Source organism: Trachypithecus francoisi, unplaced genomic scaffold (assembly GCF_009764315.1).
Source record: "Trachypithecus francoisi isolate TF-2019V2 unplaced genomic scaffold, Tfra_2.0 Lachesis_group5, whole genome shotgun sequence".
NCBI lineage: Eukaryota > Metazoa > Chordata > Mammalia > Primates > Cercopithecidae > Trachypithecus > Trachypithecus francoisi.
In genome coordinates, this window is record NW_022681470.1 from 131,630,141 (window position 1) to 131,767,158 (window position 137,018).

The 137,018-nt window shown below is 55.9% G+C and overlaps 4 protein-coding genes and 1 pseudogene across 20 annotated transcripts in view; 4 read left to right on the plus strand and 1 right to left on the minus strand.

The window, feature by feature from the left end:
- The first annotated feature begins 6,328 nt into the window (after positions 1–6,328).
- FKBP8 (FKBP prolyl isomerase 8) lies at positions 6,329–17,075 on the plus strand. Of its 5 annotated transcripts, none has more exons than XM_033198840.1 (9): positions 6,329–6,493; positions 8,360–8,676; positions 11,345–11,514; positions 11,606–11,694; positions 12,311–12,531; positions 12,978–13,150; positions 15,487–15,564; positions 16,038–16,169; positions 16,578–17,075. In XM_033198840.1, exons 2-9 carry the CDS (start codon positions 8,385–8,387, stop codon positions 16,662–16,664), a joined length of 1,242 nt encoding a protein of 413 aa, XP_033054731.1. In that variant the 5' UTR covers positions 6,329–6,493; positions 8,360–8,384; the 3' UTR covers positions 16,665–17,075. The 5 variants fall into 5 exon arrangements, with proteins under 5 accessions (XP_033054731.1, XP_033054727.1, XP_033054728.1 ...); XM_033198836.1 differs by lacking the exon at positions 6,329–6,493 and adding an exon at positions 6,705–6,874; XM_033198837.1 differs by lacking the exon at positions 6,329–6,493 and adding an exon at positions 6,705–6,874 and having other exon boundaries at positions 12,314–12,531.
- A 10,297-nt stretch (positions 17,076–27,372) lies between these two features.
- ELL (elongation factor for RNA polymerase II) lies at positions 27,373–114,373 on the plus strand. The gene is made up of 12 exons (XM_033198841.1): positions 27,373–27,581; positions 78,840–78,887; positions 87,969–88,090; positions 88,303–88,466; positions 95,067–95,341; positions 98,239–98,363; positions 105,475–105,571; positions 106,148–106,646; positions 110,258–110,324; positions 110,593–110,764; positions 111,823–111,867; positions 112,203–114,373. The coding sequence occupies exons 1-12, from the start codon at positions 27,447–27,449 to the stop codon at positions 112,317–112,319; spliced, it is 1,866 nt and encodes a 621-aa protein (XP_033054732.1). The 5' UTR covers positions 27,373–27,446; the 3' UTR covers positions 112,320–114,373.
- Positions 113,547–114,147, plus strand: LOC117075965 (annotated as a pseudogene). Its single transcript, XR_004434186.1, has one exon. The product of XR_004434186.1 is annotated as an uncharacterized LOC117075965 (transcript).
- A 5,526-nt stretch (positions 114,374–119,899) lies between the features above and the next one.
- Positions 119,900–124,261, plus strand: ISYNA1 (inositol-3-phosphate synthase 1). 2 transcript variants are annotated; one of them, XM_033198843.1, is made up of 11 exons: positions 119,904–120,979; positions 121,084–121,212; positions 121,312–121,473; positions 121,965–122,097; positions 122,193–122,386; positions 122,588–122,737; positions 122,819–123,034; positions 123,145–123,309; positions 123,390–123,503; positions 123,583–123,800; positions 123,920–124,261. In XM_033198843.1, the coding sequence occupies exons 2-11, from the start codon at positions 121,093–121,095 to the stop codon at positions 124,125–124,127; spliced, it is 1,680 nt and encodes a 559-aa protein (XP_033054734.1). In that variant the 5' UTR covers positions 119,904–120,979; positions 121,084–121,092; the 3' UTR covers positions 124,128–124,261. The 2 variants fall into 2 exon arrangements, with proteins under 2 accessions (XP_033054733.1, XP_033054734.1); XM_033198842.1 differs by having other exon boundaries at positions 119,900–120,979; positions 121,084–121,473.
- A 221-nt stretch (positions 124,262–124,482) lies between these two features.
- The window catches only part of SSBP4 (single stranded DNA binding protein 4), a 15,553-nt gene continuing 3,017 nt past the window's right edge, over positions 124,483–137,018 (minus strand). For 2 of the 11 annotated variants that reach the window (XM_033198847.1, XM_033198848.1), the window contains exons 2-17: positions 131,576–131,648; positions 131,185–131,246; positions 131,016–131,100; positions 128,081–128,170; positions 127,596–127,661; positions 127,307–127,366; positions 127,155–127,224; positions 126,947–127,017; positions 126,803–126,870; positions 126,421–126,466; positions 126,290–126,325; positions 126,139–126,193; positions 125,972–126,042; positions 125,802–125,880; positions 125,397–125,425; positions 124,483–125,325 (exon numbers count right to left, since the gene is read on the minus strand). In XM_033198847.1, coding sequence (XP_033054738.1) covers positions 125,116–125,325; positions 125,397–125,425; positions 125,802–125,880; positions 125,972–126,042; positions 126,139–126,193; positions 126,290–126,325; positions 126,421–126,466; positions 126,803–126,870; positions 126,947–127,017; positions 127,155–127,224; positions 127,307–127,366; positions 127,596–127,661; positions 128,081–128,170; positions 131,016–131,100; positions 131,185–131,246; positions 131,576–131,648 — 1,171 coding nt within the window. In that variant the 3' untranslated portion in view covers positions 124,483–125,115. Of the gene's footprint in view, positions 125,326–125,396; positions 125,426–125,801; positions 125,881–125,971; positions 126,043–126,138; positions 126,194–126,289; positions 126,326–126,420; positions 126,467–126,802; positions 126,871–126,946; positions 127,018–127,154; positions 127,225–127,306; positions 127,367–127,595; positions 127,662–128,080; positions 128,171–131,015; positions 131,101–131,184; positions 131,247–131,575; positions 131,649–136,295; positions 136,571–137,018 lie in introns of those variants that run through there. The other 9 variants (XM_033198851.1, XM_033198852.1, XM_033198846.1 and 6 more) reach the window with 8 other exon arrangements.

The window sequence follows — 137,018 nt, forward strand, 5'->3', positions numbered from 1 at the left end:
ACCCATAGACCAAATGCCCCAGTTAAAAAACAAAGATGGAGGCCGGGCACGGTGGCTCACGCCTGTAATCTCAGAACTTTGGGAGGCTGAGGCGGGTGGACCACCTGAGGTCAGGAGTTCAAGAGCAGCCTGGCTAACATGGTGAAACCCCGTTTCTACTAAACACACACACACACACACACACACACACACACACACACCAATTAGCTGGGCATGGTGGCATGTGCCTGTACTCCCAGCTATTCAGGAGGCTGAGGCAGGAGAATCACTTGAACCCGGGAGGTGGAGGTTGCAGTGAGCTGAGATCGCACCACTGCACTCCAGCCTGGGCAACAGAGCAAGACTCCCGTCTCAAAAAAAAAAAAAACAAAGATGGAGCCGGGCATGGTGGCTCATGCCTTTAATCCCAGCACTTTGTGAGGCCGAGGTGAGAGGATTGCTTGAGCAGGAGCTTGAGAACAGCCTGAGCAACATAGCAAGATTCCATCTCTACAAACAATAAATATATATATAAAAAAAGTAACTGGGCATGGTAGTGCACACCTGTAGTTGAAGCTACTAGGGAGGCTGAGCTGGGAGGATTGCTTGAGCGTGGGTGGTTGAAGCTGCTGCAGTGACTGTTGATTGCGCCACTGCACTCCAGCCTGGGCCACACAGTGAGACCTTGTGTCAGAAAGAAATAAAGAAAACATGAACCAAGGAGAAATGGTGTGTAATTTTTTTTTCTTTTTTTTTTTTTTTGAGATGGAGTCTAGCTCTGTCTCCAGGTTGGAGTGCAGTGGCGCAATCTCGGCCCACTGCAACCTCTGCCTCCCGGGTTCAAGTAATTCTCCTGCCTCAGCCTCCTGAGTAGCTGGGATTACTGGAGCATGCCACCACGCCCAGCTAATTTTTGTATTTGTAGTATAGACAGGGTTTCATTTCACCATGTTGGCCAGGATAGTCTCAATCTCTTCACCTCATGATCAGCCCGCCTCAGCCTCCCAAAGTGCTGGGATTACAGGAGTGAGCCACCGCACCCAGGTGTGCAATCTTAACAAAGTGCACTCTAAGGCAAAAATGAAAGAAGTAAAGAGGGGCACATCTTAACAATGAAAGGTTCAGTTCAGGCCCGGCGCCATGGCTCATGCCTGCAATCCCAGCACTTTGAGAGGCCGAGACACGTGGATCACCTGAGGGCAGGAGTTTGAGAACACCCTGGCCAACATGGTTTAACCCTGTCTCAACTAAAAATACAAAACTTAGCCAGGCGTGGTGTCAGGTGCCTGTAATCCCAGCTACTCCGGAGGGTGGGGCATGAGATATCACTTGAACCCAAGAGGCAGAGGCTGCAGTGAGCTGAGATCTTGCCACTGCACTCCAACCTGGAAAACAGAGTGAGACTCGATCTCAAAAAAAAAAAAAAAAAAGGTTCAGTTCACCAGGAAACACAACAACTACAACTCTGCATGAAGCCAATGATATGGCCTCCAAGTAGAACATTTTTGTTTTTGTTTTTGTTTTTGTTTTTGAGATCAAGTCTCGCTCTGTCGTCCAGGCTGGAGTGTAGTGGTGTGATCTCGGCTCACTACAACCTCTGCCTCCCGGGTTCAAGCGATTCTCCTGCCTCAGCCTCCTGAGTAGCTGGAATTACAGGCGCCTGCCACCACACCTGGCTGATTTTTGTATTTTTAGTAGAGATGGGTTTTCACCACGTTGGCCAGGCTGGTCTCAAACTCCTGAGCACAGGTGATCCACCTGCCTCGGCCTCCCAAAATGCTAGGATTACAAGTGTAAGCCACTGCACCCAGCCAAGTATTTGTTTTATAAGGGAAAAGTAGGCTGGGCACGGTGGCTCACGCCTGTAATCCCAGCACTTTGGGAGGCTGAGGTGGGTGGATCACCTGAGGTCAAGAGTTCGAGACCTGCCTGATCAATATGGTGAAACCCCGTCTCCACTAAAAATACAAAAATCCGCCAGGCTTGGTGGCTAGCGCCTGTAGTCCCAGCTACTCCGGAGCTGAGACAGGAGAATTACTTGAACCTGGGAGGCAGAGGTGGCAGTGAGCCGAGATTGTGCCACTGCACCCCGGCCTGGGTGACAGAGCCAGATTCCGTCTCAAAAAAAAGGGAAAAGTAAATATAAGTAAAATGTTTGCCTGCAAATGCCTGTTCAATGAGTGCCAGCCATTATTATTGTTGGTGGTGGTGTTATTTTGTAGTTTATTTTAGTAGCTTATTATTTATAATAATAATTATTATTATTTTAGAAACAGCGTCTTGCCTTGTTGCTTAGGCTGCAGTACAGAGCTTTGATTATAACTCACTGCAGTCTTGATCTCCTGGGTTCAAAGGATCCCCTCCCACCTCAGCCTCCTATTTTTCTGGGACTACATTTTTAAATTTTCTGTAGAAGCTGGGCGTGATGGCTCATGCCTGTAATCCCAGCACTTCGGGAGGCCAAAGCAGGCAGATCACGAGGTCAGGAGTTCGAGACCAGCCTGGCCAACATAGTGGAACCCCCATCTCTACTAAAAATACAAAAAATTAGCCAGGTATGGTGGCAGGTGCCTGTAATCCCAGCTACTAGGAAGGCTGAGGCAGGAGAATCGCTTGAACCCAGGAGGTGGAGATTGCAGTGAGCTGAGATCACGCCATTGCACTTCAGCCTCATGAGACTCCGTCTCAAAAAAGAAATTAGTCGTAGGTCAGGAGATTGAGACCATCCTGGCTAACAGAGTGAAACCCTGTCTCTACTAAAAAATACAAAAAACTAGCCGGGCGAGGTGGCAGGTGTCTGTAGTCCCAGCTACTTGGGAGGCTGAGGCAGGAGAATGGCGTAAACCCGGGAGGCGGAGCTTGCAGTGAGCTGAGATCCGGCCACTGCACTCCAGCCTGGGCAACAGAGCGAGACTCCGTCTCAAAAAAAAAAAAAAAAAAATTAGTCGTGTCTCACGGCAGACGCCTGTAATCCCAGCTACTCAGGAGGCTGAGGGAGGAGAATCGCTTGAACCTGGGAGTCAGAGATTGCAGTGAGCCCAGATTGCTCCACTTCACTCTACGTGGGAGACAGAGGGAGACTGTGTCTCCAAATAAATAAATTAATAAATGTTCTGTAGAGGCAGGCTCTCACTATGTTACCTAGGCTTAGGTTGCCCAGGCAGGAATACAGTGGCATGATCTTGGTTCGCTGCAACGTCTGCCTCCTGGGTTCAAGCGATTCTCCTGCCTCAGCTTCCCAAGTAGCTGGGATTACACCCGGCTAATTTCTGTAATTTTTGTAGAGACAATTTTCACCACATTGGCCAGGCTCGTCTCGAACTCTTGACCTCAGATGATCCACCCGCCTCAGCCTCCCAAAGTGCTGGGATTACAGGCGTGAGTCACTGTGCCCAGCTGAGACTTGTTTATTAGCATTGTTGTTTAGTGCAATTCCTCCTGCCCCTGTAACAGAGATGCAGACGGATGGGCAAGGAACTCCACTGTGCAGATATAAACATAGGGGTTCAGGTAGGTTATAAAAACAAAAAAGTTAAAAAAATAAAAACAATTAAAAACTGGGGTTCAGTGATGGATGGGGAATAGTTTAAGTCCCTCAGACCCTGGAGTTGCCCAGGGATTATTTCATGCCCCTTCCCAGGTGATTTTTTATCTTTTTCTTTTTTTTTCAGATGGAGTCTCACGCTCTCTCCCCCAGGCTGGAGTGCAGTGGCACAATCTTGGCTCACAGCAACCTCTGCCTCCCAGGTTCCTGCCAGTCTCCTGCCTCAACCTCCCAAGTAGCTGGCACTACAGGCGCCCGCCACCATGCCCGGATAATTTTTTGTATTTTTAGTGGAGACGGGGTTTCACCGTGTTAGCCAGGATGGTCTCAGTCTCCTGACCTTGTGATCCGCCCGCCTCAGCCTCCCAAAGTGCTGGGATTACAGGTGTGAGCCACCGCACCCGGCCTTTCTCCTCTTGTTTGAGACAGGGTCTTGCTCACTGCAACTTCCACCTCTGGGGTTCAAGCAATCCTCATGCCTCAGCCACCCCAGTATCTGAGATTATAGGCATGCACCACCATACTGGGCTAATTTCTGTATTTTTAGTAGAGTCGGGGTTTCACCATGTTGGCCAGGCTGGTCTGGATTTCCTGACTTCAGGTGATCCACCTACCTTGGCCTCCCAAAGTACTGGGATTACTGGCATAAGCCACCACACCCCCCCAGGTGATTTCTTACATAGCTCTGCTGTGCTACCACCTTTTCTGGCTGTCCAACCTCCCTTCCTTCCTCAGTGATTTTCATGAGACCCCACCACTACCTTTTGTGCTACAGGCACTGTGCAAGTCTCCGAGCTATAACAATGAGAAACAACAAAGGCTTCCCAGACTTTGGGGCTCTTCCAGTGTAGAGGGCAAGGCAGAGGCAAATCAAGGCAGTGGCTCACTCCTATAATCCCAACAGTTTGGGAGGCCAAAGTGGAAGGATTGTTTGAGCCCAGGAGTTCAAGACCAGCCTGGGCAACATGGGGAAACCTCATCTCTATAAAAAATATAAATATTGGGCTGGGCGCGGTGGCTCACGCCTGTAATCCCAGCACTTTGGGAAGCTGAGGCGGGTGGATCACGATGTCAGGAGATCAAGACCATCCTGGCTAACACGGTGAAGCCCCATCTCCACTAAAAATACAAAAAATTAGCCAGGTGTGGTGGCGGGTGCCTGTAGTCCCAGCTACTCATGAGGCTGAGGCAGGAGAATGCCATGAACCTGGGAGGCGGAGCTTGCAGTAAGCCGAGATTGCATCTCTGCACTCCAGCCTAGGCAACAGAGCAAGACTCTGTCTCAAAAAAAAAAAAAAAAAAAATAGCTGGACATGATGCTGCACCTGTGGTCCCAGCTACTCAGGAGGCTGAAGCGGGAGGACTGCTTGAGCCCAGGAGGTAGAGGTGGTTGCAGTGATCTGAGAATCTGAGATTGTGCCACTGCACTCCAGCATGGGTTTCAAAGTAAGACCCTATCTCACAAAAAAAAAAAAAAAAAAAAAAGCAGAGATATAAGTAAACTAGTTTGGGAAGCCAAGGCAGGCAGATCATGAGGTCAGGAGTTCCAGACCATCCTGGCCAACATGGTGAAACCCTGTGTCTACTAAAAATACAAAAATTAGTTGGGCGTGGTGGCAGGAACCTGTAGTTCCAGCTACTCAGGAGGCTGAGGCAGGAAAATCATTTGAACCCAGGAGGTGGATGTTGCAGTGAGCTGAGATCGCACCACTGCACTCGAGCCTGATGACAGAGCAAGACCCCGTCTCAAAAAAAAAAAAAAAAAAAAAGAAAGAAAGAAAGAAAAAAAGGCCAGGCGTGGTAGCTCATGTCTGTAATCCCAGCACTTTGGTATGTCGAGGTGGGAGGATTACGTGAGGTTGGGAGTTTGAGACCTGCCTGACGAACATGAAGAAACCCCGTATCCACTAAAAATACAAAATTAGCCAGATGTGGTGGCGCATGCCTCTACTCCCAGCTACTAGGGAGACTAAGGCAGGAGAATCGCTTGAATCTGGGAGGCAGAGGTTGCGGTGAGCTGAGATCGCGCCATTGCACTCTAGCCTGGGCAACAAGAGTGAAACTTCTTCTCTAAAAACAAAAACAAACAGACAAAAAAAAAAAAAACAAGTGAACTAGTTATGAAGTGGATGTACATCAACTTCATTGTGCCAAGACAGCCAAATGGGGCACCTAGTCTTGCCTTAGGGGGGTCTGGGAGGGCTTCCTGTAGGAGGCAACCTGGGAACTCCAACCTTAGAAGTTAGTTATCTCCAAAAACCCAGTTACCACCTCCATCATAGCTACCTCCAAAAGCTGATGTCTGACTAATCCATCCATCCATCCATCCATCCATCCATCCACCCACCCACCCACCCATTTATTGAGCTTCTATAGATGCCAGGCATGGTTCAAGGAGGTGCTGGGTACAAATCAGGCAAAAATCCCTGCCAGGACGGAGCAGAGTGGGGGATGGTCCCTCCAACCACAAGCAAATTAAATGACAAGATAATTCTGGAAGGGAGTAACTGCTAGGAAGGAAATAAAACTGAGTGAAGGAGGGAGAAGTGTCCCGGTTTCAAAACAAGATCCATAAAAGCTTAGCTAATCAAGGATGCCACCTCTCCCCGGGTCATGGGGACCTTATCACCCTCCAGCAGACAGTGCATGGAGGAGGAACTCCTCCCAGTGGCCCTGCTGGCTCAGTCGCCTGCCCAGCAGTAATTGAGCGCCTCCGGTATGCCCAGCAGTAATTGAGCGCCTCCGGTATGCACCAGGCAACCTTCTGGACATTAAACTGGGTGGGGGATGGGAGGGAGGTTTCTGTATGCCTTTGGGCAAGTCACTCCCCCTCAGGACCTCAGCTTCACTTCTGTAACCAGGGCTTCAGGATGGGTCATTCAGCAACCCCAGAGCTGCCCTGCCCGTCAAGCCTGAAGTCTTTAAGGAAATAGCATTTAGAGCGGACTGTCCCCCCAAAAAGCCCCCAAGGTGAGAGTGCATAGATGGGGGTGTTTATCCCCATTTCGCAAATGATCAGGATGAAGCTCAGAGGAGAGGCAGGAGTCGCACAGGCTGCGCGATACTGACCCGTGTCGGGGTCCAGCCCAAGGTCCCCCACCTCCGCCCCAGTAGCCGGGAGGCTTCGGTCCCTTTAAGAAAGCCCCGCGGAGCCAAGCAGGAAGGGGGAGGTGCCAACGCCCGGGACGGACGTCTGCATGAGCCAATGGATGCGGCAGTCGCGGCAGCGGTGACCAATGGGCACGGCAGGGGCGGGGCCAAGCGGCTGAACCCGGTTCCCGAGGCGCGGCGGCCGCGGCTGGGGGCGGGGAGGGGGGCGCAGGACCCCAAGCGGGGGTCCCGGAGCCAGAGGCAAGTATCCTGGGGTGCTGGGGGCGCCGTGCTGGCCGGGCCGCTGCCCTGGCCTAGACTGGTCCGAGGGCTAGCGCGCCGGGGGCTGCGGCCGATGGGCGGGGCGAGGGGCCGCGGGGGCGGCGAGCCGGGGGGCACGGGGGTCGGGGGTGCCCGAGGGAGCGCGGCCGGGCGGGGGTGGTCGGGGATGGGGGTCACTGGGGGCGAAGGGAATCCAGTGAGGGGATCCCGATGGAGGCGTGCAGGGCCAGGGGCGCCCGAGGCGTGCGGCGGTCGGGTGCCCCAGACTGGTGGCGTCAGACAGGCGTGGGGCGTTGGGGGCCTGGGTCGCGGCTTGACTGAGGGCCCGGCCGGGGCTGTGGGGCGTCAGAAGGGCGTGGGGTGTTATGGGATCGGAAAGGGGGGGCGTCTGGGGACACTGGAGTGTTTACGGCGAGACGGAGCCGCTGTGGCGGGGAGCTGGCCCATGCTGGGGGCGGTGGTGGTTGGGGCGGGGGGTGGGAGGGGAGACCGAATTGTGCGGGCGCGGGGAATTATGGGGGTGGGGGCTGGGAGGGTCTCAGAAAGTGGGGCCCCGAGCCCAGGAGTAGCAGGCAGGTGAGGGCTGGGGAGGGGATGCGGCGGGCTGGTTTGATGGCTGTGCCACACTCTTCTGAGCTTGGGGCCTGGGGGACGGAGGGATTGGTTGTCGGTTCAGGAGGCCTGAGGCAAGGAAGAGGCTGTGAACTGTGGTGGGACCTCCACCCCTTCTGAAAAGGAGGCTGCTTTGAGGGGGTGGGACCGAGGCCTGATGAGAGGAGGATGGTCTCCTAGAGAAGGGTTTGGGCCAGGGTCCCTGATGTTGGGGTTGTGGGGGATAGTGTTAGATTCAGGGTGTGAAAGGAAAAAACGCTTGGGGTTTCTGGGTGGTTACGGTTGGTGCTTTTGGGAAGGGTCTCCCCTTTGGAGAAGAGGCTGGAGGTGGGAGGCCCTGGTAAAAGATCCAATTCCCCCAGTGGCCCTAGAGGCTCTAAAAATGGCTTCCCTAAGGCCTCAGAGGCTGTCCTCTCCACAAAAATCCCAGCACCCCTCGCTTAGCATAGAATCAGGCAAAGCCACAGGGCCTGAAGCCCCAGGTTCAAATCCTCCTTTGGCCTCTGGCTTTCTCTGTGACCTTGGGCAAATGGCTTTGCCCCTCTGGCCTGTTTCCTGTTCTGTAAAATGTTGGGGGGAATTTTCCCTACTTCCTTGAGTGTTTGTAAACATTAAATAATAATTAGCTCTAAGAATGGCTAACACTATTTGAGCCTGATGCCAAGGGCTTGATGTGTGGGTTAATTTCTCCCAACAAGGTGGAGTTGTTATACCCACTGTATAGATGAGGAAACTGAGGCCTGGAGCCTTTGAGTTACACAGAAAGTGATTGGCAGTGTGGGGAATAGGTACAGTGGAGTCTTTGAGGGGCTGTGTAGGATTTTGACCCACATCTCTGCCCCCCACCTCCAGGGCCAATTCCCGTCCCCCCAGCAGCATGGCATCGTGTGCTGAACCCTCTGAGCCCTCTGCCCCGCTGCCCGCCGGGGTCCCACCACTCGAGGACTTCGAGGTGCTGGATGGGGTTGAGGATGCAGAGGGTGAGGAGGAAGAGGAGGAGGAAGAGGAGGAGGAGGATGACCTGAGTGAGCTGCCACCACTGGAGGACATGGGACAACCCCCGGTGGAGGAGGCTGAGCAGCCTGGGGCCCTGGCCCGAGAGTTCCTCGCTGCCATGGAGCCAGAGCCCGCCCCAGCCCCGGCCCCGGAAGAGTGGCTGGACATTCTGGGTAAGGAGCAAGGGTGGATCGGGGTGACCTTGGCCCTGGCCCTCTTGTCCCTGAGCCTCATTGCCCCCTCTGTGCTGTGAGGGTTGGAAGTCACATGGTCACCACCATGATCACCAGCCAGAGGCAACTACTGGAGATGCTTCACGTTGATGTACCCCATTCATTGACTCACACACATGCACAATGTACTGTGTCCCTGTTTCCCAGATCTGGTGACAGTGCCTCAGAGAGGGTGAGTCCCCTGCCCAGAGTCACACAGCCAGCACGCCGGGCGCTGGCAGCTCCTAACCCCATCACTGTATCTTTTTTTGGCGTTTGTCTGACACATGTTTGGGCTCTGAAAAATGTGTCCTGAGTGCACGCCAGCCTGGGCAACACAGCAAGACCCCACTTTCAGAACCAAAAGTCTGTCCTGGGGTCAAGTAGATCGGAGGAATGTTATTTTGTTCAGCCTTCTGGTTGGTTCACAGTAGTCATAGTATTGTAAATGCTCAGAGAAATCCTAAAGAAGAAAACTAGGTGAGCCCACACATGTTCCCCCCAACATACTCTATCACAGCAACTGAAAACAAGAGAAATGTTAGTATTCTGTGGAAGACGTCTTGCTGCTAGTATAGTACTGATATCTAATATACCAAATAATGCTGGTGCCCATGCAAATAATAAGATATCATTACCACTATCGATTGTACTAACAATACTATAGTAATAGTACCTAATCATATTGACACTGATGAAACAGAAATATTACTAAATGTCACCACCAGTACTGATAAAAATCTTACTACTTTTTTTTTTTTTTTGAGACAGAGTCTCACTCTGTCGCCTAGGCTGGAATGCAGTGGTGCGATCTCAGTTCACTGCAACCTCCACCTCCCAGATTCAAGCAATTCTCCTGCCTCAGCCTCCTGAGTAGCTGGGATTGCAGGTGTCTGCCACCATGCCCGGCTGATTTTTGTATTTTTAGGAGAGACGGGGTTTCACCACGTTGGCCAGGCTGGTCTCGAACTCCTGACCTCAGGTGATCCACCTGCCTCAGCCTCCCAAAGTACTGGGATTACAGGTGTGAACCACTAAATTACCCCTGGCCCCTAATTTTTGTATTTTTAGTGGAGACAGGGTCTCACCATGTTGGCCGGGCTGGTCTCAAACTCCTGACCTCATGTGATCCTCCTGCCTCAGCCTTCCAAAGTGCTGGGATTACAGATGTGAGCCACCATGCCTGGTCATTTTTTACTTTTTGTAGAGATGGGTTCTCACCATGTTGCCCAGGCTGGTCTCAAACTCCTGGGTTGAAACAGTCCTCTCACCTCAGCCTCCCAAAGTTCTGGGATTACAGGCATGAGCCACTACGCCTGGCCTTTGCTTAAGTTCTAAATTCATCCCACTTGGTGCTGTGGTGGAGACACAGTGTCACAGGGCTTCTGCTAACCAAGAGCCCCATAAGCACCTCATTTCATGGCTGGGTAAATGTGAGTCATTGCACCTGGCCTTTGCTTAACTTCTTTTTTTGTTTTTTTGTTTTTTTTTTGAGACACAGTCTTGCTCTGTCACCCAGGCTGGAGTGCAGTGGTGCGATGGTGTGATCTCGGCTCACTGCAACCTCCACCTCCTGGGTTCAAGCTATTCTCATGTCTCAGCCTCCCCAGTAGCTGGGATTACAGGCAGCCACTACCACACCCAGCTAATTTTTGTATTTTTAGTAGAGACAGGGTTTCGCCATGTTGGTCAGGTTGATCTCGAACTCCTGACCTCAGGTGATCCACCCGCTTTGGCCTGCCAAAGTACTGGGATTACAGGCACGAGCCACCATGCCTGGCCATTGCTTAACTTCTAAATTCATCCCACTTGGTGCTGTGGTGGAGACACGGTATCACAGGGGCTCTCCTAACCAAGAGCCCCATGAGTACCTCATTTCATGGCTTGGGTAAACTGAGGCCCAAACATCTCAGGGCTAGGATTTCAGCCTGAGGGTGGGGAGACTGGGTTCTTTTTTTTTTTTTTGAGACGGAGTCTCGCCCTGTCGCCCAGGCTGGAGTGCAGTGGCGCGATCTGGGCTCACTGCAAGCTCCGCCTCCTGGGTTCACACCATTCTCCTGCCTCAGCCTCCCGAGTAGCTGGGACTACAGGCACCCGCCACTACGCCCCGCTAATTTTTTGTATTTTTAGTAGAGGCGGGGTTTCACTGTGTTAGTCAGGATGGTCTCGATCTCCTGACCTCGTGATCCGCCCGCCTCGGCCTCCCAAAGTGCTGGAATTACAGGCGTGAGCCACCATCCCCGGCCGAGACTGGGTTCTTGCCATTTTGAACAGGCGCTGGCCTGAACTTGTGATTCTCCCACACTGGCCTCTCAAATAGCTGGAAACCCGGCCAGCCTTAGTTTTCTTAAAAAAAAAAAAAAACCAGACCAACCATTGTTCACTGAGCTGGTCCCTAGCACCAGTACTGTCACCCTGAAGTCTGTCCTGTCCTGCCCAGTGTCCTGCATGTGGGATCCCCCACTGTGGTGGCCACGTGGCCACTGGAAGTTTGTCTTGTGCCCCATTGTTGGGCCAGCACCCTCTGGACAGCTAGTGGGCATAGCTGAGGGTAGGAGTGGGGGCTCAGGGGAGCGGCTGCCTGTTTGAGCCGCCAGGTGACAGGCTGCATGTCCCTGGACCCTGGCAGGGAACGGGCTGTTGAGGAAGAAGACGCTGGTCCCAGGGCCGCCAGGTTCGAGCCGCCCAGTCAAGGGCCAGGTGGTCACCGTACATCTACAGACGTCGCTGGAGAACGGCACACGGGTGCAGGAGGAGCCGGAGCTGGTGTTCACTCTGGGTGACTGTGACGTCATCCAGGTGCGGACTGGGGCGGGACAGGGCAGGGGCGAGGGGCGCGCCTCACTGGGTCTGAGTCTGCCTGACCGCCGGCTATCCCCACGAACCCCAGGCCTTGGATCTCAGTGTCCCACTCATGGACGTCGGGGAGACGGCCATGGTCACTGCTGACTCCAAGTACTGCTACGGCCCCCAAGGCAGGTGAGAATCGGCCATCCTTAGGGTCTCTGCAGGTCTCAGGAGGGGGATGGGTGGAGTGGGTGTACCCCTCGGCTCATCATATCTACCTGCCGTTTTATAGACGAAGAAACTGAGGCTGGGTGAGGTGGCTTACACCTGAAGTCCCAGCACTTTGGGAGGTTGAGGTAGGAGGATTGCTTGAGGCCTGGAGTTGCAGACCAATCTAAGTAATATAGACTCCATCTCTATACAAAAAAGTTTAAAAACTGGCTGGGTGTGGTGCACACCTGTAGTCCCAGCTACTGAGGAGGCTCAGGCAGGAGGATCACTTGAGCCCAGGTTTTCGAGGCTGCAGTGAACCAAGATTGCACCACGGCACTCCAGCCTGGGCAACAGAGTGAGAACATGTCTCTAAAAAAAAAGAGGAAAACGGAGGCTTAGGGAGAGGAACTTGTTCATCAAGTCCCATAGCTCCAAGGCGGCAAGTCACTTCTGCACTTTACTGAGGAGGGAATGACAGAGGGCCGAGGGTAGACAGATCCGGGGCTTGAGCCAAGCTCGCTCCTTCTAAGCCAGTCCAGCGGGTTTAGGGGTCACCAGGTCTGAGTGTTGCCCCTGCATGCCCCCACCCCACTAGCAGGAGCCCATACATCCCCCCGCATGCGGCCCTGTGCCTGGAGGTGACCCTGAAGACGGCCGTGGACGGGCCTGACCTGGAGATGCTCACGGGGCAGGAGCGCGTGGCCCTGGCCAACCGAAAGCGGGAGTGCGGCAACGCTCACTACCAGCGGGCGGACTTCGTCCTGGCCGCCAACTCCTACGACCTCGCCATCAAGGCCATCACCTCCAGCGCCAAAGGTGACTGCTTGGGTCAGATCCCCACCACCTCCCCTGCAAAGGTGTCCACTCCATGCCAGAAACTTCCAGCCCCAGAGAGCCTCAGACTCAGAGCATTCTACAATAGCCCAGAATATGAGTAGATCCCCAACTGCCCCTAACCTAGGGCCTGTTGCAGACTCGTAGTATATCCCAGACCAGTAGAGTGTTGTAGAATGCAAGTGGATATGGGGACGGGGTGACAGTAGACAGGGCCAGCCAGTTCACACACACCATGGGCTAGGCCCTTGCTTGCTTAAGGCTCCATGTTGTAGCTTCCTCAGGAGAGCCCCAGGAAAGCGCAGCCCTTGGTCCTGGGTTAAAATTGGGGAAACTGATGCCAGAGAGGCAGCCTCCGCAGAGGGGTGGGTGTCGGAGTGTCTGGTGGTGTGGTGACGGGCGCTGGGGTGGGCATTGTCTCCCAATAGTGGACATGACGTTCGAGGAGGAGGCACAGCTCCTGCAGTTGAAGGTGAAGTGTCTGAACAACCTGGCGGCCTCACAGCTGAAGCTCGACCACTACCGCGCGGCCCTGCGCTCCTGCAGCCTTGTGCTGGAGCACCAGCCAGACAACATCAAGGCTCTCTTCCGCAAGGGCAAGGTGGGCCACACCGGGGTGCCAGGCCAGGTCACTCAGCCCAGGGTATAGGGGGTGGTCCCCAACCCTGCATTTGAGAAAGGCATAGGTATCAGCCAGCTGAGCTCTGTGGGGTGCAAGTGGAGAAACTGAGGCCCAGACGGGTGCAGGAGTGTGGCCTGGTGACAGCAATTTATTGGCTGAGGCCAGATTTGATCCCCAAGTCTTGGGTCCCCAACCTTTGGCCCAGTGTTTTTTGTTTGTTTGTTTTTTTGAGACAGTGTCTCACTCTGTCACCCAGGCTGGAGTGCAGTGGCGTGATCTCAGCTCACTACTGCAACCTCCTCCTGGGTTCAAGTGATTCTCCCACCTCAACCTCCCAAGTAGCTGGAACTACAGGCGGGAGCCACCATGCCCAGTTAATTTTTGTATTTTAAGTAGAGACGTGGTTTTGCAAGCAAGACTGTCTCCAAAAAAAATAAGGGCGGACATGACCATGCACATGTCTTGCTCTGTCACCCAGGCTGGAGTGCAGTGGCATGATCTCAGCTCACTGCAACCTCTGCCTCCCGGGTTCAAGCGAGCACATCCAGCTTATTTTTTTGTATTTTTAGTAGAGACGTGGTTTTGCCATAGTGGCCAGGCTGGTCTTGAACTCCTGACCTCAAGTGATCTGCCCGCCTCAGCCTCCCCATGTGCTGAGATTACAGGCGTGAGCCACTGCACCTGGTTTGGCCCAGTGTTGAGAGCTCTTCACATAGAACCCTCCATGGATCCCGTTTTTTCTCAGAGTAAAGGTGGAATCCTAGTCACAGCCCTGGGCGTGGTGAGTCACGTCTATAATCCCAGCACTTTGGGAGACCGAGGCAGGTGGATTGGTTGAGCCCAGGAGTTCGAAACCATCCTGGGGAACATGGTGAGACCCTGTCTCTAAAATAGAAAAAATAAATGAGTAGGCCAGGCGTGGTGGCTCACACCTGTAATATCAGCACTTTGGGAGGTTGAGGCAGGTGGATCACCTGAGGTCAGGAGTTCGAGACCAGCCTGGCCAACATGGTAAAACCCTGTCTCTACTATAAATACAAAAATTAGCTGGTGGTGGCAGGCGCCTGTAATCGCAGTTACTTGGGAAGCTGAGGCAGGAGAATTGCTTGAGCCCAGGAGGCGGAGGTTGCAGTGAGCCGAGATCGCGCCACTCCACTCCGGCCTGGGAGACAGAGCAAGACTCCATCTCAAAAAATAGTAATAATTTAATAAATAAATACATAAATAAATAATTAGTTGGACATGGTAGTACACACCTGTAGTCCCAGCTCCTCAGGAGGCTGAGGCTGGAGGATTGTTTGAGCCTAGGAGTTTGAGGCTGCAGTGAGCTATGATCATGCCATTGCACTCCAGCCTGGGCGATCGATCAAGAACCTGTCTCTAAAGGAAATAAAAAAAAACAACCTATGGAAACATCCATTCAGCCTCTCGCCAGTGGAGGTGGTGAGGGAGGAGGTGGTGAGGTGAGTGCCTAGATCTCCAGCTGAGACAGATCCACGGGGGAAGAAGGAGCGTGTTGCGGGGGCCAATGCCAAGCTTAGTGTGCACTGATGGAGTTTGAGGGCTAGGGGAGCAATTTGGGGATGGCTGGAACCCAAGGATATTACCAGAGCTCCATTTGGGACTTGTATGAGTAGCCAGGAACCTGGCCGTTTTTTTTGTTTGTTTGTTTTTGAGATGGAGTCTTGCTCTGTCACCCAGGCTGGAGTGTAGTGGTGTCGTCTTGGCTCACTGCAACCTCTGCCTCCCGGGTTCACGCCATTCTCCTGCCTCAGCCTCCCGAGTAGCTGAGACTACAGGCGCCTGCCATCATGCCCGGCTAATTTTTTTGTATTTTTTAGTAGAGACGGGATTTCACCATGTTAGCCAGGATGGTCTCGATCTCCTGACCTCATGATCTGCCCACTTCAGCCTCCCAAAGTACTGGGATTACGGGTGTGAGCCACTGCGCCTGGCCTGTTTTTTTATTTATTTATTTTTTTATTTTTAGACAGAGTCGCACTCTGTCACCCAGACTGTAGTGGCTTGAGATCGGCTCACTGCAACTTCTGCCTCCAAGTTCAAGCAATCCTCCCACCTCATCCTCCTGAGTAGCTGGGACTACAGGTGCATGCCACCATGCCTGGCTAATTTTTGTATTTTTTAGTAGAGACGGGGTTTCACCATGTTGGCCAGGCTGTTTTTATTTATTTATTTTTTGAGATAGAGTCTTGCTCTGTTGCTCAGGCTGGAGTGCATGACACCATCTTGGCTCACTGCAACCTCCTGGGCTGGGTTTCTTGAAGGACAGTGATGCCACCCCCTTCCCCTTACAGGTGCTGGCCCAGCAGGGGGAGTACAGTGAGGCCATCCCCATCCTGAGGGCGGCACTGAAGCTGGAACCTTCCAACAAGGTGAGCAGGACAGGGGCACCCTGGGACTTGCTCGGCTGGGAAGTCCCTCCTGTGGTCTGCCCCAGGTCTTTCTTGCTGTGGTTCTCTGTTGTGTTCCCACCTGGGCAGTGGCACGGGGTAGGTATCTGAAGGGTCCTGGTCAGCTTGTGAAGACCCTCATGACAGCCACATAGGTAGTCTGGGCTCTCACCCCTCCCGCGGCTGAGGACACTGCCAGCCTGCTCCATGCCAACGTCCTTGGCCTTCCTTCCAGATCCTTCTGTCTCCTGGCTACTTTGTGCTCTGCTTCATTGACTGGCTCCCTAGGAGGGATGGGGTCAGCAGCCCTGACTTTGCTAAGCTCAGAAAGGGGCAGATGGGAACCCCATGTCCCAATGGTCCCAGCACCCAAACAGCCTAGGGTCCCAGAAGGGCAGAGTGCCAGTGAAGATAGGTTGGCCGCTGCGTGTTCTCAGCTTCCCTGCCTTTCACAGACGATCCACGCAGAACTCTCGAAGCTGGTGAAGAAGCATGCAGCACAGCGGAGCACAGAGACCGCCTTGTACCGGAAAATGCTGGGCAACCCCAGCCGGCTGCCTGCCAAGTGCCCTGGCAAGGGTGCCTGGGTAAGCTGGGGCACAGAATGGGCAGGGGCTGCGTGCAGGGCATGCCTACCAGAGGGATTTTATTTTGCATACATGAATGTTCTTGGAGACTGGGCCATCCTGGGTGATGCAGGAGACATGGAGAAGGCCCAGCCCTGTGTGATCATGAGTGGAGTTGAAGGTGGAATTCAAGCTGGAGGGCTGCGGGTGGGGAATGGAGCCTTTTCCAGGGCACGAGGGGCAGTGTCCTGGAGGAGGGACCATTTGATTTGGGTTTTGCTGTGTGAGTAGGAGTTTGCCAGAAAGTGGGAAATACATGGTCAGGCAATGATTTGTTGGGACGTCTGTTTGGGCTATGCTGGCAGCTGAGGCCCCAGAAGCTGGTCTTGACCTCCCTCCACCCTTCTCTCCCCTCCTTTTTATCTACAGTCCATCCCATGGAAGTGGCTGTTTGGGGCGACTGCTGTTGCCTTGGGGGGTGTGGCACTCTCTGTGGTCATCGCTGCCAGGAACTGACTGCCCAGGTGGCCGCCACTCCCTCTGCACACCATGGACCCTGCCCTGCGCTCCCCAACTCCCCCAGGCTCCCTGTCCACTGCCCTCCCTGGTCTAGCCCCCTCCTCCGGGTTAGGGGAGCAAGGATTGGGGGTCGTGCAGCCCAGCCAGCAGGAGGGACTAAGGCCCTCTAGGAGGAAAGCCCAGAGGGAGGGGGCCCTCATTCCTTCAGACCCAGTTTTCCCCCACCCTCCTTACTCTGCTGGGCTAGGTCTCTGCCAGGGCCGGCCTCAGTTTCTCCTCAACAGGCCTGGGGGCAGCCCTTCCCCTGCCTAGTCCCTGCCTGAGTGCCAGCCCCCCTGCCCCGCCTGCCGCCCCTTGTCCAGGCTCCCTCCCCGCCACAGTGAAATAAAGCCTCCCATCCTGCAGTTTCCACAGACTCCTGAGCTTTCTTCTACCGCCACCTGGGGCTGGGCCAGAGAAAGCCTGTGATGCATCTGGAGTCACACAGCATGGTGGATGTGGTTGAGCCAGCTGGAGCTGGGAGTCTCCTCTCTGGGCACAACACACTTGCTCTACAGAGGAGAAACTGAGGCATACAGAAGTGGGGTGATGTAGCAGGGAATAAGTGGGTTGAGAAGTCTGACTCAGCTGGACTCTGGGGGTGTTCCTGCGCAGCTCCACCCGTTACCCCAGCATTCACTGTTGCCTTACCTGAAATCCAGGACCCCAGTGGGTCCTAACTTGAGGCTGCTGAATGGGTTCTGTGGCATCATTGCTTTACCTAGTGGATGTGCTGAATTCAACAGACAGATGGTAGAAGGATGACGAGCACAGGAATTTGAGGCTTTAGTGAGCTATCATTGCGCCACTGCACTCCAGCCTAGGCTGGAAGACCTCACAAGAGTGAGGTCTCTCTTTTTATTTTTTATTTATTTGTTTTTGAGACAGAGTCTTACTCTGTCGCCAGGCTGAAGTACAGTGGCACGATCTCTGCTTAGTGCAACCTCTACCTCTCGGGTTCAAGCAGTTCTCCTGTCTCAGCTTCCTGAGTAGCTGGGACTACAGGCGTGCGCCACTACGTGCAGCTAATTTTTGTATTTTTAGTAGAGACAGGGTTTCACCATGTTGGTCATGATGGTCTTGATCTCTTGACCTTGTGATCCCCCCTCCTAGGCCTCCCAAAGTGCTGGGATTACAGGTGTAAGTCACCGCGCCCAGCTCTTTTTTTTGTTTGTTTGTTTTTTAAAGAGGCGGGTGTAGCCGGGCGCAGTGGCTCAAGCCTGTAATCCCAGCACTTTGGGAGGCCGAGACGGCCGGATCATGAGGTCAGGAGATTGAGACCATCCTGGCTAACACGGTGAAACCCCGTCTCTACTAAAAAATACAAAAAAAAGCTAGCTGGGCGAGGTGGCGGGCGCCTGTAGTTCCAGCTACTCGGGAGGCTGAGGCAGGAGAATGGCGTGAACCCAGGAGGCGGAGCTTGCAGTGAGCTGAGATCCGGCCACTGCAGTCCAGCCTGGGCGACAGAGCAAGACTCTGTCTCAAAAAAAAAAAAAAAAAAAGGCGGGTGTAGTGTCATGGCCTGTAATTTCAGCTCTTTGGAAGCAAACGTGGGAGGGTCGCTTGAGCCCAGCTTGGTCAACATAGAGCCCATCTATGTTTTTTTTTTTTTTTTTAAAAAAAGAGCTCCAGGCACTGTGGTTCCCACCTGTAATGCCAGCACTTTGGGAGGCCCAGGTGGGTGAATCACTTGAGCTAAGGAGTTCCAGACCAACCTGCCCAACATAGTGAAACCCCATCTCTACTTAAAATACAAAAATTAGCTGAGTGTAGTGGCGCATGTCTGTAATCCCAGCTACTCGGGAGGCAGAGGCTGCAGTGAACCAAGATCATGGGACTGCACTGCAGCCTGGGCAACACAGCGAGACTCCATCTCAAAACAAGAGACAGATGGGGTCCAGGGGAGAGGATGTGAATGTCTGGATCCGGCCTGTGAGGAAGCACAGCTGGAGACCCAGGAAGACCTCTCCCAGGGGATGTGTGCACTGATATTTCAGTGATGGCAAGGGTCTGCCCATGCAGGGAACTGACAGCCCCAGGTCTGGGCAACAGCACGCCCTGTGCAAAGGCCCTGGGGCCAGATCTAGCCTGGTGCATTCCAGATGGATGAGGCCGGGTAGCCCGCAGAGCCACACCCTGCAGGGCTTCAGGGGCCATGAGAAAGGGCCAGGGTTGACGCTGGCAGGTTCCCTGATCCCACCTGGCTCTCCCAGCTCCGGACTCTGGGAGCTTCTCCCATGATGCTGCTCACCAGTACAGCTAGGATGGGCAGAGCCAGCACTGGGGCCTCTGTCACCCCAGCACCTGCACCTTCTTCTTACTGTTCCATCTTGCCCCCAAGAATGAGGACATTCCTGAAAATAGACCACTACATTCATCTCACTTCCATCTATCACCTTATAGCCCAGGAGGGGAAGCTCCCTGCCACAGCCACCCAGCAGAAACTGGTGCAGCAGGGAGGCTGGAGGCCCTCCCAAAGGCCTGCGACTCCAATCTACACCCCGACCTCACTCACTCACCCGCTGCTTCCAGGCCCTTGTTCTCTGGGTCACCTGGATAACTTGAGGCTGGGTGTGGTTTGAGTCTGTGCCCTCTTTCCAGTGGCTAGCCCCAGGCTCAGGCAATTCTCCTGCCTCAGCCTCCCAATTAGCTGGGATTGTAGGCATGTGCCACCACACCCAGCTAATTTTTTTTTTTTTTTTTGCACGCCAGCTCTGTCACCCAGACTGGAGTGCAGTGGCATGATCTTGGCTCACTGCAATTTCTGACCTCTGACTCCCGGGTTCAAGCGATTCTCCTGTATCAGCTTCCCAAGCGGCTGGGATTACAGGTGCACACCACCACACCTGGCTAATTTTTTTATTTTTTTATTTTATTTATTTATTTTTATTTTTTTGAGACAGAGTCTCGCTCTGTTGCCCAGGCTGGAGTGCAGTGGCCGTTGCCCAGGCTGGAGTGCAGTGGCCGGATCTCAGCTCACTGCAAGCTCCGCCGCCCGGGTTTACGCCATTCTCCTGCCTCAGCCTCCTGAGTAGCTGGGACTACAGGTGTCCACCACCTCGCTTGGCTAGTTTTTTTTTTTTTTTTTGAGATGGAGTCTCGCTCTGTCACCCAGGCTGGAGTGCAGTGGCCGGATCTCAGCTCACTGCAAGCTCCGCCTCCCGGGTTCACGCCATTCTCCTGCCTCAGCCTCCCGAGTAGCTGGGACTACAGGCGCCCGCCACGTCGCCCGGCTAGTTTTTGTATTTTTTTTTTTTTAGTAGAGACGAGGTTTCACCATGTTAGCCAGGATGGTCTCGATCTCCTGACCTCGTGATCTGCCCGTCTCGGCCTCCCAAAGTGCTGGGATTACAGGCTTGAGCCACCACGCCAGGCCGTTTTTTGTACTTTTTAGTAGAGAAGGGGTTTCACCGTGTTAGCCAGGGTGGTCTCGATCTCCTGACCTCGTGATCTACCCGTCTCGGCCTCCCACAGTGCTGGGATTACAGGCTTGAGCCACCGCGCCCGGCCAATTTATTTATTTATTTTGAGACGGAGTCTTACTCTGTCACCCAGGCTGGAGTGCAGTGGCGTGATCTCGGCTCACTGCAAACTCCGCCTCCCAGGTTCACATCATTCTCCTGCCTCAGCCTCCCAAGTAGCTGGGACTACAGGCGTCCGCCACCTCGCCCGGCTAGTTTTTTGTATTTTTTAGTAGAGAAGGGGTTTCACCGTGTTAGCCAGGATGGTCTCGATCTCCTGGCCTCGTGATCCGCCTGCCTCAGCCTCCCAAAGTGCTGGGATTACAGGCGTGAGCCACCGCACCCAGCGTATTTATTTATTTTTGAGATGGGGTCTTGCTCTGTCACCCAGGCTGGAGTGCAGTGGCCCAATCTTGGCTCACTGCAGCCTCCGCCTCTTGGGTTCAAGCAATTCTCCTACCTCAGTCTCTCAAGTAGCTGGGATTACAGGGGCATGCCACGAAGCCTGGCTTTTTTTTTTTTTTTTTGAGACAGAGTCTCGCTCTGTAGCCCAGGTTGGAGTGCAGTGGCATGATCTTGTTCACTGCTACCTCTGCCTCCCGGATCCCGGTTCAAGTGATTTTCTTGCCTCAGCCTCCCGAGTAGCTGGGATTACAGGTACTCACCAACATGCCAAGCTAATTTTTGTATTTTTAGTAGAGACGGGGTTTCACCATGTTGGCCAGGCTGATCTTGAACTCCTGACCTCGTGATCCACCGCCTCGGCCTCCCAAAGGGTTGGGATTACAGGCGTGAGCCACCGCTCCTGGCCTTTTTTTTTTTTGAGATAGAGTCTTGCTCTGTCATCCAGGCAGGAGTGCCGTGGTACATCTCGGCTCACTGCAACCTCTGCCTCCAGGATTTAAGGGATTCGCCTGCCTCATCCTCCTGAGTAGCTGGGATTACAGGCGCGTGCCACCATGCCCAGATAATTTTGTATTTTTAGTAGAGATAGGGTTTCACCACATCGGTGATTAACTTTCTTTTCTTTCTCTCTCTCTCTGTTACCCAGGCTGGAGTGCAGTGGCACTATCTCAGCTCACTGCAACCTCCACCTCCCGGGTGCCTCAGAATCCCTATAACAAGCATGTAATCCTAGCACTTTGGGAGGCCAAGGAGGGTGGATCACCTGAGGTCAGGAGTTCAAGACCAGCCTGGCCAACATGGTGAGACCCAGTCTCTAATAAAAATGCAAAAATCAGCCAGATGTGGTGGCATGTGCCTGTAATCCCAGCTGCTCAGGAGGCTGAAGCAGAAGAATTGGCTTGAACCCAGAAGACAGAGGTTGCAGTGACCGAAAATTGCACCATTGCACTCCAGCCTAGGCAACAAGAGTGAAACTCATCGCCAATGTTTGTGTGTGTGTGTGTGTGTGTGTGTGTGTGTGTGTGTATACATACAACCTCTTGACTTTTCATGATGCAAAGTCAACTTGTTTCCTGTTCATGTAGCACACAAATCCTTTTTTTTTTTTTTTTTTTTTTCCCCAAAACGGAGTATTACTCTGTTGCCCAGACTGGAGTGCAGTGGCCTGATCTCGGCATATTGCAACCTCTGCCTCCCGGGTTCAGTGATTCTGCTGCCTCAGCCTCCAAAGTAGCTGGGATTACAGGTGAGTGCCACTACGTCCAGTCAATTTTTTTGGTATTTTTGGTAGAAGTGGGGTTTCATCTTGTTGGACAGGCTGCTCTCGAACTCCTGGCCTCGTAATCCACCTGCCTCGGCATTCCAAAGTGTTGTGATTACAGGCGTGAGCCACCACGCCTAGCCAGCACACAAATCATTTTTTTTTTTTGAGACAGAGTCTCGCTCTGTCACCCAGGCTGGAGTGCAGTGATGCGATCTCAGCTCACTGCAACCTCTGCGTCCCAGGTTCACGCCATTCTTCTGCCTCAGCCTCCCAAGTAGCTGGGACTACAGGCGCCTGCCACCATGCCTGGCTAATTTTTTGTATTTTTTAATAGAGACAGGGTTTCACCGTGTTAGCCAGGATGGTCTCAATCTCCTGACCTCATGATCCACCCACCTCGGCCTCCCAAAGTGCTGGGATTACAGGCATGAGCCACTGTGCCCAGCCCAGCACACAAATCTTAAGATACAGAATTTCTTCAATCCAGGAGCGCCTAAGTCTTGTTTTTTTCTTAGAGACACGGTCTCGCTGTGTCACCCAGTCTGGAGTGCAGTGGTGCAGCTCTCTGCAGCATTGACCCGACCCCCTGCACTCAGGTGATCTTCCCACCTCAGCCTCCCAAGTAGCAGGGGCTACAGGCATTTGCCACTGCTCTCAGCCAATATTTTAGTGTTGAATTGCAGCCTAAACCTGGCTAAATGTGAGACTGATAGTTAATATTTCACTCACTTGCTTGATGCTTTTTTTTTTTTTTTTTTTGAGATGGAGCCTCACTCTCTCACCTAGGCTGGAGTGCAGTGGGGTGATCTTGGCTCACTGCGACCTCTGTCTCACGGGTTCAAGTAATTCTCCTGCCTCAGCCTCCCGAGTAGCTGGGACTGTAGGTGCATGCCACCATGCCCGGCTAATTTTTATATTTTTATTAGAGACGGGGTTTCATCATGCTGACCAGGCTGGTCTTGAACTCCCGACTTCAAGTGATCCGCCCACCTCGGCCTCCCTTAGTGCTGGGATTATAGGTGTGAGCCACTACGCCTGGTCGCTTGTTTGATAAACTTTTTTTTTTTTTTTTTTGAGACGGAGTCTCGCTCTGTTGCCCAGGTTGGAGTGCAGTGACCGGATCTCAGCTCACTGCAAGCTCCGCCTCCCGGATTTATGCCATTCTCCTGCCTCAGCCTCCCGAGTAGCTGGGACTACAGGCGTCCGCCACCTTGCCCGGCTAGTTTTTTCTATTTTTTAGTAGAGACGGGGTTTCACCGTGTAGGCCAGGATGGTCTCGATCTCCTGACCTTGTGATCCGCCTGTCTCGGCTTCCCAAAGTGCTGGGATTACAGGCTTGAGCCACCGTGCCCGGCCGATAAACTTTTTAAAAAGCTTTATTAAAGGAAGGAAATGTCCTTCCTGGCCAAGCAAACTGCCAGTGCCAACCAATGTCTGGAGTTGAAATAGCACTACAGGACGGGTGCCGTGGCTCAAGCCTGTAATCCCAGCACTTTGGGAGGCCGAGGCAGGTAGATCATGAGGTCAGATTGAGACCATCCTGGCGAACATGGTAAAACCCCGTCTCCACTAAAAATACAAAAAAATTAGCCGGGTGTGGTGGCACACACCTGTAGTCCCAGCTACATGGGAGGATGAGGCAGGAGAATGGCGTGAACCCGGGAGGCGGAGCTTGCAGTGAGCTGAGATCGCGCCATTGCACTCCAGCCTGGGCGACACAGCGAGACTCCATCTCAAAAAAAAAAAAAAAAAGCCGGGCGCGGTGGCTCAAGTCTGTAACCCAACACTTTGGGAGCCCGAGACGGGTGGATCACGAGGTCAGGAGACCGAGACCATCCTGGCTAACACGGTGAAACCCCATCTCTACTAAAAAATACAAAAAAACTAGCGGGGTGAGGTGGCAGGCACCTGTAGTCCCAGCTACTTGGGAGGCTGAGGCAGGAGAATGGCGTAAATCTGGGAGGCGGAGCTTGCAGTGAGCCGAGATCCGGCCACCGCACTCCAGCCTGGGCGACAGAGCAAGACTCAGTCTCCAAAAAAAAAAAAAAAAGAAAAGAAAAAAACAAACAAGAAATAGCCCCAGAGCTTCCTAAAACATGCAAATTATGACATGGTCCCGGGATGGGGAGGAGAGAGGCCCCGAATGGCTGGAGTAGGATTGAATGTGGTCATTCATTTGGCCACTTCATCCTCAAAGGTTTGAGCTGGATGTGGGTGGCGAGCTGGAGCATCCAGTAGGTGTGATACTGCAGTTGTGTTGAAGGCATGGGATGCTTTTCATGGGTGGTGAAGGGTATCCCTCGTGGATGGCATAGCTGTGCAAGGTATGCCAGCTGGACCACGTGTGGTACCTTTGGAGAACGACGGGGATGGCTTTTTCTTTCATATCAAAGCATTTACTAACACCTCCCATGTACCTGGCCTTGAGCAGTGACTCAGGTGGGCCTTACCCGACCTGCTATGGGCTGTGAATTGGAAATGAGCATTGCAGAAGGAATTTTGCATGTGTACGCGAGCTCACATTTCTGGAGCGTTTGAACAGGGCGAGCTACATGTGTCCTTGTCTCATGTCATCGTCACAGGATAATCAGGTAGATGCTGTTACACTCCCTGTTTCCTGGATGAGCAAACTGAGGAACAGAGAGGGCAAGACATGTCCAAGACCACACACGGGGCAAGGGGCAGGGTGGGGTCACTGCTTCTATCTGAGAGCTCACCAGGTGGACTATGTGTCGGGGGGCACTCTAGGGTAATCAACTCACTTGCAATATTGTGGGTGACCTAGTTCTTTTTTTTTTTTTTTTGAGGCGGAGTCTCACTCTGTTGCCCGGACTGGAGTGCAGTGGCCGGATCTCAGCTCACTGCAAGCTCCGCCTCCCGGGTTTACGCCATTCTCCTGCCTCAGCCCCCCCCCGAGTAGCTGGGACTACAGGCGTCCGCCACCTCGCCCAGCTAGTTTTTGTATTTTTAGTAGAGACGGGGTTTCACCGTGTTAGCCAAGATGGTCTCGATCTCCTGACCTTGTGATCCGCCCGTCTCAGCCTCCCAAAGTGCTGGGATTACAGGCTTGAGCCACCGCGCCCGGCTTTTTTTTTTTTTTTTTTTTTTTTTTGAGATGGAATCTCGCTCTGTCACCCAGGCTGGAGTGCTGTGGCCGGATCTCAGCTCACTGCAAGCTCCACCTCTGGGTTCACGCCATTCTCCTGCCTCAGCCTCCCGGGTAGCTGGGACTACAGGTGCCGCCACCTCGCCCAGCAATTTTTTTGTATTTTTTAGTAGAGACGGGGTTTCACCGTGTTAGCCAGGATGGTCTCGATCTCCTGACCTCGTGATCCGCCCGTCTCGGCCTCCCAAAGTGCTGAGATTACAGGCTTGAGCCACCGCGCCCACCTTTTTTTCTTTTTCTTGAGACAGAGTCTCGCTATGTCGCCCAGGCTGGAGTGCAGTGGCGCGATTTCAGCTCACTGCAAACTCCACCTCCCAGGTTCACGCCATTCTCCTGCCTCAGCCTCCCGAGTAGCTGGGACTACAGGTACCTGCCACAACGCCTGGCTAATTTTTTTGTATTTTTAGTAGAGACAAGGTTTCACTGTGGTAGCCAGGATGGTCTCCATCTCCTGACCTCGTGATCCGCCCGCCACGGCCTTCCAAAGTGCTGGGATTACATGTGTGAGCCACCACGTCCGGCCTTGTCTGCAGAAATGTTTAAGAACCAGATCACCCATGGCCGGGAGCGGTGGCTCACGCCTGTAATCCCAGTACTTTGGGAGGCCGAGGCAGGTGGATCACTTGAGGTTAGGAGTTCGACTTTAACTCCAGCCTGACCAACATGGTGAAAACGTGTCTCTACTAAAAATACAAAATTAGCTGGGTGTGGTGGCGCATGCCTGTAATCCCAGCTACTCAGGAGGCTGAGGCAGGAGAATTGCTTGACCGGGAGGCAGAGGTTGCAGTGAGCCGAGATCATGCCACTGCACTCCAGCCTGGGCAATAAGAGTAAAACTCCGTCTCCAAACAAACAAACAAACAAACATGTCTGCAGATGGCTAGGTGCAGTGGCTCATGGCCTATATAATCCTAGCACTTCCTAGCACTTTGAGAGGCTGAGGCAGGAGGTTCTTTTGAACCCAGGAGTTTGAGATCAGCCTGGGCAACATGGAAAAATCTCATCTCTTCAAAAAATACAAAAAATTGGCCCAGTATGGTGGAGCATGCCTGTAATTTCAGCTACTTGGGAGGCTGAGGTGGGAGGATGGGTTGAGCCCAGGAGTTCGAGGCTTCGGTGAGCCAAGATCATGCCACTGCACTCCAGCCTAGGTGACAGAGTGAGACCTTGTCTCAAAAAAAAAAAAAAAAAAAAAGAAAGGCCAAGTGCGGTGGCTCATGCCTGTAAAACCAGCACTTTGGGAGGCCGAGGCGGGCGGATCATGAGGTCAGGAGATTGAGACCATCCTGGCTAACAGGGTGAAACCCCGTCTCTACCAAAAATACAAAAAATTAGCCGGGTGTGGTGGCATGCGCCTGTAACCCCAGCTACTTGGGAGGCTGAGGCAGGAGAATCTCTTAGACTCAGGAGGCGGCGGCTGCAGTGAGCCTGAGATTGTGCCACTGCTCTCCAGCCTGGGTGACAGTGAGACTCCATCTCAAAAAAAAAAAAAAGATAAGAAAAGAAAATGGAAGGCTGGGCTTGGTGGCTCACACTTGTAATCCTAGCACTTCGGGAGGCCCAGACAAGGAGGATCAGTTTGAGTTCAGGAGGTCCAGGGTGCAGTGAACCACGATGGCGCCATTGCACTCCAGCCTGGGCAACACAGCAAGACCCCTCAAAAAAAAAAAAAATAGGAAAATGAAGCTGGACTGCACCATCGCTCAAGGCCTGTGGGGATGTAGGATTTTATCCTATTAAAAGTACTCATCTCATAAGAAAAAGTTTACCAGCTCCTCCTCTACCTACCGGTCCAGCACCTTCCCTGGGTGGAAGTCCCATCCTCCCACCCTAAGGGATGCCCTATAGGTCCAACTCAGCTTGCAACGCGCGCGCCTCGTTTACATAGCCACGCCCACAGGCCCCGGCCGCGGCGGGGCCTACCCACCCACGTGTTTCGCGCCGGCTCCGCCCCTCCACGCCCTCTCTGCGGCTTTTCACAGAAGCCAAAGACGGAAGACTGTAGAGATCTCATAAATAATGCATCACGTCAGCGGCTGTCGGGGCGGGGCTTTGACGCGCCTGGCTGAGTCAGGGTTATGTATAATACTATGGAGGTGGGGCCTGGAGGGGTGCGCGTGTTGAGGCGGAGTTCGTTCACGGAAGTGGCCGCCTCTAGGGCCTGAAGAGGCGGGGCCATCAGTGCTTTATGAATTTGCAACAACTTGGGGCGTTGACTGTGGGCCTTGTGGGGCCCGTAGGGGGCATGGCCAGGCGCGTCTCCTGAATAATGCAGTACGCTGCCTGGCGGTACGGCGGCGACTGTTGGCTTCGCGGGACTCTGGGGGGCGTGGCCAGCCGCGTCTCATGAATAATGCAGCACGTCAGCGGGCGGCGGGGCGGGGCGTGGCCGGCGCGGCGGCGCTGGAGCCGGGAAGGGGGCGCGGGGGAGAGATGGTCGCAAGATGGCGGCGCTGAAGGAGGCTAGGAGCTACGGGCTGTCGTGCGGGCGGGTTAGCGACGGCAGCAAGGTGTCGGTGTTCCACGTGAAGCTCACCGACAGTGCCCTGAGGGCCTTCGAGAGCTACCGCGCCAGACAGGTGAGTGGCATGGCGCCCGGCGCGCCAGTGGGGAACGTCGGGGCGCGGGCCGGCCTCGCGCGCCCCTCACTAAGGCGTCCGGGCTCGGAGACGCTGGGTCTGTGGTGCTGCTCGCGGGTCCCTGGGCCGGCGGGGCGCGGAGTGGGCGCCCGTCCGGCCTGGAGCGCTGAGAACCGCTTTCCTTCTCAGCACTAGGAGGCAATACAGGCGGGCGGCCCGGGGCTGCTGAGGAGCCCAGACTCGCGCGCCGGGCCGGGAGGGCGTCGGTGTAGGCACCTGGCGGCGTACGGGGCCTTTCTGGCCTGCCCCGCACCTGGGCAGGATCCAGTTTGCACACCTGGCGGCGGGGCGAGGAGGCGGTGGGCCGCACGGACCCGGCACCGTGATAGGGGGAAGCTGGGGGCTTTTCCATCTGGGGCCCGGGTAGGGCCGTTGGTGGGGGTGACTGTGTCTGCCTTCATGGGAAGCAGCGATTGTCTGTGTGCCTGGCAGGGGGTGGTCAGCGGGGCACTTGTGGGGGCCTGTTCTGTCTGGGTGGGAGGCTGTCTGCAGCTGGGGGCCGGCTTTGACGCGTTCCGATGCAGCCCCCCCAGGTTGGGCCACTTTGATTCTTGGGACGGGGAGTTTGGGCAGAACCTGACGGCTTGTCCCAGCTTTCTGCTCCCCTTACGCCCCTTACACCCTGTCTCTCCGTACACCCTTGGAGAGTGGAAGTGTTGGGGGCGGCTGTGATGTTTTCCTCAGGGCACATGTAGGGGTATCCCTGCCACCTAGGAGGAAACTCTGGCTACCACATCTGGCCGCTGACTCTGGAACTTCTCAGAGCCAGATTTGGGCCCATCTGGGGGAAGTTTGAGGCGTTTCGGTTCTGCCACCTGGCTGGTGGTGGGGAGGGGAGGCTGCCGTGTATGTTCTCTTGGGCCTGACTTTGGGGCGCATCTGGGGCCGTGGTCAGAAACTTGCCTTTTTCATTTCTGTTTATGTCATGGCCCCCACTGTCTGTGCTGGGTCAGAAGTTGCAGATGACCAGTGGTCAGGTCCCGAGGGGAAGTGGTTTAGGAACCTTGTAACTCCTTTTCTGGAAATTGGGGGCTTCATAGCCCTAAAGGGAGTGGGGGTGGGTCTAGTCTCAGACTCAGAGAGCCCTGCTCCCTGCATGTGTGTGTTTGCGTATACTGGTGATGGTGGTGGGGGGGGGGGGCTGCGGGCGGGTGAGGAGGGAGACTAACTAGGAAGGAATGTGGCTTTCTTCCTGCCCTAAACTTGTTCAGCTCCATTAGCTAAGCGAGAATTTCTTCCCCTGTTTCGTTTCCACTGCTCTCCCGGTGCCCACCCCTTCCGTGCTTCTTCCCATGTCTTTGGGTAATTTCCTCCCTGTCCTGGTGTCTCAGTTTTCCCCTTCGTAGAATGAGGATTTCATTTTTTTTGGAAGAGCAAGTTCGCACCTTGTCAAAAAGACTCCCCAAGATGAGGCTAAGGCGCCCCTGCAGGTGAGGAGGAGATGGTGGCAGCGACAGCAGCTGCTGGCCCGTGACCAGCCAGAGCCTCTCTTCCTGGTAGAATTCTGGCCCTGGGTCTTTTTCCCTGAGCGATTCTGACTTGTCCTGCAGGAAGGCAGGCTTTCCTAGAAACAGCTGGGGGAGAGATCATGAGTCATGTAACTACGATGGACTTGGTACCTGGTCACCACTGTCTTCTTCGGGAACCAGGAGCCCCGCCTTCCCTCTAATGCTGCTCTTGCTTGCTTCAGTCCAGAAGGTCTGCCTGTGTGTCCACCTCATGCTGTCATACAGCTATTTTTACTTTAGGGTATTGGTTACATCCCCTCTCTAAGCTGGATCTTCCTCATGTTAGGGTGAAGGTAACTCTGGACTGTTACGCTCGGAGCCCAGCTGTGTAGGGCAGTGTGTTGACCAGCCAGGAGGGGCTCCCTAGAATAACTTCTCCAAGCCATCCAGAGCAACTTGGCTGCCTGGATTGTATTTTGGGGTGATTCAAACTCGGATTTTTCTCAAAAAGCTGTCTGGTAATTTAAGTGGCTTGGCCACTTTCTTTCTTTATTCTTTTTTTTTTTTTTTTTTGAGATGGAGTTTCATTCTGCTGCCTAGGCTGGAATGCAGTGGCGTGATCTCGGCTCACTGCAGCTTCTGCCTCCTGGGTTCAAGCGATCCTCCTGCCTCAGCCTCCTGAGTAGCTGGGACTACAGGCACATGCCACCACGCCTGGCTAATTTTTGTATTTTTAGTAGAGACAGGGTTTTGCCATGTTGGCTGGGCTAGTCTTGAACTCCTGACCTCCAGTGATCTGCCCTTCTTGGCCTCTAAAAGTGCTGGGACTGCAGGTGTGAACCATTGCTCCCAGCCAGCTCGGCTACTTTCGAATTTAATCTTGCCCATGGGGCTGTACAGTGGATGGACTTCCCTAAGGACATGGCACCTCCATGCTCTCTGTGGTTTTGGGTAGTGAGCTTGAGGAAGGCAGCTTGAAGAACTTGATTGTGTAACCAGAGAAGTGTACTGGTTATGGACAAACTCTCATGTGGACAGCTCTATCAACCAGCAGCCAGAGTTTTCTATTCCCCAAGCTGTGGTTATATAGTTTGCCAATTGCAACTTGTGGAGAGGGCTTTTATTTTTAGTTTTATTTTTGTTTTTTTTTGAGACAGAGTCTTGCTCTGTCGCCCAGGCTGGAGTGTAGTGGCACAATCTCAGCTCACTGCAAACTCCGCCTCCCGGGTTCACACCATTCTCCTGCCTCAGCCTCCCCAGCAGCTGGGACTACAGGCACACACCACCAGCCCCAACTAATTTTTTGTATTTTTCATAGAGGTGGGTTTCACTGTGTTAGCCAGGATGGTCTGGATCTCCTGACCTTGTAATCTGCCCTCCTCGGCCTCCCAAAGTGCTGAGATTACAGGCGTGAGTCACTATGCCTGGCCGATTTTTGTTTTTAATTGCGAAGAGGCTTTTACAAATTCAGGTGTGGCAGGGGCTAGAAGGGAACTTGTTGTGGAACTTTCTCTTTGGCTCCTCGGAGCAGGTAATCCTAGCTCTGGGAACAGCCCAGGTAGAAGCCCTCCTGTTTTCTCTCCCCAGAGGACTTTGGTGTTGACTTGGTAGCCAGCTGGAGCAGCATGGTGGAAGGTAAAGGCGCAGCAATACACATAGCTGCTGGCCTTCTCATTCTACCTTGGACTTCGTGCAGTTTTTCTTTCCTTTTTTTTTTTTTTTTTGAGACAGATCTTGCCCTGTCGCCCAAGCGGGATTGCACTGGTGTGATCTCAGCTCACTGCAACCTCCGCCTCCCGGGTTCAAGTGATTCTCCTGCCTCAGCCTCCCAAGTAGCTGGGACTATAGGCACACACCACCATGCCTGGCTAATTTTTGTATTTTTAGTAGAGGTGGGGTTTTACCATGTTGGTCTGGATGGTCTTAAACTCCTGACCCCTCAAGTGATCCACCTGCCTCAGCCTCCCAAAGTGCTGGGATTATAGGCCCGAGTTGCTACGATGGGCCCTTTTATTTTATTTATTTTATTTTTATTTTTTTGAGACGGAGTCTCGCTCTGTCGCCCAGGCTGGAGTGCAGTGGCCGGATATCAGCTCACTGCAAGCTCCGCCTCCCGGGTTTACGCCATTCTCCTGCCTCAGCCTCCTGAGTAGCTGGGACTACAGGCGCCCGCCACCTCGCCCGGCTAGTTTTTTGTATTTTTTAGTAGAGACGGGGTTTCACCCTGTTAGCCAGGATGGTCTCGATCTCCTGACCTCGTGATCTGCCCATCTCGGCCTCCCAAAGTGCTGGGATTACAGGCTTGAGCCACTGCGCCCGGCCTATTTTTTGTTTTTTTTTAGAGGTGGGGTTTTGCTCCATTGCCCAGGCTGGAGTGCAGTGGCGTGATCATAGCTCACTGCAGCCTCGAACTTCCAGGCTTAAGCCAGCCTCAGTCTTCTGAGTAGCTGGGGGCCACAGGTGTGTACCACTGCATCTGGCTAAGTTTTAAATTTTTTTGTAGAGACAGGGTCTCACTATGTTGCCAAGGCTTGTTTCAAACTCTGGGGCTTAAGTGAATTCCCTGCCTGCCTCAACCTCCCAAAGTGCTGGAATTACAAGAGTGAGCCATCGTGCCTGGCCTAGTTTTGTTGTTGTTGTTTTTTGAGACAGAGTTTCACTCTTGTTGCCAGGCTGGAGTGTAGTGGCGTTATCTCGGCTCACTGCAACCTCAATCTCCCAAGTAGCTGAGCTCACAGGCATGCGCCACCATGGTCTGCAAATTTTGTATTTTTAGTAGAGACAGGGTTTTATCATGTTGGTCAGTCTGGTCTTAAACTCCTGACCTCAGGTGATCCTCCTGCCTTGGCCTCCCAGAGTGCTAGCATTACAGGAGTGAGCCATCGTGTCTGGTCTAGTTTTTCTCTTTTTCTTTTCTTTTTTTTTTTCTGAGACAGGGTCTTACTCTGTCACCTAGGCTGGAGTACAGTGGTGTGATCATAGCTCACTGTAGCCTTGAACTCGCAGGCTTAAGTGATCTTCCCACCTCAGCTGCCCAGAGTGCTGGGACTGCAGGTGTGAGCCATTGTGCCTGGCCCAGTTTTTTTCTTTTTCTTTTAATCCCAGCACTTTGGGAGGCTGAGGCGGAAGGATCCCTTGAGGTCAGGAGTTTGAGACCAGCCTGGGCAATATGGTGAAAACCTGTCTCTACTAAAAATACAAAAAAATTAGCCAGGCATGGTGGTGCGTGCCTGTAATCCCAGCTACTTGGGAAGCTGAGGCAGGAGAATCTGGGAGATGGAGGTTGCAGTGAACCGAGATTGCACCACTGCATTCCAGCCTGGGTGACAGAGGGAGACTGTGTCAGAAAACAAAACGACGGCCAGGCACCGTGGCTCACGCCTGTAATCGCAGCACTTTGGAAGGCCGAGGCAGGCGGATCACAAGGTCAGGAGATTGAGACCATCCTGGCTAACACGGTGAAGCTCTGCCTCTAGTAAAAAAATACAAAAAATTAGCCGGGCATGGTGGTGGGTGCCTGTAGTCCCAGCTATTCGGGAGGCTGAGGCAGGAGAATGACATGAACCTGGGAGGTGGAGCTTGCAGTGAGCCAAGATCGCACCACTGCATTCCAGCCTGGGTGACAGAGTGAGACCCTGTCTCAAAAAAAAAAAAAAAAAAAAAAAGAAAAAAGAAAACAAAATGAAATGTTCATGGGTTGTAAGGTGGCTGTTCTTGTGGATCTCCCGGTTTGCTCTGATGAGTGATTTCCCGGAGAGGGGAGAGTGGAAGTATGGACATACCCCCTCCTTCCAGTACAGTGTCACTCACCTGCATGGGGAAGTAACCTCTGGTCACTCTGAGGAAGTAACCCTCCCAGGTGCACTTGGTTGTAGTTCAGCATTAGGGGTTTGCATGGGCTCTGTTGCTGAATAACCTCTTCTGGATCACAAGCTCCTTGGTGGAGAGGAGCACACTGTTGTTCAAAAAAAACTGAGGGCCCAGGAAGGGCTTCATGAGGCCTAGGGATTAGAGCCTCTCTCTATTTGAATCTCAGCTCTACCTGCCTCCTGAGGCCATGGGTGAGTGCCTGACCCCTCCCATCTCTGAATCCTTTTCAGAACTGGGGTCAGCAGTACTTGACTTGCTCCCTCAAGTTCCAGATCCTTCTCTCAGGACTGTGAGGATCCTGGTGCCTGACCCTTTCTGAGTTCCAGATTCTCTTCCTTTTGGGAGGAGAATAACCTGACCCCTCTTGTCCTCTGAGCCCTTAGTGAACATACCCAGAGCTGGCTCCTGGGGGGCTGGTCCCTGCCTGGAGGTTCGTACAGAGCCGGTAGGAGACTCTGGATCACTAATCTAACCCAATATGATTGAGCCTCTCTCTGGTCAGTGCTCATGGCTCGGGGTCCGGATACCCGCTAGTGATCGAGATGGGCCATTCATGTCACAAGCTGACATTCTAGTGGCAGGAGACAGAGAATTCATGAACAGGAAGGATGGCACAGAAATTAGCAAGAAGAACTCGCTGTTGGTCAATGTTAGTGATGGTGAGGGGTACAGGTGGGGCAGTCAGTAGGTGCTTCCAGCAGGTGACACGGAGCTGCAGTCTGCTGGGGGGAGGGTCCCAGGCATGGCTGGCATGCTGTCCCAGGGAAGGGTATGAAGAGAGTGGAGGTAGAGAGGTGCTGGGCCTCAGGCCTGTCACGAGTACTCGGCTCTTCTGGGTGGCCCTGGAGCTGTGCTGGGGTCTACTGTCTGCTGCTAAGTGGGTGGGCTGCATGGATGTCATCCTTGGCACTGGTGGCAGGAGGAGCCTTACTTTAGCCTGTGATCCATTCCCACAGCAGGGCCCCAGAGGCCCAACTTGTCTTCCCTTCCCGGTGGGCACCCCCCTTGGTTCTGAGCAGGGCAGCTTCTTGCCAGCCCTGCCTGCTTTTCAGAGAAGGCCTTTTTTAGAGACCTAGTGCTAGTGCTGCCCCTCTTGGCACTGGGCTAGACCCCCATCCCTTCCCATGGGTGCACATCATCTTGACTACTTGCTGAGAGAGCAAGTTTATGGTCCCCTTTCACGACAGGGACAGATGTGGCTCTGAGGGGTGGCATCACCTGTCTGAGGGCACTCGACTGTCCTCACTGGCCCATACTGCCTCTTGAGTGCCCACGCCAGGCTCTCATTTGAGGTTGCAGGGGGCTTGAACTGAAGGGGATACAGCTCTGAAGGGGAGTCACGCTGAGGTCCTGAGCCCTGCTTAAATACAACATTCCGCGTCCCCAAGAGGCTTGAATCGAACCTTGGTGAAATGAGTGACTGAGCAGATTCCTCCAGTTGCTGGCTGTGCTGTACCCCTTCCCCCAAGAAAGTGGAAAGGTGATGGACACCTACACCTGTGGAGGGTGCCCCACCCCACCAGTGCTGGCTGTGCCACCCACGGTACTGCATTTCATCACCGGTCTTCCCTGTGGTGGGAGCAGTTCCCATTTCTCAGGTGAGGATATGGGCGGAGATTTGGGAAGAGGCTGAATCACCAGGCGGGATCTCCCAGCTGAGAAGTAGCTGAGAACCTAGAATCCGGGTGTCATGGCCTGGGCTCTTCCACCTCTAAGGGCTGTGGCCGCTGGATGGACTGGGGTGGAGCAGGTGGGCTGCCAGGGGGCATCAGGAGTGGCCCACTGGTGCACCGGGATGTGGTTTGCCCGTGTATTTCAAGGTGAGCATTTGGTGGTTCTGGGTGGGTTCTTCCAGAAGGTGCTAGAAGAGGACAAGCCAGCTTGAGTCTGTGGGCCCAAGCTGGTGGTTTCTGCAGGAGGCAGGCAAGAGTGTCTGTGAGGGACCGAGCTCTGCCCTCGGCACTGTGACCCTTGACTGTGCTTCCAGCTGGTTGCCGTGGCTGTGATTGTGTGTAAACAGCAGGCAGCGCTCACTCGGAAACCCACCCCTCTGTTGACTCACGGCCAAGGCCAGAGTTCGTCACCTTTGAAGCAGTTTTGACATCACACCCGGATTGTGACATCCCGCCTGGGAGACCTTGAGGGTGGAACCTGCCAGCCTGACAAACAAGATTGCTTCTGTGTTCCACGTAGCCCTGGGCTCGAAGCAGCTGCCCAGGGAAGAGACCCTAGTTTTCAGAGGTCTGCTTCTTAGGGAGCATCAGCCTTGTTTAAGGCACCTGGCAGGGCACAGACTTGTGATTGATACTGTGCTTTTTGAGGTTGGCCTCTTCTGTGTCCTTTGTTTTAGGGCCTTGCTTCCCGTTGTGCTTTCTGCCTTGATGAATTAAGTTGTCACACTTTCTCCTTGGTCTCTGAATCTCATGAACAGGGTTGTCTTCAATCTTACCTATGTAGTCAGCCACGGAGTCCAAAGGGACACGCAGAACAATGCATCCAAATGGCCTGTGACCTGCAGATGCAGTGAATGACAGAGATGGCCATGACGTGGTTATTTTGTCACTTCACTTTTTATTTCTTTTTTAAATTTTATTTTATTTTTTGAGACAGTTTCACTCTTGTTGCCCAGGCTGGAGTGCAATGGCGCAATCTCGGCTCACTGCAAACTCTGCCCCCCAGGTTTAAGCGATTCTCCTGCCTCAGCCTCCCGAGTAGCTGGAATTACAGGCATGCCATGCACCAACACGCCTGGCTAATTGTTTTGTATTTTTAATAGAGACAGGGTTTCTCCATATGGTCAGGCTGGTCTCAAACTCCTGACCTCAGGCGATCTGCCCATTTCGGCCTCCCAAAGTGCTGGGATTACAGGTGCGAGCCACCGTGCCCGGCCGTCACTTTGCTTTTTAATGAAAAAGCTGGTATCCAAATAAACCATCCGCAGGGAGACTATTCCCCCAGATAAAAGCGTCCTAGAGACCTCCCGCCTCCTTCTGACCTGGCAGTGGGCCCTGGAGTCTGATGCTAATTATATCTTCCAGGGCTGGACCCTCCTGGCCAAGTGGAGACACGGCTCCTGGCTGAGGCAGCCAGGCCAGCAGATGTGTTTGTGACTCCTGCAACCCTCTGAAGGGATAGGGCTTCGAGTTCTGGTCAAGTTTGTGGAATCACTGAACTGTTTTTTTGTTTTGTTTTGTTTTGTTTTTGAGACGGAGTCTTGCTCTGTCACCCAGGCTGGAGTGCAGTGGCGCGATCTTGGCTCACTGCAACCTCCGCCTCCCGGGTTCACGCCGTTCTCCTGCCTCAGCCTCTTGCGTAGCTGGGACTACAGGCACACACCACCATGCCCGGCTAATTTTTTGTGTTTTTGGTAGAGACGGGGTTTCACCGTGTTAGCCAGGATGGTCTTGATTTCCTGACCTTGTGATCCGCCTACCTTGGCCTCCCAAAGTGCTGGGATTACAGGCGTGAGCCACCGGGCCTGGCCTGAACTCCCGTTTTAAAAGCAACCTGTGAAGTTTTTTTTTTCTTCGTTTTTACTATATAAGCAGTATAACTCAGGGTAGAAAACCTGCAAAGTACCTAAAAGTAGCAAGTCTGTTCTGATCGCCCCAGGCAATCGCTGTTGACACCTTTGCACCCTCCTGTGTCTCTCCTGGATGTGCCATGTTGTCATAGTGGCTCAATTATATGGTTTTGTGTCTCTTCTCTAAACACTTTATGTTTTAATGCTGCACCTTCTGTGCATCGTGGAGCCTCACAGGTCAGTACTCTTCGTGCATTTTTGTATTCTTGGCACTGTGCTTGGTTCTGAGGATGTCCAGATGCTGCGAGCCTTGTGTGTGTGCAGACCAGTCCACCGTCCCATAGTGAGGCTACACAGAGTAATGAGGTGAGGTGAGGGAGATGACCCAGCACAGGCCATGCTCGTGTGTCTGGGAGTGGAGCCTGTAGCATGAGGCTGCAATTTTGAGGCCAGGGAAGGCAGCTCAGCCCCCCTTGGCTTGCTCCTCCTTGGAGAAATTGAGCTGCTGGTGATGGAGGACTGTGGTCAGTCCTTCTCACCGTTCTTCAGATGGAGAGACCGCAAGTATATACGCCAGTCTGAACACCCCTGTCCTTCCTCCAGGCTCATCGGGGGCCTCAGCTCTTCATGAGATGCTGTTGTTGTGCCCTGTGTCCTTTTTATATGCTTGGTGAAAATGTTTTCACGAGGAGGGTCTCTTGAAGGATGCTGAGAACTGCATATTGGGGATCAGGTACATTGGTGGCACTGCTCCCACCGACAATTTGAGCTCCAGGCTGTTGGTACCCTCCCTGAGCCTCAATTTCCCAATTCAGGTGAAGGTGATGTCCTGGAGGTTAGACAGGCTCCTTCTCCCTGGCTGTGCAGGAGGTATCAGCTGCTCTCCTCATTGACTCAAAAATGATCCCAGAAAGCAAAACCCTCCAAAATTTAAAATAGCCTCTCCTGTAGCTCTGCTGTTAGGGTTTTATTGTTTTTTTCTGAAATAAAGAACTGAGAACTGGCTTCCTAGTTTTGGATCACTGCAACCTCTGCCTCCCAGGCTCAAGCAGTCCTCCCACCTCATCCTGAGTAGCTGGGACTACAGACACCCATCATCATGCCTGGTTGACTTTTGTATGTTTTTGTAGAGATGGGGTTTCACCATGTTGCCCAGGCTGGTCTCGAACCTGAGCTCAAGCAATCTGCCCGTCTTGGCCTCCCAAAATGCTGGGATTACAGGTGTGAGCCACCGTGCCTGGCCTGTTTCTTTATTTCTTTATTTTTGAGACAGAGCCTTCTGCTCTGTTGTCCATACTGGGGTGCAATCACGTGATCACAGCTCACTGCAGCCTCAACATCCTGGGCTCAAGCGATCCTCCCACCTCAGCCTCCCCACTAGTTGGGACTACAGGCATATGCTACCACACTCAACTAATTTTTTTTTTCTTTTTTTTGAGACGGAGTCTTACTCTGTTGCCCAGACTGGAGTGCAGTGGTGCGATCTCCGCTCCCTGCAAGCTCCGCCTCCCGGGTTCATGCCATTCTCCTGCCTCAGCCTCTCGAGTAGCTGGGACTACAGGCGCCCGCCACCACGTCTGGCTAATTTTTGTATTTTTAGTAGAGACAGGGTTTCACCATCTTGGCCAGGCTGGTCTTGAACTCCTGATCTCATGATCCACCCACCTCGGCCTCCCAAAGTGCTGGGATTACAGGCATGAGTCACTGTGCCCGGCCCTTTTTTGTCTGTCTGTCTGTTTGTTTGTAGAGACAGGGTCTCACTATGTTGCCCAGGCTGGTCTTGAACTCCTGGGCTCAAGCAGTCCTCCAACCTCAGCCTCCCAAGATGCTGGGATTACGAGCTTGAGACACTGTGCCTGGACAGCTTCCTGGTTTCTTTAGCAGTGCTGGAAAGCCCACAGCACTGTCAGAGGGATCTGGGACCCCTGTACATTCACCTTCTCCATCAGGCCACCTCCAGTGGTATGGTGGGTGGTGGGCGGTGGGCAGGGAACCAGACTGATGTCCTGTGGTGTGAATGGACATCGTGCTCATCCGTTCCTCTGTCCATGGGCATTCGGGTTGCTTTCACCTCTTGACTGTAGTGAACCATGCTGCTGTGAACAGGGCATATAAGTATCTGTTCAAATCCCTGCTTTCAGTTCTTTTGGATACACACCCAGAAGTGGACTTGTTGGATCACCCAGGCTGGAGTGCAGTGACATGATCTTGGCTCACTGAAACCTCTGCCTCCTGGGTTCAAGCAATTCTCCTGCCTCAGCCTCCCAGGTAGCTGGGATTACAGGCGCCCACCACCACGCCTAGCTAAGTTTTCTTTTTTTTTGAGATGGAGTATCGCTCTGTCGCCCAGGCTGAAGTGCAGTGGTGCTATCTCGGCTCACTGCAAGCTCCGCCTCTTGGGTTCTCGCCATTCTCCTGCCTCAGCCTCCTGAGTAGCTGGGACTACAGGCGCCCGCCACCACGCCCGGCTAATTTTTTGTATTTTTAGTAGAGATGGGGTTTCACTGTGTTAGCCAGGATGGTCTCAATTTCCTGACCTTGTGATCTGCCCACCTCAGCCTCCCAGAGTTCTGGGATTACAGGCGTGAACCACCACGCCTGGCCCATGCCCAGCTAATTTTTATTTTTTTTTTTTTTTTTTTTTTTGAGACGGAGTCTTGCTCTGCCGCCCAGGCTGGAGTGCAGTGGCCGGCTCTCAGCTCACTGCAAGCTCCGCCTCCCGGGTTCACGCCATTCTCCTGTCTCAGCCTCCCGAGTAGCTGGGACTACAGGCGCCCGCCTCGTCGCCCGGCTAGTTTTTTGTATTTTTTAGTAGAGATGGGGTTTCACCGTATTAGCCAGGATGGTCTCGATCTCCTGACCTCGTGATCCGCCCGTCTCAGCCTCCCAAAGTGCTGGGACTACAGGCTTGAGCCACCGCGCCCGGCCAATTTTTATATTTTTAGTAGAGACGGGGTTTCACCATGTTGGCCAGGCTGGTCTTGAACTCCTGACCTCAGATTATCTGTCCACCTTGGCCCCCCAAAGTGCTGGGATTAGAGGCGTGAGACACCGTGCCTGGCCTCATGTGGTCATTATTTGTTTAATTTTTTTAGGATTTGCCAAATTGTTTTCCACAGCGGCTGCAGCATTTTACATTCCCACCAACAGTGCATAAGGGTTGTGGTTTCGCCATGTCCTTGCCCCCACTGGTTATTTTTTGATGGTAGCCATCTTAATGGGTGTGGGGTGGTCTTGGAGCCATTTAAATACTCTCATGTGTGTGATTGTCCTGTGAGAGCTAGGGCCTGCAGGGCCTCTGATGCCCCTGGATGGACCCAGGAATCACCTGGTCACAGGTGACAGAGGAAGGTCTTGAGTGGGATCGTGTGGGCTCAGGTGAGAGAAAGGGACAGGGGGAGCCCAGTGTGGCCCTGCAGTAGGGGAAGCTGGGGCTGAGTGGAGATGACAGTGGCTATGTGCCCTGCTTCTGCATAGCCAGTGTGTGGTTGCCCGGCCTGTGTCGGGACACAGGTTTCTTTTTTTTTTTTTGAGACTGAGTCTCACTCTGTCACCCAGGCTGGAGTGCATTGGTGCGATTCTTGGCTCACTGCAACCTCCGCCTCCCAGGTTCAAGCAATTCTCGTGCCTCAGCCTCCCAAGTAGCTGGGATTACAGGCTTGTGCCATGATGCCCAGCTAAGTTTTTTGTATTTTTAGTAGAGACGGGGTTTCACCATGCTGGCCAGGCTGACCTCAAACTCCTGGCCTCAAGTGATCCACCCGCCTTGGCCTCCCAAAGTGCTGAGATTACAGATGTGAGCCATCAGCGATGGGGAAAGGGGAGAGGGGAGAGAGGAGAGGGGAGGAGGGGAGCATTGACCTGTGTCTCCATCTTTGCTTACCCTGGAGACCTGAGATCGGGCCCCTCTATCCAGGGTAGGCTGATTGGAGGGGGCCTGTGGGCCAAGGGGCTGGGTTGGGGCAGCCACCCCATCACATTGCCCTTCCTTCAGAAGGGTGACTCCCCACCAGGAACCCAGAGGGCTTGGGGTGGCCTCTTCTCCTCCCACAGGCCTGAGGAGGATAAGCTGGATTGGGAAGTTCCCTTTTCCTTTCCTAAAACAGTGATTTTTCGGGGGACATTCAGCTTCCTGCTATGGATCTTGTAGCCCCCCACACCTGGAAGGAGTGACCTTAGGATCTCAGTGAGGCTATGTGATGATGATGATGCCTGCTTAATTGCATCAGGGCGCTTGGTTCACAGGACGTCCAACCTGCTGCTGTGGGGAAGGGCCCTGGTGGATGCTCCTGCTCACAGCTTCTCTGAAATATTATTCCCGAGATCTTCAGGGGAATTTGGGCTGCGTCCACCTCATGTTTGTGCCATTTCGCCATGGAATTAGTGGTAGAGGTGTCTCACAGGGTCTCTTTTTGTGTCCTCAAGGAAACTGAAGCCTGTAAGGTCTGCCTAGGGTCACTGCCATAGTTGCCTATCCGCACAACAAGGCTAGGACACGGACAAAGTGGCCTGTGGTGTGATCTTTTTCAGCAGCAACTCTGGAGACTACAGCATTTTGGTAAACTGTGGCCAAAGGGCCAGGTCTGGCCTGCCACCTGTTTTTGTAAATAAAGTGTTAATTGGGACACAGCTGCCCACTTGCTTACCTGTAATTTATAGCTGTTCTTGCCCTGTGACGGCAGCCAAGGCTGCAACTGTCTAGCTCACAAAGCCTGAAATACCGACTCTTTGGCCCTTCACAAAAGAAGCTTGCTGGCCGCTTGTCTAGGCTGTCCAGCTGGGTGTGTAGGCTGGCCAGCTGGGTGTGTGGTAGGAAGACTTGATGTGTTACTGGAACCACTGTCCTGGGGCCAGGCTCAGGCCTTGGGCTCCCAGGCCCTTGTGCAGTGCCAAGCAGCCCTGTGAAGCCTTGCTGTTGGCCAGGGCCAGTTGAGGCTTTGGAGGATCCTTTTGTTCTGGCCCCTTTATTTCACTAATAGGACATCTAGAAGATAATGGCTAACTTGAGGTCACACAGTGCATATGATGTCAAACCTTAAACCTGAGGGCATCCACTCTGGGACAGGCTACCGTCCTGGCTGCTGACTCCTGTATTGTATTTTATTATTTTTATTTTATTTTATTTTACTTTATTTTAATTTTAATTTTTTAGAGAGAGGGTCTTGCTGTGCTGCCCAGGCTGGAGTGTAGTGGTGTGATCATAGCTCACTGCAGTCTCTAACTCCTGGCCTCAAGTGATCCTCACACCTTGGCCTCCCTAAGTGCTATAGGTGTGAGCCACCACACTCAGCTGTGACTCCTATTTTGATCTCATGCAAACTCAAAATGTTTCTCAGCCTGCATGGGAGTCCCTGGGTTTTCCAGGAGTTTTTCTCAGCAACTGCGTCAATCCTGACATAGCTTCCAGTGGGAACTGGTCTCTTTATTTGTGACCTGTATGTGACCTTTGGAATTGAAAACAAAATACAGTCATGCGCAGCCTGGATGGGAAGGGCTAGCTGTGTGTCCCTTGTGGAGTTGGAAGCAGCTGCCGGGTGGAGGCAGCCCCAGCCTGTTGTATCCTCATCTCTGGGGATGGAGCTGGGGGTCAGGCGTCTGTCTCCAGATGGGTAGTGGGGCCTGCAGAACCTGTGTCTGATTCTAGTTGAGCTCTGAATGCAGTCCTTGAGCCTCAGCTGCGTGGCTGTGCAGCGGGGCACAACCTACACAGTGCAATCTCCTACACAGAGGGATTGCACTCAGTGGAGGTTCGGCTGCCTCTGGGAGTGTTTCTCCTGTAGGAAGCTGGAGGGATGAAGCCCCTGCCCTCACATGGCCCACTGCTTCGCAGCAGGGAAGTACCCCATAAACCAGGAACAGCCAGATCATGGTGGCTTCAGACTGGCTTGGTGTGCAGTGGTGTTGGACTTGGGCAGGCAGGCGTCTCCTCCACAGGAGCAAGCTTACCCTGGGCTGGGGAGACTTAGGAGACCCTTCCAGAACTTGCTTAGCTTGGGGCAAGTGCTGTGTGCAGATTAGATTCTTTGTTAGATACTAGTGGCCTGAAAGACTCAGAGGAGGACTTCTTGGGCAGTTCTCTGCCAAGGGGCTGTGGGTCTGTGGCCAGGCTCTGGCAGCGGACTTGGCCTGTTTTCACTCTTCTTATCTGGGGATGTTATCTCTCCCTTTTCAGAGTTGGGTGTGACCCTTGAACTGCCACACGCCAGGCACAAACCGTGCAGGGAGGTGTCTGAGGGCAGGGACCGGGTGCAGCTAGAAGAGCATGTTCCTTCCTCTCCTGGTGGCACTATTTTTGGAGTTGGATGCTCACAGACGCCTGCTTGTTCCAGTGAAATGTGCTCAGCTCACACTGGATCTGGCAAGTGGGAGGGGACAGCCAGTGCTGGCAGCCTGTGTCCAACTCATCTCTAGGCTGCCCTGGCTCTCTTACCTGTGCACAGGGTCCTGCTGGTCGAGGGCCATGTGCCTGGAGCCACATGACCCTATGATGTAGGAATCGCTTCCATCTTGTAGGCCAGCTCCTTGTAGATAGGAAGTGGAGCCGTGTTGAGAAGGATTCTGAGGTGATGACTGGCCTAGAGCGGAGGATCAATGAGACAGGGTCCCTGGCCCTCTGATCATAGCATCTCTGTGGGGAGGGTTCCCTCTAATCTCTGAGCTGAGGAGGGTAACGAACTCCTAGGTGTGCAAGGTGAGGTTTACATGCTGTTGAATAGAAGTCTGCTCTTGTTTTTTCAGACAGGGTCTTGCTCTGTCACCCAGGCTGGGGTGCAGTGGTGTGATTGTAGCTTACTGCAGCCTTGGCCCCTGGGCTCAAGTGATCCTTCTACCTTAGCCTCCCAAATAGCTGGGACTACAGGTGCGTGGCACCACACCTGGCTAATTTTTTATTTATATGGAGACAGTCTCCCTGTGTTGCTCAGGCCAGTCTCAAACCCCTGGCCTCAAACGATCTTCTTGCCTTGGCCTCCCAATGTGCTGGGCTTACAGGTGTGAGCCACGGCACCCAACCGAGCAGAAGTCTGGGCTGATGCTGCACCCCAGAGGCATAGGGGCTTTGGATCCCTTTCTCCCTGAGGGAGAGGGTAACTTGCCGCGGTCTGCTCTGAAGCAGCACAGGTGTCCCTCCACTGTGGGAGGCGACTTAGGAGCAGACGCTCCTGGAGGGTGGCCCAGGCAGGTCGCTGGAGGGTGCGGGAGACAGGGTCCAGGCCTGGGGTGGTGCCAGCAGGGCTGTCTCCACGTTGACTGTTGGGGGCTGGTTCCAAGCCAGGCTGCAGACCCAGCTGCTGCGTGCGGTGTGGCCTGAGTCCCAGGGGCAGCAGCCTGGGCACACACGGGCACCCAGGTCTTGGAGGGAGGCTGGGTCAGTGGGCCTAGGGGCAGAGCTTCTGGGTGTCTAAACTGTTGTCCCAGGGATGGCTGAGGGCCAGCATGGGGGGCCCAGGCTGCCACCTTTGCCTCACTGGTGTTGACCACATGTGTGCTGGGTGGTGTGTGAAGTACAGAGCAGGACACAGGGCGGGAGTACCTGACTGTACAGTGGTGCCACCCTCTGGGCCTCAGTTTCTCCCTCTGCAGTGTGAGGTCATCCTGTGGTCGGAGGTCAGGTCAGTGCCTGCAGCCCCTCCTGCCACACACATTCACCTCTCCTTAGTTTGCTTTCCTGTCCGTGTTTCGGGGTTCAGGGAGCTGTGTCCTGGCACATCAGAGGAACACAAGCCACTGTCCCATGGCCCCGGCTCCTCTCCCATCCTCTTCTCCCCTCCCCTGTGTGTGCCTGGTGCCCTGGGTGGCTTGCAGGGCACCAGGCACACACTGTTTCCTTTCCCGGCTCAGCCCTTTCCCATTACAGAAACCCCAGCTCTCTCCCAGGCTAGATCATAGTGAGGAGCCCGCATTCCTGAGGGCTGTCGAAGCACCAAAACATAGGAAACTCTGGATGAGGTGAAGAGCATGTGTGTGTGCATGGCACAGGCGTTATGGCCCTGCCCAGTGCTCTGCACACGTGCCTTCCTGCCTACCTGGGAAGTGGGATGAGTAATGGCAGTAACTGGGGCTTACTGCCGGGTGCCCTCACCCGTGGGAGGGTGTGACTGGCCACAGCATCCTTAGGATGAAGAATTGAGTAGGGAAGAATAGCAAAAGCTATCTTCAGTCCTGACAAGAGCCTAACTAGTTGGGATTACATTTGCCGTTGGGTGAGGTATGGCAGATGTGAAAGAAAGCACACCACGGAGGAGAAGGGAGGGTAGGAGAGGATGGGAGAGGAGTGGGGGCTGCAGGACAGCGGCTTGTGTTACCCTGATGTCCTGATATGTCACTGCCCTCTGGCACACAGAAGTTGCCCATTGTTCTCAGTCCCCTGAGGTTTGGCCATGATGGCAGGAGGGTGAGATATCCTGAGCCTTGACCTGCTGCTCCCACAGCCCTGGCAGCCCAGAATAGTCAAAGCCTGGGTTGTCTCCACAAGGCAAGATTTTTTGCCTCTGCTGGAGCTGTGGACTGAGAGCTCCTGTGTGCAGGCATCACACATCCCCAGGCCAGCTGCCTCCTTGGGTGCTCAGGGCTGCGGGGGCTGTGTGTCCCTCTGGACAGGTGGTGGCAGGGCTCCATGGAGAGTGTCCCAGAGTAAACAGGTTCTAGTATACGCAGTGTTTCTCATGATAGCCCATGGGGTGTGTTGGTGGGGGGAGACACAGCTCATGTGCCAGTGTCACTCTCGGGCCTTGGCAGGGATGCAGCTGGGAGAGTTCTGTTTATTTAAAGTTGAGCCTCAACTTTTCTGCTGTGACTTATTAACCCATTGATCCACCCTGTGGGCGGTACCAGGCTCTCCTGAGGCCTTACAGGTGGGCCTGACCTCTGCTGACCAATGACAGAGAGCATCACTGCTCTGATGACTGGACCCAGACTGCAGGTTCTGGAGCCCGTAGCTACTTCCCCTTCCTCCCAGGCAGAGATGAACGTGACAGGGATCAGACGTACATGGCAATTTCAGATGGGAGTTGAAGAATGCTGAGCTCTGTAGAAAATATAGGGGAAATTTAGCAAAGCAAGTCACGCGTCATGGATTTCAATCAGGATGTGCCTTGAGATGTGGGTAATCCTGAAAGTCACAGATTACATTGAAAAAACAGAGCAGGAGTGGCCTCTGTGTGTCTGTGAGCACACCGTTGGGTAGATGGCTGACAGATGCCCTTTGCCCACCTCCCCTCCTCCTCAGCCTCACCCCTCCAGCCTCTCTGTGCTGTCCCTGGCCTGTTGGCACAAGTGGCCGTGGAGGCCAAAATGAAGTGATGCATGCTTGGCAGGGGTGCCAGCACAGGTGACCCCCGCACCCAGCGTGACGGCCAGCAGATCCTGTGCACGCTGTAGCCACCAGGCGAGGCCTCCCTGGATGCCGAGGAGTCAGTGCTTCAGTGAGCCCCTTGGATCAGGCGGGGGGATGTGAGTGAGCAGGGTGTCCACATGGATACATGTGGGGTCAGACTTGGCGTCTGGCCAGAGTGTGTGTCCTTAACCTTGGCGGGGCAGCGGCCAGGCCCCCAGGTGTGACTCCAGTTAGCCAGGTGCATTCTGAACAGGAGTGAAGAGTGACAGTCCCGTGGGCCCTCATCCAGCCTGCAGCTGGGAAGGATCCCTGAGGAGGGAAACTCGGCAGGACCCAAGGAAGGGTGGTGGTATTGAGCCCTGGGTGGGTGCTTTGGAAAAGCCCACTCTCCACTCCTGCTGGTGCCAGGCAGCCAGAGTGACAGGTTCCCGTCCCTTCCCACCACTGTTCAGACATGTCCTCACAGCCCCTGAGTGCTCAGCAGCCGTGACTCTGCGTGTCCCCTGAGCTCTGGGTGTCTGGGGCCACATCAGCTCACTTGGTGAACTGTTACTAGATGAACATGTGGTGGGGCCGGGTGAGGAGGGACGTGTGTCCTGCAACAGCCTGTTCTGTCTGTTCCGTCACCTCCAAGAGCCCACGTCCTGCCTGAGATTCCCGGTACGGGCAGCTCAGCTCCTCAGAGCCTAGCCAGACGTGCCCCCGCCTTCCTGGGGCTCCCTCGCTCGCATGGGTCTGCTTCACTCCCTTGCTGTTCTCCAGCTTTGCCAGATGCTTTTTCCAAAAATAAGACAGAAAAACTCTGTCACCTCCTTTTTATCCCACTTATCACCCCAGGGTGGGGGTGCTCCCTCCCAGATGCCATAAAGACACCCGTGGCCCTGACTGCTGGGTGGGCGGCGCCACGGGATACTCTCCAGACCGTATATGCTCACAGGGATGTCCCTGTGCTAGGTGCCAGCCTGGCACAGTGCGGGTTCCCTTTTCTTTTTAAGTCAGGTTCTTGTTTCACCACATTAAACCAACCGTAAAGTGCCTCTTTATAAAATAAGCAGGTAATAGGGAGCCACTCTGGCAGTGACCAGGGAGCTCTACAGGGCAGTGCCCCCCAGCCCTGTGCCTGTGTGTGGTGGGTGTGCAGCCACTGGAAGTGCCGAGCTGCCTGCCTGGAGCGCTGGCCTGCCCTGTTAGTAACCGAAGCTCTGCCGGGCATTGGCACACCCAGCCAGGTGGCCCCGTGGTTTCCCCAGACAGGGGCTTTTGGATTCTGCATTGATGGCCCAAAACTTCTTCCCTAAGTTGTCTCAGAAGCAAAAACAGCAAGGTCATGGGATTTCTTTGCAGAACACTAACCCATGCTGCCACCCCGTGTTCCCACTCCTCCTCCTGGCATCTGCAACATGACAAGTGGCAGGTGTCTGGTGTCCGTTGTCATTGGGCCCTCTCTCTCGTTTAAACACTGTCTCTTCCTCCTCGGCTTCTTCAGTTGTCTTCCCTCAGAGATGGGATTTTGGGAAGCCCTGTGTGCAGATTACTGGGACTTTTGTGGTTGGGGACATTTGACCTTTTAGTTGTAAATGTCTGCTCCTAATGCAGCTGGTTGCAGGATTTCCCTGGCGTTGGGGGTGCCTGTTGGCAGAATTGACTAAGGTGAGCTCACTGCTGGGTTCTGGCACAGTCAGCACAGGCCTGGCCCTCACCTGGGACACCTGCCTCCCCTCCTGGTCTACTCCTGGCCTGCCCACAACTCAGAAGATGTAGGTGGTGCTCTCCGCGGATAATGGCTCCAGGGGGCCTTTCTGTATCCACAGCTGTTCCCACAGCCCACCCTAGGGTGGTCATGTCTCTCTCTTGCTGTCCTGGAATCTTTCATTCACCTCTGGGTGCTGAACTGGGGGTGTGCATCCTCAATGGGCTATCTGGCTGTGGTGTTGGGAGCCTCCTGGGTGCTCCTGCCCCGTGGAGCTGTGGGGCACCGGGCAGCTGAGTGTGGAGCATCAGAGCATCTCCCACTTGCTGTAAGCTCCTTGTCCCCATGCCAGGTGCTGCTCATGCCTCTGTGGGATGCACTCTAGCAACCTCTGGGGGCTCTCTGGGGGTGACTCCTGGTTCCTGATCGTGTGTCTCCTGAGCCCAAACCACCCTCATGAGGCTCTAGGACCTGCCCGCCAGGCCCCAGTGTTTCCTCCTCTTCCTCTTGACTCTGCTCAGGGCCTTTCTTTGGAAAGGGCTGCCCTGGTCACTGGCGCCCATGCTGCCTCCCCTCCTTCCTGCCCACCCTCAGACATGTAGCTGGAGGCCGAGGATGTAGGGGAGATGCTCCCCAAGGATGGACCATTTGTGGGAGAGTCCGAATTTGCCTGGATCGGTGGTTTCAACTTTCTTTTGCTTTTATGTTATGCTGCCACCTCTTGGGCCCCAGCCAGGTGTGTTCGATGAACCAGTAGGAAGTGCCTGGGGTTGGGCAGATCCTGTCCCAGTGAATTCTGGCTGTCCTCGTGTGCTCCCCTGAGTAGCCGGCCCCTGGCTTGGCCTCTGTCTCATCTGCCCGGCTGGCTGTGCCGTGAACCAGTGTCTTGCTCCCTCCTCCCAGTGGCCCCTCACTCCAAGGCCCCAGCTGGCCTGGAAGAGCTGCCTTGAGGTGTGTGGCAGGTTGGAAGGTCCGCCTCATTGTCAGAGGCATGGGCCCCCCTTCGCCGACAATGGTCCCATCCCAGGCCCTTTCCCACGTCCTCTCGCTCAGCAGGATTTTTGATTCCTCTTAATTTGATTCCTCTTAATTTTTTATTCCTCTTATTTTGGTGCTGGGCACACACGGTATCTCGCTGTCATCTGGGTCTGCCTGGTGGCTTCTCGTGTGTTTTGCCCACTTGTGTTCCTCTCTGTGGTCCATGCTGTGCTCACCACTGTTTCCCATTGAGTGGTTTGGCGCGGAGTGGGATTTGCTGTGGCACAGGTTGTCTGCATGGCCCCTGGAGGTGTGCCGCTTGCTGCCCGCTGATGCAGATGGCGAGAACAGTGTCATGGCCTGCTCGTTCTTCTCTCAGGTGTGCGCCCACATGCTTGGGATGGGACAGCATTGCCTCTCCTGCTGTGAGTTTTGCCCCAAGTTCAGTGGGTGGAGGTTGGCCTGCCTTCCCTGCAGGTTCTGCTCTGTGGAGTCACAGAGTCGACTCTGTGGAGTTGAATTTGGCGAGCAGTCGCCATGTGTTCACTTTCCTGAGTGTGATCTGTGTGCACATTGGCTGGTATTTTTTGAAGCACCCAAACCATCTTAGGCTGTTTTTGAGAGTCTTGGGTATGCTTCAGTGTACCTCAGTGACGTATTAAAAAGCTAAAGCAGTGTTTTTGAGTTGAAAAATAGTAAGCTTTGTAAGGCCCCTGACAGTTCCCAAAGCTGTTTTACACACATGGTGTGTTCCAGCCCGAGACCACCGTCTGCCATGCTGCCCCAGGCCTGGCACAGGGAGGGCTCACCAAGAGGTCGCAGGGCACCAGTGTTGTGCCGACCTCCCCAGGGGACCAGTCAACCCCTCCATTGGTGCCAACACACAGCTGCTTCCTTGAAGGAAGTTCTTAGTTCCCGTCTCTCCTTTTGTGAGAATGGACTCTCTGGGAACGAAGCTGCGCCAGGTCCTGCCTGGAGAAAACTGGATTCTGTGTGCAAGATTTCAAATGTCGCAAGCAGCCCGTTGATGGAGCGGCTGTGAAAGTGGCGGGAGAAGTGGACCTCTTGAAGAGCACTTGGTGCAGCATAGTGGGGTTCATTTACAAACCCACGATATGCTCAGGGAGCCTCATGGTTACACCTGTCTCAGGAGTGAGGAAGGCGGGAACAGGAACGTGGCTGGTGGTCTCACTTTTTTTTTGAGACGGAGTCTTGCTCTGTCGCCCAGGCTGGAGTGCAATGGCACGATCTCAGTTCACTGCAACCCTCCCGGGTTCAAGCAATTCTCTTGCCTCAGCCTCCCGAGTAGCTGGGGTTACAGGCACCCGCCACTATGCCCAGGTAATTTTTATATTTTTAGTAGAGATGGGATTTTGCCGTGGTGGCCAGGCTGGTCTCTAACTCCTGGCCTCAAGTGATCTGCCCGCCTTGGCTTCCCGAAGTGTTGGGATTATAGGTGTGAGCCACCATGCCTGGCGTCATGCTTTGCTTAAGCACTTAATGGGTTTGCTCTCACTTTGCTGAATATTATTTGGGGTCATTGATGCAGTTTTGAGAAAGGTCACTGAGCATGTTCTGTGGTCAGATGGCTCCCTCAGCCCTGTTCTTCCTCCATTGTGGGGCCTGTCCCATCAGCCATCCCTGGTGGGTTCTCCTAGAGGGCCCAGAGCCCCCCAGTGTCCTTTCTCCCAGCCCTTGTCCCCTGTGCCCCGTCTGTTCCTCTGGCTCGGGAGCAGATGTCGTGAGGTGGTGTGACTGTGGCTACTCATACCCTGACTATGGCCCCTGAAAGGGAGGATGGGGTTATTCCTATTTTACAGATGAGAAAACTGATGAGGTCAGGTGTCAGGTCCATCACTCACAGCTACATGGTGGGCTGAGGGACTGTCTCCCCAACCCTGGGAAGTCTGCAGGGGCCCCGAGGCCTTGCCCCCTTGCTCATGGCAGGACTTGTATTTGTGTTGTTTTGTTTTGTTTTAAAGAACGCTGCTTTATTTCCAGCATTTAGAAGCTTACAGGCAGATACTGGAGGTCATGGATATGGTAGAGTCCAGTTTGTGCTGTTAATACATTGTTTCAGCAGCCTTTCAAGTTAGAAAATCAGCCCTGTGTGACAAAGCCTGGAGAGGTTAAGTGTCTTCCTGAGGTCACACAGCTTTTAAATGGCAGATCATGAGTTGGAAGTGAATCTTCCGATCTCAGTTCTTGGGCCCCAAGACAGAGGTTTTGCTTTCTTTTTTTTTTTTTTTTGAGATGGAGTCTCACTCTGCCGCCCAGGCTGGAGTGCAGTGGCCGGATCTCAGCTCACTGCAAGCTCCGCCTCCTGGGTTTACGCCATTCTCCTGCCTCAGCCTCCCGAGTAGCTGGGACTACAGGCGCCCGCCACGTTGCCCAGCTAGTTTTTTGTATTTTTCAGTAGAGACGGGGTTTCACCGTGTTAGCCAGGATGGTCTCGATCTCCTGACCTCGTGATCCGCCCATCTTGGCCTCCCAAAGTGCTGGGATTACAGGCTTGAGCCACCGCACCCGGCCGAGGTTTTGCTTTCAATTCCCAGCAGCCGCTGGTGGCCCTTGTGTCATTCCTGTTGAGCCCTCCCATCCGTGCTGGGATGGGTGAAGTGTGCTGCTGGGTTCTGCAGCTAGGAGAGGCCACAACACTGCCTCAAGAGCTGCCTCAGCTTTAAGGCCAAGGCTAGCCTTCCCTCCTGGCATCCTAGGCTTGAGTATGAGTGGCCTAGGGTGGCATGCAGGAGGGAGCCAGCCTTTAGTTTTGTCCCTAGTGCATACATTTTTGCGGGTTTTGTTGTTGTTTGGAGAAGGAGTCTCGCTCTGTTGCCCAGGCTGGAGTGCAGTGGCGTGATCTCAACTCACTGCAACCTCTGCCTCCCGGGTTCAAACGATTCTCCTGCCTCAGCCTCCTGAGTAACTGGGACTACAGGCGTGTGCCATCACGCCTGGCTAATTTTTGTGTTTTTAATAGAGACAGGGTTTCACCACGTTGTCCAGGCTGGTCTCGAACTGCTGAGCTCAAGCGATCCGCACGCCTCAGCCTCCCAAGTGCTGGGATTACAGGCGTGAGCCACCACACCCAGCTGTCTGTGTTCTTCTTAACCTAGTCTGTCTACCCATCCGGGGGCAGCAATATCCTGAGAGGCCGGCCCAGCTGCTGGTCACTGGGGAGGGTCTCACAGGGTCCCTGAAGCTAAACCACACCTTCTGTCCTGGTCGTGACACTGCCAATTCTATTTTCCCAGAATTGTAGAAATCCAGGAGTTTGGATGGTACTGTGCAGTCTCACACCATTGAGTTCAGCTGCCTGGCATCAGAAAGACAGTTTAGTTTTCCCTTCCTAACTCAATAGACCTCTGGATTGTCTTCTAGTGGAGGCAGCTGCCCTAGGGTCCCGTCAGGTCCTGCTACTATGAAGCCCTTCTCAAAATCTAATTTCAGGCCAGAAAGAAATAGTTTTAGTGATCCAGGTGGCTCTGGCCAATACTGAGCAAAGTTGAGTGGAAGGTAGAGTTCCTATATAATTCTCCCTGCCTCCCCGAACCCGCAGCCTCCCCCGTTCTCAGTGCCCCACCCACCCCACAGAGTGGCATGTTTGTTTCCAATGGATGAATGAGCCTGCATTGACATATTTTTTTTTTTGAGACCAAGTTTTGCTATTGTTGCCCAGGCTGGAGTGCAGTGGCGCCCTCTTGGCTCACCCAACCTCTGCCTCCTGGGTTCAAGCGATTCTCCTGCCTCAGCCTCCCAAGTGGCTGGGATTACAGGCATAAGCCATCATACCCGGCTAATTTTGTATTTTTATTTTTATTTTTTATTTTTATTTTTTATTTTGAGACAGTCTCGCTCTGTCGCCCAGGCTGGAGTGCAGTGGCCGGATCTCAGCTCACTGCAAGCCCCGCCTCCCGGGTTCCCGCCATTCTCCTGCCTCAGCCTCCCGAGTAGCTGGGACCACAGGTGCCCGCCACCGCGCCCGGCTAATTTTTTGTATTTTTTTTAGTAGAGACGGGGTTTCACCATGTTAGCCAGGATGGTCTCGATCTCCTGACCTCGTGATCCGCCCGTCTTGGCCTCCCAAAGTACTGGGATTACAGGCTTGAGCCACCACTCCCGGCCAATTTTGTATTTTTAGTAGAGACAGGGTTTCTCCATGTTGGTCAGGCTGGTCTTGAATTCCCGACCTCAGGTGATCGGCCCGTCTCGGCCTCCCAAAAAGCTGGGATTATAGGCATGAGCCACCGTGCCTGGCTGACATATTTTTTTTTATTTTTTTGAGACAGAGTCTCGCTCTGTCGCCCGGGCTGGAGTGCAGTGGCCAGATCTCAGCTCACTGCAAGCCCTGCCTCCCGGGTTTACGCCATTCTCCTGCCTCAGCCTCCCGAGTAGCTGGGACTACAGGCGCCCGCCACCTCACCCAGATAGTTTTTTGTATTTTTTAGTAGAGATGGGGTTTCACCGTGTAGGCCAGGATGGTCTCAATCTCCTGACCTTGTGATCCGCCCATCTCGGCCTCCCAAAGTGCTGGGATTACAGGCTTGAGCCACCGCACCCGGCCTTTTATTTTTTTGAGACAAGAGCTTACTCTGTTGCCTAGGCTGGAGTGCAGTAGCATAATCATAGCTCACTGCAGCCTTGACCTCCTAGGCTTAGGTGATCCTCCCACCCCAGCCTCCCATGTAGCTGGGACCACAGGTGTGTGCTACCATGCCCAGCTAATTTTTTTTTTTTTTTTGCAGACAGTCTTGCTGTGTTGCTCAGGCTGGTCTGAAACTCTGGGCTCAAGTGATCCTCCTGCCTAGGCCTCCTAGAGTGCTGGGACTACAGGTGTGAGCCACCATGCCCAGCCTGACATCTTTATCATCTGGAGCCCTGAGTTTCCATCAGGACACATTCTTGGTGCTGTACATTCTATGGGTTTAGACAAATATAAAATGACATGTCCACCATGGTAGTGCCACATAGTCATGTCACTGCCCCCAAAATCCTCCCAACTCTACCTACTCATCCCTTCCTCCCCTCTGCCCGCTGACATTCACTGATGCTCTCACTGTCCCCATAGTTTTTTTTCAGCGTGTTCTGTAGTTGGAACTGTGCAGTGTGCAGCCTTTCTAGACCAGCTGCTTTAGTCATAGGCTTTTAAGGCCCCTTTATGTCTTTGCATGGTTTCCTAGCTCGTTTCTTTTTATATCCTGTTGTTTGGATGTGACATGGTTTATTTATCCATTCATCTAATGAAGGACATCTTGTTTGCTTCTGAGTTTAGGCAATGACAAATAAAGCTGCTGTAATTCGTATTTTTCATGTGCAGGTTTTTGTGTGGATGCACGTTTCCAGTGCCTCTGGGCAAATACTAAGACGTGCAATTGTTGCATTGGATGGTAAGAGTATGTTAGTTTAGTTTTTCAGGAGTCTGTTGAGGCTGTACCATTTTGCGTGCCCACTGGCAGTGAATGAGGTCCCTGTTGTCCTGTGTCCTCGCCAGCACTTGGTGCTGTCTGTTCTGGGTTTTGGGCATTCTAACAGGCATGTGGTGGTATCTCATTGTCATTTCAGACTAGACCTTTCCTTCTGGATTTTTTATATTATTGAAGTGATGTCTGCCCGCAGTGGAAAATTTGGTATCGTAGGCCACAACCACAGGTTCCTGTGCTTCCCGCCTGGCCTTGGCAAGGACCTCCCCAAGTCCCCACCACCTGAGTGGACAGCAGCAGCCTGGATCTGGCCCCACCTGCTGGCAGGGGACACTGGAGAAGGGCCTGTACCTGGGCTTGTGCCAAACCCCAACCCTACTCCACACCTCCAACTCGTGATCTCTGTAGCTCCTGCCAAACTATGTTTCTAATAATGTCAAAAAAAAAAAAAAAGTTTGTTACCTGCACTTGACCTGGTTTTATTTATTCTCGAGCCCAGGAAGACAGGCTCTGTTACCACAGGAAGTAGAGGAAGCGCTCTGGGTGCAGTGTGAGGCTGAGTCTGGTCAAGTCTCTGTCTCCTGAGTCATCCCTCAGGGAGACTTTGAGCTCTTTCCTCACGCAGTGTTGCTGCACAGCAGCCCTGGAGCTCTTCCTGCATGCAGGGGAGTTTTCTGGATGAGGCAGTGGCCTGGCCACCTTGCGGGGCTCACGGGTGGTTCTCTTCACACCCACGCCCACACACTCAGACATGACCATCACAGCTCCGGTATCAAGTTCTGATGTTTGGCCCAGTAGTACTAAAAGGTGCTTGTGTGGGGCGCAGCCATGGCCCCTCCTGAGTCTCAGTTTCCCCATCCATAAGGAGGGAGTAACCCCATCTGTCCTGGAGGTTGTGGGGACCAAGTGGAGTGTCGGTGGCACTGTGCCTGCATCTCCATGCCCTCTGCAGTCCCCATATAAACCTCCCACATCACCTCCAAATGCCCACTGTGTGGAGCAGGTAGGGTAGGGGCTCACGGAGGACAGGCCCTTTCAGGCCCGTGTGGCAGGAGCCTGCTCCTTAGTCCTCCACCCTAAGCCTCATAGTCCAAGGTAAGATGAGAAGAGGCCTCAGTGGGCCTACCCTGGCTGGTGCTGTCCACGTCCAAATCTCCTCCACAGCCCAGGTCTTGGTCAGTATTGGGAAGCTGAGGCGCGTGGGACGTGCCCGCCTCCCCATCCCCCCACTGCAGTGCATACTGCCCCGAGTGGCCACTCATGGTGGGGCAGGAGGACTGACTTCTGCTCGCTCAGCTGGGGCTTGTGGCTCCTCCTTTTCTTCTCAGTGGGGCAGCCACTGCTGCCTGTCACTCTGCCCACCAGCCCTATCTCCGCAGACCCCCGGCCCTCCTCCTTCAGCTACAGCGGGAGCTGGGCACCCTCATGCAGGGCGCTGCTTCCAAGAAGCCTCTAGTGTCCTCCTGACATCTGAAGCAAGGAAGTTGCAAACTGTACTACCCAGGGCAGCCAGGCGGGTGCTGCGCCCTCTCTGATGGGGATGTGAGTGAGTAAGGGAATGGTGGGACCCACCAACTCCCGCTGGGGCTTTTTGCTGCTGTTGCCAGTTCCTCTCTACATCCCAGCAGCCCATGGTGCTGGTGAGGTGCACATGGGTGGGGCCAGGCCCTCCCCCCCATGCTCCCGAGCCTTGTCATGCCAGACACTGACGCTCCCCACTCCTCCACAGACCACCCCACGAGGCCTGCAGTCTCCTGGGGTCAGCTCACCTCCTGCACTTCTGCTCTCGGCTCAGTGGCCCCCAACCCTTGGCAGTTAGAACAGCCCTGCAAGGGGTCCCCTGTGTCACTCTAGTTTTTTGTCTACTCCAAAATTGTGCCCAGGGGCTATGAATGGGCAGGGCCACATCTGTCTCATTAGCCGGTGAGTTCCCAGAGCCTAACACGTTATAGCCCACACCTTGATTGAGTTAGTGCCAGCCTTCTGCTCCAGACCTCTGCCTTGCTATCTTTTTCAACTCTCAAATCCTGGGCACATGGTGGTTCTGAGATCACACTTGCCTAGAGGTATAGGGTAGAGCTGTCCAGATGCCACCCGGCTAGGGAAGTGGAGGAAGGTGAGGCTCCAGCTCAGGTATGGGTGGGGCCTCCCAAGCTCTGAAGGGAAAGACAGGAAGATGCCTCACCTGGTCAGAGCCCAGAAGACTGGAGAGTGGGGGCTGTCATCAGCACAGGTGGGAGGGGGAATGGGGGCAGAGAGTAGAAATCAGAAATTAACTTCTGGCCTGGTGCAGTGGCTCATATGCCCGCAGTCCCAGCACTTTGGGACGCCAAGGTGGGTGGATCACTTGAGGTCAGGAGATCGAGACCAGCCTGACCAACATGGTGAAACCCTGTCTCTACTAAAAGTACAAAAATTAGTCAGGTGTGGTGGCAGACACCTTTAATCCCAGCTACTTGGGAGGCTGAGGCAGGAGAATTGCTTGAACCTGGGAGGAGGAGCCTGCAGTGAGCTGAGATCATGCCATTTCTCTCCCATCTGGGTGACAGAGCAAGACTCCCTCTCAAAAAAAACAAAACAAAACAAAAAAACCCAAAAAAAACCAAAAAAGAAACTAGCTTCCTTCCCTTCCTTCCTACATAGGCTGGGAGCTGATGCCATCCTGGCTGACACCGTCTATATCGAAATCTCTACTTTTTCTCTCTGTGACCTTCCCCTTCCCTCCCCTCCCCTCTTTTTAAATTTTTTTTCGAGGCAGAGTCTTGCTCTGTTGCCCAGGCTGGAGTGCAGTGAGTGACTTGATCACAGCTCGCTATAACCTTGAACTCCTGGGGTCAAGCGATCCTCCTGCCTCAGTCTCCAAATAGAAACTTTTTTTTTGTGGCCGTTCACTCTGGGCAGTGGAGAGGAGGGGTGAGGTTGGAGTAAGGGGGAAAGACCTGGAGATATCTTGGGGTCCTCTGGTCTATGTGAACCTACCTGTCCTTGGATGGATTTCTGGTACTGATTGTTGTTTCTGTCTACCTGCTCGGGACAAGAGGCCGTGAACTCACTTTACTGTGCCCTCGTAGGTTAGATCACCTTTCAAGTGTCTTCAGGATTGTCCCTGCTGGGGAGCCTCTGTGTGTGGGGACAAGAGAGTAAACAGCTATGAGGAGTGGTCAGTGACTCACCCAGCAGGCCTTTCCAGGCCATGAGAAAGGGATGGGGTGGCTGATGGGCCAGCAGGCCCCTTTCTTCCCTAGCCCCCCGTTAGGGAGCTGGGCACTTCTGGGGCATGGCCTGAGGTGGGGCTGACTGAGCCTTGGGAGTCCAGGTGGAGGCAGCTAGACCAACACCTCCCCTCCAGGTGTCTGTGGAGCATAGGGCCGTCTGGCTGCCGTTGCTCTGCATGCCCTGCCTGTCAGGTTGCCAGCGTGGGTCAGAGGTTGACAGTACACTGTGGTCGTGTCATTCTCTCCTCCCAAGTATGGCAGCTCACTCCCAGTTCCGGGTCTCTGTTTTCCACCCAAGTTGGAGCACCAGGCCCTGCATTTGGGGAGCCAGCCCTCCCTGCCCTCGCCAGCAGTGGCAGCGCAGCCCTGGCCTCAGAGGGGCCAGAGGCATTGTTATGCTGCCCAGGGCCCAAGGCAAGCCCCTCAGGGCCACAGCACAGAGCTTGTCTTTTCTGGAAGATGTGGGCAGAGCTTCCCCACTGGCCTGGTGGGCCACCCTGGTGGTAGTGGCCCTTCTTTTCACCAGGGTTTCTGAATTGCCCCATAGGATCCCCAGCCCTGTTTCTGTATTCTCTCAGACAAATCCCTGGACTTGTAGAACTGGCTTGTCTCCATGGGATAAGCCCCATCTTTCCTTCTTGGTTGCCCTTGTGGTCTGGTCTCAGAGGGGATGATGCAGGCAGCCTGCTCTTCCCTCCACTTGTCACTGTTGGCTTTAGAAGCCACCTGGGATTAGGAGCAGCAGGTGACAAGGTCATGGTTTTCATTTGGAGGGTGGGAAACAGGTCTTGGGGAGGAATCACGAGAGGAGTGGGGGAATGAACTTGTCCTAGCCTTTCCTTGTGTCATCACAGCCTGGCCAATGGGACTTCACGGCCCCATTTTCCAGAAGAGAAAACTGAGGCTCAGAGAGGCTCACTCATCCACCCAAGGCCATGCAGCTTAGAGGGCAGTGGAGCTGGGCCTGGGCCTGGCTGCTGAACTACAGCCCTGCTCTCTGACTTGAGCTGCACTCTGCCAGCTTCAGCTTCTGTCACCTCCCCTCCTTGGTAGTTGAGGGGTCTAGGGATGCCTTTGGCAGAGAGGAGGAGAGGGCACGCTTGTGTGTCAGGAGAGTTATCAGTTGTTCAAAAGAAATATGTGACACAGTAACAGATTGACTCTTTTAACACGTTAATAATGAGATTGAGTGGCAAGTCTCACTGCCATAATTAGTGGTGAGCTGAAGTGGCGTTTCCAGATAGTGGCACAGCCATCACTGTATGCACTAACAGCACGTTAGAGGCACAGATAGTGCTGATACCACTGTAGCTTATTGCTTATGTTTCAAACGGAAGGAAATGCTACATTTTAGTTTATGGAAAACAGATATGTTCCTTCATCCCACTCAGATTCAAGGACATCCCTAGGGTGAGCTGTACAGGAATGGCTGTCCTTGCACATAGGGCCCTGGGGAGCTGTCCCGTGCAGGAGACCTCTGTAAGCGGTGTCACCATGACGGATGAGGAAGCTTCCAGGTCTCCGAACCGGGCCTCCTCACAGAGGTGGGTAACCCCATGGTGTGGTCAGAACAGGCCAGGTGGAGCCTGGATCCTCTCCCAGTGTCACAGTCTCAGTGGGGGCTCAGAGGAGGTTTGGGAAGAGCCAGGAGCCAGTACCAAGAGCCAGCCTGGGACAATGTGAACATGAAGATTTTAAGGGCAGTGTCATGCTCCAGGCTATTTGCAAAAGGCAGTCTGTGAGTCTGTGTTGGTCAGGCCTCTCAGAGCAGAATCTAAAGAGAGAGTGTGTGTATGTATATTTAGAGAGAAGAGAGCTAGGTAGGTAAATATAAAGTCATCTTTATTTTATTATTTTTTAGACTGGGTCTCACAGTTTCACCCAGGCTGCACTGCAATCTCGACCTCCCAGGCTCAAGCAATCTTCCTGCCTCAGTCTCCTACGTAGCTGGGACCACAGGTGTGTGCCATCATACCCAGCTAATCTTTTTTTTTTTTTTTTTTTTGTAGCGACAGAGTCTCATTATGTTGCCCAGGCTGGTCTCCAACTCCTGGGCTCAAATGATCCTCCCGCTTTGGCTTCCCAAAGTGTTGGGATTATAGACGTGAGCCCCTGTGCCTGGCCCATCTTTATTTTAATGAATTGGCTTAAGCATTTCTGGGGTTGGGGGGACAAGGCCAAAATCTGCAGGGCAGGACAGCAGGCTGGACACCCAGGTTACAGTGGATGTTGCAGCTCAAGCCTAGAGTCCTTCCGCCAGAGGGCCTCAGTCATCTTCTCTTCAGGCCTTTAACTGATTGGACGAGGCCCACCCACACTTTGAAGGGTGATCTGCTTTACTCAGAGTCTGCTGATTTAGGCCGGGCACAGTGGCTCACACCTGTAATCACAGCGCTTTGTGGGGCTGAGGCAAAAGGATTGCTAGAGCCCCCTGGAGTTCAAGATAAGCCTGGGCAACATAGTGAGACTCCATCTCTACTAAAAATTAAAAAAAAAAAAAAAATTAGCCAGGTGTAGTGGTGAGCACCTGTAGTCCCAGCTACTTGGGAGGCTGAGGTGGAAGGATCGCTTGAGCCAAGGAGGTCGAGGCTGCAGTGAGTTGTGATCACACCACTGCACTCCAGCCTGGGCAATAGAGCAAGACCCTGTCTCAAAGGAAAAAACAAAACAGTCTACTGATTTAAATGTTAATCTCATCTGAAGAATAGCTTCATGGCAACATCTAGACTGTTTGGCCAAACAGCTGGGCAGTGTAGCCTAGCCACATTGACGCGTGATGCTAGCCATCCTGTTGCCAGTGGTGAGCATGTGTGAGAATGACCAGGGAAAGAGAGGACTCCTCTCCAGGCCAGCAGAGACAGAAGCAGGGTTTTATGGCCACCGTAGCCAAGCTGCAGACGGCAGGCACTACACCTGGGGCTGCGGGTGTGCAGTGGGTACCTGCTGGGAGATGCGAGGGGAAGAGGGTGGCGGCACAGGGCAGCACTGCCTGGGCAGTCAGAGCTCATGGTTGATGAGGGTGGGATGCCTTCCGAGGGCCTTGGTCACAGTGTGGCTCTCGGCTGGGAACATAACACGCATTTGATCTCAGGAGATACCAGGCAGACCCAAAATCCAGCACACTCTGGTGAAGAAAGTGAGGAGGGGTCTGTTACCCAAAAACATTGAATGTCGAAGAATGGCCAAGAAACTTGTAGGTTAGAGGCAGCCAGTGAGGGCAGCTGAATGCAGTGCGCCACTGCCCACAGGCTCCCGCTGCAGGGAAGATAATGTGAGGTCGCCACCAAGTCAGGCAATGACCTGGGAGACAGACGGTGGCTTGAAGTGTCATATTGATAATAAATGTGAAGCTGGTGCCTGCCATGTCGGCCCAGAAGAGTATTTTTACTCTCAGGAAACATACTGCGTTTAGGGACACAGTGTGACAATGACTCCAGCCAGCCCTGAAATGGTTCAGGAAGCAAGCGTGTTGCTGCACCTAAGTTTGTGGACAATAGGGGTTGGGGAGGGAGCAGGTGGGAGAAACGTCACAGAATATGGCTGTTCTTTGTACTGTTCTTGCAGGTTTTCTGTAAGTTGAGATTGTTTTAGATTGTGTCCAGGAGGGAAGGCCACAGCAGGGCTCTCTGCTCTCAGACGCAGCCGGCATGTAAGCATGGCTCTGTCTCACCTGGCCCGGCTGGCCCCACATGCAGGTGGCTGGAGGCTCGAGGAACCAGCAGGGGATCCACAGCGTAGTCAGGGTCAGCTCTGAATCTCTGCTAAGTGCGTGTCTAAGCCCTTATTCTGTTGTCCTAGTGCTAGGCCATCAGCCCCAGGGGTTAGCAGAAACAGGAGGGACTGCCTCCTCCTGGAACTCCCTTTTAGATGGGAAGAGACCAACCTCGCATCCCACAGCCAGGGGCCGGGGCCCCAGTGAGCCCTCACAGTCGGAAAGCTTCTCTGATGAGGCCTTGGGGGAGGTGTCAGCTGGGTGGATCCCAGGAGGATCTAGACTGGAGTAGGCAAAGGGGTCACACAGCACTGAGTGTGAGTACCATGGGGGCTGTAGAGCTAAGCCTGCCGGCCTTATCTGGCAGCTGGGCGGTGCAGGGCGTGATCCAATGGATACTTGGGTAAGATTCCCCTGTGATGAAGCTAGAGAAGGTGCCAGAGCTGGCTGTGAGAGGCTCAGGGCTTGAATGGAGCAGCAACCAAGAACCTGGGGCTCGTGAGGTCCCAGCGGGAGTGAGTGGTGGTAGGGGGAACCAGGGGCTAACATGAGGGGGATGGGAGCAGCCGGGGGTGGCCAGCCCTAGGTCTGCCTAGGCCTGCATGATTTTCTCTAAACCTGTCCGCAGCGGGGTGGTTATCTGACCTGGCTGAACTTCAGCATTCTCTTGAAACTTCTGGAATTGTGCTAGAGTGCTTGGGAGGACGCCCCCTCGCTCACACCTGCACCGTGTTCTGACCTAGATCCACAGCACGCTTGGCAGAGCTCCTGCTGCTTCCTGCTTTCTGGTGTGTGTCAGCTTCTAGGCAAATACCCAATCCATGTCATCTTGAGCCAAAATCGGGTGCTTTTATTTGAAGGCAGGTGACAAAACGTTCTGTAAAAAGAGCAGCTGAGATTTCAGACTCCGGCTCCTTTGGGCTGTCAGGCGGGGCTCCTCCACACCCCCTGCAGGCGGGATGACGAAAGTGGGTCTGCACATGCAGGGACCTGGCGCCTGCACCACTTCAGTTCAGGACGCTGGTCAGCTGGTCCAGGACGCATGACCTGTGCCTGTGAAGAGTCGATCTGTCAGTGTGGAAGGAGAAAAGACACATCCTGACATAGCAGGGTGCCACTGCCTTGTCATTCTGAGAGAGTCCTGTGTTTCAGCTCAAGCTCTGCCACTTACTGAGCTGGTGGCCTTAAGCAAGGCACCTGGCTTCCCTGAGCCTCGGTCTCCTCCTTTGCTTAAAGTTGGCCCCCAAGATGCACTGCCCTGTCCATAGAAGGTCCCTGTGATCAGACTTTCCTTTGCTTGAAGTTGGCCCTCAAGGTGCACAGCATGGTCCATAGAAGGTCCCTGTGACCCGGCTTTTGAGGGTGTGTGGGTGCTGAGCACCTGGCAGAGCATGTTCTGTTCTAGCCCCCGCCCTGTGGATGCTGGGAGCATGCAACCCCTCCCTAGAGCCCTGGATCCTGAGCCCCAGTGCCTCCTGGGTATGCTGAGGTTTGGGGACTTGCCCTGGGCCAGCCCTGGCCAGCTGGTGCCCCGCTGGTCACAGGCTGCCTCTGCAGCTCCTATCCAGCTTGGCAGTGCCACACACTTCCTGCTGTGTGGTCTCCTTCAGGCTCTGTGGGAGCTGTGCCCTGGGTTCTTTGCTGCTGGTGGGGAGGAGTCCAGTTTGGTGACATTTCTTGTCAGGCTGTTTGCTGTGAAGTACAGGAATCTTTCTGGGAAGAAGTCAGTTGGCGGATCTTGGTGTACGCTTACCCACAACCTAACCCAATAACAGCCGATCCTTTTGTGAGATAAGACCTAGGTGGAGACGCGGGCTGGGACCCACCTGTCTCGCTGCTCACCTGCCAGGTGCCTTCAGGCATGTTTCTCAGGATGGGCCCACCAGGTGAGGATGCCAACACCACACCACACTGCTGAGGTTATTACTGGGCAGGGACCACGGTGGACACTTGCCAGCCTGGTTGTGGCCAGAGTGAGGCGGGGCCGGCAGGCACAGGGCTCCTGTCAGGGTAGGTTGGAGTCTGGTGGCTGGAACCATGGCTGGATGGGCAGAGCAGGCCCTGCCAGCTGGGTTCTGAGCACAGCTCCTGAGTGTTCAGAGTCTGAAAGTACAGATCGTACTGGGAAGGCTCTACTTTGTTTTTCTGGGTAATAGAAGATCCCGTTGTTCCAAAGGTAAGCACCTGGGCCTGTTAGAAGCCACGTGTTCAACTTTCAGGAGGATGAGGATCTGAAGGGACTGATTCATTCTCTCCAGAGGAACAACTTGACGATGTTGTTGATGAACCTGAGCATCAGGCAGCTGCAGCAGTCCTCGTCCCAGAGATGTTCCTTAGTGGAAAACGCAGGCAGTGTTTATCTGGCCTGGGGCCTCCCTGAGGGGCCAGTGCAGCCTGGCCGTGGCCACATAAGGTTCTGTCTCAAAAGTTAAAAGTGCACTGGTTTCACGCGGCTGCCTCTGTCAGACCCCGCAAGGTGGAGGATTTTCCTGAGACAGCACATTCTGGGATCTGAGCACATCCTAAGTGCTCAAGGTGGCTCATGGTCATGCTGAGGGCAGCTATACCCCAAGCCCGGCTGCTCCTCAAGTGCAAAGGAAGACTGAGGCCTGGCTGTTGTGGCACCTCCTTGATGCCCACCTCAGGACACGTTTATTACACTTGCTCTGTCCTCATTGGGCCTGCCCATTTGAGGGGTGACCTTGCTCTCTGGAGTGGTTGGCTTGTCCAGATGTTCCCAGAAGCCTCTGGAGCCCTCGATGGGTTTTTATGGGGAATGCCAGCCCATATGGGCCTTGGCTCAGAAGCAGTTACTCCTTTCTCAGGGGGTCTTCCGGTGGGTAGCAGGGTCTGAGCAGCAGGGTCTATACGCACAGGGCCTTCTTCGTGTTCCTGAGTGATTAGGATTTACCCACTGTGCGGTGGTGGAAGCATCAGAGGTGTCAGCATGGCCTGTAGCTGATGGTGGAGGCCAGCATCTTGGGAGGCTTTGGTGGACTGCAGAGGCGCATGTGGGTGAGGTGGCAGGCGGGACCCGATGCCCACCTTTGTGGCTGGCAAGGTCACATCCCTGGGGTCCTGATGTAGCAGCTCCCAGGTTGCAGGTTCAAGCTGGGAAGGGGACCTAAGAGCACCCTTGCAGTGGGTCCTGCTGGGGGCCACGGGTCATGCCTTGAAGGGTGCCAGATTCTCTCGGCAGCCTCTTTTATTTTTCTGTGATCTGTGCCTGTCTTCTGGGACAGGGGTTTGGGTGCTATGCAGAGGGTGCTTTGCAGAGGGTGCGGTGGGCAGACAGTGAGATGAGGCGCTAAGAGCCGAGTCTGGTGCTGAGCTGTGAATCACCCAGGCGGCTGATGTGACACAGGGGCCCTGTGGAAGGGCGTGGTTTCTGCTACAGAGACAGGCTCCCTTCTCAGAACCGCCTGGGTCTCTGAGGGCCTCAGGGGCAGCCTTGGTGAGTGTGGCCGACCACCGGAGGAGGAAGGACCATCCTCCTGGGTCCTGAGTGTGTGCCTCCGGAGCTTGGCAAGCTACCATTTCCTTCTGACCTGGGTCTCATCCACGGTGGACACTCCCAGGACTGCACCCCCACTCTGGGTCACAGCGTACATCTTGGGTGGGTCTGTTGTACATAAACTGTTTGAAATGGGGCTGGGCAGCCTGAGGACGAGGTGCTCAGCAGCCTCTCTTCCTGCACCTGTTGAGCCAGTGCCTGACACTGACCGCCCTCGGGGCCCTTAGCTAGGCTTCACACAGAAGCCGCTCCCCAGATTCCTTCCCAGGTTGCAGGGCTCCCATCCAAGGGGTAGCCCCCTCTGCAGAGGAGGTAGCCTTGGGGTGTTTGTGCTGTGGGGCTTGTTGCTTCCTGCCAAGGTCAGCAGGGGGTGGCCGTGCTCTCACAGTGGCTGAGGGGCTTCGTAGTGCATCCAGGAGAGCACCTTACTGTTTTCATCCCCGTAGCTTTCTTCCTTTTTTTTTTTGAGATGGAGTCTCGCTTTGTGGCCCAGGCTGGGGTGCAGTGGCGCGATCTTGGCTCACGTCAACCTCTGCCTCCTGGGTTCAAGCGATTGTCCTGCCTCAGCCTCCCAAGTAGCTGGGACTACAGGCGTGTGCTACCACGCCTGGCTAATTTTTTGTATTTTTAGTAGAGATGGGGTTTCACCATGTTAACTAGGATGGTCTCAATCTCCTGACCTCGTGATCCACCCGCCTCGGCTCTCAAAGTGCTGGGATTACAGGCGTGAGCCACTGCGCCCAGCCCATCCCCGTAGCTTTCCCAGTGAATGTGGCATGAATTTGGGCAAGGGATACCCTCTGCCTCCTTCAACTACCAGGCCTCATGGGGCACCCTGAGCTGGGCCTGAATCTCGCTTCTAAGATGAGCCTTCCCTGGGTTGGAGGCCAGTCCTGGTCTCCCTGGTCTCCCTGGCCCTGGGAGGAGATGGGCTCCCATAGTGGAGTGTTAGCTGTTTTCAGCGGAGAGGTGGAGGCAGCTGGAAAGCTTGGGTACGCTGAGGCTCAGCAGAAGGGGCGGGTCTGCTCTGTGGTGAGGCTGAGGATGGGCAGCCTTGGGAACGTGGCAGAAAGGAGACGCTCTAACAGCAGTTGAACTTGGAAGGTGCAAATGTGAGATGGCCCTAGAGACTGACAGGTCGAGGGCACACACATGGCCTTGTCTGCAGGGGACTTGAGATGGAGGCCTGGAGGGGCCTCCTGGGGACAGGAGAGCCCATGGGCTGCGTCTACTGGGCTCCAAATAGTCCCATGGAGGTGAATGGGGTGCGGGACCTCCTAGCCGCCTGAGCAGGAAGCACAGTGGCAGGACAGAGCTGCATTCTCAGGGACCCAACCCCCACGGAGGCCTGGCCCGGTCTCTGATGAGGGGATGGCCCATATCAGGCCCTAGATCGTTCTCATTCATCTCAGAAATGTCAGGAACCCAGGGCCAGGAGAGGCCCATGCTGTGCCCTGGAGGACCCCAGTGACCTGGGTCAGTCCCTTAGCTTCTTCCATTGTCAGATGTGATCAGATCATGGTCACTGTTGTCTGGGGGAAAGCAGTTGTTGTCTGGCACTGCAGACCATGGGCCGAGGCCAGGTTTGGTGAGAGGGCTGCTTCTCGGGGGCCTTCCGTTTGAAATTCCTAGGTCCAGTACCTGTTGTTGGTGAGTTTTAGTGAATGATTAAAAAGAAAAACAAAACCCCTCCAAATGCTAGCACTTCTCTTGAGGAGCACAGGTGGAGGCAAAAGAGCATTGGTTGTGAAGCCTCATGTGCTTCCTTGCCCGTTTTGTTTTGTTTTGTTTTAAAGACAGTTATCTCTCTCTCTCACGACCCTGCTGGAGTGCATTGGTGGAACCGTGGCTCCCTGCAGCCTGGATCGCCTGGGCTTAGGTGATCCTTCTGCCTCAGCACCTGAGTAGCTGGGACTGCAGGTGCACATTACTGCACAAATTTTTAATTTTTTTTTTTTTTTTTCTTGAGACTGAGTCTCACTCTTGCCCAGGCTGGAGTGCACTGGTGTGATCTTGGCTCACTGCAGCCGTCCCCTCCCATGTTCAAGCGATTTTCCCGCCTCATCCTTCCGGGTAGCCGGCCAGGCACCACGCCTGGCCAAATTTTGTATTTTTAGTAGAGACGGGGGTTTCACCATGTTGACCAGGCTGGTCTCGAACTCCTGACTTCAAGTGATCCACCCACCTTGGCCTCCCAAAATGCTGAGATTACAGGTGTGAGCCACCACAGCGTCTGGCTGCCAAAGGGGATTCTGTGCCCGTCACACTGGCACTTGCAGGTTCGCTCTGTTTCAGACTCTATGGAGTGCACTAGAGGGGACGGGGGGCCTGACACTGTGGTTTAGGTGCCCCTGGGGTGTGCAGCAGGTGCCCACATGCCCACATGCCTCTTTTCCTCTTTTCCTGTTTGAAGAAAGGCAGATGCAAAAGGTGGAGTAATAAGGGGGAAGGGCAAAGTTAAGGTGTTGGCAAGAGACCTTGTGCCAGGCATGGATTGCATGTCTCTGAGATGCACTCTTATGGAAGCAGGCCTGGGCTGTGCCTGGAGCATGACCCATGCAGGTGCAGGCAGGGTGGGCAGGGCAGGCAGGGTGCTTGTCCCTCCCTTCGAGGGAGACTTCTGTCTGTCTGATGAAGCAGGGCTCAGGGACATAGAAGCACTATAACTTGAAGAAGTGTGTAGTAAACGTTTGTCATATCCTGCTATCCTGGGATCATGTGAGTTTGGATAAATTGTGAAATCCTCATGGGGACCCCAGGGCTCGGTTTTGAGGTTGGGATGAGGTCTGCTTTGACCTTGGGCAGCCCTGTCGTCTCTCAGTACCTCATTTTCCTCAGTTGTAACAACCAGAACCCGATCCCATGCTGTTTAGGATGGGAGTGGGTTAGTGATGGAGGCTGGCCATCTGTGGTACCACGAGTCCTCACATGTGATTTGGCTGTGATTTCTGTGGACAGGGAGTTCAAGCAGCTCCCCCACCCCCAGCCATGACGCAAGAATGGATCTGAGGGCCTTCCCATGACTACAGAGGCCGCTTTCTGCTCACCTGCTGAGTGCCTTCTGGAAGAAGGGCCTGGACAGTGTCCAAAAACCCTGCACTGCAACTGCCAGGTGGGCGGTGGCATCCAGGGAATATCCAGGGAGCATCTGTGGTCATGACCCAGAGCTCATGCAGATGAAGGAATCTGGGAGACCCTTCACGGGGGGCTGTGGCGGCGGCAGGTGTGTGCAGGAGTTACCCAGAGCTGCTAGTTTGGAAGGGGAGAGGGGAGTTGGTAAGGAATGGCAGTTTGGAGGATTTTCCTAAAATAGAGCTATTTAAAAAAAGATGGAAGTGTGGATTATAAGCTCACACTTGTAATCCCAACACTTTGAGAAGTTGAGGTGAGAGGATCAGTTGAGCCCAGGAGTTTGAGACCACCCTGAGCAACATAGGGAGACCCCCATCTCTACAAAAGAGTTAAAAAAAATATGTAGGTGGGCATGGTGGCACATGCCTGTAGTCCCAGCTACTTGGGGATAAGCTGGGAGGGTTGCTTGAGCCCAGGAGACTGTAACTGCAGTGAGCTGTGATAGTGCCACTGCCCACTGCCTGGGCAACAGAGTGAGGCCCTGTCTCAAAACAACAACAACAACAACAAAAAAGATGGGAGGAACTAAGACACAAAATCAAGACCAACCCATAAAAGAAAAAAATTGAAAAATTCCACTTCATCAAAATTAAGAACTTCTGTATTTTGAGAGATACTGCTAAGAGAATGGAGAGACAGGCGAGGTGCAGTGGCTCATGCCTGTAATCCGAGCACTTTGGGAGGCTGAAATCACTTGAGGTCAGGAGTTTGAGATCAGCCTGGCCAACGTGGTGAAAACATGTCTCTACTAAAAATACAGAAAAATTAGCTGAGTACGGTGGCAGGCACCTGTAGTCCCAGCTACTTGGAAGGCTGAGGCAGGAGAATCGCTTCTAGCCAGGAGGCAGAGGTTGCAGTGAGCTGAGATCACACCACTGCACTTCAGCCTAGGTGACAGAGCGAGACTCCGTCTCAAAAAAAAAAAAAAAAAAAGGAAGACAAGCCATGGACTAGGAGAAAAATGTAAAATTATCTGATAAAGCTCTCATATATAAAAAACCCTCAAAACTCAGTAAGAAAATGACCCATTTTTAAAATGGTATAAAGATTTGGACAGCTTCACCACTGAAGCTAGAAGAATGGCACATTAGCCTGTAAAAAGGTGCGCAACATGCTTAATCAACAGGGAAACCCAAACATGAACCTCCATGAGCTGTCACTGCACCACACACCTATCAGAATGACTGACATTTTAAAGAAGCCGACAACACCGAATGTTAATATGGACGGGAGCAACAGGAACTCTTCATTGCCGGCAGCAGTACAAAATGGAACAGCCACTTTGGGAGCCAGCCTGGCAGTTTTATGTTAAATTAAATGTATACCTCTCTAACCCAGCAGTCAGGCTCCTGGGTGTTCACCAAGTGAAATGAAAACATGTCCACAGAAAAACCTGTCCATGAGTATTTATAGCTGCTTGATTCATTAATTCTCCAGACTGGAAACAACCTGTGTCCTTCATCCAGCAAATGGATGCATGGGAAGGTGGCGTATTTATACAGCAGGGCAATGCACAAGATAGATCTCAAAAGCGTCATGCTGAGTAGGTGGTTCACTGAATCATGGCCACAGCAGATTCCAGGAACCTGTGAGTGTAACCTTCTGTGGAAAAAGGGACTTTGCAGATGAGATTAAGTTAAGGATCTTGAGATGGGGAGGTTACCCTGCATTATCTGAGTGGGACTGTTTGTCATCACAAGTGTCCTGGTAAGAGAGGGATAGATTTGATGCCCACAGAAGAGGACTTGAAGGCCGCATGACCCCAGGGGCAGAGATTAGGGTGATGCAGCCACAAGCCAGGGAGTGCGTGAGCCTGCAGCAGGTGAAGAGGCCAGAAAGGTCCTCCCCTAGAACCCTCAAAAGGAGGGAGCCTGCTGACACTTGGATTTCAGACTTCTGACCCCCAATCCATGAGAGAAACCAATTTCGGTTGTTTTAAACCACAAGTTTGTTCTCACTGTTGCAAGGACCACGGGAAACTCATCTTGTGTGATTCCATCGATAAGACTTTCTGGAAAGGCAAAACCATAGGGACAGAAAACAGATCCAGGATTGCTGAGGGTATGGCGGGGAGGGTCAGGCTCCGAGTGGGGACGTGGGAAACTGGGAAGAAAGGAAGGTGGCCTGCTTAACACGCTCACCTGGGAAAAGCAAGCAAGCTGCGTGGAGTGTGTGGAGGCCACAGTTTTGGGCAATCTGCATATTTTTGTCTACAAGGTTTCTGAAAAAATGTTTCCCATAAGCTTTCTGTGCACCTTTGTGAATGTAGACAGAAATATCTGCTGTGGGCTGGGTGCGGTGGCTCACACCTGTAATCCTGGCACTTTGGGAGGCTGAGTCTGTTGAGCTGCTTGAACCTAGGCGTTCAAGTCCAGCCTGGGCAACATGGCAAAACCCTGTCTCTACAGAAAATAGAAAAATTAGCCAGGTGTGGTGGTGTGCACCTGTGGTCCCAGCTACTCCAGAGCTGAGGTGAGAGGATCACCTGAGCCTAGAAGGTCGAGGCCTCAGTAAGCTGTGTTCACACCACTGCTCTCCAGCCTGGGTGACAGAGTGAGAGCCTGTCTCCAAAAAGAAAGAAAGAAAGAAAAAAATACTTGCTATGCCAGCCACTGAATTACACTTGACTTGTAGCCAGTTGGAGTCCCTTTCTTGGTCTTACAGTCCCACCCAGCCTGCTGAACACACCACTGTCCTCCCAGGCTGGCAGAGGAGCTGCCATGGGTCCTGCCCGCTGCTCTGCCCTGACCGTGGCCGCCTGGCTCCTTCGGCTGGAACCAGTGAGGTCCACAGTGTGTCTGTCCAAGTTCCCTAGCTCGTTCCTGAGCCAGCCAAGCCTGTCCCTGAGGCAGCCAAGCCCATTGGGCAGGTCTTCCTTTGTTTTGTAGTTCATGGAGACAGCCCCACTCAGTCACTGTCTAAACTCTCTGTGGCCTCAGTGTCCTGCTCCAGTTCTGCCAGGAAGTCTCAGGGAGGATTCCTGAATAGTGTTTCCCAATCATGTGTGCTTTACTGGAAAGGGGGGGCCTGTTGTGGGGAGGTCATCGGCCAGGGCTCCTCCCAGGACTTCACCTTCCCTTTGATGGACCACACGCCGTGGCTTGGTAGGGTGACCCAGCTCTGTAAGATCAGGACATGTGTGCTGACGCTGGTGCTTGGGAGAGTCAGCAAGATGGACTTCTGAAGAAGCAACAGATGCCTTCCTTTCTGTCATTTCCTGTGTCGGGGGTGGGGTAGCAGGCCTTGCCCAGTAGACAGTAGGGAGAACGTGCTGCCTGGGGAGAGTGGGCACTTCTGCTGAGTGGGTGCTTCTGGAGGGTGGTGGGAAGGATTGTGTGTCCTTGGGGCAGCCTTGGCACCTGCTGCCTTGGGCCTCATTATCCTCCAGGCCCGTAGCAGGTATCCTGGGACTTAGCCAGATTGGGTCCCATCCATCCATCTGTGTGTCTCGTCTCTTCACTGGGCCTTCTCCCTAGTTTTTGTCTTTGTGGAGCGTTTTTTGTTTTTTTGTTTGTTTTTGTTTGTTTGTTGTTTGATTTTTACCATCTAGTCTCACACTGTTGCCCAGGCTGGAGTGCAGTGGTGCCGTCTGGGCTCACTGCAAGTTCTGCCTCCCAGGTTCATGCCATTCTCCTGCCTCAGCCTCTCTAGTAGCTGGGACTACAGGCACCTGCCTCCACGCCCGGCTAATTTTTTGTTTTTTTAGTAGAGACGGAGTTTCACCATGTTAGCCAGGATGGTCTCGATCTCCTGACCTTGTGATTTGCCCGCCTCGGCCTCCCAAAATGCTGGGATTATAGGCGTGAGCCACTGTGCTCGGCCAACTGCTAGAGCGTTTTTAAAACAATCCTAGATTTTTTTTTTTTTTTAAATAGAGTCTCACTCTGTTGTCCAGGCTGGAGTGCAGTGGCGTGATCTCGGCTCACTGCAAACTCCACCTCCCGGATTCAAGCAATTCTCCCGCCTCAGGCTCCTGAGTAGCTGGGATTATAGGCATATGCCACCATGCCTGGGTAATTTTTGTGTTTTTAGTAGAGATGGGGTTTCACCATGTTGGTCAGGCTGGTCTTGAACTCCTGACCTCAAGCAGTCCACCTGCCTCAGCCTCCCAAAATGCTGGGTTTACAGGCGTGAGCCACCATGCCCGGCCAACAATCCTAGCGATCTTCTTATTCCCGTAACTTTTCCAGCCGGTAACAATTTATACCTTCTGTCTTTTCCCCCTCATGCCATTTGTATTTGTTGAAGGGAGCAGGTCTTTTTTCCCATAGATTTTTCTGCTTTCTGCTCTGATGGTCGCTTCCCGTGGCAGGGTCAGCCCAAGGCTTCTTGGCCCCCAGCACTGCTTGACATTTGGGGCAGGAGGTTCTGTGTTGCCTACAGTGTTCTCTGAGCATCATCCCTGGCCTCCCCCAAGCCAGATGCTGGGGACTGTCCCCACCCCCAGTGGTGAGGACCAGAAATGGCTCCAGACGTTGCCTCGAGCCCTGGGGAAGATTCACTCACCACACTTCCTGTAAACTGGTCACTCGACCTGGAGGTGGATTTCGTAAGCCACTTCCTGTTGCTTCATCCCTTGAAGTGTTCTTTGCCGGAGAGGAGAGGATCAGGGGATTCTGGCCCCGGAGAGGTTCCTCCTCACCCTTTCCCCTGTCTCAGCATTGAGGGCTCTCGCTGCGTCCCACGCCCTACACCCTCAACCTTTCTCCCAAAGGCATCGCTGTCTTTATGGGAGTGTCCTCATTGAGGGGGAGCTGCCTGCAGGAGTCTCCCAGTCTGTGTTCAGCAGCCCCAGTGAGCGCCCAGGCCAAGCGACTGCAGGGCGCAGGCATCACTGCCCTGCTGTGTTGAGGTCTGTTCTCTGAGTCAGGGTATGAAGTCCAGTTGGGTCTGGGGAGCGCCAGCCTCAGCACAGCTCAGTGCCTCCCTGCCCAGCCTTGAAGACCCAGCTGACCTGCTGACTTTATCAGGCCAGCTGTGGCAACCCTACCAGGCTCCCCAACTCCCACCTGGGGCCCTGGCCCGAAGCACAGCAGAGGGGTGACTTTCTCTCACAGGAGCTCCCAGTTCCATACCTCATGCTGGGTAATGAAAGATGGATTTCTGCCACTCCAGGGCCTGAGAGGACTTGTCTACCAGTGTGGGGCCCAAGGAAGGTTGTCACCTCTGACCCTGCAGTGGGGATGATAGCACCCCTCAGAAGGTCTACAGAGACTCTGCAGAGACTGGGCAAGCGGTGGCCTGAGGCATGGCTCTCCCCTGCCAAGTGTTCTTGCGTGTGAGATGGGCAACACCCTGCAGATGTCATGTGCTACTGAGTTACCCCGTTAATTAATGTGGCCTGAGGCCAACCCCAAAGCTTCTAAGGCAACAGGGAAATCACCTGTGCCACAGGCTGTTCCTAATCCTCTGTCCTGCTGCACAGATGAGGTAACGGGGTGCTGGGCCCCCTGACAAAGGTTCGGCCATGACACCATGTATGTCAGCTCTGGAGGGAGCATCCAGAAGAGGGTGTGGTGGGCCACGCGCTGTCAGGAGTCCCCACTGGGCCAGGCTGGTGAGCACAGAGGGCGACAGCTGGTCCCACCATAAAGGGACCTAGCTGGCTCTGCCTGTCTGCAGCTGACACTCACCTCCCTGAGGCCCTCGGATTGGCTTGTCAGGGCACTGCACCCCAGCTGCTTTCTGTGTTTTTTTATCATCCCCCCACCCCCTGTCCTTGTGTTCTCATCACCATCTATTTAGCACCCCACTTTCAAAACCCAGCCTCACTACTGTTATTTATGCCTTTTTTTTTTTTTTTTTGAGACGGAGTCTCGCTCTGCAAGCTCCGCTTCCCAGGTTCACGCTATTCTCCTGCCTCAGCATCCTGAGTAGCTGGGACTACAGGCGCCCACCACGCCTGGCTAATTTTTTGTATTTTCTGTAGAGTTGGGGTTTCACCGTGTTAGCCAGGATGGTCTTGATCTCCTGACCTCATGATCTGCCCGCCTTGGCCTCCCAAAGTGCTGGAATTACAGGCGTGAGCCACCACGCCTGGCCGTTATTTATGCCTTGAGTGATCTTTTGCAGAAACATCATGAGAAAAAAAGCCTTCTCCATTCATGCACATTCAGTGTGCCCACGTCATCCTCTGCAAATCCATCTAGGGTCACTCTCCCTCCTTCTGAAGAACTTCTAGAACCTTCCTCACAGTGCAGACCAGCTGCTGACAGAAGATTCTCTCAGCGTTTGTCTGAGCGAATCTTTTTTTTTTTGAGACGGAGTCTTGCTCTGTCGCCCAGGCTGGAGTGCAGTGGCCGGATCTCAGCTCACTGCAAGTTCCGCCTCCCGGGTTACGCCATTCTCCTGCCTCAGCCTCCCGAGTAGCTGGACTACAGGCGCCCGCCACCTCGCCCGGCTAGCTTTTTGTATTTTTTAGTAGAGATGGGGTTTCACCGTGTTAGCCAGGATGGTCTCGATCTCCTGACCTCGTGATCCGCCCGTCTCGGCCTCCCAAAGTGCGGGGATTACGGCTTGAGCCACCGCGCCCGGCCTCTGAGCGAATCTTTATTTCCCTTTCTGTTTTCACTGGGCATAGAATTGTGGTCTGGCGGTGTTTCTCCCTCAGCACTTTGAAGATGCCCTTCCAGTCTTGGGGGTGGCTCCTGGCATACAGTGTCGGCACCTCGGCACTTGAGGCGACTGTTGTGACTGTGCTGATTTGCTCATGAGGCGCCACAACCTGGTAGTTTTCCTGCTGGGGGCTGACAAGGCTTCTTGGGTCTGTGGATTTATAGCATTTGTTACATTTGGGAATCTCTGGCCACTCTTTTCTCAGATCCCCTGCCCACCCTCAGGACTCCAGTTACTTGTATGTGGGATCCCCTGCTGTCATCTGCAGGTCACTGAAGTGGTGTTCGTTTCCTGTAGGCTTCTTTCTCTGGGATTCATCTAGGTGGCTCCTGTGGCTTTGTCTTCAAGTTCGCTGCCCTTTTGTTTTGTGGTGCCTGCTGTGACTTCCACCTAGTGGCCGTTTCATTCCGATGCTCCGTGTTTCAGCTCCAGAAGCCCCTTGTGGCTCTCTCACGATACCCTTACGTCTCCTCTTCAGCTGTTTTCCTTTAGGTGTGGAGCTTTCTGAGTTCACAGTAGCTGTCCCGAAGTCCCTGTCTGTTCAGTCGGCATCTCTGTGCTTCCCACTTCCTTGTGCCGACTCATTTTCCCCCTGGCTTAGGGGTCTCGTTTTCCCGCTGCTTCGTCTGTAGGGTTCTGCTTGTAGATGCCGCCTGGCATTCTAATGAGGTGGGTCCCTGCCCGATGGTCCACATGGGGCTGGCTGTGATTTAGACAAGAGTTAGCCTTGGGCCCATGTCTGTTAATGGCTTAATGCGTCCTGTGTGGACTGTCATCCTCATGCGTGTGTGATGTTAGGAGTGAATTGCTCTGTTGTTAACAAGGGCCTAGTCTCCTGCTGGAGGGTGGGGATACAGTGTGAGCCCGAGTGGCTGGGAGCCTGGCCATAATGACGGCCAACTTTCGTGGGGACAGGCACTTGAGGTCAGCCCTCCTGGCATCATGCAGAAAGGCTGGCTCTGTGGCCCCTCAGCCCTTCTCCTCCTGAGGCTTGAAGTCTCGTTCTCCATACCCTTGGGGGATAAGCAACTTGGCAAGAAAGAAGTCTTGCAGGCGACCCGCTTGACAGTCAGCTACCAGAACATGTTTAAATGCCTCACTGGATGGCGTGGCCCACAGGGAGTGTGGAGCCATGGGGTGGGTGGGAGGGCCAGTGTGTTCAAGGCCTGTCACCCTCAGCCTTGCACAGCTGGGGCTGCCCTGGCACAGTTCTTGGGGGATTGTGCACCCTAACTGATTCCTGTCCCTTGTCACCCTAATGGGCTTCGACATCATCACTGTTTTCTCAGCCCTCATCCCTGGCTCACGGCTGCGCATGCAGAGGCCTTGCGTGGACAGTAGACAGGGTGTTCGTGTTAGCCCCAGGCCGACCCCTCTGCAGAGGTTTGTGCCGCGAGAGACAGGCCCCACCTGCTCTCTGCAGCCACTGCACTGAGTCCCTGCTCCAGTCCCCTGCTGCTCCCTGCTCCAGAACACCCTTCCCACCTGGCCTTGGTTGCATGCTCCCTGGGCCTGTGAGGACTGATGCTGTGAGTTTGGGGGCTCCCTGAGTGGGGTGGGCCAGACCATTCTGCTTTGGTGCTTCCTTTGCTCCGTGTGGTTCTTGTGTCTTATGCCAGTTCCCTTTCACTCGTGCATTGAAAATGGTTAACGGACAGGACTCTCCTCTGCCTGTTCCAGAACTCTCCATGTGTGTGTCAGAGAATGTTGCTCCTGTGCCCCGAGTCAATAAAGACGACCCCTGTGAGCTCGAGGGCAGTTGGGAAGGTGTAGCGAACTCCTGTAAAACGTCCCCATCTTGTGCATAGTCAGTGAGTTTTGACCCTCTACCCTCACCTGGCTGTGGCCACTCCCCACTCCCACCTCCAGCCCTGAATACCCATTAGTCGGCTTTCTGTCTCTTTGGTTTTGCCTTTCCTGGGGATTTATAGAAATGGAGTCATACAGCCTGTGGCATGATGTGCAGCCTTCTTTAACTTGGCGTGGTTCTCCGTGTTCTGTCGTTTGATTCTCTCTCCACCAGTTGACGGACATTTGGGTTACTCCTGCTTTTTGGATACTCTAAATAATTCTGCTGTAAGTGTTCAGGTGTAAGTTTTTGTACGGAAGTGTGTTTTTCTGGGTGTATACCCGGGAGTGGAATTGCTGGGTGTGTTTAACCTTTTAGAAAACTGCCAGGCGGCTTCCACAGTGGCTGAGCCTTGTCCATTCCCGCCCACGATGGCAGAGGTTCTGGGTCCTCGCCAACACTTGCTCTTGTCAGCCTCTTTTAGATTAGCTGCTCTGATGGGTACGGTGCTCTCTCTGTGGTTATTTTTTTTTATGTTTTTTTTTTTTAATATTTTTATGGCTATCAATCTAGGTCACTGTGGTTACAGTTTGCCTTTCCTTGATGAGTAATGGCATCCGGTGTCTTTCACACCTTCATTGGTCCCTGTAAGTCTCTTTTTCATGTCTGTGTTTAACCAAATTCTTTTTTGTTGTTGTTGAGACAGGATCTCACTCTGTTGCCCAGGCTGGAGTGCAGTGGTGCAATCTCAGCTCACTGCAAGCTCCACTTCCTGGGTTGAAGTGATTCTCCTGCCTCAGCCTCCCAAGTAGTTGGGGTTACAGGCATCCGCTGCCACGCCCAGCTAATTTTTGTATTTTTAATAGAGGCGGGGTTTCACCATGTTGGCCAGGCTGGTCTCGAACTCCTGATGTCAAGTTATCCGCCCACCCCAGCCTCCCAAAGTGCTGGGATTACAGGCTTGAGCCACCGTGCCTGGCCTGTTTAACCAAATTTTAAGCAAATGTCATTCAGGAGCTGCTTCCCCAAGGTCCCAGCCAGGCCGAGGTCCCCTGTTCTCTGCAGCAGCAGCACAGGCTGGTGGTTGGGTCGTGTTTTAGGGTACAGGGCCAGCCCTTCCTGAGCTGCTCTAGACGAGACCCCGTTGTCGCAGCAGTACAGTGGCCCTTGTGACTGCAGCAACTGTTCCTGGTCCTGGAGCAGGACAAGGGAGTGGGCCGTGGATGTGTTGCACACGTGGACAGTGGTGGCTTGCCCCGTGAATCGTGCTCACTGTGGAGTGGGCCTGTGCGCCTGTTGAGGGGTTGCGTGCTTGAGAAGCATGGGGCAGTTTCTGGGGCGTCACAGCCTGGGTGGTGGTAGCGTGCAGGGGCACTATCCCTCTGTTCTCCCGTGAACAGCAGAATCCTTGGGGAGTCTTGGCAAAATCCTTGGAGAGCCTTGGCAAAGAAGGAGGCTCCTCGTAGACCAAAGTGAGGCGCTCGGTGCCTCCCACTCTGGTCACTATGCATGTCATATGTATACGGCTGCATGGTCTAAACTGGCCAAGCAGACCCATGACTCAGAGTCACCGTGGAGCAGGTGCTGAGAGGCCAACCATCTCTCACGTCCCAGGCGGCTTGCCCTGCTCCTAGCAGCTCCGTCGTGCCCAGCTGATGGGCACTGGATGCGGGCAGTTGGAGAGCCCACCCCTTCCAAAGGTCAGGGCCCTGTGCCACCTCAAGCTGGAGTCCTGAAACGGCGCTGAGTGGCTCCAGGGGGCGGACCCTGGGCAGGCCCATGGGGTAGGTGTTGTCTCTGATACTGTCCCAGGTATAAAGCTGCTCGGCTTACCCTGAGTCTTCCAACAGGTCTCTCCAGACTCAAGTAGTGCTTTGCGCTCTGAGGAGAGCTATGGGCAGACCAGGGTGGGAAGGAGTGAGACCTGAGCAGTGGAGATGGAGCCCAGAACAGGGTACTATGAGGACAGGAGCAAGGCCTGGGTGGGAGGGCATCTCAGTGAGCTGGACCTGAGTGGGACAGTGGGGCCAGGTGGTGCAGGGGTGGGTGGGTTTGGGGGCCGAGGATCATGGTGACCAGCCAGGGTTACGCTGTGGGGTAGCATCTGGGACACTGAGATCCATGCTTAGGGCCCCAGGTTGGGAATAGGGAAGAAGATACAGAGGTGTAGTTCTCTGGATCCCAGTTCTTTCTCAGACACTGCCAGAAGGCTGGTCTCTGAATAGCTGAAGCGTCAGTATTTATTTTGAGCTCTTTTGTATATTTGTTCCTTGGAAATTCCACTGCTCCAAGCTCAGTGACCAGCTGCCCTAAAACCATGTGGCTGCCCCAAGGCCGTGTGGCAGAGCTCTACAGGCCTCGGGCTTCCACCCCAGGCTCCAAGGTGGCCCCACTGCACCCGCTCTGACAGACAGTGCTCACCCACCTGGTTGTTAAAAGCCAGTGTTTGTGAGACAGGACTTAGCCTGGTTGGTGGTTTCAGGGGATCAGCTGGGGCTGTGAGAGTGGAGGGGGCTGCTTTTGCCTATATGGGGCCTCGGGAGAGTCACGATCCAGGGTCAACCTTGACCTGACCTTGCTTTTTCCTGGCAGGGCTGTGAGCACCTTGAGCCTTGCCCTTCTCTCCCGGTGGATTCACAGGCTGGTGGTGGATTCCAAGGATGGCACACTCCCCACCCCTGCATCCTGGGCCTGCTGCCAGCCTGTTGCCTGTATCTGGAGGCCCCATTCTTACCTGTCATGTGGCCCCAGCCCTCTGTCCATCTGAGGAACTCCTACTGATCTTTCCAAAACCCTGCTCTGGTGACCTTGCCTGTAATTTTCAGAGTGTGTGCATTTCCTTTCCCCTCTCTTGAGAACACCATCTTCACCCTGTTCCTTCTATACCTGGGGAGGGCGTCTTTGGGTTTCTCAGTGTCTTTATTGACGTTCCCCTCACCTTTTTTTTTTTTTTTGTAGGATTCTATTTCACTGAGGCCGTCTATCCGATTTCAAGGAAGCCAAGGGGTGAGTTTCTGTTTTAATCATTCATATTTGGAATCTTGGGACTGGTATAGTCTCAGGTCTGTCCTTGCTCACTGGGTACAGCAGCAGCTCATGGCAGTGTTTGGGCCCTGTCTGCCTCCACGCAAGGCTGGGTTCTAGGCCCCCAGGATAGCTGCTTGGCTGGGGCCACACCAGGACGTGTCTGGTGCCCATCACAGGCTGCCTAGGTGATGGGCAACTCTCCTCTCCCAGTGGCCCCCTTCGTGCAGCGATGTGCACCTGGTTTCTAGTCTGATAGGGTAGGGGCCCCAGCCCCCAGCCCTGGACTGGTTAGGAACTGCCCACACAGCAGGAGGTGAACTGTGGGTGAGCAAACATGACCACCTGAGCTCTGCCTCCTGTCATCTGAGAGTGTTATTAGATTCTTACAGGAGTGTGAACCCTATTGTGAACTGTGCATGCCAGGGATCTAGGTTGTGTGCTCCTTATGAGAATCTAATGCCTGATCTGAGGTGGATCAGTTTCAGCCCGAAACCATCCCCCTCTATGGCTCCCCGTCCCCCTTCCACACCATCCATAGAAAAATTGTCTTCTGGGCTGGGCGCGGTGGCTCACGCCTGTAATCCCAGCACTTTGGGAGGCCGAGGCGGGCGGATCACAAGGTCAGGAGATTGAGACCACGGTGAAACCCCGTCTCTACTAAAAATACAAAAAATTAGCCGAGCGCCGTTGCGGGCACCTGTAGTTCCAGCTACTTGGGAGGCTGAGGCAGGAGAATGGCGGGAACCCGGGAGGCGGAGCTTGCAGTGAGCCGAGATCACGCCACTGTCCTCCAGCCAGGGGGACAGAGCGAGACTCCGTCTCAAAAAAAAAAATAAAGAAAAGAAAAATAGTCTTCTGGCTGGGTACGATGGCTCACGCCTGTAATTCCAGGACTTTGGGAGGCCGAGGCGGGTGGATCACCTGAGAGGTCTGGAGTTTGAGACCACCCTGACCAACATAGAGAAACCCTGTCTCTACTAAAAATACAAAATTAGCCGGGCGTGGTGGTGCATGCCTATAATCTTAGCTACTCAGGAGACTGAGGCAGGAGAATTGCTTGAACCTGGGAGGAGGAGGTTGCAGTGAGCCGAGATTGCGCCATTGCCCTACAGCCTGGGAAACAAGAGCGAAACTCTGTCTCAAAAAAATAAAGAAAAAGAAAAATTGTCTTCCACAAAACTAGTCCCTGGTGCCAAAAAGGTAGGGGACTGCTGCGTTAGGGGACACAAGGACCACGGACATTTGTCTGGATTTTGGTTGGGAGAGAGGTTCATAGAAACTCAGCACCCTCGTTTTTATTGAAATACGTTTCCTTCTAAATGACCATCTTATAGAAAAATCAGGGAATGAGAGAAGGGTGAGTTGTCTACCTTCCTTGACCCTTAGGTCTTGCATCTCCCCCAGCCCACCCAATATACCTCAGAATGGTTTGATTTTTCTTCTAGCCTTTATTACTGGTTCCCCCACTACCCACCCCCCAGACAGAGTCTCGCTCTGTCATCCAGGCTGGAGTGCAGTGGCGTAATCTTGGCTCACTGCAACCTCGGCCTCCCGGGTTCAAGCAATTCTCGTGCCTCAGCCTCCCAAGTAGCTGAGATTATAGGCGCCTGCCACCGTGCCTGGCTAATTTTTGTACTTTTAGTAGAAACAGGGTTTCACCATGTTGGTCAGGCTGGTCTCAAACTCCTGACCTCAGGTGAGCCACCATGTCCGGCTTTGTTTTGTTTTTTAAGAGATAAGTCTCTGTTGGCCGCCGGGCGCGGTGGCTCAAGCCTGTAATCCCAGCACTTTGGGAGGCCGAGACGGGTGGATCACGAGGCCAGGAGATCGAGACCATCCTGGCTAACACGGCGAAACCCCGTCTCTACTAAAAAAAAAAAAAAAAAGCTAGCCGGGCGAGGTGGCGGGCGCCTGTAGTCCCAGCTACTCCAGAGGCTGAGGCAGGAGAATGGCGTAAACCCGGGAGGCGGAGCTTGCAGTGAGCTGAGATCCGGCCACTGCACTCCAGCCTGGGCGACAGAGCGAGACTGTCTCAAAAAAAAGAAAAAGAGAGATAAGTCTCTGTTGCCAAGGCTGGGGTGTAGTGGCACGATCATAGCTTACTTTAGCTTTGAACTCTTGGGCTCAAGGGATCCTCCCACCTCAACTTCCCAAGTAGTTGGGACTACTGGTGTACACCACCATGCTAGGCAAATTTTATTTTTATTTTTCTATAGACGGAGTCTCGTGTTGCCCAGGCTGGTCTTGAACTTCTGGGCTCAAATGATCCTCCCACCTTGGCCTCCCAAAGTGCTAGAATTACAGGTGTGAGCCACTGCACCCAACTTTTTTTTTTTTCTTTTAGAGTTACCATGTCATACCTAAATCAGTTTCTATCCACAGCCCGAGAGCTCTGCACAGCTGGGTGTGGGGATGTGGACGTGATGATCCGCGGGCTTCCAGGTGCAGCCCAGGGTTCCGCAGAGACATGGAGCCTCTAGGAGACGCGTGTCTGTGTGTGCTAATAAAAAGATGCATTGTGGCCGGGCGCGGTGGCTCAAGCCTGTAATCCCAGCACTTTGGGAGGTCAAGACGGGCGGATCACGAGGTCAGGAGATCGAGACCATCCTGGCTAACATGGTGAAACCCTGTCTCTACTAAAAAAAAAAAAATACAAAAAACTAGCTGGGCGAGGTGGTGGGCGCCTGTAGTCCCAGCCACTCGGGAGGCTGAGGCAGGAGAATGGCGTGAACCCGGGAGGCGGAGCTTGCAGTGAGCCCAGATCGCACCACTGCACTCCAGCCTGGGCAACAGAGCGAGACTCCGTCTCAAAAAAAAAAAAAAAAAGATGCAAGCAGTGGGCTCAGATGACTGTGGTCTGGGGAGTCTGTAACCCTCAGGGCTGACTGCAGACCCCCAGTAGGAGCTGATGGAGCAGTCCTCAGGCAGCCCCAGTAGGAGCTGATGGAGCAGTCCTCAGGCAGAGTTTCTTCCTCCTCCTGCCAAACCCCGATTTACCTCTTAAGGACTTGAGCTGATTCAGTGGGGCCACCCAGACCATCGAGGATCATCTCCTTTACTTGCTTACAGTATCTGGGTTGTGGATGGTAACCATGTCCACAGAGTACCTCCAGGGCACCCCTAGACGGGATGTTGTGGAATAATAATGAATCCCCAGGGGCTGCAGCCTAGCCAGTTGACACAACCCCACACCTCCATCAGCCCCAGTTGGGTCTGTGGTCACCCTTTGGCCACCTCCTTTTTACCTTCCCCAGGACATTCTCTCAGGGGTCAGACGTTGGGGGCAGGGGCGGGCTGGCCGGGGCTTACTGCCAGAGCAGCCCCACAGTGCCCTCTGGTGTCTTACAGCAGTCACTCTGTGCCTTCTGCTGCCACTGAACATTCATGCCACTCCACCCCAACCTGGGCAGTGGGGGACCCCTCATCCCCAACCCCCATCTCAGCGAGCCTATCAGATGATACACTGCAGCCTGGCCATGACCGAAGCACACAGTGGTGTCCTTGTGTGCAGCGTGCCATGTGTCTTGACTGCAGCCTAAGCACATGTGTAGCGGGGGCTCATGTCACTGAGAGAGACCTGGGGTGGCTACAGGGCTAACCTCCTGCTAGAGACAGGGTTTTGCCATGTTGGTCGGGCTGGTCTTGAACTCCTGAGACCTCAGGTGACCCATCCACCTCGGCCTCCCAAAGTGCTGGGATTATAGGCGGGAGCCACCGCGTGTGGCCAGCAGCTCCACTTTAGTGGGCTGTTAGCTTCGGGGCTCTTGGTCCTCGGTCATGCTGCCGGCAGCCTGCCACCAGAGCCTGCACTGGGCTCATCGTTGTCAGAGCACCCCCTGGAGGTGTGTTCCTTCGTGGATCCAGTCAGCCAGCATCACCCAAGCTCCTGCGGTTCACTGTCTGGGTCTTGGGGCTGGAGGGACTACTCTTAGGTTGTCATCAGGTACACATGCTGATTCGATGTTCAGGGTCTCGTGTGAGATTCAGGGACCTATTCCCCACGGGCCCACTGGACTCGAGCTGGAGACGTTGTGACTTAGGGACCTTGGCCATGCTTCTCCCTCTGTTCATCACCTTCCTTGTCCACCTCGAGGGCATCTGCAGGTTGAACTTGAGGTCAGGAGAACCAGTGTCCTTGCTGCAGCACAGAACAAGCTCAGCCTTTCATGTGCCTCTCCTCTTACATGGGTGCACCATGGCCAGCATAGGGTCTCGGCCTACGTGCTTCTGGGGTGGGGGTCTGATCTCGCCCAGCCATCTCCCTGCCTGTGCAACAGGTGCCCTCATGATGGCCAGGTGCACCTCTCCCTTCCCCTGTGCAGGGAGACTCGTCAGAGTCGCTTTATGGCATTTGCTGATTCACCGGGAAAGTCGAGCCTGCTGTGGTGTGTCCTGCCCCCGAGTAGCGTGCTTGGCTTGATGGCATCTCCTTTGTCCATGCTTGTGTCTAGAGCCTCTGCCCTTTCCCAGACCCCGAGTGGGGCTGACGTGGATCTCAGCTGTCTGGGGATTCCTCCTAGGATTTAACCCTAGTGAGGCCAATAGACTCCAGAGGGGAAAAGAAACCTGCACTTTGTTGACCCCAGCCGTGAACTCCAGCAAAGTCCCAGGTGATGATTAAAAAAAAAAAAAGGCCGGGGGAGCTGGGCATGGTGGCTCACACCTGTGATCCCAGTACTTTGGGAGGCTGAGGTGAGCAGATCATCTGAGGTCACAGGAGTTCAAGACCGGCCTGGATAACATGGTGAAACCCTGTCTCCACTAAAAATACAAAAATTAGGGCCGGGCACGGTGGCTCTAGCCTGTAATCCTAGCACTTTGGGAGGCCGAGGCGGGTGGATCACCTGAGGTCAGGAGTTCAAGACCAACCTGGCCAACATGGTGAACTCCCATCTCTATTAAAAATACAAAAAATTTAGCCAGGCGTGGTGGCGCGCACCTATAATCCCAGCTACTTGGGAGCCTGAGGCAGGAGAATCGCTTGAACCTGGGAGGAGGCAGAGATTGCCGTGAGCTTAGATCGTGCCACTGCACACCAGCCTGGGCAACAGAGTGAGACTCCGTCAAAAAAAAAAAAAGAGGAAAGGAGCAGTTGGTGTCCAGGGATGTTCCAGGTGTCAAGACTTCTGTGCGCTGAGGCAGGACCTGTATGGCAGTTTCTAGAAGGAGGTTTGGCAGGGTTTGTCTCTGCCAAGCAGAGATACAGCAGTGTCTTGGCAGCTAAGAATCAATTCCTGAAAACCTCCCAGGGGCCCGTGCATCCCCTACACCCTGCCACAGCTGCACACCTGGCCCTGGGTTCTGCACCTGACCCCCGCTTCTAGGATGGAGTTTGGGCGGCGGATGTCTACAGTGTGGAAAAGAGCCAAGCAGGGTGAAGGGCCACTGTGAAGCCCCTACCGACGGAGAAGCAAGGTCTCTGGGCAGGCCCAGGAGGGGCACTGTCAGTGCTGACTGGGTGTGCAGCTGCCCCTGGCCACAGTCGGTGCCCAGACGCTCCCGTGGTGGCAAAGGGGGTGGGCTTTGCTGTGTCAGACTTCCCACCTCTCCAGCTGGCTGTGGCCCAGTCTCATTGCCAGCTCTGCTGAATGGCATCTCCCCTGAAGCCAGGGTGACAGGATGAATCCTGCCTGCCTGGGTGGAGCTGGGGTTTTCTTGAGAAAGGACTGCACATGAGGGTGCCCAGCCCTCAGTCACTGTGGGGCAGGAGCCACTGGCAACTTGGGCCTCAGGCCAGGACCACAGGGGCAGTGGGGGTTAAAGAGACGACAGAGGAGGGTGGGAGAGCCACCCAGGCCGGGCTCAGGTTCCCACAGCCACTCCTTTTGGTTTCCCTGGATGTGTAGTCCCCGACTTCCCTGGCTGGCTCATTCTGGGTCACCACGTCACCTGTGCACCTGGCCACCACAGAGCCTCTCAGAAACCTGAGCTTCCCTCATCCCAGCGGCGTGTTTCCAGTTACTTGTATGAATGAGAATAAAAGTCATATCTGGGAAGGGAGGTGCAGGCAGGGCAGGGTGGCACCTGTGTGTGTTGGGCGAAAAAACACCTCAGTGGCATCGGAGCAGGACAGGTCTGGATGGCCAGGGTCACCCACATGGCTCTGGCAGAGGCTTCAGGGTGTGTGTGGTTGTGTTTGTGTGTGTGGCGGGTGGGGTTGTGTTTGAGTATAGGGGGTTCGTGGTTGTGTGGGCTGTGGTTGTGTGCGGGTTGTGTTTATGTGGCTGGGGGTTGTGTGTGGGTGTGTGTGCGTTGTGTTTGTGTGGTTGTGTGAGGGGTTTGTGTGTAGAGGGGTGTATGTGGGGGGTTGTGCATGTGGGTTGTGTGTCTGGGTTGTGCTTGGGGGGTTGTGTTTGTGTGCGGCGGGGTTATGTGGGGGGGAGGTTGTGTGGCGCTGTGTGGGGGGTATTGTGTGTATGGTTGTGTGGTTGGGGATTGTGTGGTTGTGTGTGTGGGGGAATTGTGGTTGTGGGGGTTGTATGTAGGGAGACTGTGTGTGGAGGGGTTGTGTTTGTGTATGTGGGGTTGTGTGTAGGGGATTATGTGGTTGTGGGAGTTGTGTGTAGGGAGATTGTGGAGGGGTTGTGTTTGTGTGTGGTGTGGGGGAATTGTGGTTGTGGGGGTTGTATGTAGGGAGACTGTGTGTGGAGGGGTTGTGTTTGTGTATGTGGGGTTGTGTGTAGGGGATTATGTGGTTGTGGGAGTTGTGTGTAGGGAGATTGTGGAGGGGTTGTGTTTGTGTGTGGTGTGTGGGGGAATTGTGTGATTGGGGTTGTGTGTAGAGAGATTGTGGAGGGGTTGTGTTTGTGTGTGTGTGTGGTTGTGTGTGGGGGATTATGTGGTTGTGGGAGTTGTATGTAGGGAGATTGTGGAGGGGTTGTGTTTGTGTGTGTGGTTGTGTGTGGGGGATTATGTGGTTGTGGGGGTTGTGTGTGTGGGGGAATTGTGGTTGTGGGGGTTGTGTGTGGGTGTGTGTGCGTTGTGTGTGTGTGGTTGTGTGTGGGGGATTATATAGTTGTGGGGGTTGTATGTAGGGAGATTGTGGAGGGGTTGTGTTTGTGTGTGTGTGTGGTATGTGGGGGAATTGTGTGGTTGGGGTTGTGTGTAGGGAGCTTGTGGAGGGGTTGTGTGTGTGTGGGGTTGTGTGTGTGGGGATTGTGTGGTTGTGCGGGTTGTGTAGGGAGATTGTGTGTGGAGGGGTTGTGTTTGTGTTTGTGTGTGTGTGTGGTGTGGGGGGGATGGTGTGGTTCTGGGGGTTGTATGTAGGGAGATTGTGTGTGGAGGGGTTGTGTTTGTGTGTGTGGTTGTGTGTGGGGGATTGTGTGGTTATGGGGGTTGAGTTTGTGTGTATTTGTATGTGTGGTGGGGGAGGGTTTCCCTGCCATAGGATGGGTCATCAGAGGCTGTGTGTGTGATTTCTCTGATGCTGAGCGCAGGCTGTTTCTGCCTTCTCTGACCCTGATAGAGATGGGTGTTTGTGTTCAGGTGTGGCCTGGCGTGGTGGGCCCTCAATGGGCTTTAGCCTCGCCCTCCACCAGTACACTGGTTGGGCCCTGACCCCTCAGCTTGCGTTTCTGTATCAGCATGACAGGGACAAGGGTGCCTGCCCTAGGGGGACACGTTTGAGGCTGAGAGGGGATGCTGGGCAGACCCCAGCAGATGGGACAGCTTTTTTCCTGGGGCAGTGTTCAGCCTTGGGGAGGGGCAGGATGGGCCTCTGGAGAAGGGTCTGCAGGCCGGTCACAGGGAGTGGCTGGTGCAGGGACTGCCTGCAAGCCCAGACCAGACTCTTCCTGCCCAGAGTAGCCGAACCCAGGAACTGTTCTTATCTTGGGAGCAGGGACTGGCACTGGGCTGGGTGCAGCCATGGCTTCCCTTGTGGGTCCAAACACTGCCCCAGGGGACAAGTCCCAGCCAAGGCCACACAGCAGGGTGGGGGAGTGGTGCTCTTCCACGTTCCTGGTGGCAGAAGCCCGGTCCTCTGTCTCACAGGTGAGGCACAGGCAGGCAAAGCCTCCCATGGGCGTACGAGGCAGCTCGGCAGGGGCGAGGGGGCTGGAGATTCAGCCGCAGTCTCTCCTGCGCTCATGGTGTCACAGAGGAGGAGATGGGGCCTGGGTGCCAGTGGGGTGCTGCAGCTGGGGGACAAGACCTGAGGGCTCCCTCCATGTTGTCCCTCCTTGTTGACTATTTGAACGCCCCTCATGTGTCAGTCTAACTGTGAGGAGCTCGTGCCAAAGCCCAGGCATTAATTTAGGAAGGGCCACCTCTGTTGACAGAGGGTCTGGGGTCAGCCTGGAATGCAGTGGCCTCAGATGTGATGCTGCCCTGCACTGAGCCTGGCTGGGACCAGCACAGTCCATCCATCTGCCTGCCTGTCCCTGACTGTCCGTCCTCCCAGGCAGGGCTGGAGCTTTGTGCAGCTGGGCTGCAGGGGCACAGCCAAAGTCAGGCTGCTGTGACCCATGATAGGTTTGTCGGGGGCCAGTACTTCTGATCTGTGAGCCCACAGGACACAAGCCTACCTCATTCATAGCTGCAGCAAATGGAGACTCACGTGGAGTCAATATCCTTTGTGGGGGGATGCTGACAGGGGGTTGCCAAGGAGGGGCGCCAGAGTTGCGGGTGGCTGCCCAAGCCCCTCTTGTCACATTTTACCTCATAGGATGTCCCAGGCCAGGTCTGTCCGTTTGGTGGTGGGGAAAGTGAGTCGTGGTCCAGACAAGCCACTTTCCAGGGGTCACACGATTGGGGTGGGGGCCCTGCATCTGGGCAGGTGCTGAGCACTGTCCTCAGACAGCAGTGCTGTTGCTGCTGAAAACGGCCCCTCGTCCCATGCCCACCCGCATAGGTGCCTGAGTCCCCTGTCTACGCAGTGTGTGTTGCTGAGGATGGGCCACCCATCCCGTCACTGGCAGAAGAGCAGGGATGTGTTTTAGGGAAAGGGGCCAGCACATTCCTGTTGTGAGGGTTGCATTTTGGGGACTCGTGCAAGAGATGCAGGCTGGGGGCCCGTCCTGCTGAGGACCTCCCGGTGATACCCCCTCCCCCTCCATGCAGCACATCTCCATCCCCCAGCCCGACTGCCCCGCGGAGGCGCGGACGTTCTCCTTCTACCTCTCCAACATCGGCCGTGACAACCCCCAGGGCAGCTTTGACTGCATCCAGCAGTATGTCTCCAGGTGAGGCGCCGCCCCAACCCAGAGCACCCCACTGACTCTCAAGGTGCCACCTCTGGCCCAGGGTTAAGATGTGCCCTATTGAAACCGTGTTGCCTGAGACGGTGCTGATGGAGCCTGTTTTCCAGGCCAGGTGGTGGACTGGGGGCTTGGGTCCTGAACAGATCCTCCCTGCATTGTCCCAGCTGCTGACCCCAGCTGGCCTTGTCTTACAGTCATGGGGACGTCCACCTGGACTGCCTGGGCAGCATACAGGACAAGATCACAGTGTGCGCCACCGACGACTCCTACCAGAAGGCACGGCAGAGCATGGCCCAGGCAGAGGAGGAGACACGGAGCCGCAGTGCCATTGTCATCAAGGCTGGAGGCCGCTACCTGGGTGAGCAGCGAGTTTGGGTGCTGCCACAGGGTAGCCAGGCAGCTGCCAGTGTCGGGAAGCATTTGGGGCCCGTCCAGGCTGGGCACTGTCTGTGCCCTGCACAGAAATGATGGGCCAACCGAGGAGTCCCTGAGCAGGACATGCCTGGACCAGAGTCTGGGTTGGGAAGAGAAGTCTGGCCACATGGGCCTGGGGGCCACGTGAGGGGTGGGGGGTTGGGCTGCAGCAGCTACTGCCTTGTGAAGCCAGAGGTGGACAAAGCGGCCTGAGAACTCCAGGAGCTGTTAGTTGGTGGTCCCTGCTTTCAGGCTGCAGCCTTGGGTACCTTCACCTGTCAGGGAGGCCAACAGGCCCCCCGAAGACGGGCATGCAGCCTAGGGCAAGGCCCATGTCTGTCTCTGGAGGCTGCTCCCACCCTCACCTGACCAGCCAGCTCCTCCCCAAGGCCACCACAGTTGGCAACAGGCAGGAAATGAGCCTCACAGGCCCTGTTGCCAGCAACCCAGCACTGCGGGAAAACTGTAGCCACTCAGCATCGACGTGGAAACGGTTTCAGCAGTTGAGAAGCCAACAGGCCTTGACAGTGGGAAGGAAAGTGCTGTTTGTTTACAGAGCTGCAGCACCCCGCCTCTTAGTCCAGGCAGAACGCCAGAAGTCATGGGAACTCATTATGGCGGGAGTAGGGTGCCGGGCTTCAGAGAGGAGGGAGATGGCTCAGAGCAGACGACAGCCTTGATGGCTTTTTGAGTTTTCTCTTTAAGAAAAGTGGGGGGCATTTCAATTGGGGGGCATTTCAATTCCTCTCTTTCCTCCTTCTGAAGAAAGCACGTGATTTCCCTTTGCTGAGCAGAGGGATGCCCTCTGAATGAAACCCCAGATGTGGGTGCAGGGGTTGGATCTCCTGGTCAACACTGAGCCCAGGTGGACGTGTTATATGGCTAGGGAGCCCGGGCTGTAAGCCCCAAGCACAGGGCTGCTGTGGGCAGAACAGTTGAAGAGACAGCTGTACACGTGTTTTTTTTGTTTGTTTGTTTGTTTGTTTTGTTTTTTTTGAGGCGGAGTCTCACTCTGTTGCCCAGGCTGGAGTGCAGTGGCTGGATCTCAGCTCACTGCAAACTCCGCCTCCCGGGTTCACGCCATTCTCCTGCCTCAGCCTCCCGAGTAGCTGGGACTACAGGCGCCCGCCACCTCGCCCGGCTAGTTTTTTGTATTTTTAGTAGAGACGGGGTTTCACCATGTTAGCCAGGATGGTCTCGATCTCCTGACCTCGTGATCCGCCCGTCTCGGCCTCCCAAAGTGCTGGGATGACAGGCTTGAGCCACCGCGCCCGGCCTGTTTTTTGTTTTTTTAAAGATGGGACCTTTCTCTGTCACTCAGGCTGGAGTGCTATGGCACAATTATAGCTCACTGCAGCCTCAAACTCCTGGGCTCAAGTGATCCTACCTTATCCTCCAGAGTAGCTGGGACCACAGGTGTGTGCCACCACACATGGCTAACTTTTAGATTTTTTGTAGAGACAGAACCTCGCTATGTTACTCAGGTTGGTCTCTGACTCTTGGGCTCAAATGATCCTTTCGCCTGGGCCTCCCACGGTGCTGGGATTACAGGCATGAGTCAGTGCACATGGCCTCATACACATATTAATAAATCTGTGGGTCCTTCAGCCAAACACTTGATCAGAAATGTATCTTAGCACGCCACTTTGGGTACAGTGAGGGTTTTTTTTTTTTGAGACGGAGTCTCGCTTTGTCACCCAGGCTGGAGTACAGTGGCGTGATCTTGGCTCACTGCAAGCTCCGCCTCCCAGGTTCATGCCGTTCTCCTGCCTCAGCCTCCTGAGAAGCTGGGACTATAGGCGCCTGCCACTACACCCGGCTAATTTTTTGTTATTTTTTAGTAGAGACGGTTTCACCGTGTTAGCCAGGATGGTCTCGATCTCCTGACCTCATGATCTGCCTACTTCGGCCTCCCAGAGTGCTGGGATTACAGGCCTGAACCACCGCGCCTGGCCTTTTTTTTTTTTTTTTTTTTGGGACAGAATCTCGCTCTTTCGCCTCGGCTGGAGTGCAGTGGCACTATATCGGCTCACTGCAAGCTTTGCCTCCCAGGTTCACACCATTCTCCTGCCTCAGCCTGCCGAGTAGCTGGGACTACAGGCACCCGCCACCACGCCAGGCTAATTTTTTGTAGTTTTAGTAGAGACAGGGTTTCGTCATGTTGGCCAGGATGGTCTGAATCTCCTGACCTCGTGATCCACCCACCTCGGCCTCCCAAAGTACTGGGATTACATGCGTGAGCCACTGCGCCCGGCCCCTGCCCCCCCCTTTTCTTTTTTTGAGACAGAGTCTCGCTCTGTTGCCCAGGCTGGAGTGCAGTGGCGCAATCTCGGCTCACTGCAACCTCCGCCTCCCGGGTTCATGCCATACTCCTGCCTCAGCCTCCCAAGTAGCTGAGAGTACAGGTGCCCACCACCACGTCTGCCTTTCTTTTTTTTTTTTTTTTTTTTTTGTATTTTTAGTAGAGATGGGGTTTTACCGTGTTATCCAGGACGGTCTCGATCTCCTGACCTCGTGATCCACCCGCCTTGGCCTCCCAAAGTGCTGGATTACAGGTGTGAGCCACCGTGCCCGGTCCAGTGAGGGTTTTTGAAACAGTTTATGTTCTGGTAGGGGACACTGTCTGTTAAGATGTGGATGTGGCTGGACGCAGTGGCTCACACCTGTAATCCCAGCACTTTGAGAGGCCGAGGCGGAGAGATCACGAGGTCAGTAGTTCAAGACCAGCCTGGTCAATATGGTGAACCCCCGTCTCTACTAAAAATACAAAAATTAGCCGGGTATGGTGGCATGCGCCTGTAGTCCCAGCTACTCGGGAGGCTGAGGCAGGAGAATCTCCTGAACCTGGAAGGCGGAGGTTGCAGTGAGTTGAGATTGCACCACTGCACTCCAGCCTGGGCAACAGAGCGAGACTGTCTCCAAAAAAAAAAAAAAAAAATTCTTGTGAATGTGCGTGTCCCTCTGTCTCACAGTGCCCCCCATAGGCTGCTCCTCCTCCCTGTCGACCAGCCTGGCCCTATACGAGTGAGTGCAGCCCTGCTGTCAGGACCCCACTGAACAGACGCTGGAGGTGTGAGTGCTGGCTCTGGGTATTCTGAAAGCACGGCTTTCTGGGTTAATTGACAGATCAGTTTTTTTTTTTTTTTTTTTGAGACGGAGTCCGCTCTGTCACCCAGGCTGGAGTGCAGTGGCCAGATCTCAGCTCACTGCAAGCTCGCCTCCCGGGTTTACGCCATTCTTCTGCCTCAGCCTCCAGAGTAGCTGGGACTACAGGCGCCCGCCACCTCGCCCGGCTAGTTTTTGTATTTTTTTTTTTTTTGAGGCGGAGTCTCGCTCTGTTGCCCGGACTGGAGTGCAGTGGCCGGATCTCAGCTCACTGCAAGCTCCACCTCCCGGGTTTACACCATTCTCCTGCCTCAGCCTCCCGAGTAGCTGGGACTACAGGCGCCCGCCATCTTGCCCGGCTAGTTTTTGTATTTTAGAGACGGGGTTTCACCGTGTTAGCCAGGATGGTCTCGATCTCCTGACCTCGCGATCCGCCCGTCTCGGCCTCCCAAAGTGCTGGGATTACAGGCTTGAGCCACCGTGTCTGGCCGTTTTTTGTATTTTTTAATAGAGATGGGGCTGGGCGCGGTGGCTCAAGCCTGTAATCCCAGCGCTTTGGGAGGCCGAGACGGGCGGATCACGAGGTCAGGCGATCGAGACCATCCTGGCTAACACGGTGAAACCCCGTCTCTACTAAAAAATACAAAAAACTAGCCGGGCGAGGTGGCGGGCGCCTGTAGTCCCAGCTGCTCGGGAGGCTGAGGCAGGAGAATGGCGTAAACCCAGGAGGCGGAGCTTGCAGTGAGCTGAGATCCGGCCACTGTACTCCAGCCTGGGCGACAGAGCGAGACTCCGTCTCAAAAAAAAAAAAAAAAAAAAAAAAATAGAGATGGGGTTTCACCGTATTAGCCAGGATGGTCTCGATCTCCTGACTTCGTGATCCGCCCGTCTCGGTCCTAAAGTGCTGGGATTACAGGCTTGAGCCACCACGCCGGCGACAGATCAGATTTTGAGAAAGAAGATCAGAGTGATGTTGTTATGAAGCACTTTTGGGGGAAGGATTTGAGGCACTGTTGAGCTTGCTCGGCCGACCCTGTTCCCAAGGATGCCAGGGCATCATTGTTCAGGACAATGCAGGGAGCAGCGTGCTAGACCCTGCCCACATCTCTGCATTGGGAATAGATGGGAGCCTGCTCTCCCCAGGGCTCTGGGCACAGCCACGCCTGCCAGAGGAGAGCTTGACCAGGCCTAAGGCTGGGGTGCCACTTGCCCCTGGGTCTTCACAGCAGCTGCCGAAAGTGGCTCTGACTTCCTTCCTTCCTTCCTTCCTCCCTCCCTCCCTCCCTCCCTTTTTTCGACAGTCTTGCTCTGTTGCCCAAACTGGAGTGCAGTGGCCGGATCTCAGCTCACTGCAAGCTCCGCCTCCCGGGTTTACACCATTCTCCTGCCTCAGCCTCCCGAGTAGCTGGGACTACAGGCGCCCGCCATCTTGCCGGCTAGTTTTTGTATTTTAGAGACGGGGTTTCACCGTGTTAGCCAGGATGGTCTCGATCTCCGACCTCTCGCGATCCGCCCGTCTCGGCCTCCCAAAGTGCTGGGATTACAGGCTTGAGCCACCGCGTCTGGCCGTTTTTTGTATTTTTATAGAGGATGGGGCTGGGCGCGGTGGCTCAAGCCTGTAATCCCAGCGCTTGGGAGGCCGAGACGGGCGGATCACGAGGTCAGGCGATCGAGACCATCCTGGCTAACACGGTGAAACCCGTCTCTACTAAAAACAAAAAACTAGCCGGGCGAGGTGGCGGGCGCCTGTAGTCCCAGCTGCTCGGGAGGCTGAGGCAGGAGAATGGCGTAAACCCAGGAGGCGGAGCTTGCAGTGAGCTGAGATCCGGCCACTGTACTCCACCTGGGCGACAGAGCGGACTCCGTCTCAAAAAAAAAAAAAAAAAAAAATAGAGATGGGGTTTCACCGTATTAGCCAGGATGGTCTCGATCTCCTGACTTGTGATCCGCCCGTCTCGGCCTCCTAAAGTGCTGGGATTACAGGCTTGAGCCACCACGCCCGGCCGACAGATCATTTTGAGAAAGAAGTCAGAGTGATGTTGTTATGAAGCACTTTTGGGGGAAGGATTTGAGGCACTGTTGAGCTTGCCTCGGCCGACCCTGTTCCCAGGATGCCAGGGCATCATTGTTCAGACAATGCAGGGAGCAGCGTGCTAGACCCTGCCACATCTCTGCATGGGAATAGATGGAGCCTGCTCTCCCCAGGCTCTGGGCACAGCCACGCCTGCCAGAGGAGAGCTTGACCAGGCCTAAGGCTGGGGTGCCACTTGCCCCTGGGTCTTCACAGCAGCTGCCGAAAGTGGCTCTGACTTCCTTCCTTCCTTCCTTCCTCCCTCCCTCCCTCCCTCCCTCCCTTTTTCGACAGTCTGCTCTGTTGCCCAACTGGAGTGCAGTGGCCGATCTCAGCTCACTGCAAGCTCCGCCTTTCAGGTTCATGCCATTCTCCTGCCTCAGCCTCCCGAGTAGCTGGGACTACAGGCGCCCGCCACTTCGCCCAGCTAGTTTTTTGTATTTTTTAGTAGAGACGGGGTTTCACCGAGTTAGCTGGGATGCTCTCAATATCCTGACCTTGTGATCCGCCCATCTCGGCCTCCCAAAGTGCTGGGATTACAGGCTTGAGCCACTGCGCCCAGCCTGACATCTTTATTGACTTTAGAAAAACAAAAATGGCAGCCGCATGGGGCCAGCATAGGACTCTGAAGAGCAGGCTTGGGAGTGACTGCCTCTTGCAGTTCAGGGACCCCCAGTTTAACATCAGAAGGGTTTATAAACAGTCCCCACCTCAGGCTGGGCAGGGTGGCTCTGGCCTATAATCCCAGCACTTTGGGAAGCTGAGGTGGGAGGGTCCTTTGGGCCCGTGAGTTTGAGACCAGCCTGGGCAGCATAGTGAGACCCCACGTCTACAAATAATAAAAAAAAATCCACCAGGCATGGTGGTGCGCACCTGTGGTCCCAGCTACTCCAGAGGCTGAGGTGGGAGGATCACTTGAGCCCAGGAATTTGGAGCTACAGTGAGCCATAATTGTGCCACTACACTCCAGCCTGAGTGACAGAGCGTGATCCTGTCTCAAGAAACAATCCTCCCCACCTCTCCCCGATCTTCCCGCACAAACACATTGCACACCAGAGTTATCAGGTGATTTTGCTGTCCAGGATTTAGGTCGCCTGTGATCAAGTCAGTTAAGGCTCTGACACAGTTCTGCTGCCTGCACCTCCCACTTCTAAGGCTGTGTGCCCTGCAGGTGCCAGCCGTGGGCAGCAGGTGGCGCTCTTGGCCGCCCAGGGTCCCCAGGGAGCAAGCTGGCCTTTGCTGTGGTTGGTGTGGTGCCTGCCGCCAGCACTCTCTATAGTCTCAAACCTTTGGGCACCCTCTCAGCAGCACTGGCTTAGGACACGGCAGCGCCCTCTCTGTTCCCTAACACTTGGATTCTTGTTGCAGGCAAGAAGGTTCAGTTTCGGAAACCAGCCCCAGGTGCGACAGACGCGGTGCCCTCCCGCAAGCGGGCAACCCCCATCAATTTGGCGAGTGCCATCAGGAAGAGCGGTGCCAGTGGCGTGAGCGGGGGCAGCGGGGTGTCCCAGAGGCCATTCCGTGACCGAGTGCTGCACCTCCTTGCGCTAAGGCCCTACCGCAAGGCCGAGCTGCTGTTGCGGCTGCAGAAGGACGGCCTGACACAGGCGGACAAGGATGCGCTAGATGGCCTCCTCCAGCAGGTGCGTGCCGCCCTGATGTCATGTCTTTACCAGTGGTCTCCGCAGATGGTCTTGTGTGGGTGGAATGGGCCAGAGCATGGAGACTGGGATTGGGGGCTGGCAGGGAAGAGCCCTTCCTGGCTTCAGAACCTGCCTGAGAGCCGGGACCTCTTTGATTAGAACAAGCTTAGGGGGCCATGGGTGCATCTCTGGGCATGGCCCTAACTGTCCAGGGTTGAGAGGTGGGCTCAGCATGGAGCCCAGGCCCTCCTTCACTGTCTGCTGACACGCGGGCCCTGGGGCCTGGCACAGTGGAACCAGGCTTCGGCTGCAGGCGATTCGTGGACTCAAGGCCTGGGGAAGGAACCTACACTTGCCTGGCAGAGCCTGGTGGGCCTCAGTGTGAATCAGCTGCCTGCTGCCCTCCACCTGCACCTCCAGGCGAGGGGCTTCACGTCTTGGACCATAAGGCTTCCGTCTGTGACCTGCAGTGCCCCTCCCTGGGGTTGGAGGCTAGGCCATCTGGAACGTGGTGCTGGCAAGTGGAGCCTGCTGTTGAGAAACACCCCGGGCATTGGAGCAGGTGTGATGGCCCTGACTACCTTCCACCCCTGTCACCCATGGAGGTTCCTGAGGCTCCATCCTGGCTTCCTGGGGTCCCTGGGAAGGGGAGTGACTCACACTGGCTTCAGAACATCAGCCAGGCTGTGCAGACACAGCCCTGAGGTGAGCTGAGGATGGGTCTCCTTGGATCCTGGCTGTGGTTGAGGAGGAGGCACCGCTGAGCCTCTTGCACCTCTTAGGATGATGGAAGTGGGATGTTTGGGGTCACATCCAGCACCTCAGGAACACAGGTGATGCCTGCAGCAGAAAGCATACACTGTGGCATGCTGGGAGAGCAGCTGTATAAAGGACGTTCTTCCATGTTTGTGGAGCTCCTCATAGGCGTCCCGCTCGGGTGCACGCCTGGTGGGACTGTGCTGCACATTCCTTGGGAGGATGTCAACCCAGCCCTCATCCACCTACACCCTGCTCCTGAGGCAGGGCTGGCATGGTGCCAGCAGGAGTTGCTGAAGGGAGCTTGATGGAGTTACCAGATATGGAACCTTCATTGACCTGGCCAGGAGGTGCCTGTGCTGGGGCCTGGCTTCTCCAGGTAACTTTGGTTCAGCACCTCCTGGGAGCGGTCCCGGCCAGCGTCTGCAGGCAGAGTGTCCCTTCCTGTGCCACTGTGACTTCCCGTGGACAGCTTGTCTTCTTGCTTCTATATTCATTATGCAGCTGCTTCCCCCCAAGCAGCTATGGGGGTCAGCAGAACACTGTTGCCTTGCAGAAGCGGAGGGGGATGTGCCTCACCCACACTGGTCATTTCCAGCCCCTCACAGGCCTGCAGACACGCTGAGGAACAGCAGCGACAAAATTGCACCCCTCAAAGGTGCTTGGCCCCCCCTGTGGAAAAATCTAGAGCAGAGATGGAAGGTGACCACCTCTAGGACTGGCTGGGCCCCAGGCTTGAGTAATGTTTAGCAAAGCCCATTGAGAGCCATAAAAATATTCAGCCTTTGACCTACTAATCTGGCTTCTGGGAATCCCGTCGAAGGAAACTGTTGCCAACCTGAAAAAAACTGCACACAGTAATGTCTGTTTATGCTACAGAGAAACTGGCAGCAGTTTGAGGGTGGAATATTACTCAGCTGTTAAAAATGCTCCCCATGGAATACGCTGTGACGCAGAGCCATGTCAGATGCAACAGAAAACAGTGGCTACTGTGCCTGCAGCAAGATGGAGACCAGAGCGCCCTGCAGGCCAGCACGCAGCGCCCACTCAGGGCAGTGACCTGGAGCTTCCTCAGGTCCCTTTAAGGCAGATATTCTGAATCCATCTTTGTTAGCAGTCTGGGAGACGAACTCAGCTTTTGTCAACCAGCAACAGCAAGGCATGCTGGTTGTAGGGAAGGTGGGCTCAGACCTGGCCCCGGAGGTACCCCTCACCCAGCATCCCCAGCTGTGGCTGACTCTGCCCTGGGAGTTGTAATCAGAAACAGGGTGGAGCCCAGTACGGTGGCTCACGCCTGTTTCCAGCACTTTGGGAGGCTGAGGTGGGAGGATCCTTGAGGCCAGGAGCTCAAGACTAGCCTAGGCAAAATACTGAGACCCTATCTCTACAAAAAAATAAAATTTGCTGGGTATGATAGTGCATGCTTGTAGCCCACCTGCTTGGGAAACTGAGGCAAGATGATTGCTTGAGCCCAGGAGGTTGCAGCTACAGGGAGCCTTGATCACACCACTGTACTCCAGCCTAGAAGAAATAGGAGCCGGGTGTGGTGGCTGGAATCCCAGCACATTGGGAGGCTGAGGTCAGAGGATCGCTTGAGCCCAGGGGTTCAAAACAAGCCTGGACAACATAGCGAGATCCCATCTCTAACAACGACAACAACAAAATTAGCTGGAGTATAGTGGTGCACACCTGTGGCCCCACCTACATGAGAGGCTGAGGTGGGAGGATCGCTTGAGCACAGGAGGTCTAGGCTGTAGTGAGCCAAGATCTTGTATCAAAAAAAGGAAAAAGAGAAATGGTTAGGGGGGCCAGGGGACAAGTGATGGGGTCTCAGGACTGCAGGTGATAGCCCTCCCCTTTTTGGAGCCAGCCTGGCCCAGCACCTGTAAGACAGTTGAGTCTGGACCTGGCTTCATGAACCTCATTGTCCCTTCTGCACCCTGAGAATTGTGTGCGGGGGAACTAGGGGTGGGAGGCAGCACGGATCGGTAGTGGGCCATCCTCTTTCCTCTCCTCTGTCTCTGTCTGTCTGTCTCTCACTGTCTCTGCACACCCTCCCAACCTCGCCATAAGATCTTTTTTCTCTAGTTCCCCGCCTCTCGTAGGCTTCCCACAAAGTGATGGCTGGCTCTGTCTTGCAGGTGGCCAACATGAGTGCTAAGGATGGCACGTGTACGCTGCAGGACTGCATGTACAAGGACGTGCAGAAGGACTGGCCTGGCTACTCGGAGGGAGACCAGCAGCTGCTGAAGCGGGTGCTTGTCCGGTAATGCCACCTCCTGTGCCCCAGCATGTCCCCCCCACCATGAAGGCAGCCAGAGCTTACCCAGAGGATGTTGGGGTGGTCTTGTGTGGTCCTGAAGGCTACAGGGCTTGGGAGCAGGATGGAAGGGTCCAAACAGGCCTCTCTGGCCATCCTCCCTACTGCCCACGTGGTGCCCCAGGGCCTCCCATGGTGGGGGAAGGCCACGCCCACAGAGTGGGATGGAGGTGTGAGTCACTGGCCCCAACCTCAGAATCTTCAGACAAAGGCTTCAGTCTGCCGGGACCTTCCTCAGCTGTCCCCAACTTCCCCTCATGCTTCCCTCCACAACCTGGGCATCCCCACAGGGCCTCGGAAGTTCACTGGCTTTTTGAAAAGAGCCTCTCAAGAACCTGAAGTAGAGAGAAATAAGGCCAAACACTCCCAGCAGGTGTCATTAAGCGGAGTTAATTAAATGCATCCCCTCAGGCTAATTGGGACCCAGGGTCAGGAGTGGCAACAGCTCAGGGGAACAGTGGTTATGGAGGCAGGCGGCTAATGATTTCCTTCTCCACGGCTGCCAGTTAGGGAGCTTGGCTATGGAGCTTGGGCTGCGAAGCAGGCCAATCTGCTAATTAGTCCATAAGTGATTTCTCAGGGACTCGGAGGTATTTATGAGTTTGTAGTTTTTTGGAAGTTCAGCTGTTTAAAGCAGTAATTGCCTCTGGAAAGCAGAGTGAAGTTGGAGGTCCACTCTGCTCCCCTGAGAGGGTAGTGCCTGCCTGTCCACCCTGGGTGTGCAGGTCAGGGGCCTACGGGGCACTGCCCTGGCTGGCGGCAGGCTGGCGGAGGGCACAGTCTTGGCAGAAGACCCCTCCCCCCCATCCTCACACCCTGTGTCCTCTCCTTGGCCCCCTGGGTTCCTCAGACCCTTAGGGCACTGGAAGGAGAACTGCCCAGAGCTAGTGGAGTGAAGTGGAGAAGCCTGGGCTGCTTCCCGGGATGCAGGCTCCAGAGCTGCCTCCAGCTTCTGTGATTCGAGGCTCATGTTCCATGTGCTGAGTGAGCTGCTGGGCTCATGCCAGCCCCTTGACACTCCGCTTTTACTCTGGGCTGGCATGGGGATCAGCACTGCCTTCACAAGCTTCCACTAGCGTGCAGGGGGTAGGGTTAATGTCCCTGGGCCATAACCACATAGAAGGTGACCCGCAGTGCCCCTCTGCACAACTGTTTCTTTTTTTTTTTTTCCTATTTAGCACCCCCCGCAAGAAAGCCCCATTTATAGCAGTTTTTGACACCATGGCCTCGTGTATATCAAAGCAGGGCCTTGGGGTATTTGTTACCAGCCGGGCTAGCCCAGGGCAGGCCGTTAGCCCAGTGCAGGCCATTAGCCCAGTGCAGGCCATGAGACAGATGGGATGTGGGGGCCTAAGTCACTGCAGGAGTGTCCTCAGCTGAGCCGGCACCACATGTGGCTCTGGGGGTGGTTTCTTCACTCATGTTCTCTTTGTTCATCACGTCCAACCCCGAGCTGTCCCTGGTATCCACATCTCCTCTCATCACTGTCCATGGGTCAGGGGTCCTACAGGTCCCCCCAAGAGTTCCTGGTTCCTCTGCCCAAGCCACACACTGCCTGGTGCCCTCACCTCCAACCTGAGCCACTCCCCTCTTATGTGAGCCCCATGCCAGAGTCTACACTCCTGCTTGTGCTCCTCCCTGGTGCCAAGGGGGCACAACTCCTGGAGCACCTCTCTGAGGACAGGGCTCTGGGAGGACTGCTGACCACATCTTCATGCCCAGACAGTGGTCCTGCTGAGCTGGCGGTTGATCACGTCTAGACTTGTAGAGTCCAAGGTGCTTTCCCTCCATGTTGAAGGTCAGAGGCTTCCCACCCCAAACCTGTGCTGGTCCACACAGCCAGGGGCTGGCCAGGCACCTACTCTGGGATGGTGGGCACCACCGCCCCTGCAGGCTGAAAACTTGCCTTATCCATCCATCCATCCTTCTATCCTGTGTGTGGTAGTGGAAAGACCTATCATTCTGCACGCCACCTCAAACTGCCTTTGGCAGGCTGCTAGAGTCTGTCCTCCTCTTCCTGGTTTTCAGCTCTTGCTCTTTTTTATTCTCCTTTTTTTTTTCTTTTTTTGAAACGGAGTCTTGCTCTGTAGCCCAGGCTGGAGTGCAGTGGTGTGATCTCGGCTCACCTCACTGCAAGCTCCGCCTCCTGGGTTCACGCCATTCTCATGCCTCAGCCTCCCGAGTAGCTGGGACTACAGGCACCCGCCATCACGCCCAGCTAATTTTTTGTATTTTTAGTAGAGATGGGGTTTCACCATGTTAGCCAGGATGGTCTCGATATCCTGACCTTGTGATCCGCCTGCCTTGGCCTCCCAAAAAGTGCTGGGATTACAGGCGTGAGCCACCGCGCCCGGCTTTATTTTCCTTTTGGGAGACTTCTTTGACATTTCTCATCCCGTCTTTTAATTTACTATTACTTCTAGTTTATTTATTTTTCTTGAAACAGAGTGTTGCTCCGTTGCCTAGGCATAGAGACGGGGTTTCACCATGTTGTCCAGGCTGGTCTTGAACTTCTGACCTCAAGTGATCCGCCTGCTTCAGCCTCCCAAAGCACTGGGATTACATGCATGAGCCACCATGCAAGGCCTATTATTTCTAGTTTCTGAGAGTCTTCCCCACTGTGTTTTCATACATCGTGTTCTTTTTTTTTTTTTTCTTACTGAGACAGAGTCTTGCTCTGTTGCCCAGGCTGGAGTGCAATGGCATGATCTCGGCTCATTGCAACCTCTGCCTCCTGGGTTCAAACAACTCTGTGCCTCAGCCTCCCGAGTAGCTGGGATTACAGGTGCCTGCCGCCATGCCTGGCTAATTTTTGTATTTTTAGTAGAGATGGGGTTTCACCATCTTGGCCAGGCTGGTCTTGAACTCCTGACCTCATGATCCACCCGCCTCGGCCTCCCAAAGTGCTGGGATTACAGGTGTGATCCACTGTGCCTGGCCTAACTCATCATGTTCTTTTTTTTTTTTTTTTTGAGACGGAGTCTCGCTCTGTCGCCCAGGCTGGAGTGCAGTGGCCGGATCTCAGCTCACTGCAAGCTCCGCCTCCTGGGTTCACCCCATTCTCCTGCCTCAGCCTCCCAAGTAGCTGGGACTACAGGCGCCCGCCACCTCGCCCGGCTAGTTTTTTTGTATTTTTTAGTAGAGACGGGGTTTCACCATGTTAGCCAGGATGGTCTCGATCTCCTGACCTTGTGATCCACCCATCTCAGCCTCCCAAAGTGCTGGGATTACAGGCTTGAGCCACCGCACCCGGCCTATCATGTTCTTATTTCATGGAAAGGATGTCTTTTTCTTTCTTTCTTTCTTTCTTTTTTTGAGAAGAAGTCTCACCCTATCGCAACCTGGAGTGCAATGGCCCAATCTTGGCTCACTGCAACCTCTGCCTCCCTGGTTCAAGCAATTCTCCTCCCTCAGCCTCCTGAGTAGCTGGGATTACAAGCACGTGCCACCATGCCGGGCTAATTTTTTGTATTTTTAGTAGAGGTAGGGTTTCACCATGTCGTCCAGGCTGGTCTCGAACTCCTGACCTCAAGGGCCTCGGCCTTCCAAAGTACTGAGTTTACAGGTGTGAGCCAGTGTGCCCAGCCAGGATGTCTTTTTTGTTTGTTGGTTTTTTGAGACGGAGTCTCACTCTGTTGCCCAGGCTGGAGTGCAGTGGCGCAATCTTTGCTCACTGCAACATCCACCTCCCAGGTTCAAGTGATTTGCCTGCCTCAGCTTCCCGAGTAGCTGGGAGTACAGGCGCCTGCCACCACTAATTTTGTATTTCTAAGTAGAGACAGGGTCTCACCATGCTGGCCAGGCTGGTCTGGAACTCCCAACCTCAGGTGATCTGCCCATCTTAGCCTCCCAAAGTGCTGGGATTACAGGCGTGAGCCACCGCACCCACCCCAGGGTGTCATTTGTAACCTACTCTTAAGGATTTTTTTTTTTTTTTTTTTTTTTTGAGACGGAGTCTCGCTCTGTCGCCCAGGCTGGAGTGCAGTGGCCGGATCTCAGCTCACTGCAAGCTCCGCCTCCCGGGTTTACGCCATTCTCCTGCCTCAGCCTCCCGAGTAGCTGGGACTACAGGCGCCCGCCACCTCGCCCGGCTAGTTTTTTGTATTTTTTGGTAGAGACGGGGTTTCACCGTGTTAGCCAGGATGGTCTCGATCTCCTGACCTCGTGATCCACCTGCCTTGGCCTTCCAAAGTGCTGGGATTACAGGTGTGAGCCACTGTGCCCGGCCTCTAAGGATGTTTTTTCAAAAAAAACCAGGTTTATTCAGATACAGTTCATGTAACACAAGTCACCCATTTAAAGTGAGCAGCTCAGTGACATTTTGTACATTCATTATGTTGTGCAGCCACCACCTCTGTCTAGTTCCAGAAAATTTTCATTTCCCCAAAAGGAAACCCTGTCCCCATCAGGAGTCACTCCCCATTCCCTCCCACACTCCCAGCCCCTGGTAACTACTAATCTGCTTTCTGTCTCTATTGATTTGCCTGTTGTGGACATTTCAGATCAATGGAATTATACACTATGTGGCTGACATGTAATCTGTGGAAACTTGTAGCTGTGAGGAATGTTGAACCAGGACCTGGCGTGGTGGCTCATGCCTATAATCTCAGCACTTTGGGAGGCTTAGGCGGGAGGATCACTTGAGCACAAGAGTTCTAGACAAGCCTGGGCAACAGAGTGAGACCCTCATCTCTACAAAAAAATGAAAAAATTAGGCATGGTGTTGTGCTCTTGTGATCCCAGCTACTCTAGAGGCTGAGGTGGGAGGATCACTTGAGCACAGGAGATGCAGGCTGCAGTGAGCTGTGACTGTGATTAGAAGCGTGAGCCACTGCGCCCGACCTATTTTCTGTTTTTTTATTCCAGTCATCCCTGGGTGTGTGAAGTGGTATCTCGTTTTTTGTTTTTTGTTTGGTGGGTTTGTTTGTTCATTATTGCTCCTTACAGGGCAGGGCTAATGCATAGGTAGTGTGCCCAGAGTAGCCGGTGTCTTGTTTTGATTTGCATTTCCCTGATGACACATGGCATTGAGCATCTTGTTACGTGCTTTTGGCCAATATGTATAGCTTCTTTGAAGAAACGTCTATTCAGAGTTTTGTTTTCCCAACGATACTGAAACTGGCATTTTTATGAATTTATTTTTTGGTTTTTTTGCTTTTTTTTTTTTTTTTTTTGAGACGGAGTCTCGCTCTGTCGCCCAGGCTGGAATGCAGTGGCCAGATCTCAGCTCACTGCAAGCTCCACCTCCCAGGTTTATGCCATTCTCCTGCCTCAGCCTCCCGAGTAGCTGGGACTACAGGTGCCTGCCACCTCACCTGGCTAGTTTTTTTGTATTTTTTTTAGTAGAGACAGGGTTTCACCGTGTTAGCCAGGATGGTCTCGATCTCCTGACCTTGTGATCTGCCCGTCTCGGCCTCCCAAAGTGCTGGGATTACAGGCTTGAGCCACCACGCCCGGCCTGTTTTTTGTTTTTTATGTATTTATTTTATGTTTTTGAGACGGAGTCTCAGTCTTATTGCCCAGGCATGATCTCTGCTCACTGCAACCTCCGCCTCCGGGTTCAAGTGATTCTCCTGCCTCAGCCTCCTGAGTAGTTGAAGTTACAAGTGCCCACCACCACACCCAGCTAATTTTTTTGTATGTTTAGGAGAAACAAGGTTTCACCATGTTGGCCAGACTGGTCCCAAACTCAGGTGATCCGCCCGCTTTGGCGGATCTAATGCTGTGATTACAGGCGTGAGCCACGGCGCCCGGCCTGTTGATTTATTTGTTAATGTTTTCATCTCCCTGTGGAGTCTCTTTTCAAATGTATTTTCCTGTTCCTCTGTTTTGAGGTCTGACATTTGTTGCCTGGAAGCTGCAGTGCAGCCCTTGGGGACACTCTGCACAGCTTGGGGCCTCTGAATCCCGATGTGCCCTAGTCCTGGGCCCTGTTTCTTCCCCTGAGGCCACACATCTTGCCATCTTGTTATCCAGCTGTGGCCCAGGTAGCTTCCCAACTGCCTGGAGGAGTGGCCCAAGCCTCTTTGCTGCCTGACAGCCCTGGGCTCACTGCTCTGCAGCCCCACCAGCAGTGATGAGGACCTGGAGTAGAGCTGTGGGGGATGGCCCCGCAGCAACCTGTTGTCCCCTGAGGTGGTGGTGCCTCTTGCTCTGGGCCCTAGATTCTCTGGATCCTGCAACAGTCACCACTCATGCTTCTGCTACGCTTCCCGGTGTCTTCATTCCTCCTTTTGTCTCTGCCTTGCCTGTTCAGCGGACGCAAATGCCTGTCCTCAGTTTTCTGTCTTTAACTGGCAGTTCTGTTTATATCCACATGGCTCTCCTCTCAGGCCACCAGGGAATTGATACCTGCAGTGGTCTGCAGCTGAGCCCATTGGTTAGGGAGATGGGCTCTGGGTGTCACTGGCTGGCAGAATGGCCATGGCCCTGGACTTCAGTCTCCCTGCAGGGCCTGGAGCGGCACTAGGCTCCCCTGAGATGCACAACCCCTGGGAGTTGTTGGGTCAGAGAGGATACCCGTAAGCTGCAGGGTTGCTGGCGGGGGTGGAGGGTTCCACTTGCCCAGATCACATGGAGTGGGAGAAGGAGCATGCACTGGGGTGTTTCTTCCATTCTTCCCCAGCTGCATCACCTGGTCATGCTGGTGGCCACTCTGCCGCCCTCCAGATCCTGCTGTGACCTGGGCTTCCAGGAAGGCTGTCTCATCCTAGGCCAGGGCCCTCCGTTCTCTTCTGCATTTTGGACAGTTTCTGCAGTGAGCGTTCTGAACGTGATGAACAGCTATCTTTAAAAGCAGGGTCCAGCACCCTAGTGTGTGTCCCTGGTCTCTCTGGTAGCAGGCACCTACACAAAGTGACCCTCCTCTGGGCTCAGGGGGAGAGTGAGTGGGGAAGTCCTCCTTTGGGTGAAGCTGGGGGCAGGATGGGCTCAGGCCCAGGCTCCTATGACCCCTTGGCCGTGCTCTGGATTTGGGAGCAGGAGGGTCCCTTCCTTGAGGCATCTCCACCAGGCCCCCATGTAGATACAGGCCTGGAGTCCTGCCTCTCCTTCGCAGGAAGCTGTGCCAGCCACAGAGCACCAGCAGCCTCCTTGGAGACCCTGCTGCCTCCAGCCCCCCAGGCGAGCGTGGGCGCTCGGCTTCACCCCCACAGGTAAATGGGGCAGGCCTGGGGTGACTGTCCCGAGCACCTGCAGGGCACCCTGTGTTGCGTCAGTAACCCTTGTCACCTTCCTCACCAGCTCCTTGGAGCATGAACTGCTCCAAGTTGAGCCGTCTCCCTCCGTCAAGGGACCAAGGGGGAAGCTGTCGGGTTGGGGTTGGGGGCAGATTCCTGCCATTGTGGCTGCAGCACCCCAGTGTCACAGTGCGGAACCTGGGACAGGGGGCAGCTCCCTGATATGGGGTTGCCCCCGGACCTCCTGCTCCTGTGTCACACCTATCGCTGGGGAAGCATGCTGAGCACAGCAGCGCTTTAGACCAGTCCCCAGGGGTGGCCCGCTCACACGCTGGGCCCTGCCCTCCCCCTGCATCTATCCCAGCAGGCTGATGGGCCCCAGCTGAGGCCACCCTGAGCAGTACCTGGGACCTGACTTGGTGCCCGGGCGCCCCCGTGTGGCCAGTGTGGGCCTTGCAGGTGGCACTGGGTTTTCTGGCTGGGCCAGGGGATTGCCTATTGCTGCCCAGCTGCTCTGTGCTCCCCTCTAAAATGGTCTCTGTTCCTCTCCAGAAACGGCCACAGCCTCCTGATTTCATCGACCCCCTAGCCAACAAGAAACCCCGGATATCGCACTTCACTCAGAGAGCTCAACCTGCCATCAATGGGAAGCTGGGCGTGCCCGATGGCCGTGAGGTTCTGCTGCCCACCCTGGGCCCGCCAGCCAGCACGGACACCCTCAGCTCCAGCACTCACCTGCCCCCGCGGCTGGAGCCCCCAAGGGTCCACGACCCTCTGGCCGATGTCAGCAATGACCTGGGCCACAGCGGCCAGGACTGTGAGCATGGAGAGGTGGCTGCTCCAGCCCCTACTGTGCACCTCAGCCTGCCACTGCTGACAGACTGTGCCCAACCCAGCAGGCCCCACAGCAGCCCCTCGCGCAGCAAGCCCAAGAAGAAGTCCAAGAAGCACAAAGACAAGGAGAGAGCGTCTGAGGACAGGCCTCGGGCCCAGCCTCCAGACTGTGCACCTGCCACCCATGCCACCCTCGGAGCCCCAGCAGACACCCCAGGTAGGTGCCCAGGCAGGAGGGCGCTGCTGCGACTCCAAGTACTGGCCCCACACCTGCCTCACCCTCATGGGGTGTTGAGGGGGCTCACGCCGTAGAAGCTGTTTCCCCAGGCCCTGTCAGATTCGCCCTGTGTGCCCGGCACCTGGCACCCTATGTTCCTGCATCTGATCCTCTCCCTGCCCATCTGGAGTGCCTGGTGTCACTTGTAGTCAATGTGCCAGGCCAACACTGGAGACCGGCGGCCCAGAGCCTTGTGGGGAACTGAGGCCACAGAAGGGGCTAACTTGGAGAGGAATGGGGCCCAGGCCCCAGCTCTGACTGCAGGGAAGCCCCAGGAACCAGGGCCATGCTGAGGTCTGCTGGGGTTCAGGGAAGGCAGTAGGGGCCCAGGCAAGCCAGCCCTATTCAGGGAGAGGCAGCGCAGGTGCGGATAGGCAGATCCTGGTGGGAGAGGGATAGCATCTGGACCTCCGTAGGCCCCGTGCGACTGTTGTGGAGTGTAGGTTTCTGCTGTGGGGACAGTGCCTGGCAGGCTGGAGTTGGGGAGCCAGGAGACCTGGGCAGCTCCGAGCCCACAGCCCAGGCACCTGAACCGAGCAGCAGCAGCACCCGCCCAGCATCATGGCCATGAGCCTGTGCAGCTGTTCGTTTACAGGAACCAGCAGAAGCAGCGGCCGGCGTGCAGTGGCTGTTCCACCGCCATGTGTGGCAGGGGCTGCAGTGGTCCCATGTGGTGATGGCGGCCAGTTGCAGATAACCACCTCACTCTCAGCGCCGGCTGGCCCAGGGCAGCCCAGGTGGTGTCACCTGTTGTGCTTTTGGGTTGTGTCTCTGGGGAGGAGGCTGAGTCAGGGACATTCCTAGGATGAGGATGGGAGCCCCTCTTCCATTATAGATTTGCGTTGCTCAGAGGGCCATGCCCCGTCCCCTGCTGTGGCTGGAGAGCAGGTCCTCACAACTGTGGCTGGGTCTTACTGGATAGGAAGGAGGACTTTTGGGGTTGGGTCAGCCCTGCCTCGTGCTGGGCTTCCCACCTCCCGTGGGACTGCATGTGGAGGCCAAAGGGGAGAAGGTGGCCTCACTCTCTGGGCAGCCTCTCTGACCAGGGCCATGCTTAGGGCAGGACTCCTGATTCCCAGGACATACCCACACCCCACAGCCAGACCTGGGCCAGGATCTGTCTCAAATGGCCCAGGTCCAGGGTCCACAGACCACTCTGGGCTGTGTCCCTTCCTTGGGTGCCCAGTGCCTAGGTGTCAAGACAGGCCTGGGGACTCAAGGTGGTTTCCTATCTGGCCTGATGCATGTCTGCCCCTAGGCAGCTCATCCCCGGCCCAGGAGCTGTCATCTCTACCACAGGTGAGAAAGTGTAAACCAGGGGTAGATGTCCCAAGCACCAAGAAAAGGACAGTAGAGTCACCAGAAGCTGAGCCAGGTGCTGGTGGTCCATGTTACCCAGGGTCCCGAAGGTGGTACATGTGCCTGTGCCCCTGCCCGGGACAAGCAAGTAGAGAGATGTGGGCTGTGAAGGGACAGATAGGGAGAGGAGCTGCTGTGGGGGTGTTCCCCAGGGCCCCAAAGCAGGGACCAGCTTGGCCGGCCCCACACAGTCAGAGCTGAGCGGGAGTGGGGACTGCTGAGGTTTGCCAAGGGCTAGACTTTGAAGGGCCCACTGGTACCAGGTTGAGCTGACCCTGAGCCTTGATTTCCCCATTTGTCATCCTAGCTGGTGAAGATCTTGGGGCCTGTCAGATGCAGTGATGTTGACCAGCCTGACACATGGCAGTTACCTGTCCTAGAATACCCACAGAGGCCACTCTGGCGGGAGCATGGGCTTGGCTTTCCCAGCTGTGCCTTGCCTGTCACTTCCTTCCGGCCCGGACCAGGGTCAGATTCATTCAATACATGCCCAGTGGGTTGCAGCCCTGGGAAGGCCACAGCCTTTTAAAGACAACCCAGGTGGGGGTGGTGGCGATATTGAAGGCAGGGCCTGACCCAAAGTTGGGACTGTTAAAAACTTTGTGGGGAGTGAGCTTTGTCAACTTTTGGGAATTTGGCAGCAGAGAAGCTGCTGTGATCAGCCCAGGTGTTACGCTGAGAGAGAGGGCTCAGCAAACTGGAGATTACAGACTCCTGCTCTCTCAGGGGATAGTGCAGAGGGCCCCTGAAAATGTGCACGAGGGCCAGGCACGTGGCTCCGCCTGTAATCCCAGCATGTTGAGAGGCCAAGTCAAGAGGATCACTTAAGTCCAGGAGTTCAAGACCAGCCTGGGCAATATAGGAGAGCCTCCTCATCTCTACTAAAAAGTAAAAAAAAAAAAAAATTCACCAGCTGTGGTGGTTCACACCTATAATCCCAGTGCTTTGGAAGGCCAATTTAGGAGGACTGCTTGAGGTCAGGAGTTTGAGACCAGCCTGGGCAACACAGTTGGACCCCATCTTTACAAAAAATGTATTTAATTAGCTGGGCATGGTGGCATATGCCTATAGTCCCACCTATTTGGGAGGCTGAGGCAAGAGGATCACTTGAGCCCAGGAGTTCAAGGTTGTAGTGAGCCATGATCGCACCATTGCAACTCCAACCTGGGTGGCAGAGCAAGACCCTGTCTCTAAAAAAAACAAAAAAGTGTACTGAGGATACATCTGAAATTGATAAAATCATTTCTGTATTGGAAAGAAAGTCACTGCAAGAAGGCCTAGGAAACGCACTAAATTGTAGTTGTGATCCGAGGGGATGAGGCGACTGTGTTCCTAGGTGACGGGCACTTCAGTCCTCCTGCCCCTCCTCCCTGATTGCCAAACCCTCAGGGGTGTTGTCATATGTGGCCAGGACACCCCACCACATGGCTGAGGAGCAGGACAGCTGCCTGGGGTCCCATCTAGCCATCAGCTGTGCAGTTTTGGGCAGGCCCCTGAAGGGCTGAGCATCATCATGGACGCTTTGCTCACGGATGGCCGATTGTGGTGGCCCATGGGCTCCTCTGGCTGGCCCTGTCCTGGAGCTGCCTTGTGGAGCCTGCAATTCAGTGTCTAGTGGAAAGGACGGGACGATCTGGGTGGGGCGCAGACCAAGGGCCTGGAACTTTGTCAGCAGCAAGAGATGCAGGCCCTGCTGGCCGTCTTGTCTTTGTCCTGCCTGGCCAGAGACTGGGACGCCCCAGAGACTCGGGTCAGGCCAGGGGTCATTTGTTTTCAGCTTAGTGACCTTTGACATGCAGTCAGTGGAGGCAGCAAAGACCTGGCCTGGGGGAAGCTCTGACCGGTTGTGCAGGCTTTGGCCCTGCAGTTCCCTGACTTGTCTGCTGTTTGCCAAGAATGTGACTGTGGTGATGCCTGGGCGCTCTGTGTCCTGCAGGGCTTTGCCTTGGACACGCAGGTGCACGTTGAACTCTGGTCGACACCTGGAGGGCACGCCCAGGTCCAGCAGCCCACAGTTGCCAGGTGCCAGGTGCTCAGCCCTTGCACCTGCCACACAGTCATCCCCTCTGCCGTCCTTCCGTGTCCCTCCAGCAGCAAAGTGTGCACTTTTCACGCGTGTCCCCATCCTGGCATGCTTCCTGCAGACCGGTGCCATGGGTGCAGACTCAGGAGGTATGTGTTTGTTCTCATAGGTTTAAACGGAACCTGCAGCATTTCCAGTGTTCCCACGTCCACGTCGGAGACGCCCGACTACTTGCTGTGAGTGTTTGTCCGGTCCCTGCAGGCCAGGCCTCCCTTTTCTGGGTTCAGACCCCCTCCCCCAGCACTGCAGGTTGTCAGAGGCAGAAAGCCACTGCAAGTCTGAGTATGTGAATTCCAAACATAGCAGCCTTTTCTGGGCCAGGCCCCCTCATAAGCCAGGGGATCACCCGAGAGGCCAGGCCGCCGGCGGAGCCAGGATGGCCGCTGCCTGGGTGGGGCTGGGTCCTTCCAGCCTCCACTTAGTGGCCCCTCTCTCCTGTCTCAGGAAGTACGCAGCCATCTCCTCTTCCGAGCAGCGCCAGAGCTACAAGAACGACTTCAACGCCGAGTACAGCGAGTACCGCGACCTGCACGCCCGCATTGAGCGCATCACACGGCGGTTCACGCAGCTCGACGCCCAGCTCCGGCAGCTCTCCCAGGGCTCCGAGGAGTATGAGGTAGAGCCGCCCCGCTGTCTGCTGTGCCCCGGACCTGGCGGGAGCCAGGGCCCATTTGGGCGCATACCATCGCCACCACTAGCCTACTGGCCTGCTTGGTGGCCCCAGAGTCTGGCCCTTCCCCAGGCAGCGCTTCTCCCCCTGGTGCACTCCATGGGGCAACTCCATGGTTCTGGCCTGGCCCTGGGGCCCTGTTGTGGGAGTCCTTGAAGGCAGCCCAGCTTGTCAGCCTCCTTTGCAGTGGGGACAGCTGTGACCCACCTCCTTGGGTGGGGGCGATCCAGGGTACATGGATCCCCACACGTTTGAGCACCGGGGGTCCTCTCACAGCCCAGGACACAGGGCTCTTTGTACCTGTGCCACACCCTCGGGAGACTCCGCAACTGAGCCCTGTCCAGCACCTTGGAGCCCATCCATGCTGCCACAGCTGTAGCAGGGGGAGGTGACAGGTCCCTGTGGTCCTGGGAACCAGGAGTCCTGTGGTCCCCTGGCTTGAGCTCACAGCTCCTTCAGCTGCCCTGTGTAGACAGAGTCTCCACCCTCAGCCACAGCCTTGGACACAGCCTCCCCACCTGCCACCTTTCGGAACTGGTGACCTGACTGCAGGGCTGGGCCCCGATTAATCAGATGCCGGGGTATCTCCCAGCCAAAGCCCCTTTGGCATCCTCCAAAGAGGATGACTCATGATGGGGTTCTAGGGGCTGCGAGCCACGGGTTCTTGGGGCATCTCTGCCTCCCCTCCCTCTTTGCTGCATACCCCACCCAGCCCCCCATCCCAGCCCCGCCGTGACATGGATACTTCCTTGTCTTCCCACGCCCCCATGACAACAGTGCCCCACCTGCTCTTGCCTCCAAGGGACCCGACAGCCTTTCCCTCATGCCCTATCCACTCTGGAGCTACAGCCGCTGCAGACCCATGGGGTGTGACTTGCCCCTGTACTTGAGGCTGCCCCACCTTCCCACCCCTCACCCTTCTCAGAGCACCTGGGACCACTCAATTTGAGTTTCCTGCAGGTGGGGATGCATTCTGTCATCTCAAAATTTTGTTTTTCTTCTAGACCACTCGAGGGCAGATTTTGCAGGAATATAGAAAAATCAAAAAGGTGAGAGTGTCTCTTGTGTTGGGATGGGCTCCAAGTGAGCCGTGGGAGCCGGAGGGAGGAGGGTGGGCCGGGGGCAACCTCCCTGCCTGCTACTTCTAAGGTGTGGGGGAAGAGCCTTTGGGTCTGAGGCCAAAGTTGCCCCGCCACCCCCAGCCAAGTCTTCAGCCGTGGCATCCCGGCCCAGCCACACAAGCTGAGGAGGTGCGGGGAACCAACTCCCACTCTGCCCTTGGCAAGCCCAGGTTTTTGGTGGGGGTGGGGGGCACTGGCCTGCTCGCAGCGGGGAGCAGCACCCAGGGAGGCTCTGTCCTGAGCGTGACTGTGCTGTCCCGCAGACCAATACCAACTACAGCCAGGAGAAGCACCGCTGCGAGTACCTGCACAGCAAGCTGGCCCACATCAAGAGACTCATCGCCGAGTACGACCAGCGGCAGCTGCAGGCTTGGCCCTAGCCGCCCGCCCCGATGGCGGGGATCTGGGAGGGTGGGGGGAGCAAAAAGCGGGGAGAGAGGATTTATTTAAAAAAATAAACCCGAGGAAGATGCTCATCTGAGCCAGCACCGCCGGCTTTCAGGGCAGCCCCTGCAGACGTCTCGCCCTGGCGGGTGGCTGCAAGCCCACCTTGGCCCTTCCTGCGCTTCCTGAGCAGTCCCTGCCTATGACGGGCTCCCCAGAAGCCCACTGCCTCCTCCCTGGCTGCAGCCCCCGGGGTTCAGCCTCCTCTCTCGCCAGAAGACTCCTAGACCCTCAGGACGGCGCGCCTGCCTTTTCTAGTTTTATACAAAGACAGCCACTTTTAGCTACTGCTAATGAGACTTGAGTCTATTTTTGTACAAAAGAGAAGCAAAATCTTTTTTCTAAACCTGTGCCTCCCTCTCCTCGGACACCCAGGGTCTAGCCGCTGCCCTGGGTCCTGCCTGCAGTATTACAGAGGCCGTCGAAAGGTGCAGCCGCGTTCTGAGGGCGCGGGGACTGGGCACGTGGCCTTTGCTAGTCTCTGGCTCTATGTTTAGGCACCCCCGTCCCCAGCCTCTCCTCCTCGGGCAGGGTCTCTGCTCCAGCAAGCAAATGGGGTGGCCTGGGTGGCTATTTTGAGAACTCCAGCTGGTATCCCCAGGCAGCTGCTCAGAGCCAAGGGGGCAGAGGGCTTTGGGCGCCCCCAGGCCTGCCCTGTTATTTGAGGCCCTCAGCTGTCAGGGGCCACTGTGTTTCTGTGCTCCAAGTTGAGACTTGGCTGCAGCGGCGTCCGATTTTACTTTGCGATGTCCTCGGTTTCCCATTTGCTGCTGCTGCTCATTCCACACTGTTGAGACCTTGTAGTCTCGATGCTGCTGGCCTCCCTCCGTCCCTCTGTCCACTTGTGGGTCCTGGGGTCGTTTTAGCAGAGCCACCGCCAAGGTTTGCACTCAGGGAGGGGCTGATGGAGGGCTGGGTGCCTTGGGGTCAGGGAGGCCCCAGGGACCCATGGGCAGAGCTGGGGAGCCAGGAGGATGGGTCCGCCTGCTCTAGGGGTGCAGGCTCTGCAGACACCCCAATTGCTGCTTTGTTGCTGTGCCTACTCTAGCGTCCCCCAAAGCATCGGGGGGCCACGCAAGTGTGCGTGTGTGTGCGTGTGTGGGGACCCCCCAGGGCATGGTGGGGTCTGAGGCGTGTGTTCCCATTTAGGGCTGAATGAAGCTATGACTTGGGAAGGTGGTGGTGGGGGTGGCTGTGACTCAGGGCCTAGGGATCACATGGGGGTCACTGCTGCCATCAGCAGTCAGGCAGGGAGAGCAGAAATGCAAAAATACAGATGTGTCTATTTTTCTAAACTGGGGGGTGGAGGGGTGCCTCCTGATGGCTTGCAAAGAGCTGACCATGGAGGCCCCACAGTGCATCCCACCCCTGCCCAAGAGTCTCTCTCCTTTGGGACCCCCGGGTTCCCAGAGCTCCGAGGAAACTGATCCTTCATGTTTCAATAGCTGTTGTTTTTCTCTTCTGGGCCAGCCAGGGAAGGGCTGAGCAGGCTCCAGGGTCAGCTGGACCCCGCTGTGTTGCCCGCAACCAGCTCTGCAGACATGGGTGAGGTGGGATAATTTCAGGAGGTCCCAGCCCGGGACTGCCCGCCCCTCTGCCCTGGGAACCAGTCCAAGGGGCTGTCAGTTGAATTTGCCTTTTTGTTGTTGTTGTTGTTTTTGCTGTTTATTTGTTCTCCTTTTAAGGGATTATGAAGCTAAGAAAAGTTTTGTGTTTTGGGGGTTGGTGGACAAAGTTCTAGCTGATTAAATATGGTCTAACTTATTGATACTATTTTTTTTCTTTTAATGTTGTACTGTGGAGAAAAACTATTTTGAGCCATGGGGTTGGTGTTTACAAGAACTTTCCACTTTTGCCAAAATGTTACAATTGAAAGGCATCTGCGTCTTCAGTTTCCTAATATTTTCTTAAAAGATCTAGTGTCCTTTTTGTACACTAAACAGGTGAATGCTGACTTTTTTCATTCTCCAATAAATTTCACTGAACTGAACCCGGCAGCCCAGACTGCCTGGCTGGTGTGTGTGTGGTGTGTGGTGTGTGGGTGCTGGTGTATCCGTGTTTGTGGTGTATGGTGTGTGTGTGTGGTGTGTGTGGGTGTGTAGTGTATCTGTCGGGTGTGATATGTGGGTGTGTAGTGTGTGGTTAGGGTGTGTGTGAGATGTGTGTGTTGGATGTGTGGGGTACCTGTGTAGGTATGTGGGTGTGTTAGGGTGTGGGTTCTGTGTTGGTGTGTGTGGTTTATCTGGGGATGTTAGGGTGTGGGTGTTTGTGGGTGTTGTGTTGGTGTGGGTGTAGTGTATCTGGGTGCGTGGTGTTAGGGTGTGGTGTATCTGGATGTGTGTGTTAGGGTGTGGGTGTGGGTGTCGTGTATGTGTGGGGTGTGAGGGTGGGGTGTTGGGGTGTGGTGGGGTGTGGTGTATGTTAGGGTGTGGGTGTTATGTATGTGGTGTGTGCTAGGGTGTTGGGGTGTGTGGTGTGTGTTGGATGTGGTGTGGAGTGGTATGTGGTGAGGGTGTGGGGGTGTGGTGGTGGGGGTGTGGTGGTTGGGTGTGTGGTGTGGGTGTGGTGGGTGTGTGGGTGTGGTGTGTGTTGGGGATGTGGTGTGTGAGGGTGTGGGTGTGTTGGGGTGTGGGTGTGTTGGGGTATGGTTGGTGTATGTGTGTGTGGTATGAGGGTGTGGTGTGGGGGTGTGTGGGGTGTGGGTGGTGTGTTTGGTGTGTTGGGGATGTGTGTGTTGGGGCGGTGTGTGGTGTGTTGGGGTGTGGGTGTGTGGTGTGTGGTATGTGTGTGTGGTGTGTGTTGGGTGTGTATGTGGTGGGGGTGTGGTGTGGGGGTGTGGTGTGTTGGTGTGTGGGTGTGATATATCGGTGTGTGGTATGAGGGTGTGGATGTGTGGTGTATGTTGGGGTGTGTGGTGCGTGGTGTGTGTTGGGTGTGGTGTGTGTTGGGGTGTGTAGGTGTGTGAGGTGTGTAGTTGGTATGTGGTGTGTGTTGGGGAGGTGTGTGGTGTGTTGGGCTGTGGGTGTGGTGAGTGTAGGTGTGTGGTGTGCGTGTTGGGGTGTGTGTAGGTGTGTGGTGTATGCTAGGGATGTGTGTGGTGTGGGGATGTGTGTGGTGGGGTGTGTGGTGTGGTGTGGGTATGTGGTGTGTTGGGGTATGAGGGTGTGGGGGTATGTGTGTGTGGTGTGTGTTGGGGCAGTGTATGGTGTGTATTGGGATGTGTGGGTGTGGTGTGAGAGTGTTGGTGTGTATTGGGATGTGCGGTGTGGGGTGTGTGGTGTGTGTGGGTGTGATGTGTGTTGGGGATGTGTGGTGTGTGTTGAAGGTGTGGGTGTGTGTTAGGGTGGGTGTGCGGTGTGGGTGTGTGGTATGTGGTGTGGGTGTGGTGTGTGTGTGTGGTGTGTGTTGGGATGTGGGTGTGGGGTGTGGTGTGTGTGGGGGATGTGTGGTGTGTGTGGGGGATGTGTGGTGTGTGTGGGGGATGTGTGGTGTGTGTGGGGGATGTGTGGTGTGTGTTGGGGATGTGTGGTGTGGCTGTGAGTGGGTGTGGTGTTGAGGGTGTGTGGTGTGAGAGTGGGTGTGGTGTGTTGGGGTGTGCAGTGTGGGGTGGTGTCTGTGTGGTGTGTTGGTGTGGGTTTGGTGGGTGTGGTATGTGTTGGTGTGGTGGGTGTGGTATGTGTTGATGCGGTGGGTGTGTGGTGTGTGTGGGTGTGGTGTGTTGGGGTGTGTGTGGGGTGTGAAGGTGTGTGTGTGTTGGGGTGTAGGTGTGTGTGTGGTGTGAAGGTGTGGGTGTTGGGGGTATGTGTTTTGGGTGTGTGGTGGTGGGTGTGTGGTGTGTGTTGGGTGTGGTGTGGGTATGTGGTGTGTGTTGGGTGTGTGTGGGTGTGTGGTGGGGGTGTGGTGTGGGTGTGTGGTGTGTTGGGTGTGTGGTGTTGGTGTGTGGGTGGTGTGGGTGGTGTGTGTTGGGTGTGTGTGGGTGTGTGGTGGGGGTGTGGTGTGGGTGTGTGGTGTGTTGGGTGTGTGTGGGTGTGTTGGGGTGTGGTGTGGTGGTTGGTGTGTGGGGGTGTGGTGGGGGTGTGGGTGTTGGGGTGTGGTGGGGTGTGGTGTGGTGTGGGTGTGTGTGTGGTGTGTTGGGGTGTGTGTGGTGTGTTGGTGTGGTGTGGGTGGTGGGGGTGTGGTGTGGGTGTGGTGTGTTGGTGTGGTGTGGTGTGTGTTGGTGTGGTGTGGGTGTGGTGTGTTGGTGTGTGTGGGTGTGGTGGGGGTGTGGTGTGGGGTGTGGTGTGGGTGTGTGGTGTGTGTTGGGGGTGTGGTGTGATGGTGTGGTGTGTGCTGGGTGGTGTGTTGGGGTGTGTAGGTGTGTGTGCGGTGTGAGGGTGTGGTGTGGGGTGTGTGTTGGGGTGTGTGTGTGGTGTGCGAGTGTATCACAGCCTGGTTTCTGTGGTGGCTGTTCCTGTCCCGTGGTTGGGGGTGGGCTGGCATTGAGAGGTGATGTGGCCTGGAGCCACCATAGTGATGAGGAGGGGTTGTTCAGGGGCTCTGGCTGGGACCAGATGAGAAGGCAAAGTTTGCAGCCTACCTGAGCCGTTGCCCGAGAAAGGACCAAATCAGAGGGCCCTGTAGGTGATGGAGTTGGGGGAGGGGCAGCCATAGCGGGTGTATGAGCAGAGCAGTACCCTCTGGTGTGGATAGGGTGGGCTGAACCCAGCATTGGGATTCCTTGGCCCCCTGTGGCATCAAAGGCTACAGGAGTGGGGCTGGGGGTGGGGGAAACCAGCTGTGACTGTCTTCCTTTGGTGAAAACAGCAGCAGGTAACGGTAATATTTTATTACCTGTTCTTTCCACACTGGGGCAGGGGCATCCCCTGTGCCACTAGTGGGGATGGGTATAAGACCTGGTGGGAGCGGCGGTGGTACAGGTGGAACTGGAGCTAGGGGCCATGGAGAACATAATGCTCATCCTGCCGGCCAAGGGCAAGAGGGGGTGCATTTAATAAGAGATAACACGGAAGAATAGGACCATGGGCAAAGGTCCTGGGCCTGCAGCTGTGGGGCCTGGTCTCCCTGCTGGTCCGTGGCCTTGGCCTATGTTCTAAGGCCACCCAGGAGTCTGAGGGGCGTGGGAGGGGAAGTCATGCAACCCAGCGGGGCAGTGTGTACCCTGCTCCCAGCATAGCCTGGCCATGCTGTTCTCCCAGGATAACATCTCTGTCCCCACATCCCAGGGCCAACATCAACCTCCTCCAGCTCACGGTCCTGCCTCCCCTGGCCCTCCAGCACCAGCCCTGAGCCAACAGCCCAACAATACTCTGGCCATCACCCCCACAGCCCACAGAGGCCACAGTCAGTCTCTTGATCTTCCTGAGCCATGGGTGCCATCAGTCCAGTGCCCCGGGTATCCAGGAGAGCCTTCCCACCCTCATGACCTGGGCACCATGGTGGAGAGGGGCTCACGCCTACTAAACCCCTCTCCTGCCACCTTCTAGGGGCCCCAATTGTCCTCTTTCCACTGGCACCCCTGTTCCTGCAGCCTCCTCCTGTACCAAGCTCCACCTGCGCTCTGCAACACAGCAGTGACTGAGGGAGCCTCATCCCTGCCTTCAGGGAGCCCCCAGTTTGCTGGGGGATGGCAGTGCATCTCACCACCCACTTCAGCACACCCAGGCCTGACTCCAAACCCCCTCCCTCAGCCTTGTCAACTGCTGGGAGTGGAAGCAGCCCAGCCTCTACGCCGAATCCCTCCAGCTGCCCCGTGCCAGCTCCCATCCTCCGGCACCCCCGACAGGTGGCCCTGTGAACACAGGGGCTCCCCGGGGCTGGGTCTTGGGACCTTCCTTCCTCATGTCTCTCAACTACACAGGTTCCTGAATCACCTGTCGCCTTGAGGCACAAGATTTCCCCGATTCTCTGATCTTCCGATACCTACAGGATGTCCAACAGTTCCATTCCCAGAAATGGTATCGGACTCCACAAGTTATGGGGGTCAGTCCCACAGGGCTGCACCCATGTCAGATGCCACCCATACTTCTGGCAAGCAGGCTAATAAATTGGGAGTTCCCACCACCCCCACTTCAGGTTTGATAATTTGCTAGAACAGCTCACAGAACTCTGGAAAATGCTCACCGTCAAATGGAGGAGGTGCACAGGGCAAGGTATGGGGCGGGCCATGAAGCTTCCATGCCTTTTCCAGGCGTGCCACCCTCCCAGCGCCTCCATATTTTCCCCTAAACCCCATTATTATTATTATTATTATTATATATTTTTTGAGACAAGATCTTACTCTGTTGACCAGGCTGGAGTGCAGTGGTACAATCACGGCTCACTGCAGCCCACACCTCCTGAGCTCAGGTGATCCTCCCACCTCAGCCTCCCACACAGCTGGGACTACAGGCATGCGCCAAGCCAGGCTACTTTTTTTTGTTGTTTGTATTGAGATGGTGTTTCCCCGTGTTGCCCAGGCTGGTCTCAAACTCCTGGGCTCAAGTGATCCGCCCTCTTTGGCCTCCCAAAGTGCTAGGATTACAGGCATGAGCCACCATGCCTGGCCGACTGCCTATTTTTCGGCTTAGGTTCTATGAAGAATGTGTATCAGTGTGATGAAACACTTTGTAGATCTTAAAGGGAGCAGACTGGGTGGGGGAGAGGGGCCAGCCTGCCCAGACTTCCTGGGCTCTGGGTAGCATTCCTTCCTCCAGGGTATGGGCAGGACCCTCTTGGAATGAGGGTCTTCAAGAGAGCAGGCAGAGTGACCTTTGCCGGCTTTGTGGCTTTTATTATTATTATTTTTTTTTAGGGGAGAAGGGCTCCAGTTTATCTGACCTGTCTTGGGGAAGAGGAATTCTGGTTTCTATGGTTTCCAGGGGAGAAAGGGGCTAGAGGTAGGAGGGCAGGAGAAGGTCGGAAAGACTGATTCTGAGCTTTCTATGCCCTGCTCAGGGCCAAGGCCTTGAGGGTGGTGGGGGCGGGTGGGGGGGTTCTGTTTTCTGAGCCCCGGCTCATTTGCATATACGTGATTGATTAAATCGTTGGCCACTGGTGATTGAGCTCAATGTCTAACCAAGAACCAGGAACAACCAAATACTCTTTCACACTCCCTATCCCAGCCCTCCGGGTCTGCCCAAGACCCCAAACTGCCTCCCACGTAGCCAATTTTTCATCTGCCCTGCCTGGGTGGCTTAGGTGGCTTAGCCTGTAGTTTTCTTTTTTTTTGAGACGGAGTCTCGCTCTGTCGCCCAGGCTGGAGTGCAGTGGCCGGATCTCAGCTCACTGCAAGCTCCACCTCCCGGGTTTATGCCATTCTCCTGCCTCAGCCTCCAGGTAGCTGGGACTACAGGCGCCCGCCACCTCGCCCGGCTAGTTTTTTGTATTTTTTTTAGTAGAGACGGGGTTTCACCATGTTAGCCAGGATGGTCTCGATCTCTTGACCTCGTGATCCGCCCGTCTCGGCCTCCCAAAGTGCTGGGATTACAGGCTTGAGCCACTGCGCCCGGCCTAGCCTGTAGTTTTCTTTCAGTGAACTCCTCTTCATGTCTCAAAACCCTTGCCAGCAGCCCCCTCATCTGGGGAGCCTGTCTTGCAGGGGCCCTGCCTGTGAGTTCTCACCCACTGGGGACAGGGGTGTCCCAGTCCACTTCCAACTCTCTCAGACTGGGGCCCCTTCAGGATGAGGCCTGGACCCAGAGTCTTAAGCCCTCATCCTCCAAGGTCAGGCCCTGTCTCTTGCAAACGTTCCCAACTATCCACCTTTTGGGCCAGTTCCAGTGGTGGAAACTTTCCGGCCTCCAGGCGCTTGTTTTGGAAAGTTCCTGGGGGAGCTGCCCCGGCCTGCCCGCTGGGTTCCCACGCTCCCTTATCAGCGCGCATGAGGGGGGCGCCCTGCTGTGCAGGCCTCATTCCTCCCCTGCCTGGGCCCTGCCCGCCTGTGCATCCCCTCCCCTTTCCGACCAACAACCTCCCCCTCCGGTCCACCCCTGCCAAGCCCTGCTGCAGGTGGGGAAACAGGCCAAACAGGCCCCATCCTTGTGAGCCCCGTGGGGACAGAGTAACTTTGTCCCCCCTGAGATGGATGGGGAGCGGACATGGGGAGCCAGGGGATGGGACTGCCTGGTACGTGCTGCTGCCCACGAAGGGGGAGTAGGTGGCAGCGTGGCTCCGAGGAGATGCTGGCTTTAGAGTTCTGGTCCTCTGCCTGTTTCCCCTGCAGTGTCTCTGACCCAGAACTCCTACCCCCCCAGAGGTCCAGCTTCCCTGCCCAGCTCCACTCCCTGGCTTATGGCTGGGCGCATGCCTCATTGTCCTCTTGTAAAGGGGGAATAGGCAGCCATGCGCCCCTGGGGGCTGCGGAGCGAGCGAGGTGAACCTAGACGCGCCGCGCTCGTGGACGCCTGGCCACTTCCGCCAGACGGGGACCCGATGGCCACGATGGCTCTGGGTTGTCGGGCCTCGAACCGGGTCTCCAGACATTGGGCCCCTCCCCCACAGCGCGGGAGAGGCGGGGAAGGGGGCGGGGCGGGGGCGGGGCCGCAGTGCTTTTCTCCGGAGGTCGCGCGCCCGAGAGCCCGCGCTGTTAGCCACCGCTGCCTGAGTCGACTGTGCGCCGGTGAGTGCGGTTCGGGGCGGGGATGGCCTCCCTGGGGACCCAGGCTGGCTTGGCCCGGCCGCTTAGAGTCCCCGCTGACCCCCCTGCTCACCCCTGGACTCCAGCCCGCCGCGATGGAGGCCGCCGCCCAGTTCTTCGTCGAGAGCCCGGACGTGGTCTACGGCCCCGAGGCCATCGAGGCGCAATACGAGTACCGGACGACGCGCGTCAGCCGCGAGGGCGGCGTCCTCAAGGTGGACCAGGGGACTGGGGAAGGGGGCGTGCTGGGGAGAGCGGGGCGGCGCGGGGAGAAGGGCATGGGACCCGGGGTTCACTGCGCGGCCTGTCTTCAGGTGCACCCCACGTCCACGCGCTTCACCTTCCGGACCGCCCGGCAGGTGCCCCGGCTCGGGGTCATGCTTGTCGGCTGGGGCGGGAACAACGGCTCCACACTCACTGCCGCGGTGCTGGCCAACCGGCTGCGTCTGTCCTGGCCCACGCGCAGCGGCCGCAAGGTGGGGGCGGGAGGGGCGTGGTGGGCTGGGAGGCTTGGTGGGAGTCCTTGCGGGTGGGGGCGGGAGCCTGCAGGGGGCGGGGCTCTGCGGGACCGGGGGGCTTTAGGAGGCGGGGTTCTGCGGGGCGGGGGCTGCAGGGTCGAGAGACCTTCCCGGGGCTGGAGGCCTGTAGTGGGCTAGGGACCTGCAGGGGGCGAGGCTCTGAGGGGCGGGAGGGCTTGCAGGGGGCGGGGCCTGGCTGCAGGCGGACCCCGGGGAGGGGTTTCGCGAGGTAGCTGGGGCTCCTCGGGAGTCTTACAGGGGCGGAGCTTAAGGTGCCGGAGGTCTCGGGGAGGGGCCTGGGGGCAGCGGCTTCCGTCCTGGCTGGGAGCCCGGAACTGAAAAACGCCCGAAAGTGGGGCGGGGCTTGAGAGTCTAGGCGGGGCCCAGGCCGGGTCGCGGCCCCTTCGCCACGCCCCCCCGTCACCTCACCGTGTCTGCTGCCCCCCCAGGAGGCCAACTACTACGGCTCGCTGACTCAGGCGGGCACCGTGAGCCTGGGCCTGGACGCCGAGGGCCAGGAGGTGTTCGTGCCCTTCAGCGCGCTGCTGCCCATGGTGGCGCCCAACGACCTCGTGTTCGATGGTGGGCGGAGCCCTGGGCCGGGGTGGGGCGGGATGGGAGATTGGGTCTGGAGGGGCCCAGGATCCGGGCAGGGCCGAGTGTGAGGATCCCCCCAGGCTGGGACATCTCATCGCTGAACCTGGCCGAGGCGATGCGGCGCGCGAAGGTGCTGGATTGGGGGCTGCAGGAGCAACTGTGGCCGCACATGGAGGCCCTGCGGCCCCGGCCTTCTGTTTACATCCCCGAGTTCATCGCGGCCAACCAGAGCGCGCGCGCGGACAACCTCATCCCGGGCTCGCGCGCGCAGCAGGTGCTGTCCCATCCCGCATCCCTTGCTCCCTGCCACCTGTCCACTTGGTTCCCCCTTTTTGCCCCACCCTGCGAGTCCAGGCCCCATTTGACACCCGGGGAACTGAGTGACCCAGGCCTCTGGGTCCAAGAGCATATACACCCGCTCCATCCTCCCCACACTCTCTTCATCCTCCCCACACTCTCTTCATCCTCCCCACAGCTGGAGCAGATCCGCAGGGACATCCGAGACTTCCGGTCTAGCGCAGGGCTGGACAAAATCATCGTGCTGTGGACGGCGAACACGGAGCGCTTCTGTGAGGTGATTCCAGGCCTCAACGACACAGCCGAGAACCTACTACGCACCATTGAGGTGGGTGCACGCCCGGTGGAGTGGGTCAGGCAGGGCCAGTCCCAAACACAGCTCTGTGCTGACTGCCCACCTTGCCCACAGCTTGGTCTGGAGGTGTCGCCCTCCACACTCTTCGCCGTGGCCAGCATCCTGGAGGGCTGTGCCTTCCTCAATGGGTCCCCGCAGAACACCCTGGTGCCTGGAGCCCTTGAGCTCGCGTGGCAGCGCCGGGTTTTTGTGGGCGGAGATGACTTCAAGTCAGGCCAGACCAAAGTCAAATCCGTGCTCGTGGACTTCCTCATTGGCTCCGGCCTCAAGGTGCGTGGGCCTAGGGGGCTACCGAGTGCAGGAAAGGGGCCTGGGCCGCGAACACCTGGCTTGTGGCGCGGCAGGGCCTGCAGCTGCTGGGGCGTCCCTTGTACCCACAGACCATGTCCATCGTGAGTTACAACCACCTGGGCAACAACGATGGGGAGAACCTGTCGGCGCCATTGCAGTTCCGCTCTAAGGAGGTGTCCAAAAGCAATGTGGTGGACGACATGGTGCAGAGCAACCCAGTGCTCTATGCGCCCGGCGAGGAGCCTGACCACTGCGTGCGTGGGGCGCGGGCGCGGGCGCTGGGTTGCCCGGCGAGGGGTGGTGGGAACCCGGGCAAACTCCTGCTGCACTCCAGGTGGTCATCAAGTACGTGCCGTACGTGGGCGACAGCAAGCGCGCGATGGATGAGTATACCTCGGAGCTGATGCTGGGCGGAACCAACACACTGGTACTGCACAACACGTGCGAGGTGCAGTGCGGCTTCAGGGACTGCTGTGGGAGGCGGGGCTTGGCCACCGCCCCCACCTCCTGACCCACCCGTCTCGTAGGACTCGCTGCTGGCCGCACCCATCATGCTGGACCTCGCACTGCTGACCGAGCTGTGCCAGCGTGTGAGTTTCTGCACTGACGCCGACCCCGAGCCGCAGACCTTCCACCCCGTGCTGTCCCTGCTCAGCTTCCTCTTCAAGGCGCCACTGGTGCCACCGGGCAGCCCGGTGGTCAATGCGCTTTTCCGCCAGCGCAGCTGCATCGAGAACATCCTCAGGTGCGCCCTAGCCTCCAGGTTCCCCATTCAGGGCCCAGATACCCCCTGGCTAAGCTATGCACAGGGCTTGGGGGGCTATAGGTGGTGTCTGGTTCTGCTAAGCTGTACGGCCTCTCCAGGGCCTGCGTGGGGCTCCCGCCACAGAACCACATGCTACTGGAGCATAAGATGGAGCGCCCAGGGCCCGGCCTCAAGCGAGTCGGACCCGTGGCTGCCGCCTGCCCTGTGTTGAACAAGAAAGGACCGGTATCCGCTGCCACCAACGGCTGCACTGGTGATGCCAATGGGCATCCGCAAGTGGAGGAACCTCAGATGCCCACCACCTGAGCCCCTGGTCACACAGCTTCCCAGCTCTTCCTCCCCGCTGGCCCCCAAGACCCCACCTTGCCAGGCCCCCACAAAGACAATAAAGGCGCTGCCACTCTTAGCCCTCCTTCCACCTGGGGTTCTTGGGGCCTGTGTCCTGACTCTGCCTCCCTCTATTTCGACTCTGAGCTCCCAGCTTCAGTCCCACTCCCTCTGCCCATGGTCATCACTCCAACTCCCAGGGAGAGCCCAGAACCTGGAGCCTCGCTCTGCCCCCAGTTCTCAAAGGTGGGGCTAGATGGGGGCGTGGGGGAACATCAGACCACAGGGTGGAGGGTGTGGTGGCCAAAGGCCAAAAAGGGAATCTCAGACAAGCTACCAAAAACCAAAACCAGCTTCCATTTATTGATGGGCCCCACCCCCTGACGTCCTGGGGAGAGGGGCCCCCCAAAGAGCCCTCTGGGACAAAATACAAATGGCAGGAAGGGTCCATACAGAAAAGAACGTCTCTGAGGTCCTTGTGTTTTTAATAAAATGATAAGTCTTTCGTGTGGGGCCTCCCAGCCGGGCAAGCCTTGATTGGCCAGGAGTCCAGGTGCCCGAGGTGTGACCTCAGCCCCTCGCCCTGAGCAGGGGTGCTGGGCAGAAGCCTAGGCCCGCAGAGGCCCGGGGCTGCCGCCCCATCACACGCTCATGGTCATCCCTGGCGAGTACTGCGGAGAGAGGAGGGGGCAGCGCGCAGGGGCCGAGTTTAGCTTCGGAAGAGGCTGAGACCCGCCCCCAGGGACAATGGGGGACAGGGCAGGGCTGGGTCCTGGGCAGACGGGTTGGGGATAGGAGGGAACGGGGGAGGGGCGATGCGTGGGGAGGCCGCCCTGGGGCGCGGGTCCCGGGGTGGGGGCGGATGGCATCGGGACGGTGAAACAGGCGTGGGAGGTGGTGGGGCGTGGGGAGAGGTTGGGGAGAGGGGAAGTATGCCGCGGCCGCCCCCCCACCTGGCCCGCCGCGGTCACGGTCTTGCTCTGGCCCCCCGGCCGCCCCGCCGGGGCCTGCCCGCCAGGCCCCTCCGGCCCGACGCCGCCGCGGGGGGGGAGTCGACGCAGTCGCTTACGCTTTCGCTCGGGAACGGGTGCAGGAAGGTCCCGGCGGCCGCCATCTCGCCGTCGTCCCGCGGGGTGCCCGGGGCGTTGCTCAGGCCGGCCACGGCGCCGGGAGAGCTCTGGGGGCGGCCTCAGTCAGCGCGGAACTCCCTGCCCCGCCCCCCCCCCCGCAGGAGCGTGGCTTCCTTACCTTCGGCAACCCGTCCATGTCGCCCGAGCCTGCGGACCGACAGACACGGGCATCGGCTCAGATGTGCTGACGCCAGGGCCCCCGGCCTCCAGGAGCCGAAGACCCTCGCGAGCTTCCTCCGCCGCCGCGCCCCCACCCCGCACAGTCCGCCAGGAACCCCCGGACTGAGGCCAGGTGGAGGGTGGGGCCTGGGGGGGAGGGGCGGTCAGTGCATCCCCTGGTTTGGGCGCTGGATCCCGCTCCAGGTCGGGGCAGCCCGTCACTGAGTGGTCCCCGGGGGGCTCAGGGCGCCACTAGACGCCTCCACCTGATAGGTGGACTGACTGGGGAAGGGAGGCAGCCAGGGAGCGCACGGGCCGGGAAGGCAGGCAGGCAGCGTGGGCGGGAGCAGGGACGCCCACTCACCCAGGGATCCGTTCACATGGTGAGGCTCCATCGCACTCATGGCGGCCATGGGGCCCTCTGGGCCAGGGCCAAGCGGGAACTGCAGGCATGAGGACAGCGTGGGTGTCGGGCCACCCATTCCCCCAGTGGGGTCACCGCCTCGAGAAGCACCCCCGCAAGCCCCCACTCACATTAGCCCTGCCGGCGCCCGGCCCGATGGGGTTCATGATAGTGTACATGTTTTCGCTGGAGTTAGTGGAATCTGGGGGAGACCAGGGGACAGGAAGGGTGCCAGGTGTAACGGGGTTTCCCCCAACCATACCCACCCTAGCACACCCCGCCTCTGCCTAGGCCATACCTCCAGGGCTAGGCATGATGGGTGTTCCAGGGGGCCCACCTCCTCCTGGGGGTCCCTGCACACAGAAGGAGATAGGAACTGTGAGAAATGGCCCCTCATCTGCCATCCCGCAGCCCCTGCCCAGGGGTGGCCCAGCCTTGCTCAGACTTACCGTGTAGCTACCGGGGGATGAGGAGGAGTAGGGGATCTGGAGACAGGGGCAGCTGTGAGCAGTCAGCCAGGCCGCTCGCCCAGTGCCCCTCCCACCCCACCCCAGGCCTGCCCACCCAGCCTTAGGCTCACCGAGTTTCCACTGGGGCTGGCCCACGGGCCACGAACTCCTGGGCCCCTGGAAGAGACGGTGGGTGACAGACTCCGGGGCTAGTCCATGTGGATCACAGCCCCCACCACGCACCCCCCACACCCTGCTCCACTGTGTCCCCAGACAGGCCACAGAGCAGATGTTGCTGGAAAAGTGGCCACCGCGAGCAGCCAGGTTCCAATCTCAACCCATCACTGGCCCCGGGGCACTAACTGCTACTTCAGGCCTGTCTCCCCTCAGTGGCCATGAAATAAACAATATCCAAGACTGTCCTGAGGGTTCAGGGCCTGCCCCAGCTGACCCAGCCATGAAGCTGGTGGTGGCCTGTGAACTGCACACTCTGGGGGTCCCCGAGGGTCTTACATGTTCATGGCAGGCAGGCCTGGGCCAGTAAGGGAGTTGGGTGGGGGCCGCATGCCACCTCCATAGCTCTGCGGAGGCAAAGGAGCTGTGAGGGGCAGACCGGGGACAGCCCGAAAGCCCCACCCACCAGGGCTCCATGCTTACCTGGGGCCCCACGCTGGCCATGCCCCGAGGAGGCGTCACCCTCTGCATTGGGCCGCCCATGCTCGGATGCCCTGGGGTGGGGCAGAAGGAAGGGGACTCGGACCTGGACCATTCCCCAGTGTGGACAGCAGGGAGGCAGCAAGGTCAGGGCTCTGAGAGCTGGAATTGTGATTGATGGGGGGATAGGGGCTGGAGCTTCCCTACTCACCCTGGGCTCTTGGGGAGGGCTCCATGGTGCCAGGGAGGAGGGGCTGGGAGCCGGGGAGGCCTGCAGGAGGCTGCAGAGGGGGTGCGGCACTGAGTGTGGAGTGCTCTCTCCCCGGCCCAGCTCCTGCCCCCCTCCCATCATCCCTTTCTCACCTGAGTTGGCATCCGCAGGGTGGGCCGTGGGCCCCCTGGGAAGCGCGGTGACATGAAGGGCTGGAAGAGGTGGGCGGGGATCAGCACCTCCCCCCACCCTCTGGCTCCCAAAGCTACCCCATTTCTGCTATGCTGGGGGACCCCTGACCTGGGGAGCCCCCTCCTTCAGAACCAGTTAGCAAAGCCTGGCGGTGCCAGGCGGCCAGGACCTCATGGCTTGGGGGCAGGAGGGGGCGGCACTGGGGGAGGGGATGTGTGTGTGTTAGGGGCAGGCACCACAGCTCCTTACCTGACCGGGAGGCCCCATCATGGGGGCGTTGGGGTTGTGGGGGGATGGCTGGGAGCCCGAGGGGCCCTAGGAGGACAGAACCAGGTGGGTTGGGGGGAATGAGGCCCTACTGGGTTTGGCTGAGGAGGGGAGGGGCTCCATGGAGGCAGAGGGGTGGGCCAGCCTATGGGACAGGGACCCTGTGGGAAGGCTTGAGGGCAGGACTCAGGCACCAGTGGTCACCAGGACCACTGTGGCCACTGCATCCCCAAGCACCCTGTGCACACACATGTACAGGCCAAGCGTGCAGACACCCACCCTCCACTGCACTCGGGCCCTCCCTCGCTGGCCCCTGAAAGGCCCACCTGGGCACACCTGCGACACAGAGGACCCTCCCACTCAACTCCAGCCTGCCGGCCTCATGACCTCTGCCCACGTGGGACCCTCATCCTCAGACGCATGTTCACCCAGAGTTGGGGGCCAGGGGACTCCAGCCTGGGCCATACCTGGAAGAAGCCAGCTGCCATGGGGCCTGCGGCCATTGCATCACCTGGGGCCATACTCCCCATCACAGGGCTGGGGGCAGCTGCAGCGCTCTGTAGGGGTGTGGGAAACCGAGAGGGCCAAGTCAGGGCACTTGGACACTTCCTACCTGGGGTGTGCCCCCTCCTCTCTGCAGGTGGCTGGCCCCATGGGACAGCCAGCTGGCATTGGTCAGTGAGCACACTGGGGTTGTCGCCTGAGAATCTGTGGGTCTGAAGACCCTGTAGGACCCAGGATCCAGTGCTGCCCTCATCTCGCACAGACCTGTCCCCCACTCCAGACCCATCCCAATGGGCCCTGCATCATCCTGGCTGGCAGGACAGCTCAGCTGGGTCCCCAGCTCTATCCAGGACACCCCAAATAAACACACACACACAAATATGCCGGCAATTTCAAGAGCATCCCTGAAGGCTCTACCTTAGTGCAGCTGTGGACCCGTCCCACCCCACCCTGCCCTTCGTCCAGGAGGAGGAGGAAAAGCAGGATTCTGGGGTGGGGTTTCCTTCCCCCAGCCTCTCTCAGATGGAGAAGGGGAGAAGACAGGGTGCTAGAGAGGGGACTTCCTGTATCTGCCAGAAATTCTGGTGGCAGCCCATACCTGGCTGGGGACCAAGTTCTAGACCTGTCTGCTATGGGGCCTACAGGGTCTGGCAGGGGGAAGGTGGGAAAGGGGATATGAGGTGGGGAGGGAGGCCCGGTCTATGAGGGCAAAGGGACACCTCTGGGGACAGGGAGGGGAGAACTTCTCTCCTGGCCTCTGTCTGTATGGTCCAGGCCAAACCCCAACCCCCAAAAAGAAGGGGAGGGGCTCTCTCTGGGGCTGGCCCAAGCCAGCACATAGGGACGCGCAGGTGTTTGTGGCATTAACTGATGCCACTTGGGCTCAGAGAAGTTGAGCACTCTGCCTGCAGTCACACAGCGTTTCCTGTCCTCAGGGACTGCTGAGAGGGGTCCCCTGCCTAGAGCAGGGCCCCAGGAGAAATCCTCCCTCCCGGTGTAGGGCTGCGGGCTGGCTCCTTCTCTGAGGTTAGCCTCAAGCCTTCCGCCAGGGTCCTAAGCTGGGGGAGGGGGTGGAGGAAGGAGCCCCCTAAGCTCACCATGATGGAGAGCACTCCCAAGGCCCAGAACAAATCCTTTGAAAGCCCTCCTGCCCTAGGGCCCCACTCCTGTGCCACTTTCTCAGTTACAAACTGCCAAGTCCCCTCTGGGCCCCCACCCCACCCCCTCCCGCAAACACAATGGCCTGGAGCAGCTGCGCTCCCAGGCGGCCCCTCGGGTCCACTCCCGGAGGGTGGGGAGGGGGCACCTCTGAGCCCTGTGTCTGTCCACCCCACAGGGAGGGCAACCCCCTCTCGGGCCATAGAGGATGCCTGAGCATTTCCTGGTCGCAGAGGCTCCACCGCAGCCTCCCCCCCGGCCCCCTGCGCCCCGCAGCTTCCCAACTCTAGGCTCCGAGGAGTTAATCCCGGGCGGCGCGCCCTCCCCGGCGGTTGGCCAGGGCCGGACCCCCTACGTCAATCATCCCTGAAGAGCAGCCGGCCCGGCACGTGTTGCCATGGCGATGGGCTGGGCGCTCCGGCGTTTCCTGGAGACGCCAAGGTCGGCCTGGAGCCGGGGAGGGGCGGACAGAGCACCCCGCTCAGAGGGCGGGAGAAAGGCGCGAGAGGAAGGGGCCACCTCTGTGCGGGTTCGGCGGGCAGGGCGCCCCCAGTGAGAGCGAGAGCAACGGAGGCGACGGCATGGCATGACGAGTCCCCACGGGGATTCGGTCACCCCAGGGCTTGGGCGGCCTCCGCCCTGGGCCCTGCGGTCTACACTCCGTGCAGGCGCTGCCATGGTAACCGCTGCGCGCCTGGGAAGCGTTCTAGCCGACTCGCCAGCGTTCTAGCCGACTCGCCAGCTCCGCCCTCCTGGCCCGGCGGGGGCGCCCAGAGAGGATGCTAGACCCAGACAGCAGGGATGGGGGCAGAGTCGCCCAAGTCCACAGCTCCAGACACCCCCGGGGCCCCAGACCCAGCGGGACTAGGTCAAGGGGACCATGGGGGTGAACAGCAGTGACGCCAGGAGGGCTTCAGCGTGCCCAGCTCCCATGCAGTGTGCTGGAGGCATCTTCAGAGACAGGGGCGCCCTACCCCTCAGGCTGCCTCTGCCTTGCTGAGGCCTGCCCTCTGGCGCACAGGGGACAGGGAGTGGGTGGGACTGGCGCCCCCCAGCCGCCCACCGGCAGAGCCAGCACCTCCCCCTCAGACCCAACAGAGGGGGCCAGGTGGCCCAGCGCACAGGATGAAGGGAAGGGCTGCCATCTGCTGTCCCATGACAACAGGAGGCCACCATCCCCTGGTGGTTAGCCAGGCAGGGCCTCCACTCCAGGCAGGCCTCTGACCTTTTCTAACCCAGAAGGAAAATGACAGCAGAGAGGGAGTGGGCAGCTCCAAGTACCCGGCAAGGTCAGAAAGTGTCCTAGTGCCTGGCCCATCAGGCACCCCCACCGGGGCTCCCCGCTCAGAGGAGCAGCAGTGACCCCCAACGCACACATGGCAAAGGAGGAGGAAGGCAGTGAGCTTCCCCCATCTCTACGCAGGCTCACAGGAGGGGTGGGGAAATGGCAACCACCCAGTGCCCCGAGGAGGGTGGGAGGGCTGTGGGGACCCTCAGAAGCGTGGTGCAGTGAAAAGAGCTTTCCCTTATTCTGTGAATGACCCTGGACCAAGGGGAGGGTGGAGGGACCCCCAGAAGTGGCCAAGAGCCTGAGTGGCAGCTGCAGCTCTTCCTGTCAACCCCAAACTACCACCATTCCCAGCCCTCCTCTAGCTGTGCAACCCCCACCCCACCTCCCCAGTCACAGGCCCAGCAGACCTCCCACCCTAGAGCCCCCGAGTCCCTGGGGCTGGGACTCACATAGTCCTGGAAGGCCTTGGCCTCGCCGGAGTGCTCGCAGGCCTCTCTCCGGTCAGGCGCTGCACAGTACAGATCCCAGAACACGCTGTGGGCGGCAGGGGTAGACAGTTGCTCCACGTGCCCCCCTCAACCCCCTTCCACAGCCCACCCACAGCAGCCCAGCACGCACCACCACCAGGAGTGCAGGAACCCGGGGGGCTCCCCCAGCGTGATGTTCTTCTCCCATCGGATCTGCAGGGAAAGGAAGGTGGTGAGGGGGTGGCCCTACCTGACCTTGCGCCACCACGCAGCAGGGTGCCCAGAGAACATCTGGGCAGGGAGGGAGTGGGGAGGGAAGGGTAACTGGGTGGGCAGAAGGCCCCAGGATGTGTGGCAGGTCCCGGCTGGGCATGTGGGCCAGATGCCTGGATGCCAGCCCGGGCCCGGACCCCGCCATATCCTCAGTTCCCAGGGCCATCAGAGTGGCAACGCGGGCCCACTCCCTGGATCCCCAGTGGAAATGGAGGAGGACCCTGGGGTGTGGGTGGGGAGGGAGGGCCAGGCTGGAGGCAGCGGCTTACCTCAGACAGGAAGGTCTGGGCTGACTTCTGGGCACCGATGTGCAGCAGGTACTCATAGACGTATAGCGCTAACCTGTGGGGGCAAGGTGGCCCAGGGGGCTCAGGCTCTCCAAGGCAAAGGCCCATCCCAAAGCCCTTCCACCTCTCAGGAGGGTGGGTGGAAAGGTGGCCTCCCACCAGCTGCTCAGCAGGGACAGCTCATAGTTATCCATCGACGTCCTGCAGGCCCCTTCCAGGCATCCCTGACCCCCAGTTCTAGGCCGAATTCGGCTGTGTTCCACACTCCCTCGAGGACCAAGTCCTCGCCCTGTCCTGCCAACACTGTGACTTCAGAGAGGCCTCAGTGCTGGAGAGGTCTTCTCCATAGAGGAGTGTCATTCCTGAGTATGTGCGGGGTGGGTATGACCAGTGGGCACCCTGGGCCATGTAATGTGCTCAGGGCCCACACCCAAACTCATCCCCAGCCTTCCCGGCCCAGGACGGAAGGAGGGAAGGGGCCCTCCCCCCGACATCCCCCCCATTCCCTGGACCCCATCTCTTCCTTGGGGTCACTGCCCATCCACTGTGGTGGCCTCAACCCTTCCTGCAGACTATCCCCAGTCAGGGCAGTGGTGACCCTGGAGCAGTGTCTGGGGAATGGAGGTGGGGGGCCAGGGGAGGTAGGACCCGCAGTGCCACGTCTGCAGGGGTGCCGCCCTACCCAAGCGCCCACAGGGCTCTGCCCAAGTCCCCAGCCTGCCAGGGACCCCTGGACTCACCCTCTCAACCACTGCGTACCCCAAGAGCTTGGACCTGGGCCACCCTCACCCAGTCAGGTGGCTCCAGCACGGCCCCCTGCAGGTCATGGAGAGGCTGGACTGTCCACCCCGCTCCAGTCCAGCTGCCACACCAGACAGCAGAGGACAAAGCCCTCATCCAAAGGGGTGCCCAGTCCTGTGGCACCAGCCCTTCTGGACCTCCCTGGAATGAGCCGCCCCCTCTCAGAGCTCTTGTACTATCCAGCTAGGGACCCACGAGGGTCTGCTGGGGGTTGGGGGACTCTTGGATTCAAGACAGGGTACCAGAGGGCCAGCCTGAGGCTGAGCCCTAGAGGCGAGAAGCAGGCAGGCCTGGGGGCCCTTCCAGCCGCCTCCGGCTCAGCTGCGCCGCCCTCTCTGGCTGCCGGCCCCATCCTAAAATAACCTTCCTTTGACTCACACTCTGCTCCCTCTCAGTCAGGCTGCTCCAATCCCAGCACCCACCACCTATCATATCCCCCAGGTCCCTTTCAGACTTCCAACCCTCAGGTTCCTGCCCCAGCCCCTAGAGAACATGGGGACTTCCTGCCCCCAACTGGTCTGCAAGGGCACTGCCCTTGCCCCAGATCTTATCCTGCCTCCCCTCCTTCATTCATTCACTTCATTAGTTCCTCCAGCATCCATGAAGTGCCTTTTGAGCAATGCACACCCCCAGCCCCTGTCCTGGAGGCCACGTTCTTGAGGGTTGAGACAGAGACAGGCAATACCTGTCAAGAGAGGTGAGCTCTGTGGCAGCCTGGAAGGCGCTGAGGCTATGGAAAGGCAAGTGGGGTGGCATCAGGGAGGGGAGGCGGCCCAGGGCGGGGTGCACCAGGCTCACACTGTACCATGTGAGCTGTGAAGGCCACCCTTGGGGCAGGGATGGGGCAGGACACACAGCGCCCAGTGGTCAGCCCTGCATCATCACACCACTCTTCGAGAGAGTGCTCCCAGGCCAGATCCTGCTAGATCCTGACCTCACACCCCTCCAATCTCCCACACCAGCTCTTCCTCCACTTTCCTGGCCCCACGGCCTGCACGCCCGCCTATCTAGCTCACTTCTGTGGCACCTTGGCCCATCTAGAGGCTTCTGAGCCTTTCCCTGTGGCTAGCGGCTGACAGGCCTGCATCCATCAGTGGAAGTGGAGCACACAAGGCCAGACTGGGCAGGTTCAAGGGGCAGACCGACCAGCCTGGGGAGCCCAATGCCAACCCACCCACCAGGTGCAGAAGAGAGTTCCCACCCCAGCCACTTGGGGGTCAGAGCAGGGGGCATGAAAGGCCAGAGTGGGGTAAGACAGAGTTGCGGGAATGCTGGTGAGCTGCCCCAGGAGGGCGGGGGCAGTGGGAGATCCTGCCGAGGCTGCATTCTGGGGCACGGCTGTCCAAGAGGCCCAGGGGGAGTCCTGAAGAGAGGGCTGCCAAGGGTTCTAGCTGCCTTGTCTCCCATTCCCTGACTGTCCCCATGAGCACCTAACCCAGGAGGTGGCCCCCCCAGAGGCACCCTACCCTCTCCTGCTGTCCTCCTGCCTCCAGCCCTGCTGGTTACCAGCTCTGTCCTCTGCTCTGCTCTCCCTATGCGGCTGCCCGTCCTGTTTTGATGATGCCTTCAAGTAGGGGCTGTCCAGAGGATGCTATGGCCTGACCTTCCCCAAACTTGGGATCCACTGTCCACTTGACATCTAGAGGCCCAGCCTCGACATCCTGAGCCCCCACCCCTTAGCTTGGCCTTTACACACACGTCCCATCCAAGGAGCCTCTGGTGGTGTGTACACAGGCGTGCACCTGCATGAGATCCCCCAAGCTGTCCCCAAACATCACTGCATTTAAAAAAACACTCAAGGAAACCTCTCTGACTCAGGCCCCTCTCCTCACCTCCACTGCACACCTGAGCCAGGCCACCCACCGTCTCCCACCTGGATTACGACAGACTCCCCCCAGGCACTGCTTCCCCAACCCCCACGTTCCTTGTTCAAACCCTCCTGTGCACCGCCCCCCCCGCCACAACCCACACACTGGCTGCCCTGCCACCCCAGGGCCTCTGCGCACTGTTTCCCTGCCTGGGGCACTTCCGCCCAGAGACTCCAGGGTCACCTATCAGGGGCTTCCCTGTCACATGGAAGCCCACACCCTGCTCCGTCTCCCCCTCTGAGAGTTTCTGTCTTCGCCCCTGATGGAATGTGGCTTCAGGAGGGGTGGGGACTCGGAGTCTGCTCACTGTGACGCCCTTAGAATGGAGCTGGGCATCCTGGGCCCCCAGTCACCCCAGTGAATGAACAAACCGGCCCGGGGACCCCCTCCTGGGATGCTGGGAGGATCAGGCGAGCCATGGGGTAAGAACTGATGAAGGTCAGCAGCTTTTCTGTCCACATTGAGGATTTGGGAATTTCTCCTGGGAGCGATGGGAGGCCAGAGGAAGTTTTTGACTTTGCTGATTTCCCTTCCACATTAGTCCTTTTATTTTAAACAGGATTCAGTCTCCAGGGAAGAACTGTGGGTTGTTATTGTTTTGCGTGAAAAGTTTTGAAGCCTGGCTGTTCGGCCAGGGAGTTTTGGGACCTACAAAGCCCTCCCCTCCCAGAGGACGGCTTTGGGGGCCAGGTCTGGGGGCGCCACCGGTTGGGGCCCTGAGCTCAGTTATAGGGAAGGGCTCTGGATGCAAATCACCTGTGCCCCCTACGGGCCACTTGCCCTGGGTCGGCACAACCTCTCAGGGCCTGACGCCTACGAGGGCTCCCTGTGCCACACGGGCAGGTGGCCAGAAAGGACCATGGGGAGGCACCCGGAAGAGCAGCAGGCAGCCCTCCCTGCAGAAAGAACACAAGACCCGGAGGACATGGGGCGCCTGGACCTGGAGCCAGCATGAAGCTACACAGGGAAGCAGAGGCAGGATGGGGTGCTAGCTAGCGCCTGGTGGCCTGAAATATACCACAGCTACCTCCATAATGACGGGAGTTACCCTAATTACCGAGAATGGGCACAATGGGTACTCTCTGCTCAGCGCCCTCCTGAACACAGACGCTGCTGGGACAGGAGACACCTGCCACTTACGGCTGTCACCGTGCCATCCGTCACCAGGTCTCACTGCTGTCCCCAAAGGGACCCTCCAACCTTTGCCATCCTCCCTCCCGTGCCAACCCTAAAGGCCGGGCCTTTGGCAGCTTCTTGGCAAAGTGGCAGCCTCTCCTTACTACCCTCCACACCTGCCCCTCATAGCCATTTCCAGCCAGGGGCCAAAATGACCATGTCCAATTGTGAATCCCATCCCTGGCTTTCCTGCCAGGCTGATGAACAAGCCACCGGCATCCATGTGCCGGGTCAAAATCAAGCCTGGGAGAAACCCATGGGCTGCCAGGCGACACCAACCATGGCTGTGGTTCATGGACCTCTTCTCAACCTGCCTGGCAGCGCTTGAGTGTTGAAGGATATACACACCCCCCTCTTCTTGCGGGTGGCCTATTCAGACCCCAGCCTCCCTTGGCCCACTCTGCTGCCCCCGCACTCCGCAGTCACCACCATCTGCTGCAAGCCCCCGAGGGCAAACACCCACCAGGTGCTCAGTCCCTTCCTGGAGCCAGCTGGCCGAGACCTAGCGTGAGCCGGGGAGGCCTGTAGGCTCCAAGGGCAGCCAGAAGGGGCTCAGGATTGGGGCCAGAGAGAGAAGGAAGGAGGCATGAGGCTCAGTGCAGGAAGAAAAGTGCAGTGCTGCAGAGTCAAGGTTTGGAGCAGTGTGACCCCTTCACCCCATTTCACAGAGGAGGAAACCGAGGCCCAGAAGCAGGAAGTGGCTCGCCTGTGGTGGATACTTCCTGAGAGCCGAGTGGCTGCACCAGTAGGTGCTCCACCTACGGGCTCCTACCCAGTCCTTGCAAAGATCCTGAAAGACGGGTCGTCCACATTTCAGATGAGGAAACTGAGGCCTGGGGCTGCCTCTTAGAGCTCACCTGTGCCAGAGAAGCTGAGTCCTCATCAGGTGGCTTCCTCTCCAGGGCCCTGGTGTCCCTTTCGGTGAAATGGGGGGATGCAGCCATCTGGTGTTTTCCAGGCTTTCTTTCATAGCGGAACCTCACCTCCAAACCAACACTTACACGAGACCCTCTCCGTGAAATGGAAGCATGCAGGCTGGCTCTGGCCAAAGATGGGCCCCGCAGCCTCCCCACTGGCAGCTGAGGGACTTCCGAGAGCCTTGAGTCCCCAGACCAGTGTCCCCAGAGCACCTCTGCTGGGCAGGTTGGGGTGTGGGAGGACAGTAAGGAAAGGGGACCAGGAATGCAGCTAACCCCCTCACCCTACCACTCCCAGCTCAAACCTATGAAATCTCTTCCTTCTTACTTGGGTCCAGGCTGCCATCAGCTCTCTTTCACCGTTTTTGTTTTTTTTTTCTGTTTGAGATGGAGTCTTGCCCTGTTACCTAGGCTGGAGGGCAGTGGCACGATCTCAACTCACTGCAACCTCTACATCCCAGGTTCAAGTGATCCTTTCACCTCAGCCTCCAGAGTAGCTGGGATTACAGGCACCCGCCACCACGCCCAGCTAATTTTTGTATTTTTAGTAGAGACTGGGTTTCATCATGTTGGCCAGGCTGGTCTTGAACTCCTGACGTCAAGTGATCCACCCACCTTAGCCTCCCAAAATGCTGGGATGATTATAGGCGTGAGCCACCATGC

Coding starts and splice junctions, on each gene's coding strand:
- FKBP8 (XM_033198836.1), top strand. CDS start 6,729: ATGGATGCGGCAGTCGCGGCAGCGGTGACCAATGGGCACGGCAGGGGC. Junction 13,151..15,486: donor CTCTCTTCCGCAAGGGCAAG/GTGGGCCACACC, acceptor TTCCCCTTACAG/GTGCTGGCCCAGCAGGGGGA. Junction 15,565..16,037: donor AGCTGGAACCTTCCAACAAG/GTGAGCAGGACA, acceptor TGCCTTTCACAG/ACGATCCACGCAGAACTCTC.
- ELL (XM_033198841.1), top strand. CDS start 27,447: ATGGCGGCGCTGAAGGAGGCTAGGAGCTACGGGCTGTCGTGCGGGCGG. Junction 88,467..95,066: donor GGCTGGAGGCCGCTACCTGG/GTGAGCAGCGAG, acceptor TTCTTGTTGCAG/GCAAGAAGGTTCAGTTTCGG. Junction 111,868..112,202: donor AATATAGAAAAATCAAAAAG/GTGAGAGTGTCT, acceptor GCTGTCCCGCAG/ACCAATACCAACTACAGCCA.
- ISYNA1 (XM_033198842.1), top strand. CDS start 121,093: ATGGAGGCCGCCGCCCAGTTCTTCGTCGAGAGCCCGGACGTGGTCTAC. Junction 123,035..123,144: donor TCATTGGCTCCGGCCTCAAG/GTGCGTGGGCCT, acceptor TTGTACCCACAG/ACCATGTCCATCGTGAGTTA. Junction 123,801..123,919: donor TGCATCGAGAACATCCTCAG/GTGCGCCCTAGC, acceptor CGGCCTCTCCAG/GGCCTGCGTGGGGCTCCCGC.